This window comes from Pygocentrus nattereri, chromosome 6 (assembly GCF_015220715.1).
Source record: "Pygocentrus nattereri isolate fPygNat1 chromosome 6, fPygNat1.pri, whole genome shotgun sequence".
Lineage (NCBI taxonomy): Eukaryota > Metazoa > Chordata > Actinopteri > Characiformes > Serrasalmidae > Pygocentrus > Pygocentrus nattereri.
The window spans coordinates 47,302,892-47,447,070 of NC_051216.1; the positions used below are offsets into that span (position 1 = coordinate 47,302,892).

At 43.6% G+C, this 144,179-nt stretch overlaps 1 protein-coding gene across 1 annotated transcript; it reads right to left on the reverse strand.

Annotated features, from left to right (window-relative positions):
- Nucleotides 1-28,129: 28,129 nt before the first annotated feature.
- On the reverse strand, nucleotides 28,130-120,699 carry LOC108443133 (anosmin-1). Its single transcript, XM_017723577.2, has 14 exons — nucleotides 120,454-120,699; nucleotides 99,345-99,392; nucleotides 72,942-73,004; nucleotides 69,167-69,389; nucleotides 52,834-53,018; nucleotides 51,346-51,475; nucleotides 43,825-44,030; nucleotides 40,397-40,541; nucleotides 40,182-40,310; nucleotides 34,203-34,291; nucleotides 32,716-32,887; nucleotides 31,630-31,844; nucleotides 30,816-30,954; nucleotides 28,130-29,084 (listed from the first exon to the last, which is right to left on the reverse strand). Exons 1-14 carry the CDS (start codon nucleotides 120,646-120,648, stop codon nucleotides 29,029-29,031), a joined length of 1,995 nt encoding a protein of 664 aa, XP_017579066.1. The 5' UTR covers nucleotides 120,649-120,699; the 3' UTR covers nucleotides 28,130-29,028.
- Nucleotides 120,700-144,179: the final 23,480 nt, after the last annotated feature.

The window sequence follows — 144,179 nt, forward strand, 5'->3', positions numbered from 1 at the left end:
CAGGAAACAGCTTCATGTTTATATATCTTTCAGCAGTGTTTCTGGACATTGTGGAAATGTGCCCACTGTGCGAAGTGCTGTCTTACCTTGCAGCGACAAACAGTATTTATTGACAACAGCTTGTCAAAGTATTCCTGAGCCCATGTGGTCATCTTTACAGAAGCATGCCAGGGTTTAATGCAGTGCTGTCTCAGGTGTCAGAGGTCATGGCTGTTCAGTTGTGGTTTTCAGCCTTGCCCTTTATGCACCGAGATTTTTCCAGATTCCCAGAATCTTTTTATTTTATTATGCACTGTAGAGGGCGAAACGGCTAAAATCCTGAAATCACTCACTGAGGAATGTTGTTCTTAAACAGCTGGGCTATTTGCTGATGCATGTTTGGCAAAGTAGCCTCGGCTCATTTTTGCTTGTGAAGGACTCGGCCTTTCATGGATGCTCCTTTTATAGTCGAGCTCGATTACGTCACCTCTTTGTGTTTTTTGAACATTTTGACCACATTCCTAGTCTTAAACTGCCCCTGTCCCGACGTTTTGGAAAGTCTTGCAGCCATCAATGTCAGAATAAACACATATTTACAAAAAAATGAAGTCGATAAGATAAAACACGAAGCATCTTGTCTTTGTCCTGCTTTTAGTTTACATTTCACTTTTCATGCCGTCTCAACTTATACTTTTTGTTCAAAAGTATTGGGACACCTACACGTTACACCTACAGGAGCTTTAATGAATCCCATTCTAAATCCATAGGCATTAATACGGAGCTGGTCTGACAGCTTCCACTCTTCTGGAAAGCTTCCTATAAGATGTTGATGGGGTTGAGGTCAAGGCTCTGAGAGGGTCGGTCAAGTTCTTCCACACCAATGTCGCCTAGCCAGGCCTTTATGGAGCTGCTTTGGCCAGTGGGGCTCAGTCACGCTGGAACAGGAAAGGTTCTTCTCCAAACTGATCCCACAAAGTGGAAGTGTAGAATTGTCCAAAATGCCTTGGTGCTGAAGCTTTAAGATTCCCTTCACTGGAACTAAGGATTCTAGACCAACCCCTGAAAAACGGCCCCATATCATCATCATCATCCTCCCCCCTCCACCAAACTTTTACAGTCAGGCAGGTTACGTCCTCCTGGCATTCGCCAAACCCGGACTCGTCCATCAGACTGACAGGTAGAGAAACTGATTCATCACTCCACAGAATACGTCTCCACTGCTCCGGAGTCCAGTGGCAGCATGATCTACACCGCTTTGTTGCTGTCCAGTTGAGAGCGCTTGATCACTGAGGAGGCTTGTAAAATACATACATCCTACTGATATAAACTAATCCAGTCTGAATAACACTTTAAAAATATGTTATCATTAAAAAAGCAGTTAGTTATTAAGTTTTTTGACCACTGCTGCGCTCAAAGAAGCCCAAAACATCTGAAACACTGTTGTAGATCAAAAACTTATAGGGCAGCAACACAGCGCAGACAGTGTGTGTAAGTCTTGTGTTAGAATTGGAGCTTCCACACGTTCAGAAGTATCATCATGAAGATGCTGCGAGTTCTCGTTATGCGCTTATTCCTCCTCCTGGGAGCTGATCAGCCTCAGTGCAGTATTACACAATACGTCTACTGAACGTATCGTCCCCATACCACGCATTTTAATTACACTTCAGAAACTCTGCTGGCTGTGTTCCCAGAAAGCGAAGGGTGGGTGTGTGTGTGTGTGTGTGTGTGTGTGTGTGTGTGTGTGTGTGTGTGTGTATTGGGGGGGCACAGCAGGAAATGTACAAGAACAGGCTTGTTTACTTTCACCTCCCGACTAGCTAAACAGGACCCCCGTCGACAGGCGGGCCCGAGTCTTTCTGCCTCCAACTTCAAAGCTGTTCAACAGATCAAGCCGTTAAAGGAAAACTCCACATTCTGCAGCCTAAACTCTGTCCACTGCATCGGCATCATATCGGTCATCAACACGCATAATGTCAGGGCGTTTCCCTGAACTTGTGCACGACCAGAAAATGTGGTGCTGCAACCTGGCATTAATAACAGATTATAAACATGCATAAACTAGTCTTTGTCCTTGGACCTCCTCATAACCCCTTATTGTGTCTGAACTCAAGGCAATACTTTTAAAGATAATATTTAAAATTATATAAATAATATTATCTTTCAAATAAATTAACATGCGTATGAACCTAATTATACCTGTATTTTTTATGATTCCAGTTCATCAGTGATGTGAAGCTGAAGTCAGATATTCTCCAGAATCTTGCTCAAATTTTCCCGTTCCACCTTAAATGGAGCAGCAGTTACATTCTGGCACATTCTGGTCAGAACTGCTGGACTATTTAAGGTGGAACGGGAACGTTAGCTAGATAGCTACCAAGACTTTACATTTTTTATGCTTGTTATGAAGAAAACCGACCATAATCCACTGAAACGACACTAAACTAAGATAATATGATGGTTATTGTGATTTATTAACAGAGAAGATTCTCACATTTGTGGGTTTCTCTGGTCTCTTGTTCTCCGTCTCGCCGGTTTCTCTGTTTTTCTCGTATCTCTCTGTTTGGAGTCTCTGAAAAACCTCCGTTTGGAGGGTCACGTAGCCCCAACACTTCACCCCACCCCTCTATCTCAACAGGAATCCGGACCCCCTACACCTAGACGTGAACACAAAACGAAAGGCTAAGGGCTCAGTGGTATGGGTGAGGGGTGAAATGGGACGGAGCCTTTAGTATCTGTGAAAGGGCTTCTAATTCTCAAAGATCACTTGACATGAATACCTGCTCAGATTTGAGTCTTTACTCTCTAAGCTCGTGTCAGCGCGGCGTCTATAAGCTGAAATGAACATGTGCTGTGGTGAGTGATGTTTAGCATGCTAAGCTACTGCACTACCTGCTACTAGAACAGCTCTACAGCACTTTTAATGGTGTTTTAGGTAAATGTGGATTACAAACTTGTCAGAATTAAACAGTGGTGGACAGTATCTGAGTATCTGAGTATCTGAGTAACTGAGTAACTGAGTATCTGAGTAAATGTAATTGGTTTCTGTACTTTAGTATTTTTGGTGTATCTGTACTGAAGTTTCTCCGTTCTGGACTTTCTCCTTTCACTCCACTACATTTCAGAGTCTAATATCCGACTTTTTCCTCCTACATTTTGAGAAATCTGTCGTTCCTTTTGGTTTCTGTGTGTATAAAAACGTAACATGTCAAAACGAAAGAAGCGCAAAGCCAGAGCACCAATCAGGGCCCAGCGGTCACTTTGTTTAGAGGTGGTTTTGACCTGTTGGTCATACCGACCCAGTGCAGCACGCGGTTCAACGTCAGCGCAGCAGCGTAAAACTTTGGGAGAGTCTGTTCAACATAAATGATGAACTAACCTAACTTTGTGTAAATAGAGCACAATATAGAAATATGTCCACATATGCAGTCGAGACTGACGCGGCTTTTTTCTGAATTTCTACAAACACCATTTCATTTTATAGTAAATGAGTTTGGGCTGGTTTATGTTTATGAACAGACGCCTACAGATCAACATAGTAAAGGAGCTCATCTGTGATCCTGAGTTTAAAGCCAGTTTTTATTCAACTTAAACTTGGAACTAAGTTGTAAATAAATCTGAAACTGAAACTTTGCTTGTGTGTAAAAAGTGATTTCAGAGCCACTCGGTTCTCCCTGATGGAACCTGTTTACCTTCAGTGTTTTGTGCTTCTGATCATTTTAATAGACGTCAGCGTCACTAATTAATGACGTTCTATTAAAAGACTGGTTTACCAAGAGAGACGCTGGAGGACTTTCACCTGAAATGAGTTCATGAAGCCAGTCTGGTTATAAAAATGATAACAGGACATCAGAGCCAGAATTCCTCTTTTAGTACTTTTACTTTATACTTAAGTACATTTGAAGGGAAATACTTTAGTACTTTTACTCAAGTGGAGGTCTAAAGGGAGGAACTTCTACTTTACTGGAGGAATATTTTACCTTGGGGGTCTCGACTTTTAACTCAAGCACGGAAATTTATAGCTGTGAGTGAAATTCCTATCATGACATCATAATCGTCTCATTACCATATTTTAGTGTATTGGACTGTGATAGGTTAAAGCTCAGCTCAGTTCGAGCAGCTCAGTCAGACTATGGAACCGCTGGTGTGCAGTGGTTTTGAGTTCTGTTCTCAGTTCAGGGAAAAGTTTTGAAGTCACTGACTGTAGTAATATAGACTGTATGCTTCAGATGCAGCAGATCCAGAATAGGCTAAAAAGCTCTGGAATATTCTTCAGGGCAGTGCGACAGTGACCCTGACCCATCTGATGAGCAGTGAGAGTCGGCTGCTGCGGAAAAGCTCATATCGGTTTATGACTGATCAGCTGCAGCCAAACTCCAGACAATACAGAGCTGATGAACTGAGAGTGTCATGTTACTGGGCTTCAGTCATCTACGGAAATTCAGCCCACAGACACACACACGCACACACACACACACACACACACACACACTGCCTGGTCACTTCATTATAAACTCATTCCTTGAGCTAAATTATACAAATAAATGCAGCAACAGATGGACTATGGTCTGTAACTGTACATCTACACAACACAGATATAAGTTATGTATTTTTAATAGAGTATCCAGTGAGTGGGAGCACAAAGCCTGTGTTTCTAATAAAGTGACCAGTGAGTGGAAGCGCAAAGGAGGTGTTTCCAATAAAGTGGCCAGCGAGTGGAGGCACAAGGTGGGTGTTTCCAATAAAGTGGCCATGAGTGTATAATTATGCGGGGCGGCCAGAACCGAAGCACTATGTTGTGTTTAAGAGGCTACTGCTCAGTTTTTTTGATCCTTAGCAGGAAAACAAATGTTTCACATCTCACTCGGCGTTCGACCGCATCTTGAAGCCAAGTTCATTAAAGCTCCCAGTCACTTCTTAAATGAAGTTGAAAAAAAGTTTATTTCCCTTTTTCTAAATGAAAAATAGCAGAATAAGAGGACATTCCACAGCCATGAGATGACCACGAGTGAACCGTGCTGTGAAAACATGCAAACACAGTTTCCCTTCGGGGGGTTTTATGCGAGCATGTCGAGCTTTGCTAAGCTTTTGTTTCACCCGCCGCATGCGAGCGGCGTTAAAAAGTGACGGGCGAATGAAACAGTTTTTAATTTTATTGGCGACTCCGCTGACAGCCTTGAATTACACGACGCAGACGCGACTGTTTCTTACTTTCTCTAGGGCTAATAAAACACAGTGAGTTTCTGTCAGTGCAAAATTATGGATTTGGACCAAAGCTCATGCTAACATCTGCGGAGGTTCAGTGCGCTGGAGTGAGTCAGCACCCAGCGCTAGTGTCTTTGTGAGGGTTATGCGTTCCAGATATCAGATATAATAAATCTTTATTTTCAGCACAATACCGTATGTCAACTCCAGAGAGAAACAGCCTCCCAGAGGTTTCCGAAATGCCAAGCACACATGCAGCTACGAGCCCGCGAACGCCGCGGCTGTCAGCCTGCAGTCCAGCGTCTCCGACGCTGCTCTCGCTCCTCGGGAGGTATTTTAACTAAAGCCAGTCGATACTTGACAGGTAAATGGGCCTTGCTTTGCTCAGGCTCTCCAAAACGTTGACGTTTCCAGACTTCCAGCATTCAAACTCCTCGCAAGAGTGACGACGTTCTATAAGTAGATCACTCAGTTTCGGCTAAGCGCTCAGTTTCCGCGACTTCGTCGCAGACGGAGGAAAACGCGTGACCTTGCGGCCTGCTTGGGTCGTCGAGTCTGTGACTCGCCCCAAAACAAACAAGAGCCTGTTGCCCACGGGCTGGTTAGGTTAGCCTAGTGAATAGCAAAAAGCTAAACGCATAAAAATACACCCCTGTTCTATTAACTTTACAGGGTGTAACTTTAAATCTAACCAAAAATATTTTCCCATTTAGAACGACTCTACTCCCCACTGGTCACCAGCAAAACCAGCATATGTTTTGGATACTGGTATGCTGGTCAGCAGCAATGGTGCAAGGCTAATCATCAGCTAAACCAGCATATCATTACTGTCCAAAAATCTATCGAGTTTAAATCAGTATAAAGCAGCCAGTCAGTGGAAGCACAAGGTAGGCGTTTCCAGTAAAGTGGCCAGCGAGCTGAAGCACAAGGTAGGCGTTTCCAGTAAAGTGGCCAGCGAGGTGAAGCCACTGAGTTGAATTTAACAAGTTAACTAAACAAATCTTTCAAAGAAGCGAATTATTAAAATTTTCTCGCACAAAAGATTCCTTGAAAAGTAATGAATCACTCACAAATGCCCCCTCGCTAGCGTGGCCTCCAGCCTGGACAGGTGCTGCATGCTCTTCTGTACAACCTCATAAAAGCCCAAGATCCCCATCCACATCTTCGCTGATTGAAGATGAAATAGACATTCCTGAGTACATTTCCTGCCTCGTTTGCTTGAGATGGACCTTAAGAAACTCAGCAAGATGGAAATGGATGGAGGAATAATGGCTAAGAGCAAGCGTAATAGGAAACAGACCTGCAGAGACAGAAGCCGATGTTGTTGTTGTAGCACGGGCCTCAGCTTTGACTTCCCATGACCTCCCTGCAGGCAGCCAGATGCATGAATATTTAAGATACGGAGGAGAACCTCCTCTGAACATCAATCAGCCTGCTGCCTGTAGACGCACCGCGTTTAGATAAAAATACAGTCGCTAGGCTAAACCTGATGATGTTACCAGGGGTGACGTTCTGACCACAAGTCCGACGGGAAACAGGCAGGCCTCTAGAGGGAGCCGTCCACTATCCCTGGACTTACCACAGTGGAGGAGCATCTGCTTTTTATATTTACAATGCAGGAAAAAAAGGCTTTTTACAGTGAGTTCTTTCATATTCACTTCTGGTAAACACAACATTCTGCAGTATGTAGGGTTAGAGTTGAGATTCAGGACCTGACTAATGATTTAACTGCCCTGGTGAAGTAAAAGCCTGGCCAGCTCAAACTGGTGAAGCTGGTAGGCCAGCACAAGGCGTTCTTTAGCTGCTGTACAAGCCTGTGCTGCATGAACAAGCTGGTTGACCAGTATGACCAACCTAGCCAAACCGGTCCACCAAAATGACCAGATTGACCAGCCTAACCAAGCTGGTCTACAAGCATGACTAGTTTGACCAAACTGGATCCCCAACACGACCAACTTGACTAGGCTAGTTCCCCAGCATACCAACATGACTAGCTTGACCAAGCTGGTCTACAAGCATAAGCGTCTTGACCAAGCTAGTCTGTTAGCTTAACCAGTTGACCAGTAAAGGCTGTTTTCTCATAGTCCATCTGGATGTCTGCTGCCAAGCACTTGGACCATCTTGACCAATATAAATCCAGCTAATTGCCATCAAAGCCCATCTTGGGACACCTGAAATCAGCCACCAACAAAAGCTGGTTTTATGTGGATTCAGCAGGGTGGTGTCCAGAGTTCCAAACTACCTGTGAAAGCAACATCAGCACAAGAACTGTGCGTCGGGCACACAAGCCTAAGATCACTATGCGCAATGCCAGGTGTCGGCTGGAGGGGTGTAAAGCACCGCCACTGGACTCTGGATCAGTGGAACTGTGTTTTCGGTTTGAGGAAGAGCCTTTCCTGTTCCAGCGTGGCTGAGCCCCTGTGCACAAAGCACCTTTGTAAAGACGTGGTTTGATGAATTCGATGTGGAGGAACTCCAGTGGCCTGCACAGAGCCCTGACCTCAACCCCACTGAACACCTTTGGGATTAACTGGAGCGTTGATTGTGAGCCAGGCCCTCTCGTCCAACACTGCGGTCCCTAGTGGTCTAGTGTCTAGGGTTCAGCGGCGCCCGGGTTTCTATTCCCGTTCAGGGAAGACCTCTGTTTCAGTGGTTGGGATAGTGTAGTGGGTAACACCTCTGCCTGTCTGCGTAAAAGAAAAAAGATCAAAATTGTGTGTCGCTGTGTATAAGAGTGTCTGCCAAATGCCTTAAAATGCCCAATTAAGCAGTTTCTGACCTCACGAATGCTCTTTTGACTGATTTCCCACAGACACACTCCAAAATCTTGAGGAAAGTCTTCCCACAAAAGTGAAGGCTGTTATAGCCATATAGGGAGGGAGCTCCATATTAACGCCCATGGTTTTGGAATGGGATGTCCAACAAGGTCATAGAGGTGTGATAGACAGGTACCCACATCCATTAGACCATATACACCATTACATCAATATAATATGAAATATATATTTAGAATATGAAACACAGTTCAGCCGACCTAAGATGATTTCTGCTGTTGACCAGATGTTCTCACTACCCTCCAACATCCAAAAATATCCTGACCACTGGTGAGCTGGAGGACGTGCATCAATGGATGAGCTACAGTCTCTAACTGTACACCAGCAAAGTGGAGCTGCAAGTGAGGGGTTTCTGATAAAGTGGCCAGGGAGAATATAAAGAGAACCACTGGATGGTTCCTTTTGTCAAAAATGCCCTCGACTCAGGCCTGTTCTTTATTTCCTTTAAGGTAGAATTCCAGAATGCTTGCCCTGCTTTATTGATCTGCTGATGTTGATAGATGGTGTAAGCTGCCAGACCTACTGGTTCTGGTTATTAATCGTAAAAATAGATTTCCATACGTGCGACTTCGCAGAGTGACCTTAATAAACCTCTTTTGCACAGCAACAGCGTCAGCTCCCTCTCTTCAGCTGGGCAAATCTCTCGACTTCAGGGTTTGTTCCTGATTCATGGCAGAGCGATACCAACTGAAACAGCTGAAGGATTTTCAAAAGCTGAGGCGTTTGGTTGCCAAGCATGAAGCCCCAACCAAATCTCAATCTTTTCACAGAGCGCGAGGTGGACAACTCATGTCAGATGAAATTTATCACAGACAGATTCAGTGACTGACGAAGATTAATCCCCTGAGGGAGGATGCGCTCTTCCAACGGGGTTTCTTTAGGAGACTTCATTCAGCACAGATTTCATCCATATTTCACAGAGCATTCTTTAGTCGTTAGTGATTCATTTCACACATGTGGGTGATCAAAAGGTTTGTTCCTCTTTAGTAACAATGCCCCTTCGAATATGTTACAAATAACTTATTCAAAAGCACAACTAAGTTAAATTAGCTTTAAAACTATTCTCTGACAATGGCCTAGGTAAGCCTAGCGTTTTATCCAGTGAATAATCAGAATGAAAACAGTATTTAATTTACTTTCATTTAACAACGTGCACTGGGTGCATTTTCAGCAGTTGAGTAGAGCTAGGGCAAGTAGATGTAGTACATGAGTGAAGGTTGTTGTTAATGACGTCTTTAGAGGGCGGAGCTGAGCGGCGTTTGTTTATTTGATGGTCGTTAATGACGTCTTTAGAGGGCGGAGCTGAGCGCCGTTTGTTTATTTGATGGTCGTTAATGACGTCTTTAGAGGGCGGAGCTGAGCGCCGTTTGTTTATTTGATGGTCGTTAATGACAACTTTAGAGGGCGGAGCTGAGCGCCGTTTGTTTATTTGATGGTCGTTAATGACGTCTTTAGAGGGCGGAGCTGAGCGCCGTTTGTTTATTTGATGGTCGTTAATGACGTCTTTAGAGGGCGGAGCTGAGGGACGTTTGTTTATTTGATGGTCGTTAATGACGTCTTTAGAGGGCGGAGCTGAGCGGCGTTTGTTTATTTGATGGTCGTTAATGACGTCTTTAGAGGGCGGAGCTGAGCGGCGTTTGTTTATTTGATGGTCGTTAATGACGTCTTTAGAGGGCGGAGCTGAGCGGCGTTTGTTTATTTGATGGTCGTTAATGACGTCTTTAGAGGGTGGAGCTGAGCGGCGTTTGTTTATTTGATGGTCGTTAATGACGTCTTTAGAGGGCGGAGCTGATCTTTGTTTGGCGTTTGTTAATAACAACGTTGTGCTTATTGTATGTGGAACAATGTTGACAGGAACACCAGCGCCCCCTACTTTGAGTTCTGTCTTCACGAGGTGTTAGATTGAGGTAGAAGCGCTCAGTTGGGTCCCACCCTAATAAATCTACATACTCACCAACATTAAGCCATAAATTTGTCACAATGTTCTTGCCTGGTTATGTGAGAACTGTTCAAATTAAACATGATGAATCATAAATTAAAATATAAACATAACCTGAAAGCATCTGAGTTGAGCTCAGGCTGGTTGGCCAAGTGCAAATCTATTAGCGTTTCAATTTAACACTAACTTGCAACATCATTTCTGCAAGTATTGAAGACTATATTTTCTAGCAGAATGGCAAAAGACAACGTTGACGTGAATGCAGCGGAAAACAGGTGACCAGCCACAGCCAGCGGGGCTGGATATTAGGACAGAAAGTGCTGTTGGCCTCTGCCTTAATGATAACGTGAAGGGAAGTGGCTCTGAGCTGTGTCATACGCCGAGGCTGACAGTCCTGCCGTTGAGAGACTGAACGCAGTAGAGATGTGCTGCTGCCTTCCAGCATTAGCGTGCAGATGAAAACCAGAAGGTAACCCTTCAGAGAGAGAGAGAGAGAGAGAGAGAGAGAGAGAGAGAAACCTATCTGGATTATAATGAGATCCAGGCACCACAGGGAAAGAGAAGGAGTGCTATTCTTGGCAGTAGAGGCTCTGGCTCTTTGCAAAAAGATTGATCACAAATCACCAGACATCCTCTGCTGGGACTTTGCACAGACCACTTGAGTGGTTAGTTAATAAAATGTTTGGGTTTTGTATTAGCTTCACGTGTTATTACTTCCTGGCTCTGCTTCGCAGCCAGCTAATTATGCTAATCATTCTAGGTTGGATTGTTCACTTATACGGCCCAGTGGAGTTCAGTTAGGCCTGTGGACCTCAGTTAACCCAGTAGGGTTTTGATAACCCAAATAGAGTCCAGTGGAGATCAGTTAGCCAGCCATACATGCTAATGTTGCTAGCAGTAAGATGATCCCAGTAGTGGAACTCCTAGAGAGCTTCTAGAGCTGTGAACACATGTTGTCTGGAGGGTTTAATCGCTCTCTCTACCATCTTCCAGATCTGGATTTGGCGGATCCCGAATGTACAGTGCCTGTAAAGTTTGGACGAGGAGGTATCATGGGCTTACACCATTTTTTGTGGTTTGGGCTCCCTAGTTACAATGAAGGGGAATCCTAATGCTATGGTACATAATCGCATTCTTAGGAATTGTGTAATTCCAAATTTGAGAAATACTTCGGTGAAGGCCCTCTCTTGTTTCATCATGGTAATTGTTTCATCATGATGGAAAGCTTGGTACTGAAAAAAGCGACCGGCCTGAGCAGACCCTCATCCAGCCACTTTTGGGAAGAACTGGAACGCTGAATTCTGGGACTTATCTCCCAATATCAGTGCCCAACTCCACCAAGTAATTTGGGGGAATCCCTGTAACAGTGTCCCAAAATACTTTTAGAAGAGTTAATTGTTTGTGGCTGTTACTGCAGCAAAAGAGGGATCAACTCCCCGTTAATATCCATGGTTTTGGAGCAAAATGTTCAAAACAAGCATAAATGGATGTAATGTTTGAGTGTCTACATACTTTGGGCCTTGCCTCACTTTGTTGAGGCAGTGGAACTTCTGGAGATGAAGCACAAACGGTGTTGTCATCTCGCTTGATGAAATTTTTCCTGGAATTTTCCTGCACTGGCATCGCTTCGGCATTCCATTCGTTAACATTATGAGACTGGTTTTCAGCATCATTCAGTTTAAATATGATCTGCTGTGTGACATAAATAACCGCACAGTTTATAGTGTAACATAGATGCTGCTTTATGGCCACAGGAATGAGCTTATATTTGGTGGCATCTATGCTTGGACCTTAATCTTTGCTCTTCTGGATTGGTTCCCTAAGGCCGGAAGATTTGATTGTGTGGTATGTTTTACTCCTCAACTGCACGACTTCACTCGTGACTTCCAGTGAAGTGATGACATAGTGAGGACTTTCTGGAGCATCTGTGATGTGTTAGGCCTCAGTAATACTGAAAAGTGCTCAATGACATTATTATCTTGTTAAACTGCAATACTCATCTCCGTGATGTGCTCATGAAGTGAACGGCAGAGCGTTCCTCCAGGACCTGCCAATCAAATATTCCATCGCTGTCTGCCAAGCAAATATTTCTAAGACTGTAATATTTGAAACACGATATTCCATATTTAAGTGAGACCTCATATGGTTCAGATCATATCCCTCTGAGCAGGCAATATCGCACCTATCATCATATCCATGCTCTCCCACCTTCTTTGCAAACCTACTACGGATGAGCTTTGGTAGAACCAGAGTCATGGCAACACGCAACATCATAATAAGGACAAAAGCAAATGGGGCACAGCGGAAGTTGACATCGTTGAAATCTTTTTAATGGCCGGTAAAGATTTTGGAAGCTGCTAATTTGAGTTTTCACCATAGAGTTAGTGATCCGGCTCTTTCTCCCAGAGTTGGTAATCCAGTTCTTTACCCCAGGAGGCCCAGAGAACATGCCGAGGTATTGTGGTCAACCTCATCGGTCTGGACCGTGACTGAGTTTCATGGCCCGTGAGCTCTTTCCTGCTGTAAAAGCGGGGCATCGTCTGTCCTGTCTTCCACATGCTGGACGAATTCTGCCCTTTTCTTTGGTTTCTTCTGTCCAGCATTAGTGGGCAACTCCAACACAGGACCACCAGAATCTTAATGGTTATTGATATGGATGTACAGCTCTCAGTGAATAATTTAATAGGTGTAGACACTTTACGTTCGGTGCGAGAATTCTCAGGCTTCAAAAAGGTTCTTCACACTTGCACATCTCATTTACAGTCATTGTTCTGTAGTTAACGATCTCTCCACTGAAAGGTTCCTTAGGAAACAAAAAGTGGTTCTTGCTCAAAAGAACTCTCTTTAGTTCCATTTGTAGTGTTCATTGCGCAGGACTGGTTGTTCTGCTGGTTGGTCTTCATGAGCAACACAAAAAGGAACATCTGCTTGGTCTGATGCTCCTTGTTTGATCTTTTTCTTCAGAAGTAAGATAGTCAGCGAACATTTAGACTTACATTTAATAAATTAGCTCTTATCCAGAACAGCTTGGGCTGCTTTTCCACTATAGAGCCAAATGGCTCTCATGGCTGTACTGGGCCGGGCTGGACTCGTGAGACCAGTTAAGGTTTCTTTTTACATCTGTTGTATTGTGAAATTTTCTGTTCCACCTTAAATGGTGCAGCAGTTACATTTCGGCACCTCACTGCTGCACCGCTTAAGGTGGAATGGCAAATTCCAATACAAAGCTGGCAAATAACAAGTTAACTTCAACCTTGTGGTGAAGGTTGCGCTTGTTTTACCTGCAGAAGCTGTTAAAATCGATCAGATGGACAGAGTTGTGGCTCTTTTGCGTAACTACCGTGAGGAAAATGACCAGTTCGCCTGGTGAGTTTCTCCAGTAAGAGTCTAAGCGCTATGGAGGCGAACGTGAGCTCTAAACACTTCACCCATCTTCTGAAATAAAATAAACTGAGCATAAATTCAGTGACAGACATCTGATGATGCCGCTGTAGATCAGATTTACGGCAGGAAACAAATCCATTCATATGAAAATGAACAACTGTGTGCAGTACCATCTGCAGTCTGACTCGCTCCACGTTTCTTCTACTTTGGGTCTCGAGTCTTACCGAGTCATAAAGCTGAAGTCCAAGACAAAGTCAGAGTCACTGGTGTTGAAGTCAAAGCCAAGTTGCAAATCTTTCTCGATTTTCTTGAGTCAAGTCTCAAGTCAACAAATTTGTGACTTGAGTCAGACTCGAGTTCAAGTCATAAGGCTCGAGTCATAAGGCTGAAGTCCAAGTCACTGGTGTTGAAGTCAAAATTAAGTTGCAAATCTCTCTCGATTTTCTTGAGTCAAGTCTTAAGTCAACAAATTTGTGACTCGAGTCGGGCTCAAGTCCAAGTCATGTGACTGAAGTCATAAGGTGGAAGTCAGAGTCACTGCCTTTGAAGTCGAACTCGAGTTGCAAGTCTTTCTAGATTGCCTCGAATTGAGCCTCAAGTCATCAAATTCGTGACCCGAGTCGGACTCGAGTCCAAGTCATATTTGAGCGAAGTCGCAAGTCTTTTCTTGATTTTCTCAAGTCCTCTGCTAGATAGTACCTGGAAAGGTGAATCTTCAGACCGTGGTGGAAACTGAGTGACTGTGCAGAGCGGAGTTCAGGGCGAAGTTCGCTCCACCACTCAAGGACTGAGTCTGACAGTCAAGTTCAGACATCATGTAAGAACATCAGGAGCTCAGAAGTCTCAGCGTACCTGGCGTGCAGGTGTAGTTCTGGGTTGAGGAGCTGAGCTAGTGAGGAACTGAGCTCTTTGAAGCCTGGAATGTGAGAACCAGAGCTTTGAATCTGATCCTTGCTTCCACTGGAAGCCGGTGGAGTGATCTCAGCAGAGGAGGCTCACATGAAAAGACTTTAATATGTTATGGACCAGATGAGCTGCAGAACATTAGTGTTTTTCATTAGCAGGTAACGAATTGTCTTTCAGTTTCTTTGTGTCCTCATTTGCACGGTGCCACGACAATTAAAGAGATTAAACGTTCACAGTGCTTCATATGTTGGAACTGTGAAATGTGCGGAGACAATCTGAAAGGCCGGCTTCCTTTGCGATGCAGTAGATCTTTCAATGTAAAGGAGTTCAAATTCTTTCGTCGGTCACTAAAGACTCATCGATGACCCTCAGCTAACAAGAAGATCGCATGTCTCAAATTCTAGAGGAGGAACATTCTTTTCCAGCTCAGACTGTGCCTCATAATTCTACAACACGTCTCCATCTGGAGGACCTCTGGGGACCTTTAAACACGTCCAGCTTTGGTGGTCAAAGGAAATTAAGCAAGCATTCAAATGGACAGTGAAAGCTACTCTTCCGTAAAGCACACCTTCGGTTAAAAAAATGAACACAAACACGACGAAAGATCTCGCGGGCCTCGTACTGCGCAACCCTCTGCAGCTCTCTTCAGATCTTTGTGCTTCCACTCGCTGACCACTTTATTAGAAACACCCACCTTGTGCTTCCAATTGCTGGTCACTTTATTAGAAACACCACTTTTGCGCTTCCACTCACTGGCCACTTTATTAGAAACACCCACCTTGTGCTTCCACTTGCTGGCCGTTTTATAAGAAACACCTCCGTTGCGCTTCCACTCACTGGCCACTTTATTAGAAACACCTCCTTTGCCCTTCCACTCGCTGGCCACTTTATTAGAAACACCTCCTTTTGCGCTTCCACTCACTGGCCACTTTATTAGAAACACCTCCTTTGCGCTTCCACTCACTGGCCACTTTATTAGAAACACCTACTTTGCGAGATGCTTGTTCAAGTGTCTCTGTAGATTCACTGTAGTGGAGAGTCAAGGCTGCGGACGTCAGTTTGGAATGATATTAATGATCCCCAGGTGTGTTTAACATTGAGTTTTTACTCCATACAACCCTCACAAGAACATGAAAGGTTCTGCTATAAACACGACCAGATTCTGTGCTGTTGCCACAGGCGATGGGAGGCCTTCTCATGGCGATTACAATCAACTAGGCTGGACATGATAAGAGTGGGAACAGGCACAAGGCCCTGACACACACACACACACACACACACACACACACACACACACACACACCTGTGTACAGAACAGATCCCACACTTTCTCCCTACTGGTTCCACTTCTGCACTCCAGCTGGTCATCAACGCTGCAGATAAGCATTACAATTGTTTTAAAAGATATGAATCATTGGACTCACTGAGTCATTGAAATGATTCGTTCCTTCTGAATCATTCACTGATTTGTTCAGTGTTTCAATAAGCTAGTATAGCCAGAGAACCTGTATAGAGGAGAATTCCCACTCTGTAATGTGTTCTGGGCTTCTCAAACACTAGAGGGCGCTCCCGAGTCAGTCCAGAATGAATGGGTTGATATGGAGCCTTTGAGCGAAGTCCTAGTTTATAAATGATCAAACATTTTTAATGTAAAATAATTCATTAACTTCCTGAACAGCATAAAACATTTTAACACCGCTTTTATATTTAAGAGCTTTTAAACTCGAGTTATAGGAGTTTAAACCGGCGCCTCAAGTACGTTCATGACATCAGTGAGCACGAACAGCCAATGAGCTGCTCCACTCGCCCATCAATCATCACACTCTAGCAGTGAAGCCCCGCCTCCTGCTGCCCGAAACCCGTTTACTATAGAATAAAGGAAACAAACAGGCGATATTTCTTTACTTTTTTAGTGAAACTCGTCCTCCTACTGGGGTTAGGTTTTGGAGCAGGTGTAGGTTTGGTCTTGAGGTTAGGGTTAGGTTTAGGGTTAGGAATAGATTTTATAGAATCTTTCACACTCAAGTTCAGTTGCATTTAATAGAGATTGAGTTGAACGTTTGTCAAAGATGAACATCTACAGTGGACCATCCAAATAAAGTATTACCAAGAGTTCTGGGCGAGTGACTAGAAACTATTTTAACTTTTTGTTTTTAGCCATTGAGTTCCATTCACTCCCGTGCATTGAGGACTCGCTCACCGGCGCCCTCTGCTGTTTAGCAGTCCAGTTTTTGATATAATGGGGGAAATAGGAAGAGGCCAGGTTCCTTGTAAACTGGCTCTGGTGTAGCTGACCAGCGGAACTAGCTAACCTGCTAACTGGGCTACTGAAAAACTTTAAAACACATTTGCTTGAATGTAAATTTTTGCGGCATCTGGTCGTCGTGGGTGTGAATTTAAAGGGGCTTAAATGAGAAGTTTAAGATTCCCTTATTAGTCCCACAGCGGGGAAATTTCACCTTCTCATTTAACCCATCCGTGAAATGAAACACCACATACACACTAGTGAGCACACACACACACACTAGGGGGCAGTGAGCACACTTGCCCAATCCACAGTGCCGGGGGAGCAGTTGGGGGTTAGGTGTCTTGCTCAAGGACACCTCAGTCATGTGCTGTCAGCTCCAGGGATCGAACCGGCGACCTTCAGGTCACAAGGCTGGTTCCCTGACCTCCAGCCCACGAAAACCCTCCTGCAGGGGTGTTGCAGCATCTATAGGGTGAGACTTTCACATTTAAGGACTAAAACTCCCTTCTAGTGATGTTTCTCAAAGGTGGGAGGATTTTATAATGCGCTACAATTGTTTTGTGGTGGATTTTTTGGGTGGGCTGTTTAAACGTTTCTATTTTTTCCTTAGCTGGTGAAGGAAGGCAGATAGCTAACATTGCTGATAGAAAGCAGCATATTTTATTATAACTGTGTAACTGTAGGAACTGTCTTCAGATCATCATTACAGTCAAACATCAAATGGATCATCAGAACCTGAAAGCTAAAGGTAGCAGGGTAGCTACTTGGCTAGCTGGATACTTTACCTCAGGTTCTCTGGCCGGAAGGTTTAAAAAAATCCTTGGCATCAATTTTATGCTGAATAAAGATAAATTCAGTTTTATTTATAATTGTGTTGTACAACAAATGCTGGCCACTTTATTAGAAACACATAGCGTTTGCTTCCACTCACTGGCCACTTTATTACTTTGATCTTATAGGTCCACTACACAGCACCTGTTGACCAGGTTTCATTTGGGTGGTGTTTTGTTGTGTTTCTATAGGTTCACCATAGTGGAGAGTCGAGGCTGCAAGGCTGATTCATTTATAGGACAAGTAAAAAGTTCTTAACTTTTAATGGACATTGATAATAATTGAAAATTTTCATCATGAAATTTTGAGAAAACATGAAGGGCAACTGCCTGAAAAATGACAAAAATGGAAGCTTTTGTCCCAACAGCAACGAAATACACACCAATCGGTTGAAACATTAAAACCACCTCCTTGTTTCTGCACTCAATGTCCATTTAGCAGCTCCACTGACCATACAGGAGCACTCTGTGGAGATAATATAAGGTCAGGTTGTCTAGAGAACTTGACTGGCCCTCACAGAGCCCTGAGCTCCACCCAATAGAACACCTTTGAGATGAACTAGAACGGAGACTGTGAGCCAGACCTTCTCGTCGAACATCAGCACCTGACCTCACGAATGCTCTTCTGGATGAATGGGCAGGAAATCCCTCAGACACTCCAACATCTTCTAGACACTTCCCAGAAGAGTGGAAGCTGTTAGAGCTGCAAAGAAGGACCAAGAATAGGATTCATAAAGCTCCTGTAGGTTTGATGTGTAGGTGTCCCAATACTTTTGTCCATGTGGTGTATCTATGGATATAACTATATAAAAAAGCTGGTTTTCAAACATCAGCAACGTGCTTGTAGGCCTATAAATAGGGTATTGTGTGTTTACCAGCATGTTTTTGAACCACATTAGTAATATCTAAACTAATTAGATTAAGAAATTGACTATTTTAAGGAGATGAATCAGTTCGTGTTGCTTCTAGCTGCCCAAACTAGGCCTCTCAGTTTGTAGTACAGCACGTTCTAGAAACTGCTCAAGCTGTACTTCATGCTCAGCTGTAAGACTTTCCTCTGCGGGGAAACTAGCCAAGTCTTTACGGCCGTGAAGAATGAGCCGTTTTACGTTCGACTGCTAATTGTTTGTGCGCTGTCGGACCCACGCAAGCGCAGGAGGGCATTCGTTACTCAGCTCGCGAACAGATGTGGAGCACACGGCACGGCTCAGCAAGGACACTCGCAATTATCATCATGACAAACGACGTTGACAGGGCGCGAGTTGCCACAGTTGCCAGCGCCTCTTTGCACAACAGCATCGTTCAATCATTTTTCCCCCCTCCGCGTAATTAAAACGATGTTTTACAAAATCCCGTCCTTTTCCGTTCTCTTTCATCCACGCTGGTCCCGGCCCGCGGCCCACGGCCCATCACCGGACTTTTTGACGAATGTACTCGCTCATTGCATCCACATGTTGAAGACGTGCATAAAAGAGAACAAAAGGCAGGCCATCTGTGTCGTCTGCCAGTCATTAAAGCCGGAGTGGTACGAGCGCTCTCCTTGACCTGGAAACGCTGAGGAGCTCACGTCAGCGTCATTTGAAAATTGAGGCTCCTTTGGGCTCCTGCTGGCGTCTTTTTGTTCCCGCCATGCCTTTTCAGTTATATCTCTCCCTCGGACCCGCATTAGCTTATAAATTAGATCGGAGTGCGGGTCGCTCTAACCGAAACATGTCAGAACCTGCAGGCCTTTTGGCGTTTTGAGCCATTTCAGGATATTAATGTGGCTCCTGAAAGAAAACAGAGGACAAGCTAATCAAAAAAGTGTTAACATGGCTTTCAAAGATGCATTCGCAGCGTAATAAGCCGGCTGTGTGGGTGATTTCGCTCCTTCTGTTGACCTTGTTCGAGGAAAATGCTGCTAAGAGGAGAAAAAAGGTCTTATCCTTTTGTGTCAACTGTGTGTGTGTGTGTGTGTGTGTGTGTGTATTCATCCCTCACTGACCTTTTCATGCCACACTGCTCCTTCGAGACGTGCTGACCTTTTCACCTGCCTCCAAGGCCGCGCTACCGTCCAGCACCGACGCAACCCAATACCTTCTCTTCGTTTGCGGCCTCCTGCAGCCTGATCTCTTCTGAATATGCTGAAGAGCGACTGGGTGAAATATGAGTGGACTGAGTTTAGGAGGACTGAGCAGCGACTGGCAATCAAAGGAAAAAAACAGGAGTTTTTTCAGTACCGTACAGAGAAAATGAGGCTCCTAACAACCACCTGGAAGACCTGGTCAACCCCAAAACTGACCCCATCAGATAAACAGCACTGAAAGCTTTGATCTCTGAGAGAGAGGAGAAGATCAAGCTGCTTCAGATCTGAAAACATCCACAGGTGTTTCTGTCCATCCTTCCATTGTGAGAAGACCACTCAGCGCCGTGGGTCTGAAAGGACGTGTAGCTGATCAAGAAGAACCTCACTGAGAAAAGGAGACGGACAAAGAAGCTGGACGATGGACTGACCACACCAGAGTCCAGACCTCAGCACCACTAAATGGGTTTGATTCAGAAAATCATCAACCAGCTTCTCAGACTGAGCTTTGGAGGCGTGTCTGCAGGTTCTCTGAGGAGCTGAAAGTGGGTCTCCTGAAAAGAACAGAAGCTGGAATGAAGGGAGAGAGACTCACTGACCACTGATACAATATTTATATATATTTATGTGTTTGTGTTTTGTTGTTGAGGCTTTTGTGTGGATTTTCTGTTTTTTTCCTGAAAATAGTAATAATTTGTATTTAATGGCTGTTTTGACTGGAAATAAAACAAGAGAAGGGCTTCTGGTTGCTGGATAAGCAGCAGCTACACTCTTAGCTAAAAAGGGTTCTATATAGCACCAAAAAGGGTTCTTCCATTATTATGACATCAACTTGGTGCTGTATAGAACCCTTTTCAAAAAGATTCTATATAGAACCACATACAGCACATTCTCCATCAATCGGAAGAACCATACAGAACAATAATAATAATAATAATAATAATACACACACACACACACACACACACACACACACACACACACACACACACACACACACACACATCTTCTAAGCCGCCTCTCCTTCAGGGTCGTGGGAGGTGCTGGAGCCTCTCCCAGCGATCATTGGGCGGAAGGCAGGATACACCCTGGACAGGTCGCCAGTCCATCACAGGGCAGACAGACAGACACAATCACACATAGGGGTAATTTAGCATGTCCAGTTGGCCTGACCGCATGTCTTTAGACTGTGGGATGAAACCGGAGAACCTGGAGGAACCCCACGCAGACACGGGGAGAACATGCAGACTCCACACAGAGAGGACCCCGGTCACCCGGCCGGGGAATCGAACCCAGGCCTTACTTGCTCTGAGGCAACAGCGCTATAATAATAATAATAATAATAATAATAAATGATAAATAAATAAATATTGAAATAGAATAAACAGAATGTCTTCATCAGTAGGTTCTGGGGAACCAGTTGCGACAGAAATGAGATTTGAGATGGAAACAGGACAAACTACTTTTTTATCGATAAACCAAAAATGACGCCACAACAGTCTAAAAGTGAATTTGATGGAAAAAAGCTGCAAAAAAACTGAATTTTTTAATACATTTTCATTTTATGGCTTGCAGTTTGTGCAGCGAGTGGATGGAAACAGCTACTTTGGTTATTTGTCCCTGAGTCTTTGATTCAACAGGGACAGTTTTACTTTGTTTTGTCCATTTGTATACTCCTTTAGCAAAAGGTGCTCTATTTAGTACCAAAATGGCCCTATAACCCCTTTTAGTACCATGTAGGGCCATTTATAAGGTTCTTTAAAGAACTATACCACAGGTTTTCCATTACAGAGAAGAACCATTTAACCCTTTAAAAAGACTAGGGACCACGGGCAGGTCCAAAGTTTTATTACACACTTCTATAACCAGTTTCCTCTGAAGTCCCTGTAGTTCCTGATTAATAAACCTTGGTATGTGATAATCCTGAGATTTTAAGGGGTTAAACATACAAAGAACCATTGAAGCATTCATGGTTCCATACACAAGCATTGTCTTTACTGAAGAACCCTTGAAGAACATCGTTTTAAGGGAGTTAGAAAAACCATTAGAGATGACTTTACAGCTCCACATGTTTTGAGGCAGGTGATGAATTGGGCTTGATGGTAATTGGTGGGGAGTAAGATGGCATTACATGCTATCTACGTTAGCCTCGTAGCTCTAAAGAAGCAAACTTCAGACACCGTTTGACAACATTTGATGGAGAAGCTGTGGAAGGTTCATTTCTATCCAAACTATCACTTTAAGAATGATTTAACGAGAGTACGACCAAATTAATCCAACACTCTCAGAAATAAAGACTCTAGACTGTCTCTGGGGCAGTTCCCCTCTCAATATTGGGGTGGAACCCTCGAGGCTCCATCTCAGTACCTTCAGTCAGGGAACATAACTGAACCATAATCCACTGAAATGATCTGTTCTAAGCTGGACTGACTCCACACACCCCGCCTCGCCTCACCTCCAGGCTTTTACTCTACTGCTCTGTTTTAAAACATTCGGTGATGAAAAGGAACAAATACCAACTTTTCACCTGGAGGAACTGATTTAAGCTCCACAATCAGACCTTAGAACCACTGTAGAACCTTTGAGGGAACATCTACACTGTTTGAACCTCGATGGACGAAAAACGTTCCTGGCCAGATCCTTCATTTCTAGCAGCTAAATATCAGTGAATTCTTCTTCTCATCGATTCATGAAGAACTCGGCCTAGATAAACTAGTGGCCAACGCCACTGGGCCCCTCTGATTCACTTACAAATGAAAGAGGTCAGAAAGGTCAACGAAGCTTAAGTTTGGGGGGAAAAGCCAGAGATAACGGGGGAAATGGACGGTAATTAGCGTTAAGAGTTTAAATCAGTTTGCAGCGGTTCCCGACACGGGGGGATGTTTTGTCCTGGTGAAAGAGACTCTCACTTAATTCAGCCTCAGGGGACGGTGGGTAAACACAAACGGCGGTTTCAGGTGGACCCTTTATTTGCCTTTTGGCCTTTGACCCAGAGCCTGGTTCAAATGGGGATCGTTTGAGCTGACACGGTGACCCGAAGGCCCGAAGCAGGGGCAGCTAGGAAGGCTACTATCTCCAGCACTTCAGGCTGAGAGTGCTTTCGTGGAGAAATGCCCCTTCACACAATCGTCTTCCTCACCAATAGCACGCTAAGCTTGAGTTGTGTAGCGAACACCTTCATGGGTAGCCGAGGACGGGAGCGGCTCAGCGGAGGCCTGGCTGATCTGGGGGGGGGTCTGAGCTCCACGCTGACGCTCTGCATGGGCCGAGAAGGTATTTTTCCCTTGAATAAATAATTACAGAGTGTTCCTTTCTGCTTTATTACCTAATGGGGACGCCTGACTGCATATAGCATAAACAGAACCTTCTTCTCGCTATGAATTTTTTTCTCCCACAGCTGCGCGCATGGCCTGTCGACAGCGTGAGTCACACTGTTAAAGACATTAGCGGCGCTTCGGAATTGACTTAACATGCTCTGCTGAGCTTAAAGCGACATTCGTAGCCCCCTTGAGGAAACGTAGCCTAGCCTGTTAGCCTTGCAGAGATGTGGGGAACCTTGCGGTGGAGAGGAAATGGGGCTACAGTGTGTGTGGCTAGGCTAAAATCCCAGCGAAGACAGAGACAAATCAGCGACCAACTGTCCAAATAAACAGGCCGGCTTCATCAAAAAGCCTCGTAGCTTAGCGCTCGTCAGGCCGCGGACGTATCTGGTTATCTGTGACAGACATCCAGAGAGATTTACAGATCGCAATCTAGCTCAGCGCCTCTGGATTTGGGTCCGAGCCGTAATTTGAATAGATTCAGCCCAACAGCTGGGGTCCTTATCATTCCGATAGCAGCGATTTACATGTCTTAGCACAAATAGGCAGCGCATCGCGCTCTGTTTGAGTTGGAACCTGACCAGGCTGGAGGAGATAAGGCCCAGAATGCGTATCCGGGTCTGGGTCCAGGTTTGTCTGGCGCTGTTCTGCGCTATACATGCGCATCCTGTTCCTGATTAGGTAAACGTGGACAGAGGCCGACAGAAGCAGCCTTTCATGTGCGGCTTGTCCAGGCCCGAAAACTAACCAGAAACACGCCGGCCCCTGGGCAAGGTCACGGGCTCCCAGCCCTCTCGCACGTCTAATCAACGACAGAGAGAAAGAAAGAAAACACAGAGATTTCATCAGTAGCAGAAGCAATAGCTTATGACTTCTCATTCTTTCCAGAGCCTCGGCTGGACCAGTTCAGCAGGGAAACACAGCAGGAACGTTCTAGCATCAGATTTGATGTTAAAAGGGCCACATTTGAAAGTTTGGCTTTTTTGGAATGGAATGGATGGTACGGTCAACAGTCTTAAGCCTAAAGAAAGAGACCCACCAAATAAAAACATTAATAACTGAAATAAATCAATTCAAGTGAAAAGATCTTAAATCCAGTTAATACAGCTCATATTTCCTATTATGCAATTGTAAGAATATTATAGGATCGTTCTTATTTCTAAATCTTTTATTTGTATTACGTAATCCTTCTAGTGTAAAACTACCTTTGGTAATATTTGTGCTTGTTTCAAGAAACGATGCTTAGAACAATCTCATAATAAATGTTTGATACACTGACCAGATTTGTGTTTTCACTTCTTCAGCTCCTCGGGACCACCGGTGGGTCCAAACCGCACCTGGTCATGTTCTCCATAACGTTCATATTCCATAAGCTCCATTCAGAAGCTGGGCGTCGTGTGAGGCTGTAGCTCTTCTCTCCAGTCTAATAGACGGTGACGTCATTTTAAACCCTTATAATAAAAGAAGCTGAACTCAGTTTGTTTTTCTACTGAAAGTCGACCCGTTTTTCCCCAAATCTGGGCTCTAAACTATAAACAGACGGCGTCTCTTCAGTGATCTGCTCTGGAAACATCACTTTTAGAGAATAACACAAAGAGCGGCGGAGATTTTTGGCTCTCAGCAGTAAATCGTGAGCGTGTAGTGAAATGTGGAGATCATAGAACACACGTTCTGATCATCTGAGGGGCTTTTATACAAAAATAAATAAATAAATAAATAAACAAATAATGTACATTTATTTCATGCTGTTACTGAATAATTAGCCTTATGATTTCATCACGAAAATTCAGACGGACCAACCAAAACACACCCTGGAGAGTAAGAGGTTAAAATATCATTTTTTAGAGAAAACTGGAGCTTGAGCAGTTAGCAGTGTTAAAGCTGGTGAAAGCACAGCTCTGGTGATTATATGTGGTCACTAGCTGCTAATCATCTAACCATAAGACCACGTGGGACGCCGAGACACTCCAAATAAAGAGGCTAGTGTTTCTGTCCGCCTCGCCAACGGCCAAAAAGACCATCGCTGACCAGTCAAACCGCAAACAATGCGGCAATAAGAGAATTACTCAAGCATGCTTGGGCGTGAATTGGTGAAAAACCAACATGGCGCAGCGGCTATTGTGGCAGAGCCTTTCTCACTGGCTCTGTCCTTTTACGTTTGCTAACATTAGCATCCGCTGCGAGGCCTTTGTGGCTTCTAAGCAGGTTTGAAGGCTTTGTTCTCAGGGCCTGGGTGTTTGTGGAGGAACTCTGGAGACGCTGAAAGGAGGAGGGACGTTTGGCGGCGGGAGAAAAAAGCTCGAGCTCAGCCCCGGCTTCGGGTGCCACGGCAGACAAGAGGATTAGCCGGCGAGGATGGCCAGGAACTAATCTATTGTGGCATAATAGAACTGTACATAAATGCTCTGAAAAGAGAAAGCTGGAGGGCAGCGAAGGCTACAGCGGCGTGAAAACAAGTTCTCAGAAAAAGAGACAAGCGGGACGTCTTTTGGAGGCCGTGTTGGAGTGAGAGCTCTTGGAAAACGGGCTAATTTCTTAAACGCTGCTGACTGGCCGTCTAGTCAGGGATGCAAACAGTCCAGCATCAAAATAACATTTATTAAAGTTGAACAAAGTCAGAGCAGCTGTGAAGGTGTAGTCACGAGAGATATGTAAGAATCTCTAAGGTATGTTAGAATGATGTTCATCGACTTCAGCTCCGCCTTTAACACCATCATCCCCTCCAGACTCGTCTCCAAGCTCAACACACTTGGAATAAGTCACACCCTGTGCGTCTGGATTATGGACTTCCTCACCTGTAGACCCCAGTGTGTTAGGATGGGTGAACACACTTCCCCCTCCCTCACACTCAGCACAGGTTGTCCACAAGGCTGTGCCCTCTCACCAGTGCTCTACACACTGTACACCCACGACTGCGCTCCAAAGCACAGCTCCAACACTTTCATTAAATTTGCGGATGACACCACAATCATAGGCAGTATCACCAACAACGATGAAGGACCATACAGAGAGGAAGTCAAGCTCCTCACAGAGTGGTGTGCCACCATCAACCTCTCCCTCAACGTCAGCGGAACCCAAGAACTGATTGTTGACTTCAGGAGGGGAAGCAGAGGGCATGCACCACTGAGCATCGAGGGGGCGATGGTGGAAAGGCTGAACAGCTTCAAGTTTCTTGGAGTCTACATATCCGAGGATCTCACCTGGATCCGAGGATCAACGCCTTCACTTCCTCAGAAGGTTAAAACAAGTCAACCTGCCACAACAGCTCCTCTGCAGCTTCTACAGAGCCACAGTGGAGAGCATCTGGACCAGCTGAACACAAGGACCTGCAGAGGATGGTCAAAACTGCTCAACACATCACCGCAGCTGCCCTCCCACCCAGAGAGGACATACATGACAAGCGATGTGAGAGGAAAGCCATCGACAGCCTGTTACTGACCAGCCTGAGCTCTACCAGCTCACTACTGACCACCCAGCACACTACACACTGAGCTCCACCAGCTCACTACTGACCACCCAGCACACTACACACTGAGCTCCACCAGCTCACTACTGACCACCCAGCACACTACACACTGAGCTCCACCAGCTCACTACTGACCACCCAGCACACTACACGCTGAGCTCCACCAGCTCACTACTGACCACCCAGCACACTACACACTGAGCTCCACCAGCTCACTACTGACCACCCAGCACACTACACACTGAGCTCCACCAGCTCACTACTGACCACCCAGCACACTACACACTGAGCTCCACCAGCTCACTACTGACCACCCAGCACACTACACGCTGAGCTCCACCAGCTCACTACTGACCACCCAGCACACTGAGCTCCACCAGTTCACTACTGACCACCCAGCACACTACACACTGCGCTCCACCAGCTCACTACTGACCACCCAGCACACTACACACTGAGCTCCACCAGCTCACTACTGACCACCCAGCACATTACACACTGAGCTCCTCCAGCTCCCTACTGACCTCCCAGCACACTACACACTGAGCTCCACCAGCTCACTAATGACCACCCAGCACACTACACACTGAGCTCCACCAGCTCACTACTGACCACCCAGCACACTACACACTGAGCTCCACCAGCTCACTACCGACCACCCAGCACTCTACACACTGAGCTCCACCAGCTCACTACCGACCACCCAGCGCACTACACACTGAGCTCCACCAGCTCACTACTGACCACCCAGCACACTACACACTGAGCTCCACCAGCTCACTACTGACCACCCAGCACACCACACACTGAGCTCCACCAGCTCACTACTGACCACCCAGCACATTACACACTGAGCTCCTCCAGCTCCCTACTGACCACCCAGCGCACTACACACTGAGCTCCACCAGCTCACTACCGACCACCCAGCGCACTACACACTGAGCTCCACCAGCTCACTACCGACCACCCAGCGCACTACACACTGAGCTCCACCAGCTCACTACCGACCACCCAGCGCACTACACACTGAGCTCCACCAGCTCATTACCGACCACCCAGCGCACTACACACTGAGCTCCACCAGCTCACTACCGACCACCCAGCGCACTACACACTGAGCTCCACCAGCTCACTACCGACCACCCAGCACACTACACACTGAGCTCCACCAGCTCACTACCGACCACCCAGCACACTACACACTGAGCTCCACCAGCTCACTACCGACCACCCAGCACACTACACACTGAGCTCCACCAGCTCACTACCGACCACCCAGCACTCTACACACTGAGCTCCACCAGCTCACTACCGACCACCCAGCACACTACACACTGAGCTCCACCAGCTCACTACTGACCACCCAGCGCACTACACACTGAGCTCCACCAGCTCACTACTGACCACCCAGCGCACTACACACTGAGCTCCACCAGCTCACGACTGACCACCCAGCACACTACACACTGAGCTCCACCAGCTCACTACTGACCACCCAGCACATTACACACTGAGCTCCACCAGCTCACTACTGACCACCCAGCACACTACACACTGAGCTCCACCAGCTCACTACTGACCACCCAGCACATTACACACTGAGCTCCACCAGCTCACTACCGACCACCCAGCACACTACAGGCTGCATATTTTATTTACATCTTAATCAGTTATTCATACAGAAATTCTAAAAACTCGTTGGACTTGCCCTTTAACGAACGTGTGCTGATATGATTCCGAGTCTGCTCTGCCGTGTCCCTGAATGAGCTCCTTATCCAAACAGCCTGAGTGCATATTTCATGCTTCATAAAACGGAACGCAATGAATAAATTTGCTGAGCTGCAGTTCAGTGTTGTGAGCACCGCTGCCAAAGTAAACGGTGGCGGTGGAGAATGTGAGCAGTGTCGGCCGAACAGCCCTCGGATTAAAACGGGTAAACAGGAAAAGTCCGAAACTGGGTTAAAGGAACCGGGGGGATTATTTTATTAATGAACAGTATGTACAGAGGCTAACCACTGAAAAATAACATAACATAGGACTATATTTACAATTACATTTTTTACAAAACGTCTTTACACTGTCAGTTCCAAAAAAAACAAAACAAAAAACCAAAACGAGGCTACGCTAAAACACACACACACACACACATACACACACTCAAATACACATAAATCAAAAACGTGAAATACACACATAAATAAATATTGGCATTCAATGACTGTTTCACAACAAATATCTCTACAGCCAAGAACATATACAGTTTCGTCATCAAAAAAAAGTTCCACACAAGAAGCTATAAGGTCATTAATAATAACAATATGGAATATTACTCCTCATATAAGTCTCTGTTAATCTGTTGAGGGAATATTGCTAATATATTCACAAAGAGGTAACACGGATTATTTTCATGCCTACTGAACAATAAAGGTTTGACATGCACTTTTAACGCTAACGTAACTCAATTTACAAAGCAGATCAGCCTCTTCCCACCAGCCGAAACTCGCCAGGCCTCAGTACCGTCTGCCGTCATTCCTGGGCGAGAAAAACAAGCAGCTGAATTCCCATCGCAGCGTTCCTTCCATCAGAATCCGTAGCTCTGAAGATACATTCATCTATTCGAAATGAGGGGTTGGGGAGGGGAACGCAGACCCTCAACCTTGACCTCCATGTGTTAACGTGGCTTGAGAGGAGGAAAGCGTTTTAAAGAGAATGCTTTCTGCATGAGTAGTCCAGAGTGAGCACATTCCAAACCCAAAGAAAATCACGGAGCTCTGAGCGAAGAAGCAGCTCCGCCAGAAGTCGTCCAGAAGGTCGTGGGCGCTTGGACCCCGAGGATCGCCGATTTGAAGTGGACCATCTCAGTGCTTTCTTGCCGAGGGTTTCTGATGCTGAGGGTGCTGACGAAGTTTGGGCTCTGAAAGGAACATGAAGGAGGTCAGAATCAGCAGCAGATACTCTTGGAAGAGCAGAAACTTTAATATTCTGCGATTTGATTTAATAATATTAAAACTGAGATCCAGTTTTTACTTACAGCTGCACAAAAAAGCACGAAAATTCACAAAGCAAGACTGCCAACGTGATCAAAAGCCCATGGATGAGCTATAAGAGTTTATTTTAGGGCAGAATCAGAAAAACAATTTTAAAAATCCAGATTAAAAATGTCACTGCAAGTGGCAATCACTGGGTCCAAGCACTTTTCACAAATTAGCAAAAATATGCAACAGATATTTTATGTAAAATCAAATCAAATCATGTTTATTGTTATATCACATTTATATAGATGTGAAGGTGAGTGACAGTGCAAGAATAAATTTTATATAAATATATATATATATATATATATATATATATATATATATATATATATATATATATATAAAATAAAACATACTCATCAGACTAAGTAAACGCTTTAATATACACCAGTATTGCACCATTTCCAATGTACAGTTTTTTATACAGTAACATAGGTTGTATATACACATATATAGGTTTGCTTTTTGACTGGTTATGTACATATGTATTTACAGATATATATTCTAGATTATACAAGATATGAATATATAAGATGTACAAGATGCCAATTTATATGTGCAGGTATAGGATTGCTGGACTGCAGTTACAGTAGTCAAGCAGTCAGTGAGTTAAAATACGAAGGTTATGTAGTTAAACAGGTTCAAATAAAATGTGCTTTTGGTCTTTTGGTCACCTTTTCATGTTGTCCTATCAATGTCATCTGTGAATTTTCACAGCAGTAAAGATTTTTATTCAAAATTTACCCTGAAGGTTGTTTTTGTGCCATAAAAATATCTTTTATTCATCATGTTGCACAGCTAGACGTAATCTTGAGTTTAGAGTATGTCTGGGATGTGAAGGTGGGAAAACTCCTGGATCCTATTTTTGTTAAAATTACTTAAAAAGGAGGGTTTTCTTGGCAACTCAACTGCATTCACATTTTGACATGGTGGAAAGTTGCCAAGATAGGCGATGTGGAATCTGTTGATGCTGGATGACTGTGGTTACGAAGCATCTGACAGTAATTATAAACAAAAATCTTCAACAAAATATTTAAAATTTTCTTTCTTGTTGCAAACATGTCACTAGAGACATAACTGCATAATTCATATTTCATTTTTCCAATGAACCACATATAAGACACAAAAATGTCAACAAAAAAATCTCCTGTGAATTATTTGTTTTTTTTGTAATTTAATGATTATTATTTTAGAAATTTACTAATGCTTAATCGTAAGTCTTAATTTCTACTTAGAATTATTTTGGATCTTGAACAAAACAACAAATGTATTTTGGTGCAAAATGCAAAATTACTGTTGTGATTTTTTTTTTTTTTTGCCATCTAAATTTAATATCCAGAATTGAATTAAAATCCAAAGTGAATCAATCATCTAAAAATACATTTTGGTGTTATATACAAAATTAGTTTTGTAACTTTTTACCAGAATCTTGTTGGTTGCACTCTTAAAACTAACTTTGTAATCTGTCCCACTCGTACTGATGTTCAATCCCTTTGCCTTTTACCAAAATGACCTCAAACACACATTTTTGATATTTAAAAATGTTTAATTTCTCTAATTACCATTAATATTTTATGGCCCAGGCCTGTTGGTGGACTATGAGAACTTACTGTGCATGGCCGAGAAAACGGTGGGCGTCTGAAACGTCTTCATAGTGGCCGGTCCCTCCCCCACCGTGGTGATGACCTGAACCTCCAGCCTGTAGGAAGTAGCTTGTCTGAGGTTGGACACAACTAGGAAGTTATGGTCCTGAAAAAGTTTTTAAGTGATGAACACAAAGCGAAAAAATCAGTAATCTACACAGCCGAGTTAAATTAAATCCAAATATTAATATATCTTCATATAAAAAGGCCTATATTCCACACTTTTCATCACATCACACATTTTATAAAATTAAAATCTAAATTTAATTTGTAATAGAATAAATATCTGCTTTAATTCAAATCAGATTTATATCTAACTGAATTTCTAATAAAATTAATATCCTGAATTAACTTCTGATAAAACTAATATGCAGAACAAAGTTCTAATAAACTGAATATCCAGATTTAAGTTCTAGTAAAATTAGTATGGAAAATTAAATTCTAATCAAATCAACATCCATAAGAGTTCTATTAAATTTAATATCCAGAATGAAAGTTTAATCAAATAAATATCCAGAAAAATTCTTAAAGAAAATCTCAAAACTTGAATATCTGCATTTACCTTAGAATTACGTATTCACAAAACACTTAAATATTTGCTTGTATACGTTTGAGCTATTCCAAACTACACTTAATAAGTTATTATTAATTAAAATAAAATAATTGATTCCAAACTTTTTCCTGCAGTGTATGGAAGATGTAAGTGGTTTAGGTAGCGGTATGTTAGCATTATGCTAGCAGTTTCCTACAGATTGCATCGGTTTACATTGTAAGCACTAACCGGAGGTAATATCTGGGATTGGGAGATGATGCTGTTGGGGAGGCTGTTCTGTCGGCTTGTTGTGGTAACTTCCGCCCATGTGACCTGGAAGCCTGTGATTGGCTGCTGCGGCTGTGGGCGGGACACTCTCCAGTGGAAGCTTCCGGTGACGTTTCCCTCGTGGGTGCTGAAGGACGCGGTCAGATTCTCTGGTTTCGCCAGGACTTTTGGGACTCCTGAGTTAATTTATAAATAAAACCAAATACAATCCAGAATGAAATAATAAAATTAACACTTGAATGAAAAATGAATATCCAGAATGAGGTCCAAGAAAATGATCCAGTATTAAAAATTCAATTACAATTACAAAACTAATATCTAGAAACAAGCAGTGATAAAACGAACATCCAAAATGCAGCTCTACAAAAATAATATCCAGAATAAAGTTCTATTAAAATTAGTATCCAGAATCAAATTGTGATAAAATTTATATTCAGAATTGACATATGCTTCGTATTTCAGACGTGGTCAATTCTCTAGGCAGATAACTCACTATAAATTGACAATTACAGTCTGTTATTTATCATTTAATAACTTCTTGTCCTCAAAATGCTACATAAAACATCTAAAATAGCTTCTGGTGTTTAGCTTATATGTTGAATTATATTCTATTAGTTATTGTTGTACATAAAATGGCAAAGTGATTCCAAATGGTCATCCATAAACAGAAGCACATGGAGAATAAAGTTTCCAGAAACCGAATAAGCAGCACATACTTTGGTGCCACAGGGAAAAGAAAATCAGGCAAAAGATCCCGCGGCTATAATCCGCCATGGATATATGGACTGCATTTACATAAGAACCGAGTCCCAGCAGAAGGTGAGTGGACTCACCTAAAGGGTCATGTTGGCGTTTCAAAAACACATTATCAAGTGTTTGCAGTTAGCACTATGCTAATTTGTGGGGTATAAGCTTTCATTACTTATTATGTACATTAGCCTCGTAAAGAGGCTGATCGACTACATTTGGACTAAAGGTAAAATTGCGCACGTTAGACTTTTGGTTCATATAAATTCGGAAAATAATTGAGTGTAATGGGTTGCTGACCTCCCTCGCCCGGACAGGTGATTGGTTTGTGGGTTTTGCTCCGCAGTGTGGCGCAGGCCGGGGTGATGAACGTGGTGCTGTCGTCCTCAGAGCGTCGTTTGTTCTTTAGAGTGTAAACACTCAGTCTGTACTTGCAGGAGAACAGCAGGCCGGGCAGGTTGATGTAGTTCTCCTGAGGAACCCATACAAGCTCATTAACTCTTAGTTACTACTGTGGTTTTCAGATTTTACTTATTTATGAATAATCATAGAATTACTTTCAAAAGTAAAACAGCTTTTCTCTTGCTGGTCTTTGTGGCTTTAAAAGACAATTAATACATAAGTAATTGTTATGTAAAGTAATATAGCATATATAACACTATTGAATATATAGTAATATATGAAAATACTCAATATATACATATACACGTATGACTGCACACACAAACTGATCTCTGTATTTAAGCGACCAGTTATAAAAAACAATTCAGCTGTTCACAGAATAATCTTTGGTATGTTGCTTAACAACCATAGCCTGCTATTAGCAAACTATGTTGTAGAAGAACCGTTTGTTGTTATTACTAATAATTCTAAATTAAAGGTGCGCATTTTGGTATATTGTGTTGTATACTGATTTTACTTTGCTTCACATTGTGCCTAACAACAGCCCTTAACAGTGGGGAAATTATATATCACATACGTTATTTATATATATATATTACAGGGAGAGGCATGCATATGTCTCTCAGAGACCCGGGCCCTGAGCCCCAGTTCAGCCGGGCCGGGAAACGTCTCTGGAATGTTGCATTTTCCCAGCACTCCATACAAAACGGATGCGCATCCCCTAGCAACCGGAGCAGAGCACCCTGAAGAATGCGCTGAGCCTTCAGGGCCACTGCCATCCTCCATCACTCTCACTCTCTCACAGCTCTGCTCTCCAGGCTGTTTTCGGTGGGGGTCGAGGTAGGATCCCATTTAAAAATGTGATATATAGGGAAAGCATACTACTACAGTACATTATACTTTGGAATAAACTTACAAAATATTACAATATTTCATTTTCACAGGGCATAAAAGTGGCAGTGTTATATACCAACACCAGCTACTCAAACTGCAGCCTAAAACAGCCAAATGCCTCCAAACGTCCACACTAGGCAGAGCCTGCTGGTTTGTATGGGGTATTTTGGTGAGGTCCGTCTTATCAGTTCAGTCAGTTCAGTGCACAGCAGTGTGAGGCTGCATGTTGTATAATAATAATAATAAACACCTCATTCATAGAGCACTTTAAGGCCACTTAGAACTTTTTTACTAGTTTTTAGAGTTCACATTATGGCTCCTTAACGACTGTATCATTCAGAGGATCCAGTGACCTTCAGAGAAAAATCTCTGATCTTATTTTTCTCATATCTTAGAGCTTCGAGCTCCTAATAGAGGCACGACGCCGACTACAGAACTGTCGCATGACGTCTGAGGTCTTTGTTCACATCTTAAATATAAGCGCCACGAACCTGTGTGACGGATTTCTCTGGCGGCTTCGTCTCGTTGTGGCTGCAGTGCTCGGGCGCCCACTGGACGTGATGGCGGCTCGCAGCAGGATCTATAAGGAAAAGCCCCGAGAGTGAGACAGAGCTGCCAGACTGAGTGAGGTTGGGTTGAATAGTCCTCTTAAGGCTGGGCGATATAGGAAAAATATCACGACACTTCATATGATATATGATATGCGTCATGATATTTCGTTTTTTTAATTTTAGAAGTGGGAACAGACAAAATAAGATAAGATAGACTTTTATTATCCCACTGGGGGAAATCTGCATTGTTACAGCAGAACACAGAGTAAGCAGATAAAGAGCAGTAAGGTAGACAAAAATATGCATCATAACAAAAAATAACAAAACAAACAAAACAAACAAAATATAAGATATACTATAGAAATAAATAAATAAATAAACAAGGCATCTGTTAGCAGAAAAATCTAAAAAATAAAAGTAGAATTTAAAAACTATACAAAGTTACAGTTTACACGTGCAGTTGTATGGATATTGCACATTCCTGAGCAGGTACTGACTGGATATCTCACAGAAATTGTAGATATTGCACAGTAATGATTATAGATGTTGCACAGAACTTGCGTATGTATTGCACTTGTACCATCTATCAGCAGCAGAATAGAACCACATATAAAAATACTATAATTATGATAGTTATGATTATATATCCTGGGAGACTCAGTGTCCATGATTTCCAAAAAAATGTCAAAAGTTGATTCATCGGACCGCCGGACACTTTTCCACTTCCCCTCAGTCCATTTTAAATGAGCTCAGGCCCAGAGAAGGTGGCAGCGTTTCTGGATCCTGTTTATATTTGGGTTCTTCTTTGTGTTTTAGAGTTTAACAGCGTTTGTGGATGCAGTGATGAACTGTGTTCATAGTCAGTGGTTTTCAGAAGTGTTTCTGAGCCCATGCAGTGATTTCCACTACAGAATCATGTCTGTTTTTAATGCAGCGCTGCCTGAGGGCCCAAAGATCACGGCCAGCAGATACTGGTGTTCAGCCTCTGGTTTTCAATGATTCGGTTTCAACCGAATTTCGTAAAACAGATAGTTTGAATAGTTTGAAACGAATGCCAACCAGCGACTGAATAAAGACAAACTTCAGAAGAAACTTTCACAAAACTGCCGCAACCCAGTCCTGGACCAGAAGTGGACACGCAGGGGTATCCATGACCGCGCCCCCAGGTCAAATGTACTCCAAAAAGGTTCTATATAGAACCGTCTACAGCACATTCTCCATCAACGTTAAGAACACTTTCATAATGCAAAGAACCCTGTAATCATGAAATGGGTTCTTTGTTAAAATAGAAGAACCCTTTTTGGTGCTGTATAGAACCCTTTTCAAAAAATCCTGTGTAGAACCGTCTACAGGACATTCTCCATCAGTCTGAAGAAGCATTTCACCATGCAGAGAACCATTTTTTACGCAAAGGTTTCTTTGGGTGTTCATGGTTGTGTATGTCTTTACCAAGGAACCTTTCAAGAACCATCTTCAGGAAGCTGAAAGTCATTGTAAGAGAGACTGAATCTATATTCTAGAGCCGTAGGGAACGTGTACGCCTTATACGTCTAGAGCCTGTAATGAATTTAATTCCCAAAGAACAGCGTGGGCATTGCTGCCAATATCCAGCAGGTGAGGGCAGAGAAGCTGTAGCAGCTGGACGCTCCCTGGACCTCACAGCAGAATTTAATCAGAGTTCAATAAATATTGATTGTTCTGTTTGTGTTCCTCATGTTTTGGTTACTAATCGCACTTTGAATTATTTATGAATGGTATTTTGGCGAAAGGTGGACCGGCCCTCTGGGTCTTTGAGGTGGTCCAGTCTGGCCCCCTCTGGAAAACCACTGGACCCTCCATGTGTGCTGTATTCAATCAACCAGACCAAACAACTCACAGCAGCAGACGCAACACAGAATAAGACTAAACAAAACAACAGGATGACACCTTAGGCAGTAGTACACTCTTTAAAAAGATGGCTCTTTAAGGGTTCTTTAGTGAAGAAAATGGTTCTGTATAGAACCATGGACACTTCTTCAGATTGATGTAGAATGTGCTGTACGTGGTTCTAAGTAGAACATTTTTGTAAAGCGTTCTATTTGGCACCAAAAGGGTTCCACTATTGTTACTAGCCAAAGAACCCTTTACAGAGCCTCGTTTGCTACGAGTGTCAATGTCAAGTCTGTAAGAATAGAACTCTTTTTACTGCTGTACAGAACCCTTTAAAAAAGGTTCTATACAGAAGTATATAAAACACATTCTCCTTCAATCTGAGAACCCTTTCACAATGCTAAAATGCCCCATCGTCATGCGAAGGGTTCTTTGAGTGTTCATGGTTCTATATAGAACCATTTTCTTTATCGAAGAACCCGTGCATGCATGCGCCTGTTTTCTCGAGCCTGACTAGACCTGTTACACTCTTAAAATAGATGGTTCTTTAAGTTCTTTGGTAAGGAAACTGGTTCTGTATAGAACCATGAACACTGAAATAACACTCTGCATGATCAAAGCGTTCTTCGGTTTGATGGAGAATGTGTTCTAGGTGGTTCTATACAGAACCAAAACAAAATTCTTTGACTAACTTCCAGCATTTAAGCTGAAAAGGCGCCTGAAAGCAAAATCAGAGGCCGGTTTTGATTCTATAAACCTGAAGATGCTGATTTGCCATATTTATTCATGAGAACTGAGCCGGTAAAAGAGTCCTTGGCACGGAGAAAAGAACCGTATCCTTCGCAGAACCCGCGGTGTAGAGTAGCTCAAACTCCGAATTGGCCTTAAATGAATGGCGTATGGGCTAAATGAACTTTCCCGACTCTGAAATTAGTGTGGCGGCTACATCGCTGCCAAAATCAGCATCTCTCCAACCTGCGAGCGCAATTAGCCCTTAATGTCCAGAGCAGCGTGTGGACGCGCCGCCCCTGCGCTGGAGCTTCACGCTGCTAATCACCGCTGTTTACACTAACCAGTCGTTTGAGCTCATTATTCATCGGGCCGCTGCCGTTTGGACGTGGAACGCAACTCCTCCGATTAATAATTGAGTTACGCTGCCTCTGGATGGCAGCCGCCGAGATAAAAGGAGCGCTTTGAAGCCCGAGACACGAAAATCTGGAGCTCAGGAGGCTCGCGGCGCTTTTGGAAGCAGAAAAGAAGGAAACATAAACACGGTATGTAAAGCTGATTTGACCGAGAAGGGAAGCGGTATGTAAAACATGAGGAAGGGAACCGAAAAGGAAGCAGGAGGAACAAGGAACACTCAGAACATGCAGAACAGAACGAGTACACGTCCTGTTGACAGCAGCAGTAGTGATTAGTGCCAGATAATGATAATAATAACTGATAATACGGCCATAAATTTATAATACACTGTCAGTAATGAAGGTTCTGTTCAGGAACGCTTTGCGTCCATCGAGGTTCAAACAGTGTAGATGCTCCCTCAAAGGTTCTACAGTGGTTCTAAGGTCTGATTACGGAGCTTAATGAACCATTTTAAACCCTCCCTTTATCCAGGCTGTCCCATTACTGCCGCTATGTCACTTGTAACCACTAACCTAATTAATCGCTGTTCAGTGGGTAAATACAGTCAATAACTGTAAAGTGTGTGATTACAATCAATAACTAATAACTGTAAAGTGTGTGATTACAATCAATAACTAATAGCTGTAAAGTGTGTGATTAATCAATATTAATAATTGTAAAGTGTTTAATTACAATCAATATCTAATAATTGTAAAATGTGTAATTAGTGTTTAACCCTGCATTAATAACTGTGTAATTACAACTAATAAGCACTAACTGTTACGTGTGTAATTGCGATCAATAACTAAACTAACTGTTCCATCTGTAATTACAAGCGCTGACTAACAACTGTTAAGTGTGTAATGAGATAAAACCGTTAACTGTTTAATTACAGTAGTAAACTGTTATTACAACAATACTTCACCAGTGATTCTTGTGTTTAATGAGGTACATAACCATGCCTTAATTACTGTGTAATTACAGCTGATTAAAACGCCCTGTTCCACGTGTAATTACAACCACTATCAACTAACAACTTAAGTGTCTAATTACAGTAGATAACATGCCTTAATTACTGTGTAATTACAACTAATAAGTGTTAATTATAATTAGTAATTTAACAAATAACGGTTGTGTGATAAAAACCGATAACGGTTAAGTGTTAATAACAATAACTCAACTAATAACGGTTAAGAGTGTAATTACAATAAAAAAAATCACTAAATAAAGTATTTAATTACAATCGATAACAAACAATCACTGTTTTAAAAGTGTTTAATTACAACTGAAACCCAGTAACTGTTAACGAGTGTTTTTTTTGTCTTATGTTTAATTGTAATTTTATAGTGAAGCACTTTGTATCTTGGGTTTAGAACTGTTCTAGATAAATAAAGACCACTTTCTCTCCTGTTTTATGGTGAAGAGTGCTCGTGCTTCAGGAGGTGCCGAGTCGAATCACCATCACTCCTGCTAGCGCTAGTGCTAAGCTAACGCTAACAGCTCCAGACACGAAGGAATTTCCCTCATTAGCATCGAGCATGCGGCCGTTCCGTCTCGGGTGCCGGGCCTCCCTCGGCTTTCGGGAGTTTTCCGGATCCGTCACGCGGAGTTTGGCTGAGGTGATGACGTTTATGTGCAGCCTGACGGGACGTCCTGAACGAGAGCTGACAGCGCGGCCTTTCAAGCTTTCAGCATCTCCGCTGTGGCGCTAGCGGCGCGAGCCGCGGGAGAAACCTACACTTTAACCCTTCTGGGGTTCATCAGCGGCGTTTAGGAGAGACGACGTCAGGTCCTGTTAATGAAACCGGGCTGTTTTAGGGCTGCAGATCCGGAACACTGAGGGAACTGAAAGGAGCTGCGGTAACGAGGGGCACTTTGGCTCTTTTCTTTTATTGTGAATTACTGCTTTAACCCTCCAGGGCTGGCGAACGTGCTGGCGCGTCAAACTAGATGTTCCTTGATGTTTCTTTTCACATCTTTGTGATGATCCAGCTCAGAAATCCAGTTCAAACCCTTCCTGAATCCGTAGAGCCGCCCTTTCCATTCTATCTCATCATGAGATCATACGAGACATCCGGAGTTATGAGCCTATGAAGAGGGGCTGAGCGACCGAAACCGAAAACTACCTCTTCCATCCAGAATAGAGGACGATTTTTTACAGTGTCAAGCTAGAAATGCTTCTGCTTACTTTGCCAAGTAGCCAACGCACTTCCAACAAAGGGGAACAGCGTAATTTACGAACTATACACACAAAGGTAACCCACTGGTAACCCAAGGTAATGCTGAATATCAGTTTAGGCCATACTCTTCATAACTTTCATTGTAAATTGTAAGAATATAGTAATATGTGTAGATCATAAAACACATGCTCTGTTAATTTGAGGGGAACTTTTATACCAAAAGAAAATAAATAAATAAATAAATAAATGGAATTAAATTTTTTTTCATGCAGCTACTGAATAATTTGCCTCATGATTTGGTCATGAAAATTCAGATAAAAAAAAAAACGAAATATAACTAAGAGGAAAAGCGCTTAGTAAAGGATCAGGCCAGCCTTTTTTCAAAGGTAGATCAAGATGAACGTCCCCTCGAAAAAGTAGACCTAAAGCCACAAAAGTTTGGGCACCCCTGTAGTGAGGGATCGTGGCAGCCCCCATTGGGTTTCAGAAAGTAAGAATGTGTGATTTGACTGGTTCTCTATTGAGTTTGTGCATCACTTGTGCCCCATACTCATGCTCTTGTGGCTGAATGCAATCAAATCCTCACAGCAGTGTTTCAACATCTAGTGTAAAGCCTTCTCAGAGGAGTAGAGGATGTCACTGCAGTAAAGCAGCAGCAAACTCACTATTAATACCCTTCGTTTCAGGAGAAACGCTGGTGTCTACAAACTTTTGGACATTGTGCTGGTCTGTTGAAGTTAAGTACCTCCTCTCTTCTTCCAGTAAACGCGGACCTGCAGTTGTCCGTCCTGGTAGAACGGCGTGCCCACCTCCAGCGAGCTCGCAGGTCGCTTCCCCGTGGAAAATTCCTCCTTCTTCAGCTTGGTCGGCGATTCTAATCGGACAGAATTTACAATCAACAAACTGTCGGTTCTGAGTTCTAAGGAGCTGAAGGTCGAGATGTATGTAGACGAGTCGTACTTGAGTGAGTGTCCAGCGCGGTGCTGAACTGCAGGGAGGCTTTGGGGCTCTTCAGCCGCACTTGACCCCAATACGCCACGGCCTGCAGCTCCACGGTGTACGAGTTGTTCCCCACCAGACCCTCTAAATCCACCGAACCTTTAGCCTAAAAACAGCAAATACACATGAGGCTGAGGCTGTTGAACAGCTGAGAAACACGTTTTCATTGTTTTATAGACACTGGGCAGTAAAAAGAGAAATTCACCAATTCAACATTGCTGCAATTAAACCTGCTTTACTAACGATCTGCATTTGTGTTGTTATGTATTTGGCAAAATACTAGTACAATCCTAATATCGCTGCAAAACCTGGTATCTCCAAAACGGTAACTTTACAGGAGAAGCAAAAAACATACTCTGCTTTCAATGGAAGTCAATGGAACCAGAATCTTTTCCAAGTCATTTTGGGTCGTTTCTTCTGGTCCATTTGTCATGAAGTTTACACAGAATATAAAGAGTAACAGGTATTTTCAAATTATGCCAAAACCTGAAAAGCAATAAAAATGGAGATACGAGGTTTTCTTCCAACAGCAGCGATATGTAAGAAGAATACAGGCTACAGGTTCATATGTAATGTGATATAATTAAATAGACGTTTTATATAGTACTGTGGAAAAGTCAGAGACCACTCTTCAGAGTCTAAACAGCTAGTAAACTGAAGTGATCAGGTTTTCAGGAGATTGCATGTTAGATAATCTACTTGCATATCACTGCTATCGGAAGAAAACCTTGTATCTCCAATTTTGATGTTTTCCATACAGTACATGTTACCCTTCACACCGTGTATAACTTTCTTGATGAATGGACAAAAAGAAATGAGCTAAAATTACTTGGAAAAATCTCTGGTTCCATTGACTTACATTAAAAGTATAGTAGGTTTTTTCCTTCTCCTGTAAAGTTCCCATGTTGGATATGCAAGGTTTTTTTTCCGACAACAGTGACGAGGAAGAAAATAACTGGACTTAAAATTTTACTGCTGCCTGTTGATTAAAAGCTACAGAGAAAATGTGTCTCCTAACAACCACCTGGAAGAGCTGGTCGACCCCAAAACTGCCCCTATCAGATAAACAGCACCTAAAGCTTTGATCTCTGAGAGAGAGGAGAAGATCAAGCTGCTTCAGATCTGAAAACATCCACAGGTGCTTCTGTCCATCCTTCCACTGTGACAAGACCACTCAGCGCTGTGGGTCTGAAAGGACGTGTAGCTGATCAAGAAGGACCTCACTGAGAAAAGGAGACGGACACATCGAACAAAGAAGCTGGACGATGGACTGACCACCCCAGAGTCCAGACCCCAGCACCACTGAATGGGTTTGATTAGTTCAGAAAATCATCAACCAGCTTCTCAGACTGAGCTTTGGAGGTGTGTCTGCAGGTTCTCTGAGGAGCTGAAAGTGAGGCTCCTGAGAAGAACGGAAGCTGGAATGAAGGGAAAGAGTGGGCACAGCTTCTCCGACATTGAAAGATGAATAAGTGAAAGGGTCTCTGGCTTTTGCACAGTACTGTATATGTTCAGGCCAGGGCCCGAAGTTTTATTATACACTTCAATAACCTGAGAACAGCTCAGCCGGTTTGCCCTGAAACCCCTGCAGTTGCTGAATAATAAGCCTTAGTATGTAATAAGCCTGGGATTTTAATGGGTTAAAATAAAAGTGAAGGCTTTGCTAAACAATGAAGGATCTGTGTATAAACCTGAAACACTTCTTAACAGACAGTAACTTTTAGGGAAGGAATTATTAAATAAAAATAATAATATTGATGAAGTAACTGGCCTGTCCTGCCCATCCACAGCTAAAGCCCCCAAACAGAATCCTTTCAGAAGAGAGTGATTATTGGAAGCATATGTGCTCTGTGTGCACCAACATGGTGAGAATTTCCACTCCGAAACATCAGAAAGCCCCCCGGTGCTTGGCTACCTCATGCTCAATTCTGGAGCGTTCCGCCAGCAGCGGGCGTTTGATTGGATTTAGTTATTGGCCGTGTTTGTTTTGGCATTCCTGCTCCAGCAGGTCACTGGGCGGTACACGTGTAAACAGACAGATCCCACAATCCAAACCTTAAAGCCTTCTGCGACACATCTGTCAGGTATTAAACAGACCCGTCCTGCTACTCGTTTAAACTGCCCGTGGTAATAACAAGTAAGATAATACAGAACAATAGTTCAAATAACTGGCCACTTTATCAGAAACCCCTCTCTTGCAGCTCCACCTTGCTGCTGAACGGTTAGTGGATACCATGTGAGCACCATTGCTGTGCTGAGAGTGCTCCACCACACAGATAATATCTGAGCCACGGTTTCCTGTGGTCAGAAACTGACCGATGATGAAGGGGGCAGATGAACTGTGCAGCAACGAATGGACAACAGTATGTAATAGTACATCTAAATAGAGCTAGAAGATTGGTGTTTCTAATAAAGTGGCCAGTGAGTGGAAGCACAAGGTGGGTGTTTCTAATAAAGCGGCCAGTGAGTGGAAGTACAGGGTAGGTGTTTCTAATAAAGTGGCCAGTGAGTGGAAGCACAAGGTGGGTGTTTCTAATAAAGTGGCCAATGAGTGGAAGTACAAGGTGGGTGTTTCTAATAAAGTGGCCAGTGAGTGGAAGTACAAGGTGGGTGTTTCTAATAAAGTGGCCAGTGAGTGGAAGCACAAGGTAGGTGTTTCCAATAAAGTGGCCAGCGAATGGAAGTACAAGGTAGGTGTTTCCAATAAAGTGGCCAGTGAGTGGAAGCACAAGGTAGGTGTTTCTAATAAAGTGGCCAGTGAGTGGCAGAACAAGGTAGGTGTTTCTAATAAAGTGGCCAGTGAGTGGAAGTACAAGGTAGGTGTTTCCAATAAAGTGGCCAGTGAGTGGAAGTACAAGGTAGGTGTTTCCAATAAAGTGGCCAGCGAATGGCAGAACAAGGTGGGTGTTTCCAATAAAGTGGCCAGTGAGTGGAAGCACAAGGTAGGTGTTTTTAATAAAGTGGCCAGTGAGTGGCAGAACAAGGTGGGTGTTTCCAATAAAGTGGCCAGTGAGTGTGAGTACAAGGTAGCTGCGTCTGTAATTACTAATATCTTTATTTGATTTCCAACACAAAGAATATGATAAAAACATGGCAAAGGTGGTAAAACTGGGCTATTCTACTTTTTATGTTAATAAACCAATTTAACGTTTTAAGTTAGAGGATATTATTTTCTTCTCTGGTCACAGATTATTAAAAAAGCTGAAGTTAAACCCCAGTTTCATCAGAGGCTTATTATTCAGAATCCACTGAACTAATACTAATACTAATTACTAACTAATTACTAATACTAACGAGCGTAATTATCCTTAGGCTATTAAAGTGAGTAATGTAAGTCTGGACCCGTCAACCGGTCCTGCCCATTTCAGGGGTTCAGTAGAGATCCTTACCCCACTGGTGGTCTTTCTCCTTTTCTTCTTGGTGGGCACCATTGCTTTTCCAGGAACTGTCCAGCTCCAGAACACTTTGAAGTGATGGACAGGGACATCAGACTCTTCAGATAGTGTCCAGTCTAGCCGAGCGGTCAGCAGGCCATCAGCCCCCACCGACACATTGGTCACCCTCAGACCAGAGGGACATGGAGGAGGGGACGGGTCTGTGGAGGACAGGACAACACGCAAAAAAAACAATATATCATACAAATATATTAAACAGTGTTATAATAATGTTTAATGCTCACAGTGGTGGTGATAGGAACCAGACGTCCACCTCTAAAAGCTCCTCACAGAAAGACACTACATGACATGGTTATGAATTCAGTGCCTGACGTCTGAGACGCTGTTTTACGAATGTTTAGGGAAGATTTTGACATAAAGACCCATTCATGGTGGAGGGATACATAATATGCAGGGTGTTGTGAGGCCAAATAGTTCCCAAAGAATTTTTTTCCAGATTTATCAGTACTTTTCCATCATCGACATTCCATACAAAACGTGAAGACTCGTGCAGGTTCTCTGGTGGACCTGGATAGTAAATAAAATGTCTATATTTGTGTTGTAGTCATGGTGACGTCTGGTTCCCATCACCACCACTGTAAAGAAATTCCCCTTTGAATAATATAGATATGGGAAATTACTGGTGGCTCAGAGTCGGTCAGGCTCTACTCAAATCATAGTCAATAAGACAAGACATGTTTAGTGTCCAAGAGCAGCTCAGTGGTCAGAAAATGACCAGTGATGAAGGGCTAGATGGAGGCTATCGCAAACTGATGAGCTGAAGTCTCCAGCTGGGCAAGATAAACCCAAGCCGCTCTCCTGTAACACCCTCAGTTACATCACTGTGCCATCCAGATGTACCAGCATTGAGATCGGATGGGACGGGTTCAGCTCACTCCCACTGTTCATAAAGACTCAGCCAGAGACCGCCTCAGTCAGACACCGCCTCAGTCAGAGACCGCCTGCGTCAGAGACCGCCTCAGTCAGACACTGCCTCAGTCAGAGACCACCTGCGTCAGAGACCGCCTCAGTCAGACACCGCCTCAGTCAGACACCGCCTCAGTCAGACACCGCCTCAGTCAGAGACCGCCTGCGTCAGAGACCGCCTCAGTCAGACACTGCCTCAGTCAGACACCGCCTCAGTCAGACACTGCCTCAGTCAGAGACCGCCTCAGTCAGACACCGCCTCAGTCAGACACTGCCTCCGTCAGAGACCACCTCAATCAGACACCGTCTGCGTCAGAGACCACCTCAGTCAGACACCGGCTGTGTCAGAGACCGCCTCAGTCAGACACTGCCTCAGTCAGAGACCGCCTCAGTCAGACACTGCCTCAGTCAGACACTGCCTCAGTCAGAGACCGCCTCAGTCAGACACTGCCTCAGTCAGAGACCGCCTCAGTCAGAGACCGCCTCAGTCAGACACCGCCTGCATCAGAGACCGCCTCAGTCAGACACCACCTGCGTCAGAGACCGCCTCAGTCAGACACTGCCTCAGTCAGAGACCGTCTGTGTCAGAGACCGCCTCAGTCAGACACTGCATCAGTCAGAGACTGCCTCAGTCAGAGACCACCTCAGTCAGAGACCGCCTGCGTCAGACACCACCTGCGTCAGAGACCGCCTCAGTCAGACACTGCCTCAGTCAGACACTGCCTCAGTCAGAGACCGTCTGTCTCAGCTTCTACTTGGTCTTCAGCTTATTAAACTGTAAACACTGTCTGACCAGAGGAGGACGGCTCTCCCCTTGTGTGTCTTTGTTCCTCCTAATGTTTCTTCCTCCAGTCTGAGGAAGTTTTTCCTTGCCACCGTCGCCTCTGGCTTCCTCACTGGGGGAAATATGTTATAACTGTGTGTTTTCAAACTTCTGTAAAGCTGCTTTGTGACAACATCGTTGCAAAAAAGCGCTAAAAAATAAACTTGAAATGAATTGAATAACGTGGCCAGGGAGGGAACACCTCCAGCACAGCAAAAGCTGCTCCATCATGGTCCGTCATCCATCAGATCCCGCTGCCATTTTTCTTAGCGATGCCGCCTTTAAACTCCCGACAACAAACAGCACTGAGGACCCTGAAGCGTTTACGGTTCTCATGAACAGAGCCAGACATCTGCTCCCAGAAACTGTTCCCACACTCACTTTAGTCATCAGACACAATGAATGATGGTTTGCATGCCATGTTTCCAAATGACATATAAATAGATACAGAAAGTATTTGGACATTTGTACCATACTTAAAATGCATTCAGTTCACTGTCAAGCCAAGTGGCGTTTATTTTCAACAGGCCATTCCAACACGGGCATTCACTACTTGGTAAGGTGTTTTTTCACAAAGTAGCTGCTGATTTCTGCAGGTCTGCGTCCAAAACTTTGTCTTTGCAGTCTTTTGAGTTCACGATCAGCAACACCCGTGTAAGAAAAACAGCTCCGGACTTCGACGCTTCCAGCTTTCTTTCTCCTGTCGTGCTTAAAGTGTTTTTCTCTCAAATATACTTTAAACAACACTTTCACCAAAATCTCTGAACAGTTTGTGAAACAAGAACGTGTTTTTAAAAATATTTCAATCCACTGGGCGATAATTTAGCTTGTTTCAAGCATATTTCTTCAAACGAGCAAAACTATCTGCCGACATTTAGTCCTTTGCAAACGTGTAAACAAGCAAACCTGGTCCAGTTACATGTTGTGTTGGTTTTCTCTGTGAAAATAAGCTGATGTGTCCTATACAGGGAGCAAACGTATAAAATGTGGCATTTTTCTGCGCCTTATTTTTATTTATATGCCTGTGCCATAACTTTTGCACAGGCTGCATTGTGTGTTTTTTCCCCCACATATATTAAAATCAACACACAGTCAGTAACTGTGCCTTAAAATGTTCTCTGAAGAGGATGTGAACTTTTCTTTCACTTAGAAACTCAACAAACCATGGAATTTTCTGGCCACCTAAACGTTTTCAAAACAGAATCGTCTTTGAGTCCAAGTTTAAAGACGACAGCGAGAAGTCAGAAACCCCAGAATCAGGTCTGTGAGAGGTCCTGAACACCTCCACCCAGGTTTTGACGTAGGCCTAGGTAGCACCACGCTAACTGCCATGCATAAGCTTCCATCCAAGCTGTCCCAAACTTGGGATACAAAGTCTTTTGGCCGACCAACTATGTTTGGAGTAAGGAGGGAAATCTGGGTAAGTCCGATGTTTAGACTGGTAGTCACTTCTGTGTTTTACAATCTCCTTCAATCTGCTGCTCTTTAGAGAAAGCCTCGGCCAGCAGGCCGGTCAGAAAACCTGGTTAGACGAGCGTCTCGGCCATGACGTCAACTCAGAGACTCAAACAAGAAAATGACCCAATTTAGGAGCCAATCAGTTTCCTCTTTATGCCACAATCCGCTCCCACCTGGAGGCCATTTCACCCACTCCGGCTAGCGCTGCGTGTCGCCGGCAGCCTAACCTTCAGGATAAATACGCCAGCGAAGCTTTCGCAAATTGCTCCGACAAATGATGTTGGCAGGAAATTGAAATCATATGATGGACCTAACGTGCTGCGTGAGGCCTAACACGCTCCTCGACGTCTGGTCAGCAGAAAGGCAGGAAGGGTCAGAAGGCGAACGTGATCTGACTTTGCACGGCTTCATTAGCGAGGGTGAAGCAGACGTAGCGATGTTGGAGCGACGCTCTGGATACCATGACTGCTGTCTTTCAGCTGCAGTGAGACTTTGTCCAAAAGCCTAACTTAAACAATTCCCCCATCACCTCAAACGCTGTCGGGCAGCCACGACTTTGCTTCCTAAGTTTTAGTAGTGACGCTACTGACGGAAGAGCGCAGCATTCCGTACAGTTCTTCGGCACTTTTCGCGTTTCAGTAGTTATTGTGGAAACACCCAAAGTCATATAGGACATAATGACTGGACGGACTCTCAATCTGCCTGTCTTCGTCATCGGTTTGTGCCGTGAGTATTCCGCACACCAGCTTCCACAGAAGGAACAGTTTCCGTACAGTGTTTTCCCTTTTAGTTTTATGACATCTAACTGCATAAAAATAGACATTAACTGATTATACTGAGTATAAAAGTGAATTAAAAGGAACAATAGGTGCAGTGAATGAGGCTACCATGGGAAAAAGCCTAGTAAAGTGAGGCAGTGGTGTGGAGCCCACAGCTGCAAGGAGTCTGCTAAGGGAACTTAACTGATGGTGTAAACTTAGGCCCTGTCCCATTTCACCCCTCGCCCCTACCACTCAGCCCTTAGCCTTTCGTTCTGCGTTCACGTCTAGGGGTGGGCGTCCTGATTCTTGTTGAGATAGAGGGGTGGGGTGAAGTGTTGGGGTTACGTGACCCTCCAAACGGAGGTTTTTCAGAGACTCCAAACAGAGAGATACGAGAAAAACAGAGAAACTGGAGAACAAGAGACCAGAGACACCCACAGATGTGAGTTTTCTGCATTAAAAATTATGATAACCACAGAATTATCTTTAGTTTAGTGTCGTTTTGGTGTATTTTGGTTGTTTTTCTTCAGAACAACCTGGAAAAATCTCCAATAGCATGCTAACGTCTCGGTAGCTATCTAGCTAACTTTCCCGTTCCACCTTAAATAGTCCGGCAGTTCTGACGCCTGAAACTCCATTTAAGGTGGAACGGGAACATTTGATAGAGAATCTGGAGAATCTCCAACTTCAGCTTCACATCACTGAAGAATTAGGGGGGGTGATAATAAATAACTGCCCCCCTCTTTGAAGGCGTATGATCCCTAAATGTAACTAAAGCCCAGCAGTGAGGAGCTGAACTTTCCCCTCCTCTGCTGTCCCTGCAGACGGGCAGGGTCGCATGCTTAAACATGCTTAAATGCTTTTTAACTGGCTGGGAAAGTTTCCCAGTCGCATCCCAGCGTTTCCCCAGCCGTTGTGCTGATGGTCGGTCACTATTTACACAGATTTGATGTCCAAACCCAGCTTAGATGGTCTTGCCAACCGTTTTGGTGGAAACAAGGACGTATGACAATGTCTCAGATGTATCGGGGCTAAATCTCTGTAATCAGACTGAATGGAGTTGTTAGGTGATCTCTAAACTTGACTGTGTGGTTTCTGGCACTGTGTTATCTACAGTGGACAAAGGTAATGATGGCTTATAGACGACCGCCACTACTGCTCTGACGTACTTCAGCTACACTGCTTTCGGATCCAGACGATGACCAGCACTCCTGTCTGAAAAAGCGGAGAAAACAGCTCCCTTCAACTTTTATTTCACTCGCAAAACCTGGCGTAATCCACCGTCAGGCAACTGCCTGTGAGACTGTTCGCCCAGTCAGATCGGGCTGGAAAGAAGTGCCTCAAGCTTTGGTGCATGTAAACCAAGTGCTACGCTAAATACCTCTTTCATGTCGCTTTACATTTAACACGGCGCTGCGCCTGCTAATCTGCGGCGGGGATCTTAAGCAGACACCTTACCTCACTCTCTGGCACGCCGACAAAGCCCTGCGTGCATTTCAAACCTGCAATATCCCCTCGCTAATTCAGACGTATTACACTTTATGTGAGCATAAAGTGGGAAAAGCCTGTGTAGACGAAACTCCTGCTTGTTGGAAGTCTAGCAGGCTGCATGCGGCCTGAGCGCGCCTCCTGCTCCCGCTCTGAAGCTTCGGCATGAATTAGGCTGTATTAAAATGCATCGGAAAAGTTTTGGCTGCACTTTCCTCCCAACTTTGGAGGAAACGTTGATGTTGAAGTGTAAAAGAATTAGCTCAACCAAACAGGCTGGGCTTGGAAGGTAGGAAGAACCAATAGGCCGATTAGCGGCAGCAGCTTTTCTGACTTAACTACTGATTAAAAACTGTGAACGTGTGATAATTTGTCATTTACATCTTAATCTGAGGTAATCATCTGATTAACCAAAGCTCAATGACAGTATTTGTCTCTGATCTCTTGAGGAAATGCTGAGGTCGAAGTGTAAAACGATTAGCTCAACCAAATAAGCCAACGTGGCTAACAATGTTGGAAGCTAGTAACCACCAATGAGCATGTCGCTTGCTTATGGCTAGTTGTGGGCAGTGCTTTTCCATCTGCTGTCAGCCATTCTTTGAGATGTGTGGTGCTGCAGTTCATGTTCTCCATATCTTGATCTGAGGATTACTGCCAATCTGATTATCATGGCAGAAGCAGCGAGTAAGGATAGGATTCTGACTGAGATACTAGCTGAGATACTGGCTGAGATTCTGGCTGAGATTCTGGCTGAGATTCTGGCTGAGATACTGACTGAGATACTCATTGAGATTCTGGCAGAGATTCTGACTGAGATACTGACTGAGATACTGGCTGAAATACTGGCTGATATATTGGCTGAGATGCTGACTGAGATACTGGCTGAGATACTGACTGAGATACTGACTGAGATTCTGGCTGATATACTGGCTGAAATACGGGCTGAGATACTGGCTGAGATGCTGACTGAGATACTGGCTGAGATACTGGCTGAGATTCTGGCTGAGATGCTGACTGAGATTCTGGCTGAGATTCTGGCTGAGATACTGGCTGAGATACTGGCTGAGATTCTGGCTGAGATTCTGGCTGAGATACTGGCTGAGATTCTGGCTGAGATACTGGCTGAGATACTGGCTGAGATTCTGGCTGAGATTCTGGCTGAGATACTGGCTGAAATACTGGCTGAGATACTGGCTGAGATTCTGGCTGAGATGCTGACTGAGATACTGGCTGAGATACTGGCTGAGATGCTGACTGAGATACTGGCTGAGATACTGGCTGAGATACTGGCTGAGATTCTGGCTGAGATTCTGGCTGAGATACTGGCAACTACGAAGCCTCTCAGGCCGGCCATCTGGGTGTCGCCGCATTGCAGCTATGAGGCCGCCTGGACTGGTGGTGTTCGGCTGCAGGAAAATGCTGCCCCTTTGTGGCGAAGGACATCCTCAGCCTTCAACGCTTCCCTGTCCAGACCTCCTATGTGTGTGTGTGTGTGCTCTGTCTTATGTACGTCCTTGAGCATGGGTGCTATAAAGGTGCTATATAAATAAAAGTGATGATGATGACGATGATGATGAGTACTCTTTTGACATGAATGCTTTTCTTGATTTCTTCTGGCTCTCTGAAAGTGGACTCTTTTAATTTAGCTGATTTTTATCTTTTTTCAGTCTGGATGTGTTTTATTGATACATATAGACAGAGTAGGTTCATCGGTTAGCTCCATAAATCTTGCTGCTTAGGGTTCTTACAGCAGCAAATCGCAAAAACGCTACTGCTTTCACGCTCAAGGCCGATAAATGAGGGCCATTGTGTCCTTCTACAGCCGTGCTGGACAGTCAGGCAGGCGTGAAGCACACTTGGCTAAACCGGGCGGTTATAAGAGCAAGTCCTGTCGTAAAAGTCTGTCAGTCGAAGGCTCCACCTGTTGTAATGGTCTTAACCCTTTGCTGTGAGAGAGTATTAGGCTATTAAGGGCAGCGGGAGTGGTCAGGAGGGTGACGACCACCCAGGAGGACCCACCTCTGGACGAGCGGAAGTGCTTGCTGGGGGCAGTGAAGCCACGGGTGCCGTGGACATTTACTGCCGCCACTCGGAACTGGTACCACCTGCTGGGCCTTATGTCCACCAACTGGACGCGCTCCTCCGCCACCTGAGGGTCAGAGAGAGGGCAAGGTTACGGATGGAGGTCAGAGATCAGGTATATGTGGACAGAACAGGCGCTTAGTGGTCAAACTATTTTAAAACATCTCCACTATGAATGAGTGCCTCCCAGTGCCTGTATAAAGCATGAGACTCATTAGGATCCAGTCACGTTTGTGTCCTTACAGCAAAATTTAATCAAGTCTCCAAAATTTCTGCACAAATAAATGGTTAAGATGGTTAAGAATCTCTGTTCAACAGAATCTTTCTGGAAAGAAATGATGTATAAAAACCCAAAGTGATTGTTTTTACAGAATTGTGCTGGTCCCAGTACAGCAATCTAGAAAGAACCGGTACACAGTGGTGCTAATAGGAACCAGATGTCCACCTCTAAAAGCTCCCTCACAGAAATATATTGGCCTAAATCCGTTCATGGTGGAGGGAGACATGCAGGCCGTTCTAAGGAAAGAAAGTTCTCAAAGAAAATGTAACTTTTCAGATTTTCCACTATTTTCCATCATCAACATTCCATATAAGCTCAGAAGACTCGTGTAGGTTCTCTGGTGGTTCTGGATGGTAAATAAAGTATCTATATCTGTGTTGTAGTCATGGTGACGTCTGGTTCCCATCACCACCACTGTAAAGACGTCTAAGACGGTTAGGGTTAGGGTCTGACGCCATTGTTTACAGTCTCTATTTTCTTCACAGACATGGAGCAAAAATCTCATTGGACAGTTCTGGTGTGATGATTTTAGATTGTTCAGGATAACACACAGCACAGCTACCATTAGCTGGATATGCCAGCTAAATCCATTAAGCTCTTCAACTCCTCGAGACCACCGGTGGGTCCAAACCGCACCTGGTCATGTTCTTCATAACGTTCATATTCCATAAGCTCCATTCAGAAGCTGGGCGTCGTGTGAGGCTGTAGCTCTTCTCTCCAGTCTAATAGACGGTGATGTCATTTTAAACCCTTATAATAAAAGAAGCTGAACTCAGTTTGTTTTTCTACTGAAAGTCGACCCGTTTTTCCCCAAATCTGGGCTCTAAACTATAAACAGACGGCGTCTCTTCAGTGATCTGCTCTGGAAACATCACTTTTAGAAAAAGAGCGGCGGAGATTTTTGGCCTTCAGCAGTAAATTCTGAGCATGTAGTGATGTGTGGAGATTATAAAACTCTGGTTCTGTTCATTTGAGGGAACTTTTACAAAAAATAAATAAGTCACAAAAATTCAGATGTAGAAACCCAAACCCACCCTGGAGAATAAGAGGTTAAACCCCCACTGGAAGCATATGTCTTTTTTTTGGATCCAAGCTAATGTCCTTTTTCCCCCAGACAAGGATAAACTAGGAAGCCTAGGACTCACCTGTGCCACGTCCTGCCATGGGGTGGCGTCATCCTCGCTGGGGTGGATGCCGTGGTTCCAGCGCCGCTGCACCACGTAAACCACCGGCTCCACTGAGATGTTGAACTTTGAGGACCAGCGAACCTCTAGCTGACCCGATGGCTGCTCCAGGAACACCAGCTCCTTCCTGGGCTTCAGAGGAGCTCCTGAAAGACCAGAAGAGAGAGAAAGGGCTCATTAAAGCACCGGGCAGTGGACTGGTACTGTGGATCGTTTGAGACCAGGAGGCAGTGAGCAGAAGAGTCAGTAGCCTAACTGCTGGAATCCAATATTTTATTATTACTAATGGAATTAATTTTATTTTAATAGTGTTTTTATTGAAGGATCATTTCTTTCCATTAAAATGTTCTACAATATGTAGCGTTCTAGTACTGAAATCTGCTCTTAAAGGCCTAAACTGACTTGGACTCGATGCGTCCAGGTCTCAGTCTTGACTGGAACTAGATTACTACCAAGTCTTGGTCTTAACTCAGGCTCGATGCGTCCAGGTCTTGGTCTTGACTGGGACTAGATTACTACCAAGTCTTGGTCTTAACTGAGGCTCGATGCGTCCAGGTCTTGGTCTTGACTGGGACTAGATTACTACCAAGTCTTGGTCTTAACTCAGACTCGATGCGTCCAGGTCTTGGTCTTGACTGGGACTAGATTACTACCAAGTCTTGGTTTTAACTCAGACTCGTGTGTCCAGGTCTTGGTCTTGACTGGAACTAGATTACTACCAAGTCTTGGTCTTAACTCAGGCTCGATGCGTCCAGGTCTCGATCTTGACTGGAACTAGATTACTACCAAGTCTTGGTCTTAACTCAGGCTCGATGCGTCCAGGTCCTGGTCTTGACTGGGACTAGATTACTACCAAGTCTTGGTCTTAACTCAGACTCGATGTGTCCAGGTCTTGGTCTTGACTGGAACTAGATTACTACCAAGTCTTGGTCTTAACTCAGGCTCGATGCGTCCAGGTCTCGATCTTGACTGGAACTAGATTACTACCAAGTCTTGGTCTTAACTGAGGCTCGATGCGTCCAGGTCTTGGTCTTGACTGGGACTAGATTACTACCAAGTCTTGGTCTTAACTCAGGCTCGATGCGTCCAGGTCTTGGTCTTGACTGGGACTAGATTACTACCAAGTCTTGGTCTTAACTCAGACTCGTGTGTCCAGGTCTTGGTCTAGACCGCACAATACCAGGCCACCAATCAAAACCGAGCTCTTTCTCATAGGTCAGTCTTAAAGGCACAGAGACAAAAACAGCCTGGGATAAAAAAACGGATGGAAAATAAATGTAAAAATGAACTGTGACTGTTTTTGGTCCATAATGTCAAACAAATTTCATAAGTTGATCTCACAGAAAAAATAGGGGTCTCACTTTGTTTGGACAGTCCACTATAGATTATTGATAGATGTTCTAATTGGTAACAAACTATCTGTGGAAACTCAGTTGATTCTAAACAGTGGTGGGGTTAGGACCAGGGTTAGGACGGCGACCAGAGTGAGGGTTGGGTTCAGGTTTTGGGTTGAGGTTAAGGTTAGGATTAGTGTCAGGTTTAGGTTTAACCTTTTCAACTCCTTGGGACCACCGGTGGTTAAGCTCCATTCAGAAGCTGGGCGTCGTGTGAGGCTGTAGCTCTTCTCTCCAGTCTAATAGACGGTGACGTCATTTTAAACCCTTATAATAAAAGAAGCTGAACTCAGTTTGTTTTTCTACTGAAAGTCGACCCGTTTTTCCCCAAATCTGGGCTCTAAACTATAAACAGCCGGCGTCTCTTCAGTGATCTGCTCTGGAAACACCACTTTTAGAGAACAACACAAAGAGCGGCCGAGATTTTTGGCGTTCAGCAGTAAATTGTGAGCGTGTAGTGATATGTGGAGATCATAAAACACACGGTCTGATCATCTGAGGGGAACTTTTATGAAAATAAATAAATAAATAAATAAATAAAATAAAAATTTACATTTATTTCACGCAGTTACTGAATAATTTGCCTTACAATTTGGTCATGAAAATTCAGATGGACCAACCAAAACAGACCCTGGAGAATAAGAGGTTAAAGAAAATGATGGTCAATTTTGTAGATATTTAATTGAAAGTAAATTCAGTATCTACAAAATATCTATAGTGGACTCTCCAAATAAAGTGTTACCAAAATATAGAACATGGGCCTTTTATTAATCTCCAGTAGGCCTCCTTATGTGGTGCCTGACACCGCATGACGTACTGGCGGCTGAACCTCGTCCCTACTTTTGTCCATTTTGTCCAAATATGTCTTGGCTGATTGACTACATTTGAAATAAGAGAAAAATGTTTGATTTTTTAAAAACCCTCCCTTAAAATTCCTGCTCCAGCGCTGCTCACTATTCCGGGTTACGTCTCTATGAAGCGGTACCTTGTTTCCCAGCTTGTGCTGCCCCAGCTCATTCTAATTATTGTCACTAAGCTACGGCCTTTTCATCTTGAGACACATAGAGCATCGTTTCTCAAAAAGGACGCCCCACTGGATCTCCAAAGCGTTACCCAAGCGTGCATAAAGCTGCGCAAGTGTAGGCAACCACTTTTCCCACATGCCGGTTACTCCCACTCAACCCTCAAAGCCGTAATAAACGCTTCCATGTGTAATAAATTAAAGATTTATTAAGTACAGGGCTTATGAAGACCCAGAGAAAAAACTCCAGAGAAATGTTCTGCCGTGGAAGATTAACTCTCTGCACCCAATTCATAACAGCTGCGAAGGAAAGAGCTGTTGATGGAACTGGAGAGTTTAATGACATGGCGATGGAGAAAGAGGAGCAGCAAATAACTCCCATTCATCTCCATAAATCAGCTCTGAACCCCAAACAGCCTCCGTCGTCGTGGAAATGATTCGGGGGGTGTCCGTCTCTGGAGGGGGACGACGGTGGATGGCACGGGCTTAACCCTTAGAGGGCAAGCGTTAGTTTTATGTAAATGTAACTACTGGGGCTGTCGGATTCCTCGAACAATTAATTGGGATTAACTGTATTATTTTACAGCGCGGTGGCGTGGTGGGTAGCGCTGTCGCCTCACAGTGACGAGGGCCTGGGTTCGATTCCCCGGCCGGGTGACCGGGGTCCTCTCTGTGTCTGCGTGGGGTTCCTCTGGGTTCTCCGGTTTCCTCCCACAGTCCAAAGACATGCAGTCAGGCCAACTGGACATGACAAATTGCTCCTTGGTGTGATTGTGTATGTCTGTCTGTCTGCCCTGCGATGGACTGGCGACCTGTCCAGGGTGTATCCTGCCTTCCGCCCAATGACTGCTGGAATAGGCTCCAACACCCCCCCGCGACCCTGACGGAGAAGCGGCTTAAAAATGAATGAATGAATGTATTATTTTATGTAGTTAATCCTGATTAAGTACACTCATTTGCCTAACTTTGACCACAGCAATGTCCAGTGTCCACCTATGAGAGCAGCATAAAGTGCGCTGCACCTGGGCTTTAGCCTGCACCACTAAGGATGGGTCAAAGGGTCAAATCAACTTTCCTGCTGTCGGGAGAAAAGCTCTCATCTCAATTTTTGCCGATTTTAAGTTTATGCCATATTTTGCATAAAAATGCATGTTGTTCTTTACATTGTGTGTAAATCTCATGATGAATGGACCAAAATAAATGGCTAAAATTGGTAAGATGTTCTGCAGTCATATTAATATTTGGCATATATATGGAATGTAATATATGGAATATATATATATATATATATATAAAGTAAAATATAAATATGGACATAAGAATAATAACATAGCTAAAATCAGCACTAGCAGTCCGAATTTATGTGCACTGGTCAGGCATAACATTATGACTCTCAGTGATCCTATGAGTGGTCAGGACCCCCATGGACCCTCACAGAGCAGGTACTATTTGGGTGGTGAACAATGTAAAAGGGGGTAACAGAGTATCAGAGAAACAGATGGACTACAGTCTGTAACTGTAGAACTACAGAGAGCCGCTATACAGTAAGTGGACAATGATAAACTGGACAATGAGTGTAGAAACAAGGAGGTGGTCAGAAAGTTACGGCTGACCGGTGTATATTCCCAAAACATAAGCCTTGCACCTTCAGTGCTGAGCAAACTTCAGGCATCAAACAAGACTTGGCTAGTGGGCTCCGGCCGTTCAAGGGGGAAACCTGAACTATGGCTTTAATGGATGTTTGGTTCTGAAACAGATAAGTTCAGAGCGGAGCTCGCAGCCAGATGGAGTGATCCCTCAGCAGCCGTAAAAGGGGGGTTAGAACCTCTCTGGAGAACAGCTGTGCGGTATTGCGCTGCGGTTTCTCAGCTAGCACATGTGCCTAACACCTCCTCCAAGCAAAACGTGGGTAACTACAACAATCCCGCAGCATTCCTGCTCCAACCGCTGCTGGAACATCTCCTTCATGACAATGAGTACTCACTCACAGCTTCACACAGAGAACCGGCTTCCAGTCATAATCGGCGTCTCCAGCCGTCGTCCAAAGCCAGCCGCAGAGTTCTTCCAAGAACCACACCAGCGTAGCGTTCCTTCCAAAGGCTGCATGCCTCGAACCGCCGGTGTGGCTGACTTTTTAACTGCCTTCTTCATCCTTCAGTGAGGGAAGCTTCTATTTTCAGCTGCGAGGTTCAGCGCCGTGGATCACGAGCTTCACTAATCTCGCCGCAAGTTGGCTCGGCAACAATATCAAGGACTGACGTCCTGACAACCACGTCCATGTTGGTTGTTGGGCGACGCTACTTCCGAAAAGACATACCTTTCAGTTTTTGAACCTCTGGCTAGCGACTCTGACTCCTCCGTCCAAACATTTGGATCTTTTCTTTTCTCTCGTCTCGCCCCAGCAGTCGTAAGTGAACGGGACGCTGCTGAAAATGCCTGAAACCGCAGGTTTCACAGCTCATGCTTCTACAGAGGTGACCTCACCACTTCTGACACAGCGGTTACCGTGAAACCCGTGAGCCCACGTTAACCCCTTAAAATCCCAGGCTTATTACTCTGGAACTACAGGGACTTCAGTGCAAACGGACGAGCTATTCTCATGTTATAGACGTGCGTAATAAGGTTTGGGCCTGCTGGTCGGCCCTGACCATTCAAGGGGTTAAAGAATGTGTGTTCTGTCGTTCTCTGTTGTAATGTAAGTGCTAAATGGGTCGTTCTAGACAAACATCCATTTCTGTGTCCCTCGTGTTTAGAGATATATTCCACTTTAAAAACATGTTAGGGTTACAATTCATTTACATTTTAAAATAAAACAAGGAGTAATTTTAAGAGTTGTTCCTTCTTGAGCCTCAAATCAGCAACACTGGTTTCTAAATCAATCATCTAGAACTCCAAGCACCACAGAAGAGCTCGTCCTCAGAGTCGTGGTCAGGCTGAGGTCATATTTTGAAGAAAAAACATTTTTTTCTGCAATTTAAACTGCAATAATCTCTACATGACTATGAAACATATTATTTAAATGATAAAAGAAAAGAAATACAATAAAAAATATATAATAAAAGTCTCCCAGGAGTCGTGTCACTGGTGTTACCGCGTAACAAAAAACTCTTATTTTGAAATAAAAGTCACGCCGATGACGTCACTCGAACTCCTTTGACCTGTTTTCTGAGGATCTATGGAGAGAAGCTCATGGTGAGTCCACTGTGTCTCTCAGTTCTCAGAGATCTTCTCATTCAGCTCATGATCTCATACGAAGCTTCTAGCTGACGTCACTGGTGTGACCGAATTTATTCTGAGGTCACTGTGAAAAAATAGAATATAAATGGATTAAATTCCATATTTTAGTGGACGTTCCCTGATGGACAGCGTGTGGTTTGATGTTCTCTAGCAGTTACTTTGTAAAACCCAGTCACATGTTGCCAATATCACACGTGACGCTGCTCAGCCAATCAGATCTGTGCGTTACAATGAGCTCTGAGACTCGAGTCATTGACGCAACACAAGAGATTGACGAGGAGAGAAACAGCAGTCAGAGAAGAAAGTGAGTCAGAGGGAAGTTATTCCACATGACGTGACCTAAAAAGAGAAAACTGACAGTAAATGTTGCTGAAATCTGACCGAACTGGACTTTATTTGATCTGATGTTCAGTAAATGTTGGTGAAATCTGACCGAACTGGACTTTATTTGATCTGATGTTCAGTAAATGTTGGTGAAATCTGACCGAACTGGACTTTATTTGATCTGATGTTCAGTAAAAGTTGTTGAAATCTGACCGAACTGGACTTTATTTGAGCTGATGTTCAGTAAATGTTGGTGAAATCTGACCGAACTGGACTTTATTTGATCTGACGTTCAGTAAAAGTTGTTGAAATCTGACCGAACTGGACTTTATTTGATCTGATGTTCAGTAAATGTTGGTGAAATCTGACTGAACTGGACTTTATTTGATCTGACGTTCAGTAAAAGTTGTTGAAATCTGACCGAACTGGACTTTATTTGATCTGATGTTCAGTAAATGGTGTTGAAATCTGACCGACCTGGACTTTATTTGATCTGATGTTCAGTAAAAGTTGTTGAAATCTGACCGAACTGGACTTTATTTGATCTGATGTTCAGTAAAAGTTGTTGAAATCTGACCGAACTGGACTTTATTTGATCTGATGTTCAGTAAATGTTGGTGAAATCTGACCGAACTGGACTTTATTTGATCTGATGTTCAGTAAATGTTGTTGAAATCTGACCGAACTGGACTTTATTTGATCTGATGTTCAGTAAATGTTGGTGAAATCTGACTGAACTGGACTTTATTTGATCTGATGTTCAGTAAAAGTTGTTGAAATCTGACCGAACTGGACTTTATTTGATCTGACGTTCAGTAAAAGTTGTTGAAATCTGACCGAACTGGACTTTATTTGATCTGATGTTCAGTAAATGTTGGTGAAATCTGACTGAACTGGACTTTATTTGATCTGACGTTCAGTAAAAGTTGTTGAAATCTGACCGAACTGGACTTTATTTGATCTGACGTTCAGTAAATGTTGTTGAAATCTGACCGAACTGGACTTTATTTGATCTGACGTTCAGTAAAAGTTGTTGAAATCTGACCGAACTGGACTTTATTTGATCTGATGTTCAGTAAATGTTGGTGAAATCTGACCGAACTGGACTTTATTTGAGCTGATGTTCAGTAAATGTTGGTGAAATCTGACCGAACTGGACTTTATTTGATCTGACGTTCAGTAAAAGTTGTTGAAATCTGACCGAACTGGACTTTATTTGATCTGATGTTCAGTAAATGTTGGTGAAATCTGACTGAACTGGACTTTATTTGATCTGACGTTCAGTAAAAGTTGTTGAAATCTGACCGAACTGGACTTTATTTGATCTGATGTTCAGTAAATGGTGTTGAAATCTGACCGACCTGGACTTTATTTGATCTGATGTTCAGTAAAAGTTGTTGAAATCTGACCGAACTGGACTTTATTTGATCTGATGTTCAGTAAAAGTTGTTGAAATCTGACCGAACTGGACTTTATTTGATCTGATGTTCAGTAAATGTTGGTGAAATCTGACCGAACTGGACTTTATTTGATCTGATGTTCAGTAAATGTTGTTGAAATCTGACCGAACTGGACTTTATTTGATCTGATGTTCCGTAAATGTTGGTGAAATCTGACCGAACTGGACTTTATTTGATCTGATGTTCATTAAATGTTGGTGAAATCTGACCGAACTGGACTTTATTTGATCTGATATTCAGTAAAAGTTGTTGAAATCTGACCGAACTGGACTTTATTTGATCTGACGTTCAGTAAAAGTTGTTGAAATCTGACCGAACTGGACTTTATTTGATCTGATGTTCAGTAAATGTTGGTGAAATCTGACTGAACTGGACTTTATTTGATCTGACGTTCAGTAAAAGTTGTTGAAATCTGACCGAACTGGACTTTATTTGATCTGATGTTCAGTAAATGGTGTTGAAATCTGACCGACCTGGACTTTATTTGATCTGATGTTCAGTAAAAGTTGTTGAAATCTGACCGAACTGGACTTTATTTGATCTGATGTTCAGTAAAAGTTGTTGAAATCTGACCGAACTGGACTTTATTTGATCTGATGTTCAGTAAATGTTGGTGAAATCTGACCGAACTGGACTTTATTTGATCTGATGTTCAGTAAATGTTGGTGAAATCTGACCGAACTGGACTTTATTTGATCTGATGTTCAGTAAATGTTGGTGAAATCTGACTGAACTGGACTTTATTTGATCTGATGTTCAGTAAAAGTTGTTGAAATCTGACCGAACTGGACTTTATTTGATCTGACGTTCAGTAAAAGTTGTTGAAATCTGACCGAACTGGACTTTATTTGATCTGATGTTCAGTAAATGTTGGTGAAATCTGACTGAACTGGACTTTATTTGATCTGACGTTCAGTAAAAGTTGTTGAAATCTGACCGAACTGGACTTTATTTGATCTGATGTTCAGTAAATGGTGTTGAAATCTGACCGACCTGGACTTTATTTGATCTGATGTTCAGTAAAAGTTGTTGAAATCTGACCGAACTGGACTTTATTTGATCTGACGTTCAGTAAAAGTTGTTGAAATCTGACCGAACTGGACTTTATTTGATCTGATGTTCATTAAATGTTGGTGAAATCTGACCGAACTGGACTTTATTTGATCTGATATTCAGTAAATGTTGTTGAAATCTGACCGAACTGGACTTTATTTGATCTGATGTTCAGTAAAAGTTGTTGAAATCTGACCGAACTGGACTTTATTTGATCTGACGTTCAGTAAAAGTTGTTGAAATCTGACCGAACTGGACTTTATTTGATCTGACGTTCAGTAAATGTTGTTGAAATCTGACCGAACTGGACTTTATTTGATCTGACGTTCAGTAAAAGTTGTTGAAATCTGACCGAACTGGACTTTATTTGATCTGATGTTCAGTAAATGTTGTTGAAATCTGACCGAACTGGACTTTATTTGATCTGACGTTCAGTAAAAGTTGTTGAAATCTGACCGAACTGGACTTTATTTGATCTGACGTTCAGTAAATGTTGTTGAAATCTGACCGAACTGGACTTTATTTGATCTGACGTTCAGTAAAAGTTGTTGAAATCTGACCGAACTGGACTTTATTTGATCTGATGTTCAGTAAAAGTTGTTGAAATCTGACCGAACTGGACTTTATTTGATCTGATGTTCAGTAAATGTTGTTGAAATCTGACCGAACTGGACTTTATTTGATCTGACGTTCAGTAAAAGTTGTTGAAATCTGACCGAACTGGACTTTATTTGATCTGACGTTCAGTAAAAGTTGTTGAAATCTGACCGAACTGGACTTTATTTGATCTGACGTTCAGTAAAAGTTGTTGAAATCTGACCGAACTGGACTTTATTTGATCTGATGTTCAGTAAATGGTGTTGAAATCTGACCGACCTGGACTTTATTTGATCTGATGTTCAGTAAAAGTTGTTGAAATCTGACCGAACTGGACTTTATTTGATCTGATGTTCAGTAAAAGTTGTTGAAATCTGACCGAACTGGACTTTATTTGATCTGATGTTCAGTAAATGTTGGTGAAATCTGACCGAACTGGACTTTATTTGATCTGATGTTCAGTAAATGTTGTTGAAATCTGACCGAACTGGACTTTATTTGATCTGATGTTCAGTAAATGTTGGTGAAATCTGACCGAACTGGACTTTATTTGATCTGATGTTCATTAAATGTTGGTGAAATCTGACCGAACTGGACTTTATTTGATCTGATATTCAGTAAAAGTTGTTGAAATCTGACCGAACTGGACTTTATTTGATCTGATGTTCATTAAATGTTGGTGAAATCTGACCGAACTGGACTTTATTTGATCTGATATTCAGTAAATGTTGTTGAAATCTGACCGAACTGGACTTTATTTGATCTGATGTTCAGTAAAAGTTGTTGAAATCTGACCGAACTGGACTTTATTTGATCTGACGTTCAGTAAAAGTTGTTGAAATCTGACCGAACTGGACTTTATTTGATCTGACGTTCAGTAAATGTTGTTGAAATCTGACCGAACTGGACTTTATTTGATCTGACGTTCAGTAAAAGTTGTTGAAATCTGACCGAACTGGACTTTATTTGATCTGATGTTCAGTAAATGTTGGTGAAATCTGACTGAACTGGACTTTATTTGATCTGACGTTCAGTAAAAGTTGTTGAAATCTGACCGAACTGGACTTTATTTGATCTGATGTTCAGTAAATGGTGTTGAAATCTGACCGACCTGGACTTTATTTGATCTGATGTTCAGTAAAAGTTGTTGAAATCTGACCGAACTGGACTTTATTTGATCTGATGTTCAGTAAAAGTTGTTGAAATCTGACCGAACTGGACTTTATTTGATCTGATGTTCAGTAAATGTTGGTGAAATCTGACCGAACTGGACTTTATTTGATCTGATGTTCAGTAAATGTTGGTGAAATCTGACCGAACTGGACTTTATTTGATCTGATGTTCAGTAAATGTTGGTGAAATCTGACTGAACTGGACTTTATTTGATCTGATGTTCAGTAAAAGTTGTTGAAATCTGACCGAACTGGACTTTATTTGATCTGACGTTCAGTAAAAGTTGTTGAAATCTGACCGAACTGGACTTTATTTGATCTGATGTTCAGTAAATGTTGGTGAAATCTGACTGAACTGGACTTTATTTGATCTGACGTTCAGTAAAAGTTGGTGAAATCTGACCGAACTGGACTTTATTTGATCTGATGTTCAGTAAATGGTGTTGAAATCTGACCGACCTGGACTTTATTTGATCTGATGTTCAGTAAAAGTTGTTGAAATCTGACCGAACTGGACTTTATTTGATCTGACGTTCAGTAAAAGTTGTTGAAATCTGACCGAACTGGACTTTATTTGATCTGATGTTCATTAAATGTTGGTGAAATCTGACCGAACTGGACTTTATTTGATCTGATATTCAGTAAATGTTGTTGAAATCTGACCGAACTGGACTTTATTTGATCTGATGTTCAGTAAAAGTTGTTGAAATCTGACCGAACTGGACTTTATTTGATCTGACGTTCAGTAAAAGTTGTTGAAATCTGACCGAACTGGACTTTATTTGATCTGACGCTCAGTAAATGTTGTTGAAATCTGACCGAACTGGACTTTATTTGATCTGACGTTCAGTAAAAGTTGTTGAAATCTGACCGAACTGGACTTTATTTGATCTGATGTTCAGTAAATGTTGTTGAAATCTGACCGAACTGGACTTTATTTGATCTGACGTTCAGTAAAAGTTGTTGAAATCTGACCGAACTGGACTTTATTTGATCTGACGTTCAGTAAATGTTGTTGAAATCTGACCGAACTGGACTTTATTTGATCTGACGTTCAGTAAAAGTTGTTGAAATCTGACCGAACTGGACTTTATTTGATCTGATGTTCAGTAAAAGTTGTTGAAATCTGACCGAACTGGACTTTATTTGATCTGATGTTCAGTAAATGTTGTTGAAATCTGACCGAACTGGACTTTATTTGATCTGACGTTCAGTAAAAGTTGTTGAAATCTGACCGAACTGGACTTTATTTGATCTGATGTTCAGTAAATGTTGTTGAAATCTGACCGAACTGGACTTTATTTGATCTGACGTTCAGTAAATGTTGTTGAAATCTGACCGAACTGGACTTTATTTGATCTGACGTTCAGTAAAAGTTGTTGAAATCTGACCGAACTGGACTTTATTTGATCTGATGTTCAGTAAATGTTGTTGAAATCTGACCGAACTGGACTTTATTTGATCTGACGATCAGCTGTCGACTGTATAAGATGCTGATATTATTCCTACTTGGCTACTTCAGTAAACGGTATATGGCGCTGAGTCAGGATGCAGGTCAGACGTTATGTATCTGATCTAGAGGAACAAAACTGAACCACAAAGCTGCAAAAGCCAATTAAATTCTTCCTGATATCCTGAAGTCTGAAAGCTGTAAATGCCAGTCCATACTTCTGTCCTCATGTTTATAAGTGCAAAGTCAAAAGACCTTATGTGTGTTAATGTAGTAGAGTGGAAATAAATGAGAGAACAGAAATAATCTTGCGTGAATGCACTTCTTTCCCTCACTGTAACACGCAGGCTGTTTCCTTTTTTCAGGCAGAATGCGTCACACTCGTGCCTGAAACCCGGAGTACATATGGCCCTCAGCGTGAAGGCCGAGGGTCTGGCGGACTGGGTCGATACGGAGAGCACAAAGCACTCAGCTGTGTCTCGGCCCACGGTCAGGGACACACGCACAGCGCTTAACCGAGTCTGTGGTTCCCCACCTGCAGGAACATCTGACAGCGATCTGGAACACCAGCGACGCAACGCTCAATTTGGCCCCCGACTCGCAGCGAGGTTAATGGTTTCCAGCAACCTGGACCATCCTCCCTCCCGAAGAGCGAGGCACACGTAGAAACAATTACACTCTCCCCGCAATGAGCTAATAACGGCCGCTCTCCAGCGAACGGCGGACGGGCCTGGAACCCAATCAAGGCCTTTATGACCTACCTGCAAATGAGGGAGAAAGCAGCAAATCTGACAGCAATAACGAGCCATCCTGAACCGGCATTCCACATAATAAAGAGCGCAAAGGGTGAAGCAAAGTTCTAGCCTGTTCCACATGTAGAAGAAATGCCATCTGTGTTACTACGTGGGAATCATCTGAACCCCATGGCCTTTCAGTGTGGATGGAAGGAGCATCAATCTACTGGAGACTAACCTTCATACATCTTCAGACAGACAGAGAGACAGACAGACAGACAGATAGACAGATAGATAGATAGATAGATAGATAGATAGATAGATAGATAGATAGATAGATAGATAGATAGATAGATAGATAGATAGAGAGACAGATAGATAGATAGATAGATAGATAGATAGATAGACAGACAGACAGACAGACAGACAGAGAGACAGACAGACAGATAGACAGACAGATAGATAGATAGATAGATAGATAGATAGATAGATAGATAGATAGATAGATAGATAGATAGATAGATAGATAGATAGATAGATAGGCAGACAGAGAGATAGATAGATAGATAGATAGATAGATAGATAGATAGATAGATAGACAGACAGACAGACAGACAGACAGACAGATAGATAGATAGATAGATAGATAGATAGATAGATAGATAGATAGATAGATAGATAACATATGCTAATAGCTGTGTATTATGCCTGGGTGTATAAACATGTAGCAGTGCAATACAGGAATAATACAGTGCAATAATAATAATTAATAATTAATCAGCATTACTGTAACCTCCACTTTCAAACAGTAGCAAAACTAAAAAAAAAATCACGAAAATAAAAAATTTAAATAAAAATAATGTAAAAATCAACTTACAGCCGGTTGCAAGCTCTTAGAGAAGAAGAGTAATAAATAACGTCCTGTAATACTAATATAGAAATAAAGCTAATAGTTGGGGATATAGTTTCTTTTGATCTCTCTAAAGTTCAATCTGCCCTGATATCACAGACCTTTATAACAGGAGCTCATCACCATGACCATAAAAATGCAGACGATACCCTGCACTCATTTACACTAATCCTCAGAAATGAACACAATGCCTCCACAAGACGCAATACCCGAAGACATGCTAGGGGGCAGCATACCACGACGTGACCTGTCGTCAGCAGCGGACTGAACAAACCATGACAACAATCACGACAACGGCCAGTTTCAAAGAGAGGCCAACACGTACGGTCCTAGTGATCCGAAGTTATGCCTATAAACAGTCGTACCTATAAATAAAATACAATATAAACGTACAGGCAAGGATTTAATTTGACTCATTCTAACAATATTCTGCAATAATATGGAAATCTGAAGAAATTAGTACCATCAAACTACAATCCTGGAGTTTCTTACCCTAATTCTAACCTTAAGGGCCTCAACTGAGTCACCCAAAAAGGAAGTTTTAACCCTCTATTTCACGGAGTTGCCATATGGCAACAATTACTTCATCTCAATTTTACTAAAGGGCAGTGATATCAAATCTGTGTTTACCTGTTTTAATGTGGAATAGAGGTCTTTTACTTTGAAAGGACACATTTTGTATGATTTCACACAATCAGGAATTTTTATTATGATGTTGTTATTTCCATACATTCCAAATATCAATTGAAATTGTATCAATTTACAATATTTGCCAATCTTGAGTCGTACGTTTCCAGTATAAGTTGGACTTGTTTGGTCTTGTTTTCAAGAAAAATCATTTTTAGGGGAAAAAATTGATTTTATGGGCATTGTTGCCATATGGCAACAATTTACCAAATACCTTACTTAAGTAATATACATTTACATTACATGTATATATAATTTGGAAGGAAGAAATGAAGAAAGGAAGAAAGGAAGAAATTCCTTCCAAATTTTCCATTATTTAAGCAATTTTAAATAACAAAATTAAAAGAGTTTTCTCATGTCTAACTAATTCATGCACTAGAGGATTAAAGCCGTTTTCTCAGCGAAGCCGGACTCTCGAACGCAGCCCACACAAACGGCAGTGTGGGTGATAAGAAATTAACAAAGCTAAGAAAGACAGTGTGGAGACCAGCTGGCCACAAAACCAGACTTTTCGGCCTCCGCTAACTACAGGGCAACTTTAAATCTGCTCAGCGGTCCAGTTTGAGTCTCGTTAGCCGGTAAATTTCATCCTGTCTTGCATAAAAAAGTTTAGATCTGGTCAAATGATGCACAGTCTGTTGATTTTGTAAGTGAACGTCAGTCACATCCCCTCCAGAGAACGCAGTTCTTGCTCTGTTTATTTGCTGTGTTTATCTTTCTGGAAAACAAATAAAACATAAAATGTGCCATAACTTTTGCACACGTTTTATATTTTATTCCCCCCCCAGTGTGTCACTTTTTTCACTTACAAAAATCAATAGAACATGGAATTCGGTCACTTCTGCATATTATCTACACTCTGTTTTTAAAATAATACCTTCAGAACCTTCAGCGGGCTATGCTGCACAGTTTTCTATGGACAAATGAACAAGCAGCAAACTGACAAAAGCAACAGCAAAGCAGAAAGCTCCTGTCTCCCTCCAGAGCCTCCACTGTAACAAGAATCCATAAGCTGTGTGAATGAAAGTGAGAGGCTAGAGTCATGGAGGAGTTGACTGTATATATGATATACACTAAGCGGCCAAAAGTATGTGGACACCTGGCCATCACACATATATGAGCTTGTTGGACTTCTCATTCAAAAACATGGGCATTAATATGAAGTAACAGCTTCCACTAGTCTGGGAAGTTTTCTGCAAGATTTTGGAGAGTGTGAGCATTTGTGCCCGTTCAGTCAAAAGAGCATTTGTGAGGTTAGTTATTGATTTCGGACGAGAGGGCCTGTCATGCTTGGTTGAGGTCAGGGCTCTGTGCAGGCCACTGGAGTTCCTCCACACCAAACTGGTCAAACCATTCCTTTATGGCACTCACTTTGTGCAAAGGGGCTCAGCCATGCTGGAACAGGAAAACTGCTGACACAAAGCTGGAAGCAGATAACTGTGCAAAATGTCTTTGTGCTGTAGCATCAACATCACCCTTCACTGCAACTGAGAGCCCAAACCCTGAAAAACAGCCCAGCCCATCATCCCTCCTCCACCAAACTTTACTGTGGGCACTGTTCATTCCAGTAGGTAACGTTCTCCTGACATCCACCAAACCCAGATTCATCATCAGACTGCCAGGTAGAGAAGCTGATTCATCACTCCTGAGAACATGTTTCCACTGCTCCGTAGTCCAGCGACGGTGCTTTACACCCCTCCAGCCGACACTTGGCATTGCGCATAGTGATCTTAGGCTTGCGTGCAACTGCTCAGCCATTGAGACCCATTTCATGAAGCTTTTGATGCACAATTCTTGTGCTCTCCAAGTCTGCGTAGTCTACCGCTTCATGGCTGAGCTGTTGTTGCTCCTTGATCCTTTGATTTCACTATAATATTTCACAATAAGGAATTTCACAAACTGATTTTGGACCTATGACGGTGCCACACTCTACTCAACCCATTCTACTGCCAGTGTAAGTCTATGGAGACTGCATGGCTATGTACTTGATTTTAGGTACCAGTTACCAGGGAGCATGCCTGAAACACCTGAACTCAATAATTAGAAGGTATGTCCGCATACTTTTGGCCACATAATGTATATACAACTCACTGATTGGAAGACGCAAAATAATGCAACTAGTTGACTGATCATTTTAATGGCTTGGCAGCCCTAATTATAATGTCTGCCCAAATAGCCTTAAGTGGTATAGCTAAGACTTTATGAAAGCACTGTATTGTAATATTTATGTATTGTCATACAGGGCATTTACATACCTTTATAGAGGTTCCTGGGCACCTGGCAGGTGTGTCCACAGCCATTAGGGCAGCACTTTCTGTGGGTGGGGCATTCTGCGTCCTCCTCGCAGCTCTCCACACAAGCGGCGGCAAATCCGCTGGCCCGGTCTGGCGCCGGACAGTCGCCCTGCTTCGCCGCCTCGACACTGCGCAAAAACTCACAACTCGTCAGGCACTCGTAATGTTTCTTCGGAAACAGAGTCTGGACAGAAAGAAAGAGAGAGGAATAATCAGGGGGTGGGGTCAGTGAGGGTGGTTTGGGGGGGTATTACATTTCGGACAGCGCATTAGGCAGAGCTTTATTTGAAGGCTGCCTACATAGGACTTCATAACTCAGGTATAAGCATTGAATAACATCTTAATAATAATAATAATAATAATAATACTTTTATTTTATAAAGCGCCTTTCAAGAGACCCAAGGACACTGTACAATACAAAAAAAGTAAAACAGAAATTCATTAAGATTTATAACAATATATAAAATAAACTAAGAAAAAGAAAAAAATATATATATATATAAAATAACAACAATAAAAATAAAACAATAATAAAAGACTTAGCTAAAATAAATAGAAGTTCGAGAGAAATTCTCACTCAAATGCTAGCTGGAAGAGATAGGTTTTAAGACCGGCTTTAAAACATGATAGAGATGATGATGTACGGAGCTGTAGTGGAAGCCCATTCCAGAGTTTTGGGCCAGCAACACCAAACGCTCTATCACCTAGAGTACGGAATTTTGTAGAAGGCACAATTAGGAGATGAGAGTAAGAGGAGCGTAAAGTGCGAGTTGGAACATACATCTGAAGTAGATTACCCAAATAAGTGGGGGCAAGATCATGGAGAGATTTAAAAACAGTTACCAGTATTAAACCAATATGGTTTAATGTTCATGAACGGCTTATGTTGGTAATCAAAACATACACGTATAATAGGGCATAATATAAAGGGGAACTCCATCAATCAGATGTAAACAGAGTCGTTCAGAGCGGTTTGGTGTGAAACGCTCCGTTCTAGATAAACTAACCGAGTCAGAACCGTTCACAGTGGTGGTGATGGGAACCAGACGTCCCTCTAAAAGCTCCTCTCAGAAAGTTCCTACATGAACTGGTTCTGAATTCACTGCCTGATGACTGAGACGCTGTTTTATGAGAGTTTAGAGAACTTCAACTCCATTCATGGTGGAGGGAGACATGCAGGGCGCTGTGCGGCAAAATAGTCCCCAAAGAAAACTCATTATTCCAGATTTTCCACTATTTTCCATCATCAACATTCCATAGAAGCTCAGAAGGCTCGTGTAGGTTCTCTGGTGGTTCTGGATGGTAAATAAAGTGTCTATATTTGTGTTGTAGTCATGGCGACGCCTGGTTCCTATCACCACCACTGTAAAGACATTGGAATCATTTCACAACAAAACAAAACCCCTGGAATGAATAACTGAAATGAAGCTCTTTCGGTGGCCATGAACAACTTTGTTGCACGTCTCTGGAATTTTGGACCACTCTTCTTTTGCAATCTGCCCCAGATCTCTAAAATATGAAGAGTGCTGCTCTGAGATCTCTCCACGGGTGTTCTATGAGATTGAGATCTGGACACATCAGTGGCCACTTCATAGCAGTTCCGTGCAGTTCTTTGGTAGTGTTTCATGATGCCATGCACACATTCCAGAAGCAGCAAAGCAACCCAAAACATCTGTGAACCTCCTCCATGTGCTCTTTTCTTTAAAGGCCTCGTTTTCTCTTCTGTAAACAGAACAATGATGTGCTTCACCGAAAAAGGTCTATTTTGGTCTCATCTGTCCACAGGATATTCTCCTGGAAGGGTTTTGGCTTCGTAAGGTAGCCAAAGTTTTTGCAAATTCCAGGCTGGCTTTTTATGCCTCTGTGTCAGCAGTGGGCTCCTCCTGGGCCTCCGACACTGTTGTATCTCATTTCTTCAGCTCAGCTTGAACTCGTCTGGAAGTCAATCGAGGTTCTTGTTTGGAAGTCGATCAATAACGCGACTGCAATTTAAATTGTGCTATTTTAATAATCGAGATTCAGGCCTGATTTATTTCACCCAAGAAGACCAGAATAACCACCTTCCTGGTCTTGAGGCTCGACCCCTAAACATAGCCCGCCAGACTGCCAGTACGTTGTGGTTGTGATGTCACAACACATGGAGGTTTGGTTGCCTCTGATTGGTCTAACCTCTTTGGTCTAATCTCATTGCTCCAAATTCGTATTCGGCTCAATTTCCCCTCTTAAAACCTCAATGTTTTTGAAAGTGTACACACTTAAAATGGGTTCTTCAAGGGTTCTTTAGTAAAGAAAATGGTTCTAAACAGAACCGTAAACACTCCACAACCCACGCACATGCTGATAAAGTTCTGTTCATGGTGAAATGGTTCGTTAGATTTATGGAGAATGTGCTGTACGTGGTTCTATATAGCACCTTCTGAAAAGAGTTCTACATAGCACCAATACAAGCTTAATACTGTAACAATAGCAGAACCCGTTTTGGTGCTATATAGAACCATATACAACACATTCTCCATCGTTCTGAGGAACTAGCTCACCATGCAAAGAACCATTCAAACAAATGGGTCTTTTAGTGTTTATGGTTCCATATAGAACCACTGTCTTTACTGAAGAACCATCTTTTTTAAGAACCTAATGCCGATTAAAGCCTAAAGTGCCCGTCCGTGCCCAGAGAGGTCAGCTACCGGGCCACAGGCTGCACACATCTTGATGACGCTGCGTACAGTTGACATAAGAAGGTTAAGATCTCCGGAGAGGGAGGGGCTCATGCGTTCCTATTTTCTTTTTCATTCCGCAATTCTTTCCTCTTCTTTAGTGTTTCCGTGCTCAGTGTGGTGCACAACTCAAAGGCTGACTCAAATTTCTCTGCGGAATTGTCCATCCATCCATTCTCCAAGCCACTGCTCCATCTGGGTTGCGGGGGGTGCTGGAGCCTATCCCAGCAGTCTTCAGGCGGAAGGCAGGATACACCCTGGACAGGTCGCCAGTCCATCACAGGGCAGACAGACAGACACAGACAGTCACTCACACCTAGGGGCAATTTAGCACGTCCAATTGGCCTGACTGCATGTCTTTGGGAGGAACCCAGAGAACCCGGAGGAAACCCATGCAGACACGGGGAGAACATGCAAACTCCAAACAGAGAGGACCCCGGTCACCCGGTCGGGGAATCGAATCCAGGACCTCCTCGCTACCCACCGCACCATCGTGCCGCCCTGCGGAATTGTTAAACTAGAAATTAATGGAAATTTACCTGCCTGAAATTCCAATCTCTTAGGATTTCGCAAAGGGTGCCAACAATATTGTCCAGTCCATTTTCAGAGCTCTGTGCGGAGTGATGGGTGGTCAGTGTAGTGGGTAACACCTCTGCCTTCTACACTGTAGACTGGGGTTCAATCCCCACCTGGGCAAACACCCTACACTATACCAATAAGAGCCCTTGGGCAAGACTCCCAACACCGCCTTCACCTCCCTGTGTAAACTGATCAAATTGTAAGTCGCTCTGGATAAGAGCGTCAGCCAAATGCCGTAAATATAAATAAGTGAGGTTGGCTTTTTTCTGCTTTTTGTGTTGTTCCAACTGCAAACAAGGAAAGAAACGCGAATAACAAAGCATTTTAATTTCAACAAATTTCTGGAAAAACTGCAAGGGTGCCAATATTTTTGGCCGTGATCCCGTCTGTGCAAGTAACATTTGAGTTAAGTATTTCCATGCTGGGACGTCGGGCAGACGTACCTCACACAGGTCTTGACACTGGTTCTCCTTCAGGTCCCATGATGCCTTGCAGGGTTCCAGACACTGGAGAAAGAGAAGATAGCAGACATTCATCACTGTACCGTGAGCTGAAACCACCATATTACATCAGCCAATTCAAATTTCTCATTCAAAAATCCTGGTGATCTACATGACGGTACAGCCGGCATCTTCAGAATTTTAGCCTGAACTACTAACTACACCGATCAGGCATAACATGATGACCACCTCCTCGTCTCTAGCTCACTGTCCACTTTATCAGCTCCACTGACCGTATAGCTGCACTCTGTAGTTCTACAGTTACAGACTGTAGTCCATCTGTTTCTCTGATACTCTGTTACCCTGTTCTTCAGTGGTCAGGACCCCCATGGACCCTCACAGAGCAGGTACTGTTTGGATGGTGGGTCATTCTCAGCACTGCAGTAACACTGACGTGGTGGCGGTGTGTTAGTGTGTGTTGCGCTGGTCTGAGTGGATCAGACACAGCACTGCTGGAGTTTTTAAACACCTCATTGTCACTGCTGGACTGTGAACAGTCCACCAACCAAACATATCCAGCCAACAGCGTCCTGTGACCACTGATGAAGGACCAGAGGATGACCAACACAAACTGTGCAGCAGCAGATGAGCTGTCGTCTCTGACTTTACATCTACAAGGTGGACCAACAGGGCAGGAGTGTCTAATAGAGTGGACAGTGAGTGGACACAGTGTTTAAAACCTCCAGCTGTGTCTGATCCACTCGCACCAGCACAACACTAACACACCACCACCACGTCAGCGTTACTGCAGTGCTGAGAATGATCCAAACTGTCAGACACTAAAAATTTGTGAGGCTGATGTCTCTGACTGAATTCTCCAGCTTCTCCTTTGAATTTTCACATTCCACCTTAAATGATGCAGCAGTAACATTCTGGCACCTCAGGCACCGTTTAAGGTGGAACTGGAAAACTGAACGAGAAGCTGGCGAAGAGACTTCAGCCTTAAATGAGACATTTTACAAGAATCTGTTCTACTTTTGCGGAAAAGTTTCCTGCTGGAGATGCGAGAAAAGTGGCCAAGCTAAAGCTTAAAGCAGAGCAAAGTCAGTCTGTGTTTATACATGTAGCCAGATGGTAGAAGGACATCAAATATTGTGGCTTCCAAGGTGTTTTGATTTTTGTTCAAAGGTAAGAGCAAAATAGCTCTTCTCGATACTTCAGTTGTGACTTCTGGACTTTTTACAGGAAGATGTGGACCAGCAGCCAGAAGGCTGTGAGTTTAAAACCCCTGCCCCACCTGCTCTGCTGTTGTTGCTGTGCTGCTCCCAGACTGGACACAGTTTGGCAGCAGAATGACCGATTTCCCACGTAGGATTGATAAACTATAACTATGTGCTTCCCCTGAGACGTGAGTCAAGCCACTCTGCAGCCCTATGATATGAAAAAAAAACGTTCATCCAAGCCTTCGTGCTTCACTCAGACTTAAAGACTCTGTCAAGAATCACGAATCCATCACGATAGAGAAAGTCCATGCTTCTAACTTTTGGCCTGGACGTCCCTTGCGCAAGCCTCACGCAGGCGGTTCCATGGCACGCTGATTACCCATCATAAACCCATTACACTTCAAACACTCAACCCAAACAAATGGTTAGAGAACCAGCAGACACAGCAGCTCATGGAACAGATGAGTCCCTGCAGCCTGGGCTTCGTTTGGCTGGGATACGTTAAGGGAATTGTGCAGTAGACGGATCCCAAACACATAAAGACACAACCTGGACCTCGAAAGAGACGTTCTGTTACTGCCGCACGGCACGCCGGTGGAACCGGAACACTGTACAACTGCTGACAACACAGACATGCAATATTCAGTACTTCGAAAAAACTCAGAGATCCAGCTTTCATTTCTTTAATTTACAGCTACAACAGCCGTTAAAGCTCCGTTCACTTTACGAGCCTCGTTAGATCTCTCCGACTCAGCGGTTCACACTAGTTCAGGTAAGAGACTCAAATCGGTCATTAATGTGATGAACTGGCCTGAAATGACCCTCATGAGCTCCTCCTACTCAGTGACGTCACGTGACTGAATCGCTGCATCATCAGCACAAACTAACGAGCAGAACGAGCTTCGCTGAGAAGATCATTAACTCTGATCAGCTCTCAGCTTCATTATTAGAGCCAGACGGAGGAGAAAAGGGTGAGACGAGCTGCTTTTCCACCGTCTACAGGCTTTAACGTCTGTTCGGCGCTGTTGCCACGGCAACAAAAGCACATGAATTCCGATCTGAGCATCACATTAAGGTCACATGACCACGAATCGGGTACGGACCACATATGAAAGTGGCTCAGGCCGAATTGAAAAAGATCAGGTTTGTGTCCACACGGCCCTGAAAACATCAGACCCGAGTCAGACCCGAGTCACTACTTCACCGTCATCACCTTTCCATATTTAATCAAGTTAATAAAAAGGCTTTGTGTTGTGGATACAGCGACGTCTGGTTCCTATCACCACCACTGTAAAGGATTCTGAGTCTGCAAGTTTCTCTACAATAAATCATTAAGCCTCTCTGAACTACACAGAGATGTCCTGTGAAATGTAGATTTTTGCATGACCAGGCAACACGTCCATGGCCACGTGGTGTCACTGGGAGCCTTGAGGCTCAAGCTTAAGCGTTAAAAGTGTAAAGTATTGTAAAAGTATCACAGAACCCCATAATATCCAGCTCTCTCGCACGCACCGCGGACACCGGAGAAGCCACCGTCCATCCGTTCTGCACTGACAGTGGCCGTTTCGCTGCTTTCGTCCTGTTTTCGCTATAACTGGAGACGTGATTTCATCCAGCGAATTACTATTTTACTCGTTTTAGGTCTGCATCTATTTTTGATTTGGATTCAAACGTCTTGCGCCACTGCTCCGCACTCGGCGCATCTCCCTCAGACACGTGGAACTGGTTTAGCTGGAGCTCATGCCTGGACACGCAGCAAAACAGACATTAATGTCTCTTTCTCTCCCTCTTTCCTCCCTCTCTTCCCCTCTATCTCTCCGAGCGCCCACAGCAAATCGAATTCAGCAAGGCCCAAACGCAACACAACATGAAAGTCCAAGCATGTCGGACAGAGTCTCGCAAGCGTTACCGCAGCAAAAGAGGCTTTCCATCGGCTATCGGAGCATCGCTGGCGCGGCCTGTCCCGCCGGGGACAGAGAAGATGAGGGAGAGGCGGAGCGGTGCAGCGCGCTTGGGCCCGGCCCAAACCATGCTAGGCCCGACTACACTAAAACCGCTCCAAACTGCACTCAGCTCTGGATCCGGTCATGGCTCAGCTATGCCGAGGCACCACAACACAGCCTACATTAGCACACGGCCGTTATTGGAAAAGACACGGGGGTCTGCGCCGTGTGGTCACGCGAAGGTTCACGCAGGAGTCAGCGGTTAACTTGAGTTAGTGTCCTAAGATCAGAGGGCTGTGCGTTCTATAAGATTATACCAGGATGAAAAAGGGAAACTTGCCATTAATGCGCACCACATACAGTACTGTGCGAAAGTCTTGGCACCCAAGACACATTTTTTAAAATCTATTTATTTGTGTGGTTTGTGTTTATTTGCTGAGAAAAGTGTTAATATTTGAATAAACTAAATGTATAGAATATTAATTAATAATGATTTTATATATATATATATATATATATATATATATATATATATATATATATATATATATATGGTGATGTTCTGGATGTCAGTGTGTTTGTTTCCCCATCTCCAAGCCTCTCCTCCTCGAGGAAGTCCAGTATTATATGTAGTCATAAAGCAGCTACTGGTTTGACCAATCAGTGCTCAGTAAATTGAGCTCATGATGTAATTGATGATATTAACGAGTCTCTGTGGCGGCTGTGAAGGTGTCCAGGAAAAATATGGACCCGAGAAATTCTTGTTCCTTTTTATTGTTTTTCTGTTTATTTGAATTATGAATACGATTTTATTCTAATGTATATTGTGATAAACTCACTGCTGAGGTCAGCTGGTTAAACATTTGCTTAGACGCCTAAAACTTTCGCGCAACGCTGTACATGAATAAATAAGCTGCAAACAGCTTTTCATCTTCTTAAAGTAATCTTTGAAGATCGGCTGAATAAACGCAGATATTTCACTCAGCAGTCCCTCCAGAAAGACGGAGCGCATGAAAACTCTGATATTAAGAAAAAGAAAAGGAGAAGGGCTGAGTCAGGGAGCGGACTTGTTTATGGCTTTTTAATTAGCTCATTAGGCAGCGCCGCCGTTATTCTGAAATGTTTATTTGCTTTTTTAATGGAGTGAGCGCGTGTTGGAAACGTAAACGCGACGGAAATCACGCTCCCGCTCACGCCAGCCTGCCAGGGCCTAATGACGAACTGCGGGTTTGGTAATAAACCGCTTAGTCTTTATTAGTTAGACTCAGTTCTGACTTGAAGATCAATTCTCAAACTGTAGAACTGGCTGGCTACCATTTCCAGTTTGTGTTAGACATCCACCGAGAAGTGGTGCAATGTAGGGGTTTCCAGTAAAGAGGCCAGTAAGTGGAAATACAAGGTTGTCGCATCTAATAAAGTCAACAGTGGCTGGAAGCACAAGGTGGGTGTTTCTGATAAAGTGGCCAGTTAATGAAAGCATAAGGTAGGTGTTTCTAATAAAGTGGCCAGTGAGTGGAAGCACAAGGTGGGTGTTTCTAATAAAGTGGCCAGTGAGTGGAAGTACAAGGTAGGTGTTTCTAATAAAGTGGCCAGTGAGTGGAAGCACAAGGTAGGTGTTTCTAATAAAGTGGCCAGTGAGAGGAAGCACAAGGTAGACGTTTCTAATAAAGTGGCCAGTGAGTGGAAGCACAAGGTAGGTGTTTCTAATAAAGTGGCCAGTGAGTGGAAGCACAAGGTAGGTGTTTCTGATAAAGTGGCCAGTTAATGAAAGCATAAGGTAGGTGTTTCTAATAAAGTGGCCTGTGAGTGGAAGCACAAGGTGGGTGTTTCTAATAAAGTGGCCAGTGAGTGGAAGCACAAGGTAGGTGTTTCTAATAAAGTGGCCAGTGAGTGGAAGCACAAGGTAGACGTTTCTAATAAAGTGGCCAGTGAGTGGAAGCACAAGGTAGGTGTTTCTAATAAAGTGGCCAGTGAGTGGAAGCACAAGGTAGGTGTTTCTAATAAAGTGGCCAGTGAGTGGAAGCACAAGGTAGGTGTTTCTAATAAAGTGGCCAGTGAGTGGAAGCACAAGGTAGGTGTTTCTAATAAAGTGACCAGTGAGTGGAAGCACAAGGTAGGTGTTTCTAATAAAGTGGCCAGTGAGTGGAAGCACAAGGTAGGTGTTTCTAATAAAGTGGCCAGTGAGTGGAAGCACAAGGTAGGTGTTTCTAATAAAGTGGCCAGTGAGTGGAAGTACAAGGTTGGTGTTTCTAATAAAGTGGCCAGTGTGTGGAAGCACAAGGTAGGTGTTTCCAATAAAGCGGCCAGTGAGTGGAAGTACAAGGTAGGTGTTTCTAATAAAGTGGCCAGTGAGTGGAAGTACAAGGTAGGTGTTTCTAATAAAGTGGCCAGTGAGTGGAAGTACAAGGTAGGTGTTTCTAATAAAGTGGCCAGTGAGTGGAAGCACAAGGTAGGTGTTTCCAATAAAGCGGCCAGTGAGTGGAAGCACAAGGTAGGTGTTTCTAATAAAGTGGCCAGTGAGTGGAAGCACAAGGTGGGTGTTTCTAATAAAGTGGCCAGTGAGTGGAAGCACAAGGTAGGCGTTTCTATTAAAGTGGCCAGGGATTGTATAGTGGGTTGGTCTGCTGTTAAAGAGCGGGTGGAGCAGGAACGCCAGCTGCAGGCTGCAGTAATTCATGTGAAATACTCGGCTGTCTTTCTTCTCTTTGTTCTGAACAGTAGCAAACACAGGTGGGTGTTCTTTGAAAAGGAGCGGACGTCTTGTGTTTTGGTGGAGCAGCTACAGGAACTGCCGCTAGTCCTCACACACACACACACACACACACACACACACACACACTAAAGCCTCAAATCCCCCTTTACAAATCACCAAGCGCACGCTCGTAAGCCTCAGGATCAGAGCGGCTCTCTCAGTCAGATAGCTTGCGGCTAAACTAGCAACACATTCCTCCACCCAGCGGAGGAAAGAGCTCCGCAGGTTGCCGCCTTGGGAAGCTTCCTGAACTGTACCACTGTGGTACCCATCCCTTGACTTTTGGGGAGTGGGGGGTTCTTGGGGGTTTGGGGGGGGGTTCTTTAGTGCTCTGCAAAATTATCTCAACTTCCTTCCTTAGAGCTCTGCTAAAATATATGGACTCCAGGATGGGTTCCTTATCTTAACTTTGGGATAGGTTCTTTAGTGCGCTGCTAAATTCTCTGGCCCTCAGCCTCGGTTCCATAACACTTTCCTTGGCATTATACCGAATTACCTGGGCTTTGGGGTGGGTTCCTTAGTGCCCTGCTGAAATATCTGGACTGTGGTTTTGGTTCCTTAGTGCTCTGCTGAAATATCTGGACAGTGGTTTGGGTTCCTTAGTGCTCTGCTCTATTATCTGGACTGTGGTTTGGGTTCCTTAGTGCTCTGCTGAAATATCTGGACTGTGGTTTTGGTTCCTTAGCACTCTGCTGAAATATCTGGACTGTGGTTTGGGTTCCTTAGCGCTCTGCTGAAATATCTGGACTGTGGTTTGGGTTCCTTAGTGCTCTGCTCTATTATCTGGACTGTGGTTTTGGTTCCTTAGCGCTCTGCTGAAATATCTGGACTGTGGTTTGGGTTCCTTAGTGCTCTGCTGAAATATCTGGACTGTGGTTTTGGTTCCTTAGCACTCTGCTGAAATATCTGGACTGTGGTTTGGGTTCCTTAGTGCTCTGCTCTATTATCTGGACTGTGGTTTTGGTTCCTTAGTGCTCTGCTGAAATATATGGACTGTGGTTTTAGTTCCTTATTGCTCTGCTGAAATATCTGGACTGTGGTTTGGGTTCCTTAGTGCTCTGCTGAAATATCTGGACTGTGGTTTGGGTTCCTTAGTGCTCTGCTGAAATATCTGGACTGTGGTTTTGGTTCCTTAGTGCTCTGCTGAAATATCTGGACAGCGGTTTGGGTTCCTTAGTGCCCTGCTGAAATATCTGGACTGTGGTTTGGGTTCCTTAGTGCTCTGCTGAAATATCTGGACTGTGGTTTGGGTTCCTTAGTGCTCTGCTGAAATATCTGGACTGTGGTTTTGGTTCCTTAGTGCTCTGCTCTATTATCTGGACTGTGGTTTTGGTTCCTTAGCGCGCTGCTGAAATATCTGGACTGTGGTTTGGGTTCCTTTGTGCTCTGCTCTATTATCTGGACTGTGGTTTGGGTTCCTTATTGCCCTGCTGAAATATCTGGACTGTGGTTTGGGTTCCTTAGTGCTCTGCTGAAATATCTGGACTGTGGTTTTGGTTCCTTAGCACTCTGCTGAAATATCTGGACTGTGGTTTGGGTTCCTTAGTGCTCTGCTCTATTATCTGGACTGTGGTTTTGGTTCCTTAGCGCTCTGCTGAAATATCTGGACTGTGGTTTTGGTTCCTTAGTGCTCTGCTGAAATATATGGACTGTGGTTTTGGTTCCTTATTGCTCTGCTGAAATATCTGGACTGTGGTTTGGGTTCCTTAGTGCTCTGCTCTATTATCTGGACTGTGGTTTGGGTTCCTTAGTGCCTTGCTGAAATATCTGGACTGTGGTTTGGGTTCCTTAGTGCCCTGCTGAAATATCTGGACTGTGGTTTTGGTTCCTTAGTGCTCTGCTGAAATATCTGGACTGTGGTTTGGGTTCCTTAGTGCTCTGCTGAAATATCTGGACTGTGGTTTTGGTTCCTTAGCACTCTGCTGAAATATCTGGACTGTGGTTTGGGTTCCTTAGCGCTCTGCTGAAATATCTGGACTGTGGTTTGGGTTCCTTAGTGCTCTGCTCTATTATCTGGACTGTGGTTTTGGTTCCTTAGCGCTCTGCTGAAATATCTGGACTGTGGTTTGGGTTCCTTAGTGCTCTGCTGAAATATCTGGACTGTGGTTTTGGTTCCTTAGCACTCTGCTGAAATATCTGGACTGTGGTTTGGGTTCCTTAGTGCTCTGCTCTATTATCTGGACTGTGGTTTTGGTTCCTTAGTGCTCTGCTGAAATATATGGACTGTGGTTTTAGTTCCTTATTGCTCTGCTGAAATATCTGGACTGTGGTTTGGGTTCCTTAGTGCTCTGCTGAAATATCTGGACTGTGGTTTGGGTTCCTTAGTGCTCTGCTGAAATATCTGGACTGTGGTTTTGGTTCCTTAGTGCTCTGCTGAAATATCTGGACAGCGGTTTGGGTTCCTTAGTGCCCTGCTGAAATATCTGGACTGTGGTTTGGGTTCCTTAGTGCTCTGCTGAAATATCTGGACTGTGGTTTGGGTTCCTTAGTGCTCTGCTGAAATATCTGGACTGTGGTTTTGGTTCCTTAGTGCTCTGCTCTATTATCTGGACTGTGGTTTTGGTTCCTTAGCGCGCTGCTGAAATATCTGGACTGTGGTTTGGGTTCCTTTGTGCTCTGCTCTATTATCTGGACTGTGGTTTGGGTTCCTTATTGCCCTGCTGAAATATCTGGACTGTGGTTTGGGTTCCTTAGTGCTCTGCTGAAATATCTGGACTGTGGTTTTGGTTCCTTAGCACTCTGCTGAAATATCTGGACTGTGGTTTGGGTTCCTTAGTGCTCTGCTCTATTATCTGGACTGTGGTTTTGGTTCCTTAGCGCTCTGCTGAAATATCTGGACTGTGGTTTTGGTTCCTTAGTGCTCTGCTGAAATATATGGACTGTGGTTTTGGTTCCTTATTGCTCTGCTGAAATATCTGGACTGTGGTTTGGGTTCCTTAGTGCTCTGCTCTATTATCTGGACTGTGGTTTGGGTTCCTTAGTGCCTTGCTGAAATATCTGGACTGTGGTTTGGGTTCCTTAGTGCCCTGCTGAAATATCTGGACTGTGGTTTTGGTTCCTTAGCGCTCTGCTGAAATATCTGGACTGTGGTTTTGGTTCCTTAGCGCTCTGCTGAAATATCTGGACTGTGGTTTTGGTTCCTTAGCGCTCTGCTGAAATATCTGGACTATGAAGTGAGTCCAGGCCCTAACCCTACTGAGTTATCTAGACCTTGGGGGAGGTTTCTGCTCTGCTGAATTATCAGCTTTCTGGGGGGTTTCGAGTAACACGGCAAAACGCAGGCTGATAAAAGACGAGGAGAAGAATAGGTGAGTGGGCGGAGCTTCTGGAAGGCCTGTATAGGTGTGTTGTGATTGACGAGCCGGAAAGGGTGACAACGGATGTCTAAGCGAACCAAACAGGCAGTCAGGTTTAACTACAAAGGTTCTCTCAGCAAGTCTTACAAAAGAAATGCTGTGAAGTTCTCTGAAATGAAGAGAAAATTGGCTCAGGAGGAAAATATTCCGACTGTGTAAGTGAAGGAATTTTTTCCAGTTTTTGGGAAGGTGCGGGAATTCAGAACTATGCGATTCAACATTATCCAGTATGTCACGCAGTGTTGCATGATACTGATGAAAATCTATATAAAATAAATCTTGAGCGCATCTCAAACCTCAGACACCTCCACTCACTGTCCACTCACTGTCCACTCTATTAGACACTCCTACCTCGTCGGTCCACCTTGTAGATGTAAAGTCAGAGACGACAGCTCATCTGCTGCTGCACAGTTTGTGTTGGTCATCCTCTAGTTCTTCATCAGTGGTCACAGGACGCTGCCCACAGGATGCTGCCCACAGGACGCTGCTGGCTGGATATTTTTGGCTGGTGGTCTGTAATTCTACATTTCTCTGTAGCTGCATGAAATGATTAATTTATCAGAACGTGTGTTTTATGATCTCCACATTTCACTACATGCTCAGAATTCACTGCTAAAGTCCAAAAATCTGCGCCGCTCTTTGTGTTGTTCTCTAAAAGTGATGTTTCCAGAGCAGATCACTGAAGAGACGCCGTCTGTTTATAGTTTAGAGCCCAGATTTGGGGAAAAACGGGTCGACTTTCAGTAGAAAAACAAACTGAGTTCAGCTTCTTTTATTATAAGGGTTTAAAGTGACGTCACCGTCTATTAGACTGGAGAGAAGAGCTACAGCCTCACACGACGCCCAGCTTCTGAATGGAGCTTATGGAGTATGAACGTTATGAAGAACATGACCAGGTGCGGTTTGGACCCACCGGTGGTCCGGAGGAGCTGAAGAGGTTAACAGGACATACACAGTCCAAAAATGTTTGTTCTCTAATTGGGTGAGGGGGTCAGGCTAGGCTTACTTTCAGAGAGCCAAATCAAGGGTCTTCACGGGTGAAATTTGGCCTGTGGGCCTAAGAAAGGAAGAATGGTTTAACAACGCAAAGAACCCTTTAATCATGCAAATGGCTCTTTGAGTGTTCATGGTTCCATTTTCTTCACTGGAGAACCCTTAAAGAACCACCTTCTTAAGAGTGTAGATCACTTCAGAGTTGTGTAATATATCACTGCTGTCGGAAGAAAACCTCGTATCTCCAAAATGGGAACTTTACAGGAGAAGGAAAAACAGTTTACTTTTAATGTAAGTCAATGGAACCAGACGTCTTTCCAACTAATTTTGGGTCATTTCTTTTGGTCCGTTCTTCATGAACTTTACACATAATATAAAGGACAAAAGGCGTTTTCAAATTATGTCAAAAACTGAAAAACTGCAAAAATTGAGATACGAGGTTTTGTCCCGACAGCAGCGACATCAAGGTTATAGATACAAATGTAAACTAATGAAGATACAGCCAGCCACCTCTACGTTTAGGTTCTAAAGAGCTAAGGAGGCCTACGGCAACTGGCCAGAATCACTCTGTCGGAAAAAACGCACGACATTCCCGACAAAGCCTTTCAATAAGAGTCAGTTCCAGCTTTTACTTCCAGAGGAAGCGAACGCAGCACACAAGCGGACGACCTGTTTGCTGCGCGGCGCAAAGCCAGCCTAGCAGGTGGCATCAAACAGACATTCTTGGAGTATCACTTTAATTATTGATCTCAATGCAGGCAGAGGAACAGACAACAAAGAAGCCTGGGAGGCATCTCTCCGCAAGGAGAAAGAGAGGGAGAGGGAGGGAGGCGGGTGTCATGAATTATACATGCGACCCACAATCGGAGGAGGCTGGTTAATTTATGAGCGAGGCAGCAATGCGCTTTTGTCTGCGCTCCAGCGGAATAAGGGCTTCACGTTAATACTTCATGACACTTCAAGTCGCGCTCCGACAACAGCCATTCTTCGGCGGGTATCCCTTACGGAAAGCGAGCCCTGTTGCCGGCTATCACAGTCGCCCCTACAACCTGAAAGCTAACGCCAATGTGAGCGATAGTAAACGCTAATAAAGCTCGGAGCCGCCGTAACGCGATATCGTCCCGCCGTCTCTCCGTGGCTCGGGTTGAGTTTCACGCCGGTTCGCGCTCCACAGGATGTATCCGTCAGAAAGGCCTCGGATGAGTGATAAGGCCTGGGCCGAGCGTCAGTAAAGACTTTGGGAAACGTGGGCCCCCCTGAGGGGCTCCACAGGGCTGCAGTCTGATTTACTGTATATGTAGAGCGTCTCTAACGGCCCCACCAATATTTCAGAGGTGCTGATGGAAACACTCACCATGTCTGTGCAGTGATTGACGCTGGTAAAGAGAGCGGCGCTGAGAGAAGCTTTCTGGGCAGATTTCCCAAACCGCAGCTCCACTCCATCCACGGAGCTCCAACTACATGACTTTCAGCAGTGCTGATACCTTCCAGTCACAGACTATAGCTCATCTATTAGTGTGCAGCTTGTGTTGGCCATCCTCTAGCCTTCATCAATGGACAGTTTCTTACCACAGAGCTGCACCTGGCAAATAGTTTTGGGTGGCGGACCACTCTCAACCCAGCAATGACAGGTTACAGACCACCATTCGTTTATTTACTTTCCACTAAGTACAAGTTATACATTTCCCCAGGAGATATTTTTAAGGACGTTAGACAAAAGACAACCCACAAGGAGAAAGTCAAAGGAAAATAACTGAAGTTTCCAAAATGATTAGAAGCTACGGAGAAAATGTGGCTCCTAACAACCACCTGGAAGGGCTGGTCGACCCCAAAACTGCCCCCTGATCTGAAAACATCCACAGGTGTTTCTGTCCATCCTTCCACTGGGAGAAGACCACTCAGCGCTGTGGGTCTGAAAGGACGTGTAGCTGATCAAGAAGAACCTCACTGAGAAAAGGAGACGGACACACCAAACAAAGAAGCTGGATGATGGACTGACCACCCCAGAGTCCAGGCCTCAGTACCACCGAATGGGTTCAGAAATTCATCAACCAGCTTCTAAGACTGAGCTTTGGAGGCGTGGCTGCAGGTTCTTTGAGGAGCTGAAAGTGGGGCTCCTGAGAAGAACGGAAGCTGGAATGAAGGGAGAGAGACTCATGATGAAGCTACTTTTAATTGTTGAGGATTCTTTGAAATTTTCTGTTTTTTTCTGACACTGAAAAATGAATAACTTGTACTTTTTAATTGTCGTTTTGACTGGAAATGAAATGTATATGGCGGACGATTGGGAAAGGTGGAGCTCCTGCAGACTGGAAGCACAAGGTGGACGTGTAGTGAGTGTAATCTCACCGTTAGGCTGTTAGAGTCTACATTCCTGCATGTTCAGCAGATTCTGGTTCCCTGGCCTCTTGCTTGCTGAAACTAATTACCTCTGCTTCTTATCACACACGCAGCCTTCCCACACTGGCAGATAAAAAAAACAGAAAGCTTTTTCCACCAACTGGGAAAAGCTCAGCCATTTATCACTCAAGTCTAGCAGAAGCATTTAATCCGAAAAGAGCGGCCAGACGCACCAAGCCGACTGTCGGCCGTCGGACACCACCAGGAACTTGGTGAACATCGGTGGTCGACCACAGTTTGGGTGCCGTTTCCCTCACTGTTGGCTCTAGCTGGCTCTTGCCAATCTCCCTCCAGCTGTTAAGAGCTTTAGGGCAGAGATGGGGACTCAGGTCGCATGTTAAATGGCTCATAAAATAAAGGAAGGAGGCAAAATACTTGATCTATAATCAAAGGCTGTTCCTTAAAGTCACGATAAACCTGACAGCTGTTTAGTCGGAGTATGTTTGTGTAGACTGTAACGCCTGCAGCTGATAAATACCCTGAACCAAAATCCTCTGCTAAGGACTCTAGACTCGGTCTCGCACCCCAGAGACTCAAAACCTGACCAGACTCGTACCTCAGAGACTTGAGACTCAACTCAGACCTGCAGCCCAGAGACATGACATTCGTACTCGCATCTCAGAGATTTAAGACTCGACTGAGACTTGAAACTTAGAAACTCAAGACCTGACTCTGACTCACTCTCCAGAAACCCAAGACTCCACTCAGAGTCTAAGTCGAGTCTAAACTCCCAGAGGCTTAAGACTCAACTCGGACTCACAGCTCTGGGGTGAGAGACCAAGACAAGTCACGAGTCTCTGCGGTGTGAGTCTGAGTTGAGTCTGGCGTCTCTGTGATGCGAGTCTGAGTCAAACCTTGAGTCTCTGGTGTGCAAGTCTGAGTTGAGTCTTAAGTCTCTGGAAGTTTAGACTCGACTTGGACTCGCACCTCAGAAACTCAAGACTAATTCAGACTTGCACCCCAGAGACTCGAGACTTGACTCAGACTCGCACCTCAGAAACTCAGGACTAACTCAGACTTGCACCCCAGAGACTCGGAGACTCAACTTAGACTCACACTTCAGACACTCAAGACTTGATTCACAGTCGCACCCAAAAGACTCTAGACTTGACTTGGACTTGCACCTTAAAGACTCAAGACTCAGCATGCATGAATGGAAATTTCAGATTTTATGTTGCTTTACTTCCAATTTCATGCCCTTTGCTTAGTGTAAATACAGCCGTTTGAGGCTTTAAACACATTTAATTAATATATTCTGTATTTTGGAGGTTGCAGGTTCACAGACTGCAGCTCCTGCTACAGAGCGCTGTTCCCTTTCAGGCAGGCGCACGGACCACCAGTGTGTCAGCTGGAGGGTTTATGGTTTGTCTGAACGCAAATTTTCACAGGAGTCGAGAGGCAATGGTGAGCTGCCGAGGCGATTATCAGTCAGCCTTCGCTGGCGTGAGTTCTTCCTCGTCAGCTTGCTCTGGTCTAATAGCTTCCAAGAGAGTTTAATCAGCAGGGAAGGAAGCTGGCCTGTACTGGGATTGAGGATTGGACTGGGACTTATCTTCGGATTAGTCTTGGATAAATGGATGACTGCCTGATTGGAGATAGATGAGGTCTTAGTGCTTCTTATGACACTCCTGACATACTGACCAGATAAATCTGAGGCTGCCGATAACCTACAGCGTTCCTTGGAGCATTCCTGGCGTGCCCAAATTAATGAGCGCTGGAGAAAAAAAAGATCAGTGGTTTTCTGGAACTAATCCACAATTAATCATTGATAGAAAGCCTAAAAGTTGAAGTAGATGGAAGGATTCGCCCAGCGGGGTGCAGAATCTGACCTGGGCAGTAGGACCTGGAATAAAAATCGGATCCATTCAGCAAAGGACGACAGTGAAGTCTCAGCAGATGAAAACCTCTTGAATCTACTCAGTGTATCTAATATTTGAGACTGGGACGACCATCATGCTCCTTCAGTCCAAGCAGCAATTATCTTAGCAGCCTAAATACTGTCAGTGTACTGATCATTAAGGTAAGCTAGTATATTCATAGACCTGATCCATAAATTGACTGTTTATTTATCCATTTTGATGCTCACATATAAGGTAAAGGGTGAAGATTCATGCTTGAAGTGCAACAAAGGAAAAATCGAATGCAAAAAAACCCCAAAACCAGACGTTCAAAATCATTTCAGGGGGTTCGTGGAACGGTTATTAGCTCACAACAATATGAGACAAAATAGACTGGTTGGTTATTTTTTATATTCAGCAATGCCGTGTGTTTCAAACGCTGAGCCTCGAATTTTCCTAGTTTTAAGAAACGATATTTATTTAATACACCAAACAAGTTCGTTGGATAAAATGACTCAAAGTAATTAGTTAACCCTCTACTTTATGCTGTAGAAGAGCAACTTAAAAAATCACTACTGTTGAATAAAATGGACCATAAATGATCAACAATTCAAAAACATTTTGTAAATAACGTCTGCAGGGGTTCTTTTGGGGTGTGCAACAGCGGGAAGAAACGACACAGAGCCGTGTTCCCTGAAGCGGTGAGAACTGGTTAAACCCATTCCACAGCAAAACGATACCGAAGGTTCACAAAGAAAGTCGAAAGGTTCCCACTAAGAGAGAGTATGATCAAATACATGCTTTTCATTGAGTTACTCAAAGTCTTTATTGTTAACCCTGTCGTTGTTATATATATACATATATATCACGGTTGTCGGACAAAAACCTCATATCTCCATTTTTCTTGTTTTCCAGTTTTTTTTTTGAAAATACCTTTTGTCCTTTATATTGTGTCAAACTTTCATAGTGGATGGGCCAAAAGAAACGGCCCAGATTTGCTTAGAAATATGTCTGGTTCCATTGACTTACATTAAAAGTAAAGTAGGTTTTTTCCTTCTCCTGTAAAATTTGCATTCTGTAGATATATATATATATATACACACACACACACACACACACACACACACACACACACACATTTTCTAAGCCGCTTCTCCCTCAGGGTCGCGGGGGGGTGCAGGAACCTATCCCAGCGGTCATTGGGCCCAATGACCGCTGGGATATGACCGTTTTTCAGTTTTTGACAATTTGAAAATGGCTGATTTTCTTTACATTGTATGTCAATTTCATGATGAATGGACCAAAACAAACGACCTAAAATGACTTGGAAAGACGTCTGGTTCCATTGACTTACATTGAAAGCAAAGTATGTTTTTACCTTTTCCTGTAAAGTCACTATTTTGGAGATGTGAGGTTTTCTTCCGACAACAGCGAGATGTTATTGTGAAGTGAGGACAGGTTTTGTTGCCCTAAGGCAACGCTGTGTCATAGAGGGTTAAATCATCTTTAAATATTCTTCACAGACCAATACAATCCCCATCAACCAGCTGGTAAAAGCAGAGCAACCGACAGCCTTCGATCGAGGACAGAGTCTCTTCACCACAGCGACTTAAAGAGGATTTTACAAGCTTTTCTGATTACAGCGCAGCCGTCGCGCCAGCCCAGGAATTAAAAGGGAGCCGTTATCTGACACAGAAAGGCATCAGATGGTGATTAAGAAATCAAAACGTGATTGTTTCTTAATCGCTGCTAATTTAGAGCGTGAATAATGGAGAACTGCTCCTATTGGGCGGCTGCAGTAATGCCAAACACAAAAAGAGCTAAAACCGGCGCTCGGCCGTACACGCAAGCGGCGGTCTCGTTACGGCTGCAGATGTGCAGGCGGCGAGATGTTATTTTTGGACGTGGAAGGATTTAAAGGCTCGTCTCTGAGATCTCTGAGATCTTTCTAATGGAGAGCCTGCAATGTGGTGGTTCAAGCATGCACAATGACCTGTTTGAGTGTGTTTATGTGTGCGGGTGGGTGGGTGGGTGTGCGGGTCGGTGGGTGGTAGGGGCTTCTGTCTGTGGGTTGGGCAGGCCCAGCAGGAGAGGACGTGATGGTGACACGGCTGTTAGCAGTGATAGTGTGGAGGGGGAGGGATGGGGCTCCTGTCTCATTACTCACCACGGTGGGTGGCAAGAGCCCCCAAGCAAAACGGCCCAAACGGAGAGGAGCAGGGGCCAAAATGCACACGCATACATATACGGTGCTGAGCAAAAGTCAGAGACCACCCTTCGTTAGTTATGAACAAGCCACTCATTTTTCAGAATCAGGAAAAGGGCAGAGATTTGAAGTTTTAACAGCATCAGCAGCTTAAATATAATATCAGATCTTTCAATATTTAGTGCAGTGGTTCTCAAACTGGGACCTGCGACAGTTTTGCTCTTTCCTTCCGTGTTGTAAGTTTGGTTGGAGCCAATATCCGGACTGTCTGGGTGTCCCTAAGGTCCAGTTTGAGAACCAATCATTTAGAGTCTTTCTGGTTTATTACAAATGTTTATTTTCTAAGAAATCTGCAGGGCTGTTTTTACACACCTCCAAAGTTCAGTAGTAGAAGTTGAATTTTCTGCTTCTCATGATCAAAGCAAAATTAGGTCTCTGTGGTGCATCACTACAAGACAACCCTGGGAAACTGTGTGGGGTTATATATTTGGCACGGTAGTTTATTTACATCAGAAATCAGGACAACTTTGGAAAACTATGTGGGATTCCACAGACGTCTATACTGGACACCGTAGTTCAACTGAAATCAGGACAGCTTTGGAAAACTATGTGGGGTTCCATAGGGGTTTATACTGGGCAGGACAACTCTGGAAAACTATGTGGGGTTCCACAGGGGTTTATACTGGGCACTGTAGTTTATCTGAAATCAGGACAACTCTGGAAAACTATGTGGGGTTCCACAAGGGTACATACTGGACACTGTGGTTTATTTGAAATGAGGACAACTTTGGAAAACTATGTGGGGTTCCACAAGGGTTACATACTGGGCACTGTAGTTTATCTGAAATTAGGACAACTCTGGAAAACTATGTGGGGTTCCACAAAGGAGTATGTTGAGCAATGTATCACTATATCTAGTAAAACAGCATTGGTATGTACTCAGTCAAACAGAAAGGACCCAAACAGAAAAGATCTCTGGAAGATGCCCATCAGTCTTGACCACTTCATGTTCAGTTTTGAGCACGGGTTGCTGCTCTTTTGACGCCCATCTCACTCGCACTTGCGTTGGGTGAGGTGCTGCTCAAATGTCCACCAAAAGGGGCTTTGAAGTGCTTCCTGGCAGATGCGACTACCAGAGCCCGAGCCTCCAATAAAACCAACACCCTCCCTTCTCCTCCAGCGTCTGGCCTTTCTCTCAGCGAAGCCGAGGAAAACGATGACCACACAGCAGCCGTGGAGAATCGAGATGACACGCGGCTCGACGTTGGCGGCCAAGAAAGAATCTGCTCTCCCCCACAGAACATACTTCCTGATGTGGTGTTTGGTCTTTCTCACTTGACAATGAAGACTGTGACAAGTGCTACATTTAGACCATCGGAATTTTTCCTGGACCTTCAAAAACTGAAAAAGCCCCATGGAAGGACCACAGCGCATTTGCAGCATGGGACGCTGATTGGCTGCTCTAAGCCGCTTGGGACTTGGGACTCGGTTCCCATGTTCTTTTACCCAGACAAACGCTTTCACCTTCCCTTCCAACTCTGAAAGGGTCAAGACACGTAAGTGTGGCTGAAAGGCAAAAAAGGGAAAAAAACTCTACTGTTTGTTCTGCAACAGGGATTCTTCCCTCAATAGCTCCGGCTCAGTCAAAAGACAGCGCCAGAAAGGGACGCCTGACCATGGCTTTCCTCAATGCAATTAAAACAGCACGTCCACAGACAGCAGTGCTGGACTGAAAAAGCCTTTTCTGTTGGTGAGCGCAGGGAGACCTTGGGAAGGGAACGTCAGAGAAAGCAAGGTCGGAGCCATTCTGTCCCTGCGAACGGAGAGGCCTAATCGGAGTTGAATGGAATGGTTTGGTTCTGCTGCATAATGTGACCAGGCAGAGTCACTCGGTGTCTCACTTTGTAAGAGTTTAACTCAAAAGTTTGACCCCCTTCATTCCCAATGTAGTCAGCCAAGGTGTTTGGTGTCTGGACAGTATAACAGGTCCTTAAGCTGTTGACCAAAGCAGAATTGACACCGAACTGGGACCCAAAGAGACATTATTGCTAGAGGGAGTTTAGGAAGTGGCTCAGCGTGGTTCCACACAACTTTCCGTGGAGGAAAATTAGTTATACATTGTGTTAATAATGTTTTCTCATATAAATCACTAAATTTGCCAACAGCAGTTTTGCTTTAAGCTTGGAGGATCTTAGTGCTTCCTAAAAAAATGAGATTTATGTTGTTGAGCCAGGGTTGGGCAGTCACAGAATACATCATAGCATTACGTCATCAGGTTTCAGCTACAACTAGAAGAGGAAACTTCACGTTGGCTTGAAAGAGCCAGCTAATTTCATTAAAACTTACAAAAAAAAATTTGCGAGACGGTTGATGGTGGCTAAAGTGTTGCTTAGACGTTGCTTCGCGGTTGCTACGGTATCCAAAGTCATTGGTAAGATGTTGCTAGGTGGTTGCTATGCTATTAAATCCACTGCCACCTTAAGTCCACTGCCAGCTCAAATTTACTGCCACCTGACTTTATTGATACCTTAAATTCACCGCCAGCTTAAATTTTACTGATGTCTTAAATTCACTGCCACCTTAAATTTACCGATACCTTAAATTCAGTGCTACCTTAAATTTACCGATACCTTAAATTCAGTGCTACCTTAAATGTACTGCCACCTTAAATTTTACTGATGTCTTAAATTCACTGCCACCTTAAATTTCCCGATACCTTAAATTCACCGCCACCTTAAATTTACAGATACATTAAATTCAGTGCTACCTTAAATGTACTGCCACCTTAAATTTTACTGATGTCTTAAATTCACTGCCACCTTAAATTTAATTTGTTTTAGCTGGGGCTAATGTCGCTAACAAGTAATGAAAGCTTATAGCCCACCAATCAGCGTAGTGCTAACTGCATGCCTAAATGATCTGACGCTCCTCAAACCGTGTCAAGTTCTTAAGTAATCTCGGCCACACTTTATTTGGGAGGTCCCTTACAGATGCTCTACAGATACTTAAATCACTAACGGACTTTCTGGTGATGTTCAGTTGATTATCAACACCATTGATAAGGATTAGGGGTAGGTATAGGTTTTGTCTTGAGGTTTGGGTTGGGGTTAGGTTTAGTCTTATGGACGGATTCAGTAAAATCTTTCACGCTGAACTTGCTTTTAGTTGAATGTTACTTAAAGATATTCTGAGCATTTACAAAGAATCTACAGCCGACCATCCAAATAATGTCTTGCCGTATTCTCTGACAGACTTGCGTACGCAGTATCTGACACCGTATGATATGCTGTGTTGGGGTAATTACTACTAATTACTTCTCTCAAACTGTAATTGGATTACTTTACTGATTACATCCTAGAATCTCAGTACTCATTACTTTACTTCTGAGTTACTCTCTAAAACCCAAACTCATCCGTACCAACAGGAAAGTAAATGAAAAACTAACCCAATAGATATCACAGTACTTTATTTAGATAGAAAGAGCCAATCACAATTAATGTCATTTAAAATATCTTAGGAATGTGCTGTAGATGGCTATAGAACCTTTTTGAAAGAGGTTCTATATAGCACCCAAAAGGTCCTTCTATGTTACAAGCTTGACAACATAACAATAAAAGGCTCTAGACGGAACCATCTACAGCACATTCTTAAGGACCCTTTCATGATGCGAGGGTTCTTTGAGTGTTCTTGGTTCTATATAGAGCCATTTTCTTTACTAAAGAACTCGTGAAGAACCCTCTCATGATAAAATGTTCAGGATGCATTTTACATGTTTTTCTTATTTTCACCAGGTTCTTTTTGTGTGTATCGGTTCAGCCAGTAGCCATTATCTTATCCATGTCATTATGACTGCATGAAAAAATGAATGTGATGATTTACAGTCAGGCAGAACATCCTGACCACCTCCTCGTTTCTACGCCCATCGTCCACTTCATCAGCTCCACTGACCGTATAGCTGCACTCTGTAGTTCTACAGTTACAGACTGTAGTCCATCTGTTTCTCTGATACTCTGTTACCCTGTTCTTCAGTGGTCAGGACCCCCATGGACCCTCACAGAGCAGGTACTGTTTGGGTGGTGGGTCATTCTCAGCACTGCAGTAACTCTGACGTGGTGGTGGTGTGTTAGTGTGTGTTGTGCTGGTCTGAGTGGATCAGAGACAGCTGTGGAGATTTTAAACACCTCAGTGTCGCTGCTGGACTGAGAACCAAAAATATCCAGACAACAACGTCCTGTGGGCAGCGTCCTGTGGGCAGCGTCCTGTGGGCTGCGTCCTGTGGGCAGCGTCCTGTGGGCAGCGTCCTGTGACCACTGATGAAGGTCTAGAGGACGACCAACACAAACTGTGCAGCAGCAGATGAGCTGTTGTCTCTGACTTTACATCTACAAGGTGGACTGACATGGTAGGAGTATCTAATAGAGTGGACAGTGAGTGGACACAGTGTTTAAAAACTCCAGCAGCACTGCTTTGTCTGATCCACTCGTACCAGCGCAACACACACTAACACACCACCACCACGTCAGTGTTACAACAGACTGGCGAAAACTCTAAATCTCACAGTGCTCCCCCCAAACCCCCCAACACCCCTTTACTCCAAAAGCAATCGTCCACACCGTGTCTGAAGTCTGTATGATTTCTTTTCACTCAACTAATTTAAGTTTACAGTGTATAAACTTCCTTGGCTTGTTAGCTACAGTACATCAGCCTCATGGCTCATGAAGCCACACATTTTAGCTGACTGACCACGTTTGGGGTGAGAGGGTTGGTGGGGGGGGGGGGCTGTGATTTTTATCTAAGAGCGCCAGTCTGTCGCTTTAAGAATCTGAGCCGAATGCCGTTCCTCCTTAAATCAACCCGAATGTACTAGAAGTTGTCAAATGTTTCGGGGCGACTCGAAGGCCGGGGCTTTTCTCTCTCTCTGGAAAAGGAGGTCGCCGGACAGATAAAGAGCCCAAAATGACAAAAAAAAACAGCCAGGACAAAGAGCTCTAGCATTGTGGTGTTCCGGCATGCCGGCCTCCTGGCGTGGCTGGGACTGAATGGAGGCCGATGCTGGGGCTATAGCATGCTAATGAAGGCTAACACATCCTCTCTCTGTGACAGGGAGCGGGGTTAATTACCATAACAACTGGACGCTAATGGCAGTGGAGTCACGTTGAGCCAGAGATGGACGCTTTGGAGGAGATGGTCAACATTAGCCCCCCCCAACACACACACACACACACACACACACACACACACACACAACCTTCCCCCGAAACTAGAAATAACAGCAAAGGCTTTGATTTCCAAAAGTGCTGATGGACTGGCGAGGTCAAGCTGCCTTTGTTTAAATAATTAACCGGTGTGTGTAGCTTTTGTCGGAGCGGAGACCCCATGAAGGGCCGCTGGAGGGGAAATGAACTGCATCAGCAGTGGCTCTCAGCGTGTCGGGGGTTTGCTGAAGCCGTTACTTTGGCGGATTTGTTTGGTTTGTACTGAATCTGAGAGGTTTCGGTGGAAGTGAAAGGGCCAAGCGGCCTCCGCGGAGCTATTCACACACACCGTAACCCGAAACCACTGAGTGGACGCGGTTTAAACAAAACCCAGCGTGGACCTTTTGTTGCGCTTGAACGTCTTTCCAAACACATTCAGGTCATTACGAGGCGGTCGGTGCCCAAACTGCACACACAGGCGCTTCGGTCCTCATCGTTCGTGGCGTCAAAACCGACCGTCACTGTTGCGATTACGATTTGAAGTACACACTGAAAGACAACGACATGTCAAATGGGTTTAAACCTCAAAGGGAAATCAAAGACAGTCTTCAGCTGGAGTGTAATTACTCTTAGCAGCCACTAGGGGAACATTTGGTGTCTGCCTGCGTTTACATTTCATTTCACTGATCGTAAAGTTCAATGGAAATTTGCTTTATAAAATCATCTTAAATCTACTCGATGCGTTTAGCATTTCTATTCACGAGACTGTTTTACAAATTAAACGATCATTCAAAATGTTTCAAGACCTTCTTTTAGGCTGAAATGACAGTTTTGGTCGTGTCAATCGTTTGTCAGGTTTGTGGATAAACCGCATCCATAACACGTCACTAAAAAATCCACACTGGACCAAAACATGTTTATTTCAGCGTAAAAACGAGAAGCACATCCATTCTCTACAGAGAACTAACCCAAACGTGCACCTCCCTGCAGATTTAGTGCACAGTTTCAGGTTATTTGCCAAGTTAAGCCAAATTACTGCAAAAAAATCCAAATCAAAAATGATGCCGCTCTGTTTTCGAGTGTCACTCTCACCCCTCTGGACTGAGCTACAGGGCAGTGGTTGAGATCTTCCTCTGAAATGAGACCCTCTAATAAAAGAGCATCACTTCATTAACAGCTACTAGCGCCGCTCTGTAGGCCACCCTGCCCGTCTGCAGGGACAGCAGAGGAGGGGAAAGTTCAGCTCCTCACTGCTGGGCTTTAGTTACATTTAGGGATCATACGCCTTCAAAGAGGGGGGCAGTTATTTATTATCACCCCCCCTAATTCTTCAGTGATGTGAAGCTGAAGTCACCTGTTTGAATTTTCCCGTTCCACCTTAAATGGAGCAGCAGTTACATTCTGCCGCTTTAGGTGTCAGAACTGGTGAACTATTTAAGGTGGAACGGGAAAGTTAGCCAGCTAGCTACCGAGCCATTAGCATGTCAGTAGTGATTTTTATCCTTGTTATGAATAAAAGAACCAAAATCCACTGAAACCACATTAAACTAAGATAATATGATGGTTATTGTGATTTATTAACAGAGAAGATTCCCACATCTGTGGGTGTTTCTGGTCTCTTGTTCTCCGTCTCACCGGTTTTTCTGTTTTTCTCGTATCTCTCTGTTTGGAGGGTCATGTAGCCCCAACACTTCACCCCACCCCTCTATCTCAACAAGAATCGGGACCCCCACACCTAGACGTGAACCTGTAAAACAGAGAGCTGAGGGCTCAGTGGTAGGGGAGAGTGGTGAAATGGGACGGGGCCTTAGACTTGCAAACAACCTGAGTCTTCACAAACAGAAAGAAAGAAAGAAAGAAAGAAAGAAAGAAAGAAGGAAGGAAGGAAGGAAGGAAGGAAGGAAGGAAGGAAGGAAGAAATAAAAAAAGAAAGGAAGAAAGGAAAAAAGAAAGGAAGGAAAGAAGGAAGGAAAGGAAGAAAGGAAGGAAAGAATAAATTAGGAAGGAAGAAAAGGAAGAAAGAAAGAAAGAAAGAAAGGTAGGAAGGAAGGAAGGAAGGAAGAAAGGAAGGAAGAAAGAAAGGAAGAAAGAAAGAAAAAGAAAGGAAGGAAGGAAGAAAGAAAGAAAGAAAGAAAGAAGGAAGAAATAAAAAAAAGAAAGGAAGAAAGGAAGGAAAGAAGGAAGGAAAGTAAGAAAGGAAGGAAAGAAAGAAAGTAGGAAGGAAGAAAGGAAGGAAGGAAGGAAGGAAGAAAGAAAGAAAAAGAAAGAAAGAGAAAGGAAGAAAGGAAGGAAGAAGAAAGAAAGAGAAAGGAAGAAGGAAGGAAGAACAAAAGAAAGTAAGGAAGGAAGGAGGGAAGGAAGGAGGAGAGAAAGTGTGAGGAATGGTGCGGGACAGCGCTGCAGCTGACGCTAAGCAGCCCCAGAAAGGAACGGCGTGAACGTCCTCCAGTACTTTATAAAGAACACGTCCGGCTTTAAAAGTGCTCCTTATCTCCTGTTTGAAGGCCCTTTGACAACCTCATTAACTCCAGTCTAGAGAAAAGCAGGACTAACTGAGGGGAATGAATTACTGGGCCTGTTTACTGAGCTCTGCTCCCATTTTCAGCAGATTAAACCGAGAAATTATATCACAAACAACACGGGCAGTAAGTGTTAGAGACCACCGCAGCCTGTCACCTGTAGTGAAAACACAAGGCAGGAGTTTCTAATACATTTGCAAATGAATGGAACCACAAAGTTGGGGTTTCTAATAAAATGGCCAGTGCGTGGAGCCCAAAACTAGGGTTTCCAATAAAGTGGCCAGTGAGCGGAAACACAAAGCAGGTGTTTCTAATAAAGTGGCCAGTAAGCGGAAGCCCAAAGTAGGTGTTTCTACTAAAGTGGCCAGTGAGCGAAAACACAAGGTAGGAGTTTCTAATACATTTGCCAATGAATGGAACCACAAAGTTGGGGTTTCTAATAAAATGGCCAGTGAGTGGAGGCCCGAAGTTGGGGCAGCTGTCTTTTGAAGTGGCTGGGAGCGTAATATATTGTGTTTTGTAAATTCCAGTAGGTTCCATCAAGGCCTCAGACCGGCTCACATTCGTGTGCATTGAAAGGCAGTTGAGGGTGAAAAGTAATTTGTCGTCACCTGTAGAATAACAGGATCTCGCGGACAAGCTGTTCCGATGTTTGAAAAAAAAACACACGGCGGAAAAGCAAACTGGCACGATCGGCCTGTGACTCAGTGTAAACAGGAGTTAAAGAGAGCGCTCTGTCTTTCTGTCTTTCTCTCTCGCTCTGTTTATTTTCCAGCCTCCAGTCTGCCATGAGCGACGGACACCGTCAAAATAAACACGCCAAACTCAGCCACAGTATAACTACTGTTGTCAGAACAAAGTACCGGCCGTCAACACTCAGCGTCATGGTGCCTGTCGGCCAGCGTGTGCGCCTGCAGTTGGAGTTTACTCAGCTGAAAGCCGTGCTGATGGAGAGCTGTGAGAGGTTTGCTTTGTGTCTGACCTTAAACCACAGGAGAAACCCTACGGAGCTTCTGCTTCAGCTCCTGCACGGAAAACCTGGCAAAACACTCACAAGCTGCACTTTCCCGGGGTCCCTGATGCACAGCGCCTGTCAGAAAACCCACCCTGAAGAAAGCGAGGCACTAAAATGACCAGATTCATGTTTACGCAAGTATATTACATCAACACAGAGTACTAAAATATGCTGCGTTCCCGTGGAAATGCCGTAGGGAGATTAAGATTAAGATTAATAATCCTGTTATACAGGATGGCAGTAATACTGTAACAGCCAAACAAACACTACACAATTATATTTTAGAGGAGCTCACTGACTGGTGGCGTGGTAGCTCACCAATAGGTGGCGCTGATAGAACGAGAGCAAAAATTAAAACTCAGAAAAACTAAGTATGACAGTGGCCAGAGACATTATACAGGAGGAGGCTGGTAAGTTGTTGGAAAACGATTGGGAACGCTTGTAACGCTCAATATTTGGTCAGTTCATGGAGAAAATCCCGCCCTTCAGTAAAAATGGCCAATCGGCTTGTTGGTCACACCGCAAGCGGGAAAACCCCCCTCACCTTGGCCTCAGCTGTGGGGTTCTGCAAGTAGCCAAAACAACCAGAATAAACAACCGGAATTTTTTGCGCATCACTGAGTCAAATAGCTGCTCAAGGCTCGTTTATGCTCCCTTTATGTACGAAAAACAACACGTCTGTTTCAAACGATGTAACCATCACTGCCCACATATTTCCATGCATCTTTCACGCTTGCATGGATGTTAAGCAGTTCGTCCACTAGAGGGCAGGCCAGAGTACACAACAACAAGAAGAAGACGGAGAAGGAGGTCGTAATAGTCCACAGTTTGGCCTCAAATCCACAGTTTATTCCAAAGAGTCTACGATGTCCAATCCTGGATTGGGAGTTTGGTAATAGGTATAAAAATGACAGCTTATTCCAACAGATTCCCACTTTCCACAAACTCAGTCTGAGGGATCCTTACCTTAGAGCACTGCTTGTGATTCTGACACCACACCAAGGATCCGTTGCCCTGTTAATAAAGAGGAGAAAAAGCGAATATTAGAAAACATTCTGCATACGAGGGGCGGAGCTTTCAGAATTCCAGAATCTTCCCGAGGCTGTGATCACAGGACGTTTTAGTGTCAATCTCTGGCCATTGCTTTTTAAATGAAAACTAGGCACTGACGGACAACAAGACAACCGCAAGACAACGTGTGAAAATCGCTCTCATTCGTCCGTGAGCTGAACTTTTTTGGTGCACACCACGAGTCAGCCAATAGGAGCTGGTATGGGGCGGGGCTTCAGTCGATTGCATCAGTTTGCAATAGAATGGAAGACTAAACTAATCGTTGCTGTCAAGAGAAAAACATCTAGAACAGTTCTCACCCACGAGCTTTCAGTTGGACTGCGTTTGTGACGGATGTCCATTACAAAAAATGAGTCAACTTAGAACTTCAGTGTCGACGCATCACTAATTCGTAATTGCAATGCACTACATGAAGTGCTGGGGGCGATATTCCATTGTCTGGCACGAATGCATTCTGTATTCATGAAGACCATATTGAACGATAGTGTAGCGGAGAGCATGAACAGAGAACCTGTAGAGAGGAGAATTCCCACTCTATAATGCCTTCCGGGTTTCTCAAACACTAGAGGGCGCTCCAGAGCAAGTCCAAAATGAATGTGTTGATATAGAGCATTTGAGCAAAATCATAGATTATAAATGCTGAAAAATTTTTAATGTAAAAGAATGTAATAATTCCACTCGCACATCAATCATCACGTTCTAGCAGTAAAGCCCCGCCTCCTGCTGACCGAAACCCGTTTACTGTAGAATAAAGGAAACAAACAGATGAGATTTACTTGTTTTTTTAGTAAAACTCATCCTTTTACTTTCTAAAATTAAAGTTCTGGGCGAGTGATTAGAAACTATTTTAAGTTCTCGTTTTTAGCCGTTGAGCTCCATTCTCTCCCATTCATTGAGGACTCGTTCACAGACGCCCTCCTGTTTTTGATATAATAGGGGAAATAAGAAGTGGCCAGACTCTTCATAAACCAGTTCTGGTGTGAAGAAGGTGAGGCAAAAAAATATTTCGTCATAAATACCAGCATTCGTTATAAATAGTAAACCTTCTCCACTTCGCGGTGGCTAGTTAGTCTCTGTGATGGATCACATCAGGAATTTCTGCTATTTCGAGTAAAGGTTATTGCGCATTATCTTTAAAAGCCTTCTTGCACTTTAATTAGTATTTTACTGTGAATACTCATATTAATGTTACAAACACACTTAATCAAGCTATCAACCTTAAGGTTCATATTCAGGTTTCATGGGACAACAGGGTGACATTTGCAGACTTGATTAGGTGAACTGAGATAGGAACAGGAGCCACGCCCACAGGCATGACAGAAATAATCGTTGACTAATTGACTAATCGACTAATTGACTAAAAAACGGACAGATAGTCGACTACTAATATTGTAATTAGTCGCAGCCCTAGATACCACACTGTCTTGTGAATGCAGCCTGAAAGTTAGTTAAACTGCTATAGTCAAAGGATCCTAGCTGAGTCAGTGACTTATCTGGACGACAGCAGTCCTGTGGTCAGAAACTGACCACAGGACTGATAAAGTGGGGCTGATAAACCGTGCAGCAACAGCGCATCTGATCTTATCCACTCTGGGCCGATGTGGCTGCTGGTTTTCATTCCAACCCAGCAGAAGCAAAACCTGATTTCACCTGTTTAATCAGTTGGTCTTAGTCTTTACACAGTTGATCAGTTGTGCTCCTGCTTTGTTGGAGTGGAAACCTGCAGGCAAATCAGCTCTTTGAGGATAAGACTGGACACCTGGGTTACGCTGATCAGCGGGATGAGGAGATCAGTAGCAGCTGTTCTTGCTTACAAAGAGCAAACAGATGGAAAATGGACAGAAATTGTTTATGACATATTTATTCAACACATAGAAATGTTTTACAAATAATTTTAGGGGTTGTAGAGACTAGTTGACTAATAAATCCACTAGTGGGCGCTGTGGGCAGCAATCGACTAGTGCCTGAATGCAGCCCTCAGCGTAGTGCCTGTTTATCAGCATTGATGAAAAGTTGTTTATTTCCAAACTTACTGGAAAACAACAAAAACTCTTCTGCAGTGCACACCTCACACCTCGAACCACAGCATCTGCCGCCCAGCCTCTCAGCAAGCTACTAGCAGAATACAGACCTCCAGAAAACTCTGGCGCCGATAAGCCAAATTAGATGTTTCTCTTTGTTTCTATTAATATCTTTGAGATGATCCAGCTCAGAAATCGAGTTCAAACCCTTCTTGAATCTGTAGAGCCGCCCTTTCCATTCCATCTTATCACAAGATGACACAAGACTCACATCCGGAGTTATGAGCCTGTGAAGAGGGGCTGAGACACATGTCATCTGCTTCTCACCGTCTGGAGCTGCTGGATTCGTGTGTCCATCTACATTCTGTGTGAAACTGACCGATGGACACTCAGGAAATCACTAAACACTGACCGTCACGCCGGAAACCCTTCATTTTTTGTTTAGTCGCCTTGGACAGGGACGTGAAATTTATCTAATATTTTATTCATACATTCTGCTACTTTTGTGAGTCTAAGACTTTGAGTCTGAACCCATTTCCAGCACCAATAGAACTTGTCCATATGAGTAAAGCTGTGTTTTCACAAGAGGTATTAAGGATTGCGATAACACTTTACTGTAGGGTGCTGGTCACAAGGCTTTATGACACCTACATAAGCTACATAAGCTACATAAGTCATGACAACTGACATAACCATTCATAAATGTTTATTAATGCTTATTCCAATAGGCGTCATTCACTATAAAGGTTACATTTGCCCGTTTTGATTGAAATTTGCTAGTTTTAATGACAGATGACCTCCTGAATGACCTACTGAAATAAGCATTTATGTAGGGTTATGTCATGACAGCTTATATAGGTGTCATGTAGCCTTATAAGCCTCATAACCTAAAATGATTTCCTTTGCACGGTGGTCTGGGTCAAGGCGGCCTCGTTACAGAGCGAGCTGAGATTGTTCTGAACATTTTGATGTATAATATGTGGGTATTATGTCGTATGCAACAGGTGAATTTAAGAGTACTATTGAATTCCCACCAGTTTAAAGACGTTTTACTGTCTAATCATCTTTTTCCTTACTGATCTCCTCATGCATTGAAACATGAGTGCAGTAATAGCTGGTCTCTGTGTTTAACTCTTAAAAGGTCACTGCTACAGTTTCTTCTGCTGTAGCCGTACGTCATGTGGAAAAGACTTACTAATCAGGTCAACAACAGCTGTAACTTGCTTACAGTAAGGATGACGTTAATCATTAGATGCTTCACATTACACATTAATTCAAAGGAGGACTCATGACTAGGTTTGACGTTAGAGTACAGCGGACTGCCGACGGCCCAGCGGGTATCTGTTCACTGTCACGGCAATGTATACAGAGGAGTCACAGCCTACGGGAATCCACGGTTCAGCCAAAGATTAACTGCACTCTCATGAGGACAGTAAATACCGAAGAGCTGGTCCAACAGCTGTAAAGGACCACTGTCACACTCAAAGAACTCAGCCAAGTGTTCAAAACAATCTCAGATGTCTGAAATGCCATTTTTTATCAAGTCCCACATCATTCAAGTTCGGTTTCCCAACCTTTTAAAGAACGTGGGCCAAATCCGGGGACGAAACGTATGGAAATCAAAAATGTTAACGCATCATTAATGTCGGCCTTGGACCTGCTTTCCTAAGTGGTTATGGCGTTGTGTTACGTCTGTGACTGGCAAACGAAGTGTGGTCCTGGCGTACAACTTCAGTCAACAGTCAAGGCTGAAAACCTCATACAAGTATGTGAAAAGAAAAGACAGCTTCATCTCAGGCTCGTCGGCTTTTAGCTGATACAAACCAGCACTTCCTTAAAGAAGCTAATGCCAAACACAAACGGGCAGGCTTGAGCTGATCGGTGACCGTCCCTCACTGGTAGTTTTACGTCTTCTGCATTTGTCGATTAAGTTGGATGACTTAAGTGTCCAAAAGCAGGCCGCCAGTTACACAATCATTTTCTTTTAATGCGTAAAGTTAGTCAGTCATTAAAAGGAAAAAAAGCCAATCTGTAGATTAACATGTGGTTAAGCGTTAGCCATGTCACATGTAAACACACGATTATCAAACAAAACCATAGCAAAAACTACCGAACCACACCAACAACTACCAAACTGTAGCAAAAACTACCGAACCACACCAACAACTACCAAACTGTAGCAAAAACTACCGAACCACACCAACAACTACCAAACTGTAGCAAAAACTACCGAACCACACCAACAACTACCAAACTGTAGCAAAAACTACCGAACCACACCAACAACTACCAAACCACACCAACAACTACCGAACTGTAGCAAAAACTACCAAACCACACCAACAACTACCAAACTGTAGCAAAAACTACCAAACCACACCAACAACTACCAAACCATAGCAAAAACTACCAAACCACACCCACAACTACCAAACTGTAGCAAAAACTACTGAACCACATCAACAACTACCAAACCATAGCAAAAACTACCAAACCACACCAACAACTACCAAACTACACCAACAACTACCGAACTGTAGCAAAAACTACCAAACCACACCAACAACTACCAAACTGTAGCAAAAACTACCAAACCACACCAACAACTACCAAACCATAGCAAAAACTACCAAACCGCACCAACAACTACCGAACCGTAGCAAAAACTACTGAACCACATCAACAACTACCAAACCATAGCAAAAACTACCAAACCACACCAACAACTACCAAACTACACCAACAACTACCGAACTGTAGCAAAAACTACCAAACCACACCAACAACTACCAAACTGTAGCAAAAACTACCGAACCACACCAACAACTACCAAACTATATTAAAAACTACCGAACCACACCAACAACTACCAAACTGTAGCAAAAACTACCGAACCACACCAACAACTACCAAACTGTAGCAAAAACTACCAAACCACACCAACAACTACCAAACTGTAGCAAAAACTACCGAACCACACCAACAACTACCAAACTATATTAAAAACTACCGAACCACACCAACAACTACCAAACTGTAGCAAAAACTACCAAACCACACCAACAACTACCAAACTGTATCAAAAACTACCAAACCACACCAACAACTACCAAACTATAGAAAAAACTACCAAAGCTACACCTGAAACAAAGTTGGCTTACAAGTTTCTGAAGAGAATTCTTGTTAATTTTCTACGGTTTTACCTTCTTTACTGCTACACTGACGTGGCTCTGTACCAAAGAACCCACGGCCCGGTACCGGACTGGGGCCAGGCTGTTGGGAACCTCTGACTTAGGCCTTCTTGTTTCATGGCCCATATACACATTTCTCTTATATCTAGAGTGATGAGTTGGGATCAGATTCATATTGCTGCCTAAAACGGAGCATAAATGTTAATGAAGGTTCTGATGTTTTTGCGTCCCCCAAGACACGGAGCTCTCTCAGAGGACAGATCCAGAGCCTTCCTCTGACTGTCTTTAATATCAACCCTGTCAGAGAGTCTCAATAGGACTATAATTACACACAGATTTGACAATCGTCCAAGGGGAACAGGTGAGGCTACAGAAGTGGTCGGACTGGAATTTTAACGAGCTAGATGCTGAGGAGGTGCGGGAGATTTTTATTACAACAGACATAATGATTTATTGCCTTTCTCTGATCCTCAGCTCGAGCCCCGGCGAGGAGAGGCGAGAAAACAGGGCTGGAAACCGTGAAGTGAAGCATGAAGTATCTACAGAACGAAGGACGTCAGTTGGCAAACAAACGTTAAACAGATAATTGCGCTGAGACGTGAACCCGTCTCGGTCCTCACGTACAACAAAAAGACACGGGCGCAGTGAGGACACGGCCAAACTTTTACGAGTCTCCGAACCTAAAACTCTGCTCAAGTTCAATGTCAAGTTCAAAGGCTTCTGGAACAATGTAATCCACTGGAAATTCCCAGTGAAACCTTGGGAAAGAACTTATCATTAAAGACTTAATTTGCGATCCAGTACCAGCGGGTGTTGTGCGCTCAGTGTCAAGGATAATGGTCAAGCAGCTTCAAAGGCGAGCCAGAGCCGAGAGTGGAACAGTCTATCCTTTTAAGAAGATATCGCGCCGCTCAGAGTGAGGGAGACTGGGCCTGATTCGGCCTCGGGGAAGGAGCTCTCAGGAGACGATGAGGCAGAAACCAAACGGGTCTGGAACATCTGAAACGAAGTCATCACAACTTAGACTCGAACGCAGTCCAGACAACACAAGGTCTCTATGAAACGCCTGACCTTTGAAGCAAGTGCACAACAGTTAGCACATGGGAACCGATCCCAGTGTTGCTTTAAAACGTCACGGTTTAAGTAGAACCTCAGATCTCGATTCAAGAGTGGAGCAGTTTTTCAGGCAAGAGAAAAGAAGACTTTAAAGAAGAGGTCATACTTCTGTCTTTCATCCTTGTGTCTGAAACAGTCTCCAAAGACTAAATCGCACTGCCGTATGGCATCTCTCATTCATTTAGGCCAGTGATGCCCAACTCCATTCCTGGACACCCCTGCTCTGGACATTTTAGTGGTTTCCTAAAGATTCCCTGATGGTTCTTGGCTTAGACATACAGTTTCAGGACACCACACTAAATAAACAAATAAACAACACGAAAAGTGAAATTAAACAGTTGAGAATAAACAAATTAAGCCTGATTCATGATTAACCCTCTGGCGTCAACGAACACAATTAGATGATTAATAAACACAACAGATTAATCAGTAACACGTCAATAACATATCAGTGAAGTAGCAGCAGTGAAGCATCTGAATACACTGAAGTAAATATCCTGTAGATGTTCTGTTGATTCATTACTGGCATTAAGTAGATGTTAATGTTACTTAATTATGCAAATTTACCCAACACCTAACCCTGACTCTGGCCCTAATCCTAATCCTAATCCTAACCCTCACCCTGGGCCTAATTCTATTCCTAACGTCAACTCAAAACCTAATCCTAACCCTCATCCTGGGTCTAATCCTAACCTTAACCTCAACCCAAAACCTAACCCTAACTTTCAGCCCAGCCTAAATCCTAATCCTAACCTTAACCTCAACCCAAAACCTAATCCTAACCCTCACCCTGGCCCTAATCCTAACCCTAACCTTAAACTCCACCCAAATCCTAATACTAACCCTCACCCTGGCCCTAATCCTAACCCTAACCTTAAACTCCACCCAAATCCTAATACTAACCCTCACCCTGGCCCTAATCCTAACCCTAACCTTAAACTCCACCCAAATCCTAATACTAACCCTCATATGTTTCTCACATGTAACTGAGAGTCCACTGAGTGTTTGTTTCATCTTAAAAGGACCCTCAGAATAAGGCTCCAGTTATTGGCATGGTGGACTCACTCAGGCGGGATGAAACTTCTGAGACACAGGTCAAAATGACATTTCATTGAGTATTCATTGAGTATTCCAGAGTGTTAAAAAGCTCCAGGAGGGCGTTGGGAGCTTCCAAAGAGGCAAATAGGAAATCTGGCATGAACCTAGCATTGCTCTCTGACGCCTCTCCAGACCCATCCGTCACCGGGCGACAGCAGCCCGGACTGGAGATTAACTCTGAGCCACAGCACCACCTCTGTAGCGCTGGACAGCTCAATGGGGGTTACCGGTCCAGCTGCTTTAGGACTGACCTCACTATGTCACTGACCTGCCCCAGGATAATTATAGGGCAAAACCACGACCCTTGCTTTGGATGTCATGGGAGCGGCCTTTCTGCACCTCTTTTAACCTTTCAGTCCGAAATCAATTGAGGTCTTTCAGCTCTGTCAATCTCTTCTCCCAGCTCGGTTCCGCACAGAACAAGAAAGACTGCATTATGTAGAGGGAATGTTTTTTTTGCCCGAAGCAGTGATAATCCGGAGATTAGGGAAAGAGGCAGTGGGACGCTGCCTGAGACCCACACTGCTCGCTGTACAAAGACCCCCACGTTCTGTTTATCGTCGCCAGGGTCTGAAGCCGTTTACATGTCGTCACGCCCGACAGAGTTTGACAGGGAGTGTTGGTGAGATCCAGCAGATTACCGTTCCACATAGCGCACGGCACTTCGTGAGGATTAACTGTCCCACCCGTCACATGACGTCAGCGCCAGTGTTTCAGACACGGCGAACATCTTATACTGTAACAACTAGTGGAGGGGAAAAATAATCCGTCCTCGCAAACCGCCTGAAAATACTGTGAAACAATCTCAGAAATAAAGATGCTAGACTGTCCCTGGGTCAGTTCCGCTCTGTCACTGGGGTGGGACCCTCAAGGTTCCATCTCAGTACCTTTAGTCAGGGAACATCACTGAACCATAAACCACTGAAATGATGTGTTCTAAGCTGGACTGACTCCACTCACCCCGCCTCGCCTCCAGGCTTTTAATCTACTGCTCTGTTTTAAATCATTCGGTTATGAAAAGGAACAAATACCAACTTTTCACCTGGAGAACCTGATTTAAGCTCCACGATCAGACCTTAGAACCACTGCTGGAGCTTTGAGGGAACATCTACACTGTTTGTACCTTGATGAATGAGAAACGTACCTGCACAGAACCTTCATTTCTACGGGATCCCAGGCCTCACCTACTTTAGAACATGCCACAATTTTCATAAACCTGCTCTGGACCTGAGTATCCAACTACTCGTTCACTAGGTACACACTTAAAATGATGGTTCTTCAAGGGTTCTTTAGTAAAGCAAATGGTTCCGTATAGAACTATGAACACACAAAGAACCATTTGCATGATTAAAGAGTTCTTTGCAATGTTACATGGTCCTTCAGACTGACAAAGAATGTGTTCTACATGGTTCTATACGGAACCTTTCTTTAATAAGAGTTGCATATAGTACACTCTTACCAAAAAGGGAACCTTGGTTTGTAACAATAGTGGAATCCTTGTGGTGGTGTATAGAACCATTTTTGTTAAGAGTGTACTATGCAGAGTCCTTATCAAAAAGGTTCCATATAGAACCATACAGAACACTTTCTTCATCAGTCTGAAGGACCATGTAACAATGCAAAAAACGCTTTAATCATGAAAATGGTTCCTCAAACGTTCATAGTTCTACATCGAACCATTTTCTTTACCAATGAACACTTGAAGAACCATCACTCGGGGTACTCGGGAGCGACAAACAGAAAACAGCCAACACGGCCAGAGGAAACAGCCTAACATCTAAAAGCACAGCTCTCCAACAGTACTTATAATGCATTATGTTAACAGCTCTTAAGACGTTATAAACATGCCTATAAATATTTATAAACATGCATTACATGTTATAGCCATGCTTATTATGCATTACGAATTGTTAACATAATGCATTATAAGAACTGTTCATTAATGTGCACCACTGTTACTGTACACCACTGTTAATGTTCACCACTGTTACTGTACACCACTGTTAATGTTCACCACTGTTAATGTTCACCACCGTTAATGTGCACCACCGTTAATGTACACCACCGTTAATGTACACCACCGTTAATGTTCACCACCGTTAATGTTCACCACTGTTAATGTGCACCACTGTTAATGTTCACCACTGTTAATGTTCACCACTGTTAATGTTCACCACTGTTAATGTACACCACCGTTAATGTTCACCACCGTTAATGTTCACCACCGTTAATGTGCACCACTGTTAATGTTCACCACTGTTAATGTGCACCACCGTTAATGTACACCACCGTTAATGTACACCACCGTTAATGTTCACCACCGTTAATGTTCACCACCGTTAATGTGCACCACTGTTAATGTTCACCACTGTTAATGTTCACCACTGTTAATGTGCACCACCGTTAATGTACACCACCGTTAATGTTCACCACCGTTAATGTACACCACCGTTAATGTTCACCACCGTTAATGTGCACCACCGTTAATGTACACCACCGTTAATGTTCACCACCGTTAATGTTCACCACTGTTAATGTGCACCACTGTTAATGTTCACCACTGTTAATGTTCACCACCGTTAGCCTGACACTGACCTAACACTGCATATCCAATAGAACTCCAGCAGAAACCAGCAGTACTGTACCCTACTGTAGTCTAGTGTTACAGAGTGAAGGGTTCCAGTGCTTGACGTTAGAACCAGTGAGGGAACAAAATTACAATGACAGCACTCGACTATCTCACCCCTCCCTCTGGGGTTCAGGGGAGGGGCTGACTTCTCTGGCTCTGACAGTATAACATGTTATTAACACTATTTATAATGCATTATATTAACAACTGATAACGAATAATAAACATTACATTACCATTTTTTTTGGCTGACGCTCTTATCCAGAGCGACTTACAATTTGATCATTTTACACAATCGACCTGACTGCATGTCTTTTGGACTGTGGGATGAAACCGGAGAACCCGGAGGAAACCCATGCAGACACGGGGAGAACATGCAGACTCCACACAGAGAGGACCCCGGTCACCCGGCCGGGGAATCGAACCCAGGCCCTCCTTGCTGTGAGGCGACAGTGCTACCCACCACGCCACCATGCCGCCCAAACGTGATTCATTTTTATAAATATATTTAAAACCATGTTTATGATGCCGTATGAACGCATTATAACATGTTATGAATGTGTTTATAGATGCTTACAAATGTGAGATCCATAGAAAGTGTCACCGTTTAAAGAAATGAAAGATTTGTCACAAAACGTTTCCTGTTTCTGCGGTTCCTTCTTTTAACATCACGGTTATAAGCTAGACAGTGTTTGTTGTGTCAAAATGTCGTGACACAGGAAACAGAAATGCCCCAAAAATGACAAAACTCTTGATAAATGAACTTACATTGAAAGTCAAGCGCATTTTTTTTCTCCTTCTCCTGTAAAGTTTCTCGGCGGTACAAGATTTCGCTCCGATGACGTGTCTCAAGCCTGAATTGTGACACAAAATATCATAATGTTGACCTCAGAAGTGACAAAGATGACGCATCAAAAATCAAATGATCATACAGTCGCATCCCTGAATCGAAACCGGATCCAGTCGTAAAGTGCCCACAGATCCCCACCTCTAGTAATGATGGTGAGAAAACAACCACTCGAGGCAGGAGACCTGGGAGGTTCAACACGTTCTGCTATCAACCACCAGCTAATAGCCTCTTATCAGTGTTTCATGATGCTGCAAGCATCTGCAGCTGCCGCATTCCTGCGGTAGATACGGCTGGAAGTGGCGTAGTCCACAGGATTCCAAAGCCGCGGTCATGCGGGGCTGCGGCAGGCATCGCGGCGGGCTGATTAGCCTCGGTGCGTGGAGTCCCGGCTGAGCGGCAGTAAAGATAAGGCCTTCTGCAGCACGCCCGTAATCCAAACAGTCCCGTCTGGGACACGGGCCAAAGAGCACACCGCCGCGGGACTGCACTCCACACACGCTTCCAACGAGGCGAACTCGATCCAACACCTTTGTTCCAGAGTCAGAACCGTTCACGGTGGTGGTGATGGGAACCAGACGTCCCCCTCTAAAAGCTCCTACAGAAAGTTCCTACATGAACTGGTTCTGAATTCACTGCCTGATGACTGAGACGCTGTTTTATGAGAGTTTTGAACAGATTTTGGCTTAAAACATACTTTACTTTGGGTCTATTCGTGGTGGAGGGGTACATGCCAAGCGCTGTGAGGCAAAATGGTCCCAAAGCCTATTTATTTCAGATTTACCACCATTTTACCATCACCACTACATATAAACACTCACTTGTAGGTTCACCGGTGGTTCTGGATAGTTGTCATGGCGAACCCTGGTTCCTATCACTGCCACTGTAAAGAGATCTGGGTCGCTGTGTTTCAGTACAAAGAACAACTTCATCAATCAAAATAAGGATTTTTTAAAAAAATATATCAAGACCTTAATTTCCCCTCTTAAAACCTCAATGTTGAAAGTGTACACACTCAAAATGGGTTCTTCAAGGGTTCTCTAGTAAAGAAAATGGTTCTAAACAGAACCGTATACACTCCACAACCCACGCACATGCTGATAAAGTTCTGTTCATGGTGAAATGGTTCGTTAGATTTACGGAGAATGTGCTGTACGTGGTTCTATATAGCACCTTCCCGAAAAGGGTTCTACATAGCACCAAAACAAGCTTGATATCGTAACAATAGCAGAACCCTTTTTGGTGCTATACAGAACCATATACAACACGTTCTCCATCGCTCAGAGGAGCTAGCTCACCATGCAAAGAACCATTCAAATAGGTCTTTTAGTGTTCCATATAGAACCACCGTCTTTACTGAAGAACCATCTTTTTTTAAGAACTTTGATGATCTTTTGGCTTCAATTAGAAAGTCGCAGCTCTTGTGTTTTGAAACTGCGACTTCGACATAAAAACGATGATTTATTGTGTGCGCAGTAAAAACAGATGAGGCGCGTTCACAGTGACGTCACCATGATCCCAATGTTCCTAATATCATTTGCAGGAATGCGCCACATCCAGCCTACACGAAGGAACGGACGGATTTTTTCCGGCAGTTCAATAAGTGAATTGTTACACGTCTGTAATTGAGTATTCAGTCCCTGAAGATAAACCGTGACAGAGTAGGTCCCTCAGACTCACTGTTTGACCATAAACGCATCATAGAACCATCAGGAACACTTTCAGAAATCCTGACCATTACAGACGGTTCTATATAGAACCAAGAACACTCAAAGAACCCCTTGCGTGACTAAAATGAAACGAAAGCGTTCTTCTGATAGACTAGATTGATGGAGAATGTGCTGTAGGTTTACAGTGCCAAGCTCGTAACAACAGAAGAACGCTTTTTAAAAAGGTTCTACGCAGAGCCATCTACAGCACATTCATGCACATTTTCCAGTCAGTCTAAAGAACCCTTTCATGATGCATAGAACCCTTTAATCGTGTTCTCGGGCTAGACGCCAGCGTTTAACTGCTCAGATAGGTAAACACTTGAAAATTATGGTTCTTCAAGAGTTCTTTAGTAAGGAAAATGATTCTATATAGAACCAAGGACAGTCAAACAACCAACTGCATGATTAAAGGGTTCTTTGCATCATTAATCGGTCCTTCAGATTGATGAAGAGTGTGTTTTATATGGTTCTATATAGAACCTTTTTGATAAGGGTTGTATAAAGTACACTCTTAACAAAAATGGTTCTATACAGTACCAAAAAAGGGTTCTTTGGCTTGTAAGAATAGTTGGTGCAATATAGAATCCTACTTGCTTACAGTGTACTATGTAGAACCCTTATCAAAAAGGTTCCACATAGAACACATTCATCATCAGGACCATTTAATGATGCAAAGAATTCTTTAATCATGCAGAGGGGTCTTATTTCCATTTAGAACCATTTTCTTTACTAAAGAACACTTGAAGAACCATTTTTTTAAGAGTGTACCGAAAAAGGATTCTGTTATTGTTTTAATAGAAGCTTGTAATAATAACAGAGCCCCTTTTAGTGCCATTTAGAACCTTTTATAAAAAAGGTTCTGCATAGAACCATCTATAGCACATTCAAGCATATTCTCCGTCACTCTAAAAAACATTTTCATGATGCAAAGAACCCTTCAAATCATGCAGAGGGTTCTTTGAGTGTTCATGGTTCTATACAGAACCATTTTTTTTCTAAAGAACCCTTAAACAGCTGAACAACCTGGAATCAGCCAGAAATGAACCCAACACCATTCGCCAAACTAAACGGGCTGTAAGAAGCTTTACAGACCGGCTGGAACAAAACAACATTAATACTGATCTGGACAAACTGACCAAACTGAGCTGAACCTGATATTGGGTCAGTTTTACGGCTCAGTCTGATTTGGTCCGACTCTGAAGATCAGACACGTCTGGCGAATGGTGTTGGGTTCATTTCTGGCTGATTCCAGGTTGTTCAGCTGTTCTTCTGTCACAGCTGCCGACTGAAAAGCTGCTCAGTGGTGACGCCAGTTTGGGAATTTAGTGTAAGGAGCTGGAGAACGAACTGCCGGCTGAGCAGCGAGTGGGAGGAGCTCGTTACTCTGACGTAGCAACGAGCTGCTCGTTAAGGAGCTCTAATTAGGAGGAAGGAGCTGAACATTAAAACATATTAAAGCCGCGTTCACGGCCAGTTTATTCATTTCTTACTGTATTTATTTAGCTGCTGTATTAAAGCAGTAGAGCACTCGAGGAGGGAGTTATCACCCATAACATCACGGCTGGGATGATCTACGGACACCAGATCACAGCCGGGGTGGTATTTCACGATAACACACTCCCTCTCGGGTTCTACTGCTTAAGTAATTATAAATAAAAACTAATTTATATAACTTAACAGACTAAATTAGTTGCAGATCACGGTCACACCTCTGTAAATGTCCAGAGTGTACAGTAGGTTTTTTAATCTGCCCGTTTGTTTGAACCGGACACCTGGCATCTTTCTTTGTTTTGTTTTCCTGGCGCCTTCCCATTGATTGTTATTTGGGAGAAGGTGGGAGCACAAGTTACATTGCAGTGCACGCTGGGAACTGTAGTGCAACTCATGGTGAAATGGGCTAATATTAATAGACGATTAAAATAATTTTGCAGGCCGAACAGGATTCGGCCAGGAATCGGCCCGCAGGCCTTGTGTTTGACACGTGGGCTCTAGAGACCACTGCAGCGCCACTGGAAGACGAGGTTAGGCATGTTCACAGCAGATGTAGTAGCGCTGCTTACATTTTTCATTGTAGCCGGAGTTTCCCTTTAAGTCTCAATGGGAACTGCAGCCTATGGAGCGGCTCAGACGCCACAAAAAAGCAGGACGCACTTCTTAAGTGGGCGAATTAACGCATTTGATTGACAAGTAGGTAAACACCAGAAATCTATCTGAGAGAAAACGTGATACCGAAACGTGATAAATATTTGGAAATTGACTGGAACAATCAATTTTCACGTTCAGTTATTTTGTGCAGCTCTGGGTGTTTAAAAACAGCCAAAACTAGCTTTTTCCTCAGTTGGTGACCAAAAGTTAGGCATCCTCAATATTGACTGGTCAGCTGTGATGACATAGGGTCATCAGAACTTTTCGTGCTCCATACGCTGCTAAAATAACACCTTCACAAGAGAAATCAGCCTAAATCTAGTCTAAATATACATTTTAATATAGCTGTGCAAATATTATATGAGACAAACTTTTTTTAGGCTTTTTACTTGTTTAAAGTCATTTTATTAGGCACTATTATCTCACTACATTAGCAGATAATTTAGCTGGATTCAGGCACATTTCTTAAAACATGCGAAATGATCTGCCAGTATCGTGAGATAATTTTACTTAATAGATTATTCAAAACAGGTAAAAGATGTCAGGAAATAAGTTAAATAATCTTATTTTAAGTTTACGACAATCTTAAAATGAGGAACAATGGAAATCGTAACTAGATTTAAGACAATTCTACTTGCCAATACACCATTTTTGCAGTGATTGGTTGATGACTCCATGAAAAGAGGCAGGCTTGTGATTTTGAGGCCTCATTTATTCAGTTAACATCTGGCATACATGGATTTAACTTTGCTGCAACTGTTCATATATTATGTGGGAAATAATTCGGTTGCAGAATCAAATTAGAAAAGATTTAAAATACTTTTAAAATAATATTTTTGAAACAGATTCAGCTGAATATCCAGCAAAATCCAGAAGAATTGTCTCTGAAGTGTATAACTGGGATTAAGTTAGGCTTTGAGACCAGACGCGAACAACTGAACAACTGTTATAGGCTATCCGTTAAAGATTTTGGGCTAAATGTTGGTGGGAACGTAGATCTCTTAGGGAGGAAACAAGGTGAATGTGAAATTTCTAAACCAATGCAACAGTTTATGCGGTAGGGGGCGATGATGCCCTCTTCAAAATTGCCTGATGGACAGCAAGCCTGTCGTTTGAGTGAATGTAGCATAAGTTCGGCTGAAAATTCCCTCAAAAAAGTAAGCATGTAGATGCGACACGTGTGAGGAGAACACATGTCAATTACAACACTAACTCCAACGAGAGAAACACAGTTTTGTTTTGGACTGGAGGAACTTGTGGGTGGGGTTTGGAGATGTCAAGGAGTTGTCCCCAGACGTGTATTTTCATAAATACACATGTTGCCCCACGAGAATAGGAAGAGCTAAGGCTGAAGATGAGGAAAAATAACACTCATTTCAAAGACGGGACCCTGAGCACTCATACCAACGGCCAACAGGAGAAGCACTGGACAGTCCTGGCAAAGCTCCCCAAATGTAAGAACTTTCCTCAGAGAAAGTTCCTCTTTGTGTTTGAGTATGTAAAGGTTGAAACCAGGCAACATAAGTCCTCATTCATTCCGCTGTCTTCACTAATGAAAAACGTTACACATATAATGACCGCAGGGTTTGATTCCATTCCCATGTTGCTTCATATCAAAGGCCAAAGACAAGGGGACATGGCAAGGCTGCTTTCCAATGTTTGTCTTTCCTCGGGATTAAAACATGCATCTCTCGGGCCCGGCACGTTAACCGCAAGAGAGCCAGATGGGAGGAATGAAAGGCTTAATTTAAAATCTCATATATTTTATGACTCCAAATGGACCAGCAGGACCTCTCTGACACACCTTTGGCTTAATAGGTCCGCACATAAATAATCCGACATAAGGCCGATGCTTTCCAAATGCGCTGCAGAACAGAGTCCTTCTTTCACTTCGCGTTAGCAGCCGCAGTGCTTTATGGCTGGGTGTTCCCCTCTTGTCTATTGTGGGAAGGTGAGAGATAGCCCATATGTGAGCGCGAATGTCCATAAATACATCACTATGTGGACATTTAATGTGAAATAACACCGTAGTATTTTGCTCCACTTACAACCGCATCCATTGATGATCGGTTTTTGTGCACGACCAGTTTTTTTGCCATGCCCAAAATCAAATGGAGAGAATGATCACTGTTGCATTGTTTACATGCAAGGATTTTTGCCGGTCTGACTGAACACATTCCGATTACAGATTCAGAGCAAGGCGTTTATTCTCACTCTTCTCAACAATCTGATGGAAAATCTCCGCTTACGTGCTCACTACAAGCAATCAGATCCAAAATTACGTGCATACATAGAGAACCGCTTAATGTCAACATTACCAGGACAACCAGCATCACGTGGGTCCAGTCAGAGTGAGATGAGCAGCAGTGAGCAGTGATTGTGTTTTTAACTGCTTCAATCAATCGGACTAGACTATTCCAGCTGAAGTGTATACATGGACGTATTCTATTCCAATTGAGCTATTATTCGGATTATTAACGGATTATTAGGCTGCATGTAAACGTGGCTAATGAGTGTGTTTACATGCACTCAAGAATCCAATCATAATCGGATTTCTGCGGTTATTCTGATTATTCAAATGGTCATGTAAACAACACACTCTGATGTCTTAGATCAGAAAGAGGTCTAGGAATCTGATAAAGAGGCTGGATTTTACGTGTTGATCAGATTCTGTAGTTCAGATTATTAAGTGCATGAAAACACACTCAATTATGAAAGTCATCAGTCCATGAACTGACCAGGTAAACTTATACCCAGTTAAAGCCTGTTTTAGAAGGAAACTCTGGCCAAAACCAAAGATTGGGCCATTATTACATTGGTTATGATCACACTTTCTCACATTTTAAAGGTGTGAGGAGCTTTTGAAAAACTACAAGCACTTTGGGTGGATTTTTGGGGGTGGGCTGTGAAGTGTTTTGCTAGCTGACTAATACAGAAGGAAGCCAAATAGCTAAGATTATTGCTAGGAAGTAGAAAATCACATCTGCGTTTATTGGCCTCTTTACTGGATCTTTTTAACAATGTGGGTGGGATTCCCAACTGTCATATGACAAATTTGCAAAATGGATGATGGGTATTGTAGTGAGATCGCACTGCGTTCTGTCAAAGTGATGAGGCTAAAGGCTGCAATTCTGTACTACAGCATAACACGACAAATATATGTTAGTTTTAGGGCAGAATTCCACTTTAACTACCCAAGTTTTCAGACCAACCAACTCAACGGCTAAACAATGTGAAATTCTATCTAATCACTGTTACTGTCTTTGCTTTTTAGCTAAAATCACAAGCTGTGAACAACTACTAAATCTTAAACGATTGACCACAACGGAAACGTGTCTAGGACTTAGTTTGAGGTTGGATAGTGTAGTGGGTAACACTTCTGTCTTCTACGTTGTAGACTGGGGTTCAATCCCTGACTGGGCAGCTGCCTACACTATACCAATAAGAGTCCTTGGGCAAGACTCCTAACACTAACTTGAGATCATTCAACTTATTTCTAGAGATTTTTAACTGGTTAAATTATCTGCCAAAGGAAGACAAAGCAACTTAAATCAAGTAAATATCTACAAATAGGTAGCATAAACGTACAACACCCTTACAACAAGCTCATAGCGAGAAATATTAAATACGCTGACCAGATTTAAGACATTTTCCCTTGTTAGTACCAACTCTAAGACTGCACTGCTGCTTTGCTCCACATTTTGTCCTGCCATCAGATTCATTTCCTGCCTACGTTAGGCACGGATCTCTCAGTTTAACCGCCAAAACCAGCCGCTGTAGGCCTGATGATGAGGTAATAAGATCCTTTACAGGAGGCAGATCCACCCAGCGTTACGCCAGCGACCCATTAAAGCCTCTCAGTGGGGGTGAAGGCCCTCTTTAGCAGGAAGGTGACCCCACCACCGCGGCTTCACACAGACAGCAAGGTTCCTCTGAGGAGGGTGACATTGGCATTTGGTGGCCGAGCTGGTGGGGGTATGTTTTTGCAGCTGATGCGACCTCCAATTTCCACATGAAAGAGCTGGAAGCTCAGAGATCCTCCAGACCGGCCTATACAGAGCAACACAAACAATAGCTTTCTATTCCGGGAGCTTCTCAGCTCGCTCAACCAGCTCCTTATCAAGCTCCCGATACATCTCAGCTCAAATCTGCACTTCTTCCACAAGCAAAGGAGAAGAAAATGAGCCGCCAAGAGTTGCAAAGGCGTGTCGCATCTCAATGTGAGTGCCCTCGTTTGTCAGGGAGGAACGTCTGCCAAGATCTGAGCTTTAAACCAGACCATTAAAATTAATTCAGAGCTTTAATATTCAGTTTGAGTCCCTTTTTTGTCCGACTTGGTTTCTTTTTTCTTGACGCTCTTGCATGCATAACACTTCGCACACATATACAAATAGATTTTTCTCCAGAATTCAGTGATTAAGATGTACATAAAGTAATTCAGCATGGTTTTATGTGGAATGCTTCGTTTTGCAATGACCTGGATGCACCTCTCCGCCCTAGTTGGATTTTAAACATGCCTTCTAGGCCAAAGCCTTCTCAAAACAATCGTAAAACAATGTCTCAGATGTCAAGCAGTGAATTCATAACTATTTAATGTAGGAACTTTCTGTGAGGCAGCTTTTACCGCTCTGAATTACTTTGTTTACATCTCAATTTCTTAAATTATGAGCAGGAAACTTAATGAAGAGATTCTGTTCAACACATTTTTTCATCAAAAAAAGCTTGCACCCCCAGCAGCCCCATCTACCCCACATGAATGGCACAACCAGGGCAAAAAGATGCCAAAAGGAGACCAAAAGATGAAGAGATCTATTGCACTGGCTTTCACTGAAGTCTTGCGAGAACATTGTGTGGAGTGAGGTGTGAAAAACTGCTTTGGACATGACGGACCCCACCGGACAAGAGGGCTAATTCCTTTACAGCTCTTAGCCTGGTGTGAACACCTCGGTGGACAAAACAACATCTGTACAGCACTTAAAATGTAATTAGGGACTTCTAGACACCATCGTGGTCATCACCAATGCTTGAACATTGGTCAAACTACTTGTATGTCTGCCTTCTTTTGTGTAGTTAACATGAACATACAGTACCAGTCGAAAATCTGGACACACTCATGAATATTCTTACTATTTTAGAACAGTAGTGAAGACATCAAAACTACTAAATGGCATTTTGCTGTGAACAAAAAGTATATCTTAATAAAAATGTTACAGGTTCTTCTGCACCATGATGCCTCTTCATGAAAACCCTTGATGTTGTCTCTACAAGCTTCATGAGGAGCCACCTGAGATGCTTTCCCAACAAGACTGGAGAAGATTCATACACGCTCACACTACACTGTTCCAAAATATACATATTTTTAGATTTAGGACATTTTTTGTTTCGGAAAATAATCACACCTCAACATGTACATTTGTTCTGAAAACCAATTTCAAGCAATGTGGAAAGTCTCAACCCTCCTGAAAAAACAGCACAGATCAGCAAGCATTTCATGTTAGTCTAAGCTGGTCTATGCCTGTCTGGTTCTGGTTTAGCTGGTCACCCCAGCATGGCCATGCTGGTTTTGGTGGTGACCAGCATATCAACTTCCATTGCTGTTGACCAGCACACCAGTACACAAAACACAAAGTACGCCGGTTTTGCTGGTGACCAGCATATCAGCTTCCATTCCCGCTGACCATACCAGTACCCAAAACACAACATATGCTGGTTTTGCTGCTGACCAGCACACTAGTACCCCAAAAAACAACATGTACTGGTTTTGGTGGTTATCAGTTTATCAACTTACATTGCTGCTGACCAGCACACCAGTACCCAAAACACAACAAATGCTGGTTTTGCAGGTGGCCAGCCGTGCTGGTCAGTGCTGGTCTTTCTAAAACATCTGAAATGGAAAACATGCATTCAGCCAGGTGGCATCCAAACTTTTGACTGGTAACTTTGAGCTTTCCCACAGCATCTAACACGGACCTCTGGCACTATAGTAAACATAAACAAGCCATTCCTCCGTTCACAGCAACGAAGCGGGCGAGCCACGTCCAGCCCAGTCTAACCGCTTATCTGGTCGGTTAACTAAAGTTGTGCGGACAGATTTGCCGCCGAAAACACCTGACCGGTCAGCCCGGATCACCGCAGTCCGGTGGTTCTGTCACTTTCCACTCTACTGATGACCAAACAAACGGTCCAAACGAGCAGCTCGACGTGGAATTTCACTCAGATAAACCGTCGAAAACGTCGAAATCTACCTGGAAATGTTTAAAAAACGCCGAAATGCGGGTGATGTGCAGGCTGAGGCAGCGCGAGGCGCAGCGCGCGCGGTTCACGCTGCCCGCCATCGCCGCGTCCTCGCGCCTCCCCGCGCTCGCGCCCCACAGCGCCGCCGTAATAATCCACACGCACGCGGCAAGGCTGCTCGCGCTCCTCGCGCTCCAAGACGGCATCCTCGCGCTCCGCTCTGCTCCGCTCGCGCCACTCCGCGCAAACTGAAGGGGAAAAGTTTTGACGGTCCCGGCACGCGAGAGCAGAGAGGGGGGCGGGGCGGGGCCAGAGCCGCGCGAGCTGCAGCGCGGTTGGAGGAGGGGCTCGCGTGGCAGGTAGTTGAGCTCGCGCGGGGGGTGATTTTTAGCCTTTTTGAGGAAATTATGAGGCATTTTTTTATTTTTTATGTAATACCGATTTTTAAATTCTTTAAAATGTAATGTGAGCGGAATATTACAGGTTTTCCTGCTTTATTTTTGCATACATGTTTTGTTAGATAATACATTACCAGTCAAATGTTTGATAACATCTCGTGGATTCACGCAGTGATCAAAATACCTGCATAACCCAGAGGGTTTGGTGTGAAGTGGTTCAGACGTCTTTACAGTGGTGGTGATGGGAACCAGGTGTCGCCATGACTACAACACAGATAGACACTTTATTTACCATCCAGAACCACCAGAGAACCTACACGAGTCTTCTGAGCTTATATGGAATGTTGATGATGGAAAACAGTGGAAAATCTGGAATACTGAGTTTTCTTTGGGGACTATTTTGCCGCACAGCGCCCTGCATGTCTCCCTCCACCATGAATGGAGTTGAAGTTCTCTAAACTCTCATAACACAGCGTCTCAGTCATCAGGCAGTGAATTCAGAACCAGTTCATGTAGGAACTTTCTGTAGGAGCTTTTAGAGGGACGTCTGGTTCCCATCACCACCACTGTGAGCGGCTCTGACTCGGTCAGTTTCTCCAGAACTCTCTTGGAATGAGCCTTTATAAATGTCTAATGATTGTGATTTTGATGATTGTCATGAGAAGCAACTCGTTTTTGAGGTAGGCCCAATACTGAGACGCTAAAGGAACTTTAAAGGGAAATTTTGATGCTCAACAGAATTATTTACATCTTTAAATGAAAAGTTGAAAATGTGAACATTGTTAAATTATTCAAATATAGAACTCACTCCCCAGTCCATATAGTCCATATATGGACACTAAGCTGCAAAAACAACCTACTTTGAATTCACTGTTTTTGGGTTGTCACAAAAACCAATACGTTTACAAATATCTGCCTATTCAGCGTGGTGCCGTGATCGGACGCCACCTGTGCAGCAAGTCCAATCATGAAATTTCCTCACTACTAAATATTCCACAGTCCACTGTCAGTGGGATTATAACAAAGTGGAAGTGGGAACGACAGCAACTCAGCCACAAAGTGGTCGGCCACGTAAAATGACAGAGCGGTCAGCGGATGCTGAGGGGCATAGTGCGCAGAGGTCACCGACTTTCTGCAGAGTCAATCACTACAGACCTCCAACCTTCATGTGGCCTTCAGATCAGCTCAAGAACAGCGTAGAGAGCTTCATGGAATGGGTTTCCATGGCCGAGCAGCTGCATCCAAGCTTTACATCACCAAGCACAGTGCAAAGCGTGGAATGCAGGGGTGTAAAGCGCCGCCACTGGACTCTAGAGCAGTGGAGACGTGTTCTCTGGAGTGACCAATCACGCTTCTCCATCTGGAAATCCGATGGACGAGTCTGGGTTTGGTGGTTGCCAGGAGACGGTACTTGTGTGACTGCATTGTGCCGAGTGTACAGTTTGGTGGAGGGGGGATCATGGTGTGGGGGTGTTTTTCAGGAGTTGGGCTCGGCCCCTTAGTTCCAGTGAAAGGAACTCTTAAAGCTTCAGCTCCAAGAGATTTTGGACAATTTCACGCTCCCAACTTTGTGGGAACAGTTTGGGAACGGCCCCTTCCTGTTCCAACATGACTGCCCACCAGTGCATAAAAGCAGGTCCATAAAGACGTGGATGAGCCAGTTTGGTGTGGAAGAACTTGACTGGCCTGCATAGAGTCTTGACCTCAACCCCATAGAACACCTTTGGGATTAATTAGAGCGGAGACCTCACAAATGCACTTCTGGAAGAACGGTCAGAAATTCCCATAAACACTCCTAACCCTTGTGGAAAGCCTTCCCAGAAGAGCTGAAGCTGTTATAGCTGCAAAGGGTGGGCCGACATCATATTAAACCCTATGGATTAAGAATGGGACGTCACTCAAGTTCACATGTGTGTGAAGCCAGACAAGCAAAACCTTTTGGAAATACAGTGTATATCCATATGTATAAATCCTTTAAACCTGTCTATTCAAATTGTACTGGAATGTGAAGGGTTAAAGAAGCCCCTCTGTCGCCCCCTATCAGAATTTTGCAGTATCTGCAGTTGCTGGAAAAGCTGATGGTGATTGGTGGTCCAGCTATAAATTTACAGAGCCCCAAGCACCAGTAATTACATGAGACACCAATTTCAAACGACAGTTAAATTGACCAATTGACCAATCATATCTTCCCTCTAAATGGGTGGGCTTTTAAAGTTAATAAACTATAAATGGACAGTAACATTGGCCAAATGGAAATTTTAGCTTTAACGAGTGGACGTTATATGTCTTTTATGGTCAGTGTGGAAGCGTATGTACTCATAATGTAGCATCGGCTGACCAAGAGGCCAAGATGCTCTCATATCAACTTCCAAGCTTTTCAAGCAGAACATCTGCACCTCTTCACTCCATGACCCACCTTTCAGAGACACAAGCAGAAACCTCACTTAACAAAATCTCACACACTTTTGCATCAAGCTGAACGAAGCAAATGCTGGGAGATGTAGGAGGGAACGTTAACGAAGCTCGCCGGCCTTGAAAAATGCGAGCTGGTATTTAATTAGAAAGTTCCCTGGAGGGTTTTATTATAACGCCGCTCTGACTTCACTTTCTCTCAGCTCGTGAAGCGCTTGTCTGGCCACTGAAGCAGCAGCAGCAGCCGCGCGGCGTTCCTGCCTAATGAGGCTTTATGGGTAAACCTCTTAAACAGAGCAGGACAGAAACTGGGACTCACACGACCGGGGGTTCTGGCCCAGGAAGCCGCCGCCTAGCCGTGGGCCAGACTGCGCCCGGGCCAAAAACTTCAGCTCGTACCGCCGTAATGAAACAGGGAGTCGGGCTGATGCGGCTCCTCTGGCTGAGCTGGGAAGCCGCTGCCAAGCAAAGCTCATATTTTTCTGAAGAGGTTGCCCCGGCTGACCACACACAGCGAGCCGGTTTGTGGCTTTCTCCGAAGCGTGTGTGGTCGGGAGGACGGGTCGACCGGCGAACGTGACCTTTTCTGTCGACCGAGGCCTTGTAGGTGCACGTCGAAGGCCGCGTCCCAGGTGGGCTTCTTCAGCGCGATGGAGGCCTGCAGCGAGAGTTCCCCGGCCAGTCTTAAAAGCCATTTAAACGCGGATGTCTGTGTTCCTTAAACCCTTGTGTAACGGCTTAATTTGTCAGATTATTACAGCCATGTGTCGGGGAGTGCAGGGTTTACGAGGTGTGGAGTGTGAGGAGAGCTAAAGGCTGACAGTGTGCGGTCCCAACGTCCTCCCAAACCCCGAAGGACACACAAAGGGACAGGCAGTGCTGAAGAAAGGTATTTATCCGGGCAAAAGGTGGAACCGCATTTGTATTAACAGCCCCTCGTTTCCATAACAGTGTAACTAACGATGTAGTCCACTGCAATAAGCAAATTCACGCACCAAACCTCCACGTCTTCAAACAACAGCGCTACTGCTTTGGCTGTGTTGACGTCTGAAGGGGTGGAGCCTCATTGCACTAAACCCCAACTTTACCAGTGTTTAAGCACCCGTTTTGGTGAGATTGCGTTATTATCTTTACTTCTGTAGCTTTGCGTTTTGTTTTCTTCGAGTTATCCAGCTTGTTAACTGCAATGTTAGCTTCATGGCTACCTGCATCTGCACACAAGTCACCTCAGTGCTGCCGACCACGCCAGTTATCAACACTTGTGTCGCACTGAACTCTCAAAGATATATAATTATCTGATGTAACGTTCAGTTTTGTGTGTATACTGTTTACTTGCTAACTGCACTGTTAGCTTCTTGGCCAGCTGTAGCTGCACGCAAGCCACTCCACCGCCACCAACCACATTATTTACTGTACATATATTTACATTTGGCATGACTCGGTGTGCAGCGCTGTCCTCCTGTGAATATACGATTATCTGATGTAATTATTTTCAGCTTACGTCATTATTGTTTAAGCTTCCACCGACATGGAGAACATTTTCCGTTTGCCAATCTTCTAGACCGGCCTCGCTGAGGACGAGAACCATAGAAGTCTAGTGGGACAGATTTAGGAATGCAGTTAGCGCTATGCTAATTGCTGCATTGCTAATAAGCTCCTTGTTGTTGTTAGCTACGTTCGCCTCTTAGTGCCAGTGTGAAATTGAAGAAGCTCCAGACTCCAAACATATCTTTCCTGATCGACTACATCTGGAGTACTGACCCCGTCAAGTCCTCCTGGGAAGTTTCTACTTGCTGGAGTTTTTAAACACCTCAGTGTCTCTGCTGGACTGAGAACCAAAAATATCCAGCCAGCAGCGTCCTGTGGGCAGCGTCCTGTAACCACTGATGAAGGACTAGAGGATGACCAACACAAACTGTGCAGCAGCAGATGAGCTGTCGTCTCTGACTTTACATCTACAAGGTGGACCCACAAGGTAGGAGTGTCTAATAGAGTGGACAGTGAGTGGACACAGTGTTTAAAAACTCCAGCAGCACTGCTGTGTCTGATCCACTCACACCAGCACAACACACACTAACACACCACCACCACGTCAGTGTTACTGCAGTGCTGAGAATGATCCACCACCCAAACAGTACCTGCTCTGTGAGGGTCCATGGGGGTCCTGACCACTGAAGAACAGGGTAACAGAGTATCAGAGAAACAGATGGACTACAGTCTGTAACTGTAGAACTACAGAGTGGAACTGAACGGTCAGTGGAGCTGATGAAGTGGACAGTGAGCGTAGAAACAAGGAGGTGGTCAGAATGTTACGCCTGGTCGGTGTATGTTGGAGTTACACATTTATCCAGAATCATATACAATATTTCCAACATGATTTGAAGGCACTAGGGAAATTTCATTTTCCACAGATTGGATTCATTTTGAAACGCTTGCATGCCGCCCCCAAGGTCAGGGAGGAAGGATGACTATAGAACACGCCATGCTGTGTAGAGGGTAAACGAGCGCCTCATAAGGGCTGCATTTATGTGTAGCATTTCCTCCGACACTTCCCAAGGACATCGTACGCATCACCCTGTGACTCACTCAGCCGCCGTCAGAAGTTCAGAAGCATCTGGAATTCATCGGATTGGGGCATTTGGGTTTTCTTGGAATAATATGGCGTGTTTGAATGTAGAATATGTATCTTTGGGGATGCATTCCTGAGCCTGTGAACCTACAGGGAGACCTTTTATCTCTCACTGAGTTAAACAATCTGGACACATGTTAAAAGCCAAGGCCTGGACTGTGGAGGCGTTTCAATGGAGACCGCAATTCACAGGACTGCCCCCTTAAAAGGGGTTCTTCGAGGGTTCTTAAGTAAAGAACCATTACAACTTTAGAACCATTACAACTTAAAGAACTGTTTGAATGTTGAAAAGGTTCTTTGTTTGGTTAAATGGTTCTTTAAAGAACCTTATTTTGCTAAATCAGCCTGTCACCCAGCCTGTCTGCTCATAAACTTACCTTATACTTTATCTGGCTACTTCATCGTTGGATTCATGACTGGTCTATAGCGAGGGCAGCCTCAGTGAATAACTTCTGTGACCTGAAATATTAATATTAATGCAAATTGCAAATGTTTACATAATTTCCTCATGTTTCCTTGTGTTATTTTAGCACCGTAGCCCCAATAAACAGCGCAGAAGAACATGATCAACCCCTGATTTTATAGATTTTTCTTTGCCTCCCCAGTAATAAATTCGTTGGGTCTCATCTGGCCACCCCAGTGCGAGGGTTCTGTGTACGTTGCTGCCGATGAGGAACACAATGCTGGAAACCATTGTCTTCAAACTCGCAGCTCAGAAGACACGCGAAGGCCGACAGCTCAGAAGATGAAGCCCGGAGCCAGTTCTGTCATGTCCTCAGGGACGAACATGATGAGGGAGTCTAAACACGGCTTTGTTCACTTTCTACCTGCCTCGCTTTCTTCTCTCCTCACTTCAAACGGAATGTAAGTGAGTCTCCAACACAATAGCCGAGGCAGCCGGGCAAAAGAAGGCGCTAACGCTCTGCTTTGATCATCCTCTTTCAGGTTATAGACCGAACAGCGAGACAGGAACGCAGCGTCTGCTGTTTCACTCCCATTCATGCTCACTGTAGGACCTCGGAACATCCAAACACCTGCGTTTAAAGGGCCCATGCGGTGGAAAACCAAATTGTTCCCACTTTTTTACAGAGAATGGTTTGATGTAGGATGTAAACATTGCGGAGGTTTCCAAATATACCATTCGCAGGGTCCATGTATGGAAACTAACCCATACATTCGGCCTAAAACAGTTTAGTTCACCCAGTCAGCTACAACAGTTTAGCTCCGCCCATTCAGCTGCAGCAGTTTAGCTCCACCCATTCAGCTACAGCAGTTTAGCTCCACCCATTCAGCTACAGCAGTTTAGCTCCACCCATTCAGCTACAGCAGTTTAGCCCCACCCATTCAGCTACAGCAGTTTAGCCCCACCCATTCAGCTACAGTAGCCAGTGTGGACTCGCACACTTAATAAATACTCTGTAAGCAAATTTTCATTAGTTAAAGGAGACAAATAAGCCCAAATAAGCGATGGTGTAAAACTACGGAATATGGAATATGGAATATGGAATACGGAATACGGAATATGGAATACGGCTACGGCGCCGGTAGAGCCCTGTAACCCAGCTGTAAAGTCACCGCAGTGGTTTTACTCCTCAGACGACAGCGCGGCCTATCAGATTCCAGCCCGGATGTGTTCTGCTTCTGTCTAAAGCCACAACTCTTTGATCCTAAAATCTGCAGGTGAACCCTTTGTTAGACACACCTGTGTAGAAGTGTGTTTGAGTGTGTACCTGCATGCAAGCCTGGAGGGCAACACAGCCTTGGACGAAGTAAAATAAACAACAGACCACTTTACACATTTACACGGACCTAAAGGGGAATTCCACCAAGTTTCCAAAATTTCTGGTGAGACTGTAGAGAAACTTGTCTTCACAGTTGTGGTATCTACTGATATAGAACGTTTACATTATGTGGAGGAGTTTCTTCATAATTCAGTGGTTGAGATGTAAACAGTGTCATTCAGAGCGGTTTAGTGTGAGATGGTTGATTGCAGAGACTCTTTACAGTGGTGGTGATACAAACCAGGGGTCGCCATGACTACAACACAAATATAGGCATATTATTTACTATCCAGAACCAGCCGTTTAATCAGCAAAAAACTGGTAAATCTGAAAACGTATTTCTCCCACATGAATGGACTTTAAAAGGACGGACCTTCTCAAAACATCTCAGTCATCAGGCAGTGAATTCAGAACCATCTCATGTAGGAACCTTCTGTGAGGAGCTTTTAGAGGGGGACGTCTGGTTCCCATCACCACCACTGTGAACGGCTCTGACTCGGTAAGATTATCTAGAACAGAGCGTTTCACACCAAACCGCTCTGAACGACATTTTACATCCCAGCTACTGAACTAAACAGAATTTTGGAAAATTGGTGGAATTCCTCTTAAAATCTGAAGGTTCGTGTGAGCCAGTCAATAATCACATTTACCTCTAGACACACGATGCATGAACTCTTAAAAAGACGGTTCTTCAAGGGTCCTTTAGTAAACACACAATATTCTCAAAGAACCCTTTGCACTATTGCACTAAGTTCTCTGGATTGCAGAACCCTTTGCACTATTGCACTAAGGGTTCTCTGGATTGCAGTGCTCTTCAGACACATGTTTGAATGAGTTGAATATGGTTCTACATAGAACCTCTTTGAAAAGGGCTCTAAACAGCACCAAAAAGGTTCTTTTATTGTTACAATATCAAGCTTGTTACAATAGAAGAACCCTTTTTGGTGCTACAGTATATAGAACCATCTACAGCACATTCTCCATCAATCTGAAGAACCCTTTCACAATGCGAAGAAACATGAAATCATGCAAGGGTTATTTGCGTGCTCGTGGTTCTGTATCTACAGCACGTTCTCCGTCAATCTGAAGAATCCTTTGCATGATAAAATGGTTCTTTGAGCAGTTGAGCAGTTAATAATCTTGGGTGGAATCAGAGCCGGTTCATGAGGAGTCTGGCCACTTCTTATTTCCCCCGTTATATCAAGAACAGGACTGCTGAACAGCAGAGGGCGCCCATGCGTGAGTCCTCAACGAATGGGAGTGAATGAAGCTCAACAGCTAAAAACGAGTTAAAATAGTTTCTAATCACTGAACCAGAACTTTCCTTTAGTTTTAGAAAGTAGGAGGACGAGTTTCACTAAAAAACAGAGAAATCTCACCTGTTTGTTTCCTTTATTCTACAGTAAACGGGTTTTGGGCAGCAGGAGGCGGGGCTTTACTGCTAGAGCGTGATGATTGATGGGCGAGCGGAGCAGCTCATTGGCTGTTCACGCTCACTGATGTCATGAACGTACATGAGGCGCCGGTTTAAACTCCTATAACTCGAGTTTAAAAGCTCTTAAATATAAAAGCGGTGTTAAAATGTTTTACACTGTTCAGGAAATGATTGAATTCCTTTACATTAAAAATGTTTCAGCGTTTATAAACTATGATTTTCTCAAAGGCCCCATATCAACCCATTCATTTTGGACTCACTCAGGAGCGCCCCCTAGTGCTTGGGAAACACATTGCAGAGAGTGGGAATTCTCCTCTCTACAGGTCCTCTGGTGCAGCTATCATGCCGGTTCATTCCATGCTAACATGTCGAGGTCACCTGCAGTTATGAAAACCATGAACTGCTGATTTGAATATTAATGGAATTCATCTTTATATACTGCTTCACAATAAATCACTGCCATCATTTATTTCATCTGCCTTTTGTACCCGTTACCATGACAACAGGACTAAGCAATTTCCTGGTTGCCTCCTAATAAGATTTGCGAAAAATGGAAAAATCTAACAGGTCTTATACAATTCAATGAAATCAGTTTTGGATTGATCCAAATAGGATTGCTTCCAATAAATATAAATAAGGAAAGTATATTTGTATGATTTTTAAATAAGTTTTATGTAAAATACTTCATTTACAAATAAACCAAACCAAAAAAGCGTAAACAGGCTGCTTGGGGTTGCTGGCGATTGTGCTGTGAGGTGAGCTTTTCTATACGCCAGAATGTCTAGAAATTCATTTATTTTAAATTCATTTCTGACAAACGAATAAGATAAACCCAGTGCCCTCAGTGGTGAGACATGTACAGCTGTTTAGGCGAAATAACACCTCCTACACCAACTCCCACACCGTGGCCATCTGTACGCACCCACACTGAGGTTCAAGGGCAGGGCTTCTGGTTTAATAAACACTGCACGGAGCTCAGCGCGGAGGGAAAGAGGGAAAAACGGCAGCAGGGCCTTTACAGGCTGGCCAGGTGCCATAATTTTTAACCTGCAGGACTTTATCTTGGAGTTTTAAGTACTGCAACACCACAGTGACCCAGCAGGGGGAGCTGCAGTACACATGAAGGACTATAAACCCAACAAACACTCCTTTAGAAGATACACACATTCTTACAAAAGCCATATCAAAATAACAGGTGTGTGAAAAATGATCCAAATCCAGAAAATGTATAGAACCAAACAGGATATTTGAAAGGTTTAAGAAGGTTCTTCAAGGGCTCTTTAGTGAAGAAAATGGTTCTATGTAGAACCATGAACACTCAAGGAGTGAGGGTTCTTAACAGTGTGCTGCAGCTGGTTCTATAGAATCTTTTTGAAAAGGGTTCTATATAGCACTAAAAAGGGTTCTGCTATTGCTTGAGTCACAATTGTCCACAGTGGTGGTGATGGGAACCAGACGTCCCTCTAAAAGCTCCTACAGAAAGTTCCTACATGAACTGGTTCTGAATTCACTGCCTGATGACTGAGACGCTGTTTTATGAGAGTTTAGAGAACTTCAACTCCATTCATGGTGGAGGGAGACATGCAGGGCGCTGTGCGGCAAAATAGTCCCCAAAGAAAACCCATCCGTGCCGTGAAACACCACATACACACTAATGAGCACACACACTAGGGGGCAGTGAGCACACTTGCCTAGAGCCGTTTGGGGTTAGGTGTCTTGCTCAAGGGCACTTCAGTCACATACTGTCCACTCAGGGGATCAAACTGAGAACCTTCTGGTCACAGGGCTGACCTCCCGCCCAGAACTGAGAACCTTCTGATCACAGGGCTGACCTTCCCTGACCTCCAGCCCAGGGCTGACCTTCCCTGACCTCCAGCCCAGGAATGCCCTACTATTTAACATTATTTTCCTTCATCAACATTCCATATAAACTCAGAAGACTCGTGCAGGTTCTCTGGTGGTTCTGGATGGTAAATAAAAGGTCTATATTTGTGTTGTAGTCATGGCGACGCCTGGTTCCCATCACCACCACTGTAAGGAAAACTGAGTCTCTACAATCAACCATTTCACAGTAAACCACTCTGAATGACACTGTTTACATATCAACCACTGACTTAGACAGAAATCCTTGAAAAATTGGTGAAACCCCTCCACATAATGCAAAAGGTCTATTTCAATTAAATGAACCCAGTGACCACAAGCCAGAAACCACTGCAGGAGCCGATGAAACCAACCTTCTGAAAATGGTTTATACGTGTTTAGGTTTTCTGCGGTCTTCTGCGGACCCTAACGCCTGTGCAGGACTCCACATTGCTGGCTTTGTTTTGCAAACACTTGGCCTTTGTTTATAATTTTCTATATTAATCTCTTTCATGCCTTAAGATATTCCACATTTCCTCTCTCAATGTTTCTTTTCTCCACATGACACTTAGAGGAGAGCAGCTGAAGTGCTGGACGGCCTAAATTTCTCAAATTTAACGGCCGTGACCGCAAACCACACCACACTGAGCGGAATCTATTTCTGTTTCTGGCTACGAGCTCAACCTGAGCATCAGCACAGGCTGAAGGAGACCACACAGACCCCGGAGGTCGGTGCAGCGGTCACAGTCCCCCCAGGGTCACCGCGCTGGCCGGTGAGTGATAATATGATGCTAAACAGTGGGATGTAACTTCAATTGCAGTTCCAGTGCGTAAGATAAATAAGATCTTATGCATCTATCTATACAATACATGGCCAAAAGTTTGTGGACATTTGCTCTTCCAGGAGTTTGTCCCCCTCTGCTGCAGTAACAGCCTCTACTTTATAGGGAAGGCTTTACACTACATGTTGAATATTGCTGTGAGGATTTGATTTAGCATTAGTGTGGACAGGCACCGATGTTGGCTGGTCAGTTCTGGGTCACTCCATCTCATCCCAAAGGTACTGGATGGAGCTCCATCACTCCAGAGAACACAGTTCCACTGCTGCACAGCCCAGTGCTGGGGGCTTTATACCCCTCTAGACCACGCTCATGATGACTGAACCAATAGAAAGGCTCCAAAATCGGTTAGAATAAAATTTACATTGACTTACATTAAAAGTTAATATCATTTTGGAGATACTTGTTTTTCTTTTCTTTTTCTTGGTACATTAATACACTATATATATATATATATATATATATATATATATATATATATATATATATATATATATATATATTGCTATTTATTCAATTTTCCTAAATAAAGGAGTCATTCCTTTTCGCCTGTAGTCATAATTTTACCTTAGCATTTATTACACTCATTGTTTTTCATTCTTGTATACAACATAATATGATTCAGGGGGAGGGACCAAGGAGGATGTCATATATATATATATATATATATATATATATATATATACATATATATATATATATATATATATATATATATATATATATACATATATATATATATATATATATATAAATGCCATAAAACAGCCCAGGTTGTATATAATTTTTTCTGCTGACAGATTTGTGATAAGGTGTAGTAAGACTGTCCACTAGATGGCACCATTTACACATTCACTTGTCAGTCGACTATTTAGTTCACAATCTTCACATGTTTCTTATCTTAAGTCTGGCAGAGACCAAATAAATACTGGATAAGATAAGATCATTTTTACACCCACACATGTTTTCCGGTCCACTGCAGTTAGCTTGTCCATTCACATCCAGGAAATCTATCCAGGAAATCTGCCAACCTAATGAGAAACTGTAGAACGGACTTGGTTTATATCACAATACCTGCATTTAGAGCCAGTTATTCACTTCAAATGAGTGATTGTGAAGCTTTAACAGTTCCTAGATGGTTGCTGTAGTGTTCCAGGTGGTTGCCAAGGTGTTCCAAGGTGACTGCTATGGTATCCCAGCTGGTTGCTAGGTGGTTGCTGGTGGTATTTCACGTTGTTAATAGAGTGTTACTAGTGGACTTGTATAGTGATAGAAGTACCTTTGGATAACATTACTGTTGTTTACTGTTGACTGAAAGAAGAAAATAAATGCAAATACATGAAAATACATTTGCAGAATGAATTGCTTTGGACAGCTGGATGAGACTCTGGCTAATGTTGAGATCGGGAGTAGCGTTTTTGTCATGTAATCATGCTATCATTATCATGGTGGCTACTTCAATATTAACTCATTCTAAATATATACATATGTTTATATACATACTTAGTTGAGTTTTACCAGCGTTCACTTGTCCAAGCTCACAACAGTGGCCTATAAAACACATTTATGTTCATTACATATAGAAAGAGGGCAAAAAAGTGAGGGCTAAAGAGAGAGAAAGATAGAGAGTACAGTCATACTGTAACATCGGCTAGCTGACAGAATCTGGCTTAGGTCCACTTCATCATCAGCCAAGCTCTGTATCCTGTCACGCTGCAATATGCTGACCCAAGTAGAACAAACCCCCTGGCCAATGTGGCCAGCTTTACCAACTGCATGATGGCCTGTACAGTACTGTAACAATCCAAACAATACATTGTAATGCAAAGACCTAAAGACAGGGTACTACAATGTGGCATAACCATTCCAGTTATAATTCAGTATTACATTTATTTCAAGATAATACAATGTATAATCTTAAAATACTGACTGTCCAACATCATACAGTACTGATCACACATCGTACAGTACTGACTGTCCAACATCAAACAGTCCTGACTATCCAACATCATATAGCACTGACTGTCCAACATCATACAGTACTGACTGTCCAACATCATTCAGCACTGACTGTCCAACATCATACAGCACTGACTGTCCAACATCATACAATACTGATCACACATCATACAGCACTGACTGTCCAACATCATACAGCACTGACTGTCCAACATCATACAGCACTGATCACACATCAGACAGTACTGACTGTCCAACATCATACAGTACTGATCACACATCGTACAGTACTGACTGTCCAACATCATACAGCACTGACTGTCCAACATCATACAGCACTGACTGTCCAACATCATACAGTACTGATCACACATCAGACAGTACTGACTGTCCAACATCGTACAGTACTGACTGTCCAACATCATACAGTACTGATCACACATCGTACAGTACTGACTGTCCAACATCAAACAGTCCTGACTATCCAACATCATACAGTACTGACTGTCCAACATCATACAGTACTGACTGTCCAAAATCATATAGCACTGACTGTCCAACATCATACAGTACTGACTGTCCAACATCATACAGTACTGACTGTCCAAAATCATATAGCACTGACTGTCCAACATCATACAGCACTGACTGTCCAACATCATACAGTACTGATCACACATCATACAGCACTGACTGTCCAACATCATACAGTACTGACTGTCCAACATCATACAGCACTGACTGTCCAACATCATACAGTACTGACTGTCCAACATCATACAGCACTGACTGTCCAACATCATACAGTACTGATCACACATCATACAGCACTGACTGTCCAACATCATACAGCACTGACTGTCCAACATCATACAGTACTGATCACACATCGTACAGTACTGACTGTCCAACATCATACAGTACTGATCACACATCATACAGCACTGACTGTCCAACATCATACAGTACTGACTGTCCAACATCATACAGTACTGATCACACATCATACAGCACTGACTGTCCAACATCATACAGTACTGATCACACATCATACAGCACTGACTGTCCAACATCATACAGCACTGATCACACATCATACAGCACTGACTGTCCAACATCATACAGTACTGACTGTCCAACATCATACAGTACTGATCACACATCATACAGTACTGACTGTCCAACATCATACAGTACTGATCACACATCATACAGCACTGACTGTCCAACATCATACAGCACTGACTGTCCAACATCATACAGTACTGATCACACATCATACAGCACTGACTGTCCAACATCATACAGTACTGACTGTCCAAAATCATACAGCACTGACTGTCCAACATCATACAGCACTGACTGTCCAACATCATACAGTACTGATCACACATCATACAGCCCTGACTGTCCAACATCATACAGTACTGATCACACATCGTACAGTACTGACTGTCCAACATCAAACAGTACTGATCACACATCATACAGCACTGACTGTCCAACATCATACAGTACTGACTGTCCAAAATCATATAGCACTGACTGTCCAACATCATACAGCACTGACTGTCCAACATCATACAGTACTGATCACACATCATACAGCACTGACTGTCCAACATCATACAGTACTGACTGTCCAACATCATACAGCACTGACTGTCCAACATCATACAGTACTGACTGTCCAACATCATACAGCACTGACTGTCCAACATCATACAGTACTGATCACACATCATACAGCACTGACTGTCCAACATCATACAGCACTGACTGTCCAACATCATACAGTACTGACTGTCCAACATCATACAGCACTGACTGTCCAACATCATACAGTACTGATCACACATCATACAGCACTGACTGTCCAACATCATACAGCACTGACTGTCCAACATCATACAGTACTGATCACACATCGTACAGTACTGACTGTCCAACATCATACAGTACTAATCACACATCATACAGCACTGACTGTCCAACATCATACAGTACTGATCACACATCATACAGCACTGACTGTCCAACATCATACAGCACTGACTGTCCAACATCATACAGTACTGATCACACATCATACAGCACTGACTGTCCAACATCATACAGTACTGACTGTCCAACATCATACAGCACTGACTGTCCAACATCATACAGTACCGATCACACATCATACAGTACTGACTGTCCAACATCATACAGCCCTGACTGTCCAACATCATACAGTACTGATCACACATCATACAGCACTGACTGTCCAACATCATACAGTACTGACTGTCCAACATCATACAGCACTGACTGTCCAACATCATACAGTACTGATCACACATCATACAGCACTGACTGTCCAACATCATACAGCACTGACTGTCCAACATCATACAGTACTGATCACACATCATACAGCACTGACTGTCCAACATCATACAGCACTGACTGTCCAACATCATACAGTACTGATCACACATCATACAGTACTGACTGTCCAACATCATACAGTACTGATCACACATCATACAGCACTGACTGTCCAACATCATACAGCACTGACTGTCCAACATCATACAGTACTGATCACACATCATACAGCACTGACTGTCCAACATCATACAGTACTGACTGTCCAAAATCATACAGCACTGACTGTCCAACATCATACAGCACTGACTGTCCAACATCATACAGTACTGATCACACATCATACAGCCCTGACTGTCCAACATCATACAGTACTGATCACACATCGTACAGTACTGACTGTCCAACATCAAACAGTACTGATCACACATCATACAGCACTGACTGTCCAACATCATACAGTACTGACTGTCCAAAATCATATAGCACTGACTGTCCAACATCATACAGCACTGACTGTCCAACATCATACAGTACTGATCACACATCATACAGCACTGACTGTCCAACATCATACAGTACTGACTGTCCAACATCATACAGTACTGACTGTCCAACATCATACAGTACTGACTGTCCAACATCATACAGCACTGACTGTCCAACATCATACAGTACTGATCACACATCATACAGCACTGACTGTCCAACATCATACAGCACTGACTGTCCAACATCATACAGTACTGACTGTCCAACATCATACAGCACTGACTGTCCAACATCATACAGTACTGATCACACATCATACAGCACTGACTGTCCAACATCATACAGCACTGACTGTCCAACATCATACAGTACTGATCACACATCGTACAGTACTGACTGTCCAACATCATACAGTACTAATCACACATCATACAGCACTGACTGTCCAACATCATACAGTACTGACTGTCCAACATCATACAGTACTGATCACACATCATACAGCACTGACTGTCCAACATCATACAGTACTGACTGTCCAACATCATACAGTACTGATCACACATCATACAGCACTGACTGTCCAACATCATACAGTACTGACTGTCCAACATCATACAGCACTGACTGTCCAACATCATACAGTACTGATCACACATCATACAGCACTGACTGTCCAACATCATACAGCACTGACTGTCCAACATCATACAGTACTGATCACACATCATACAGCACTGACTGTCCAACATCATACAGCACTGATCACACATCATACAGCACTGACTGTCCAACATCATACAGTACTGACTGTCCAACATCATACAGTACTGATCACACATCATACAGTACTGACTGTCCAACATCATACAGTACTGATCACACATCATACAGCACTGACTGTCCAACATCATACAGCACTGACTGTCCAACATCATACAGTACTGATCACACATCATACAGCACTGACTGTCCAACATCATACAGTACTGACTGTCCAAAATCATACAGCACTGACTGTCCAACATCATACAGCACTGACTGTCCAACATCATACAGTACTGATCACACATCATACAGCCCTGACTGTCCAACATCATACAGTACTGATCACACATCGTACAGTACTGACTGTCCAACATCAAACAGTACTGATCACACATCATACAGCACTGACTGTCCAACATCATACAGTACTGACTGTCCAAAATCATATAGCACTGACTGTCCAACATCATACAGCACTGACTGTCCAACATCATACAGTACTGATCACACATCATACAGCACTGACTGTCCAACATCATACAGTACTGACTGTCCAACATCATACAGCACTGACTGTCCAACATCATACAGTACTGATCACACATCATACAGCACTGACTGTCCAACATCATACAGCACTGACTGTCCAACATCATACAGTACTGACTGTCCAACATCATACAGCACTGACTGTCCAACATCATACAGTACTGATCACACATCATACAGCACTGACTGTCCAACATCATACAGCACTGACTGTCCAACATCATACAGTACTGATCACACATCGTACAGTACTGACTGTCCAACATCATACAGTACTAATCACACATCATACAGCACTGACTGTCCAACATCATACAGTACTGACTGTCCAACATCATACAGTACTGATCACACATCATACAGCACTGACTGTCCAACATCATACAGTACTGACTGTCCAACATCATACAGTACCGATCACACATCATACAGTACTGACTGTCCAACATCATACAGCCCTGACTGTCCAACATCATACAGTACTGATCACACATCATACAGCACTGACTGTCCAACATCATACAGTACTGACTGTCCAACATCATACAGCACTGACTGTCCAACATCATACAGTACTGATCACACATCATACAGCACTTACTGTCCAACATCATACAGCACTGACTGTCCAACATCATACAGTACTGATCACACATCGTACAGTACTGACTGTCCAACATCATACAGTACTGATCACACATCATACAGCACTGACTGTCCAACATCATACAGTACTGACTGTCCAACATCATACAGTACTGATCACACATCATACAGTACTGACTGTCCAACATCATACAGTACTGATCACACATCATACAGCACTGACTGTCCAACATCATACAGCACTGACTGTCCAACATCATACAGTACTGATCACACATCATACAGCCCTGACTGTCCAACATCATACAGTACTGATCACACATCGTACAGTACTGACTGTCCAACATCATACAGTACTGACTGTCCAACATCATACAGTACTGATCACACATCATACAGCACTGACTGTCCAACATCATACAGTACCGATCACACATCATACAGTACTGACTGTCCAACATCATACAGCCCTGACTGTCCAACATCATACAGTACTGATCACACATCGTACAGTACTGACTGTCCAACATCAAACAGTACTGACTGCCGAACATCATATGGTACTGATAATCCAATTAACTTAACATTGGACAGAACTGACTGACCAACATCAGTGGACAGCATATATTAAAATGCTCTTTTCTTGTATCTTGTTTTCCAGTATTTTTCATTTATCCTGATTTATACTGTGTGTATTGCTCATTTTGCTAATTTCATACAATTTACTATTTATTATATCAACATTCTGTATATTAGAATATCGTTACCTCTATGCCTAATTTAGTGACCAATGTCATCTTTATGGTTGGAGAATGAGGCCCGTTGTTCTGTTGTGTAGCACGTTGCTATTTCTAACCCATTCTTCATGTTGAGTGGCTTTACAGTCTCAGTTTCCCTCTGGGAGCCATAAAGTGTTATCTTATCTCATCTTAATTCTCAAACGTCCCTGTCTGCTTCTTCCACTGAAGAACATTTATCCTCTGGAGTCATTTTACATCAAAACAGTCACGTCTTAAAAGCCCTGTAATTACGGCCTTGATCCATCACTTAACTTGTGCAGCAACAATAGTGAATCCATACCTAAGAGCATTTTCAGCACGTTTAGTTGAAAGTGGGCTGCTATGCCTCTTCTTGAGGGAGAATGACAGCACTTAAACCACAATGGAGCAATGACTGAACTTGCTAATGCCTTTGTCATAGATATACATATCTAGATGTCACGTCGGGTCCAGCCAGGCACGTCAATGGCGCCACCATATTGGGGAGGTCAACATCGCTGCTGGACTGCATTCAGTGCCATTACAGAGCGGCAGTTTAAGAAAGATACTGTCCAAAATTCCACTGTTTCAGGAATATCGCTCTCAGAAAGTGGGATAGGATTATATATCAGAGGGAGCGCAGTGATCCACGCTCACGTCTGTGTGGTGTTTATGTGTAGATACGGTCGTGTGTTCAAAGAGGCCCAGAGAAGCTGCTGATGTGATGGTTTTTCCTCTGGTTTTATATTAAGCTGATTTCATTTAATCATCTATTCAGGGGGTCTGAACTCTATGTAGTAGTGATTTGTTTACAGTGATGGTTAAAGCTTTGTAGTAGTAAGTTATAGCGTTCCTTAATCCGTGTAGATAATCATAGTAGATTAACGTCTTACACGAACCTGAAATGAACATTTTATTTGCTTATTTGTTGTTCAAATTTTCCTGCTCCACCTTAAATGGTGCAGCCGTCACTTTCTGGTGCCTGAAGCTACGCCATTTAAGGGGGAACGGGCAAACTGGAAAAGAAGCTGGCGAATAGGAAGCCACTTTAGCTTCGTCCTTCCTACTGTGTTTTGGGGGCTTTGTTTCATTTTTGTGTGTATTAATATTAGAAGTGATTCATTCATTGATGGATTTGCTGATTGTGTTTTACCGGAGCGCTAAACTCACATCAGGTCCAGACTGAACACTGTCCTGCCGGTCTGGACGGCTAATTATGATGATCAGTTATTAAAGTAATAAAAGCTGCCGAGAGCGGCAGTGCAGCGTGGATTAATCTGAGTCTGAGGATTATAACAGAACAGATGTGGTGTAAATGGGTTGAGTAGTAAGGAAGTCGTGGCCGATTTAATCCTGAGACTCTTCGTCTCTCAATACGAGTTAATCTGTTCACAAGCAGATCTTGACCTCTCCAACATGGCGGACGCACAGACGTATTGCCTGGATTTTCGGGATTGGATCTCTATGGTTTTTGTAGTGCAGGAGATTCCATAAGCTCCCATTACTTGCTACATTATTTTAGCACAGGAGCTACAAGGCTAAAGAAGCAAACTTCAAATCCTAAATACCATCATTGTCTTGGTTGATTGACAAAATCTGAGCAAATGTTTGGGCTGAACCATCATTTTAAACCTTCACGACTTAATCAGAAAGGTGCCTGTCGGTCAGAACAACGTTAGCCGCCGTCCTATCACATGTGAGAACCTCTACTCTTTCATGAGGTGACACATCTGCCAACATGTGAAGGAGCTTCTGGGACAAAGGTCATCGACCTTTAACCTCAACTCTTCTGTTTCTGACATCTGTCTGGTCGCCCCCCTTCCCCCAAAATGCCTCTTTGTGCTGCTGTGTGGTTTAACACCCCCTTTCTCGCTTCCTTCGGATGTGCTAGGGGAGGTCATTCCATTACCCTGCTGACCTGCTCCATTAGCAGACCTGCTCAAAGTCCATTTTGTTTAATAAGCTCTTACTGTGGTCATTCGGTGAAAAAAGGGTTTGCACAATTTTCCCCTTTCCCCAAATGTAGTCGAGCAGCCAAGACACGGGTGATGTAGTGTAGTGGATAACATCTCTGCCTTCTATGCTGTAGACTGGGGTACAATCCCAGCCTGGGCAGCTTCCTACATTATACTAATAAGAGTCCTTGGGCAAGACTCCCAATACTGTCTTCACCAACCTGTGTAAAGAATGATAAAATTGTAGGTCACTCTGGATAAGAGTGTCACAAACTGTGGAGGCGTTAAGAAAGTCTACAGTCTACCATACAGTGTTGGACAATATAAAAGCAAGTCTTTTACAGATTATTTAATAACTCGACACAGTTTGAGGCAGTAGTGTGATGATTTAGGTAGTTGGTAGTTTTTTCAGGTATACAGCTGTAGAAGGCATGGAAAATGTAGTCAAATACAATCCCCCCCCATAAACATAGGGCAACAGTCACCAATTATTCTGTTCACACTTCCCATTTAGCTAAATTTGTCTGGCCCATTTCTGGACCACATCTTTGGTTTGTTCTGGCCCAGAATACGGCTGGGTTGTTGGCCCAGATCTGGCCCACACACTGTAAAGTGAATAGAACTAAAGGATATGGTCCAAATCTGGTCCCATTCTGGCCCAACTACATTGTTGGCCCACAACATTTACGCCAGAATTGTCCCACAAATGTAGATACAAGGCAAAACCGTATGAAGCTGTCCAGAATCTGGCCCTATTCAGGCCCACAAGCCTAGGATTTAACCAACACTCACATAGGAAAGCCAGAATTGGGCCAAAACCATCTGCTATCTGGGATTTTTAAAATTCACTAGCCTAAATCTACAGAGCCCAAAAAGGTCTGTGGTTAAAACAGAAGTTAGTCGTGTTGCGTTCCCTCGCAAATGTTTTGCATCACGATGCGAACGGTTTGCGTTCGCTTGCAAAAGCTGTGCTTTGCTTAAGCTCAGAGGTGAAGCAGCTCGTTGAATTTTCCGTTGATCTTGGGTTGAAATATAAAGACACAGCGTCTCTTCTCAAAGTCAGACATGGTCCTGCGGTTAGTGACTCAAACCGAACCCGAGAACGAGTTTCCTCGTACAGTCAAAGCTACATTTACAGACGCTGCAGAGAACAGCTGAATAAACTCCGCGCAGACTGGCGGAGCTGGGAGAACGGCTTTAACGTTCTGCGCTAAAAACAAAGCTCTACTGTAGGCCATGCTGTTGGGCACATCTGGTCCTACGTTTGCGTGAGGCAGACTCTCCAGGCCGATTAGAATCCATATTCCCGTTTAACCCAAAAACACAAAAACCAGAGTCAAAGACAAAAACAGCCCGAAGGTCAAAAGACTAGAAAAATCCAAAACCAGCAAAAGCACCAAAGGGAGATCCAGAAGAGTCAAAGAGCACAGAAAAGGGTCGAGGCAATCCAAAAACATAAACAATGAGGAGACCAGGCTTTGTAGGTAGACTGGCAACACTTCACGCTGAGTCAGTGTACTGAAGGTCCTTAAATAGTCAGGTGAAATGAGCTGCAGGTGAGTGCTCAGGGTGCACCGAGGGAGAATGTCAGTATTTGGGTGAGGATGACCTCTGGTGGTGAGGACAGGTATCACACCTGACAATTTGCTTTGTTATCTAATATTATATTTTGGGTAATTATTATATATAGGGAATGCTTACGTTTTGCGAGGGAACGCAATGTCATTAACGTTTTTTAGGGGCTCCGTGTAGTCAGAGTGCAGGTGGTGGAGATGGTGGAGAGGTCCTCACCAAATCGCCTCCCATGAGAATCTGAATGTAAGGTTTACTATAAAGGCCGAAACGTATGCTTTAGCCTCTTAGCTTCAGAGCTAAAACCAAACTTCACACCAAAGCGCGCTGGCTGGTTAGCTATATTTGGAGTAATTGGTCAAAGGGATGGTATTTTTGCTGAACTGCCGCTTTAAGTGAGCGCTGTTGGTGTTAATGTGGGGGTTTTGCTGGATAAAGTGATTGGTGAGGGCTGTGCAGCTGTGAGCCGACAGAGCAGCCGGCTGATGTAACATCATCGCTCTCGCTCTCTGTTTCCCTCCTAATACTGTCGCTGTAGTGGTGGGGGATGGGCGGCCGGCGGTGGGCGGTGTGTGTGTACAGTCTTTGAGCACATAGCTTCTCACACACACACACACACACACACACACACCCCACTCATCAGATCACTCATCTAGATGCTGCGAAACTGATTCAGTACGTCACTACAGTGTCTAGCACTGAATCGATTCAGTTATGATTCTTTACCTACCTAAGATTTCACTATGACACATTTTATTTGATTCAGAATCATATTTGAAAATATGCTAAATACACAAATGTTAACTATTTGCGTAGAAGTGGAATATATAATAAAACAACGTAAGACTGTATCGTCAAAAAATGGCAGAAGAATTTTATTTTGGGCCAAATAATTCACTTTAGTTCACATGCCTGTTTTGTTAAGTAGTAGTAGTAGTGGTAGTAATAGTAGTAGTGGTAGTGGTAGTAGTAGTAATAGTGGTAGTAGTAGTAGTAGTAGTAGTAGTGGTAGTAGTAGTGGTAGTAGTAGTAGTAGTAGTGGTAGTAGTAGTAGTAGTGGTAGTGGTAGTAGTAGTAGTGGTAGTGGTAGTAGTAGTAATAGTGGTAGTAGTAGTAGTAGTAGTAGTAGTAGTGGTAGTAGTAGTGATAGTGGTAGTAGTAGTAGTAATAGTGGTAGTGGTAGTAGTAGTAATAGTGGTAGTAGTAGTAGTAGTAGTAGTGGTAGTAGTAGTAGTAATAGTGGTAGTGGTAGTAGTAGTAATAGTGGTAGTAGTAGTAGTAGTAGTGGAAGTAGTAGTAGTAGTAGTGGTAGTAGTAGTGGTGGTGGTAGTGGTAGTAGTAGTAATAGTGGTAG

Coding starts and splice junctions, on each gene's coding strand:
- LOC108443133 (XM_017723577.2), bottom strand. CDS start 120,648: ATGCCGTCTTGGAGCGCGAGGAGCGCGAGCAGCCTTGCCGCGTGCGTG. Junction 69,390..72,941: donor AGTGTCAAGACCTGTGTGAG/GTACGTCTGCCC, acceptor CTTTCTGTCCAG/ACTCTGTTTCCGAAGAAACA. Junction 40,542..43,824: donor GGAGAAAGACCACCAGTGGG/GTAAGGATCTCT, acceptor TGCTGTTTTTAG/GCTAAAGGTTCGGTGGATTT.